The 118,236-nt window shown below is 46.4% G+C and overlaps 3 protein-coding genes, 2 long non-coding RNA genes and 1 other non-coding gene across 7 annotated transcripts; 2 read left to right on the top strand and 4 right to left on the bottom strand.

Moving 5' to 3' along the window:
* Positions 1-15,388: 15,388 nt before the first annotated feature.
* LOC120703641 (non-specific lipid-transfer protein 1-like) lies at positions 15,389-16,203 on the top strand. Its single transcript, XM_039987779.1, has 2 exons — positions 15,389-15,826; positions 15,930-16,203. The coding sequence occupies exons 1-2, from the start codon at positions 15,468-15,470 to the stop codon at positions 15,937-15,939; spliced, it is 369 nt and encodes a 122-aa protein (XP_039843713.1). The 5' UTR covers positions 15,389-15,467; the 3' UTR covers positions 15,940-16,203.
* A 2,662-nt stretch (positions 16,204-18,865) lies between these two features.
* LOC120705173 (non-specific lipid-transfer protein 1-like) lies at positions 18,866-20,806 on the top strand. The gene is made up of 2 exons (XM_039989660.1): positions 18,866-19,297; positions 20,661-20,806. Exons 1-2 carry the CDS (start codon positions 18,924-18,926, stop codon positions 20,668-20,670), a joined length of 384 nt encoding a protein of 127 aa, XP_039845594.1. The 5' UTR covers positions 18,866-18,923; the 3' UTR covers positions 20,671-20,806.
* Positions 20,807-51,550: 30,744 nt separating this feature from the next.
* On the bottom strand, positions 51,551-54,642 carry LOC120703640. Its single transcript, XR_005687102.1, has 5 exons — positions 54,254-54,642; positions 54,051-54,143; positions 53,812-53,950; positions 53,640-53,724; positions 51,551-51,927 (listed from the first exon to the last, which is right to left on the bottom strand). It is a non-coding gene; the product is annotated as an uncharacterized LOC120703640 (long non-coding RNA).
* A 13,556-nt stretch (positions 54,643-68,198) lies between these two features.
* On the bottom strand, positions 68,199-70,495 carry LOC120703639 (cationic amino acid transporter 8, vacuolar-like). The gene has a single exon (XM_039987778.1). It carries the CDS (start codon positions 70,321-70,323, stop codon positions 68,524-68,526), a length of 1,800 nt encoding a protein of 599 aa, XP_039843712.1. The 5' UTR covers positions 70,324-70,495; the 3' UTR covers positions 68,199-68,523.
* Positions 70,496-92,880: 22,385 nt separating this feature from the next.
* On the bottom strand, positions 92,881-99,465 carry LOC120703638. 2 transcript variants are annotated; one of them, XR_005687101.1, is made up of 2 exons: positions 98,438-99,465; positions 92,881-94,110 (listed from the first exon to the last, which is right to left on the bottom strand). It is a non-coding gene; the product is annotated as an uncharacterized LOC120703638 (long non-coding RNA). The 2 variants fall into 2 exon arrangements; XR_005687100.1 differs by having other exon boundaries at positions 98,974-99,465.
* Positions 99,466-110,141: 10,676 nt separating this feature from the next.
* On the bottom strand, positions 110,142-110,248 carry LOC120705299. The gene has a single exon (XR_005687886.1). It is a non-coding gene; the product is annotated as a small nucleolar RNA R71 (small nucleolar RNA).
* Positions 110,249-118,236: the final 7,988 nt, after the last annotated feature.

Here is a 118,236-nt window from a genome sequence, read left to right as displayed (position 1 = left end):
GTCCACAATCATATACATACATGCAAACAAGAGAAAACACTAAGAAACAGTACAACAGTACATAAGAACAGCAAACAAAACTAAGCTAGAACTATTCTACGCGTTACAACGATCGCGTGGACATAAAGAACGCTAAAAACGGAGCTAAAACGCGTTTTCTAGGCTAAAAACAAGGTTCAGGGGCTTATTTGTAAAAAAAACAGGGTTCCAGGGACTTTTCTGCTAAAACTGAGGGCCTAAACGTAATTAGAGCATAGGTCCAGGGGCTAACTCGCAAAAACACCAAGGGTGGACTGCGGGTTCTAATTCTAAAGAGCTCAGGGTCTAAAACGTAAAAGGAAGGGCAGATCTGAAATTATTTTTCAACTAAGATGGACTCCGGGTTGATTAGCAAAGAGATCAGGGACTCTTTAACAAAAGTACCACAGCGAAACGGTATCTCTGGATCCAAGCCGTTGGATTGCGATCTCGCGGCCCAGGGCGAGGCGGTGCCCCGATCTAATCGCGGTCGTGCGCCTCGGATCGGACCGTCCAGGGAGGTTGGGCGCGCGGGGCGCGGCGGCGCCGTCGCCGGAGCTCTGCTCCGCGGCGGGGACTTCGCCGGAGTTCGGCAAAAGAGCGCTGCGGGGCTTGATTCAACGCGGGTTCGGGTCAGGGAGGTAGTCCGCAACATGGCGAACCCAACTGGGCACACCGGATGGGGGATTAGGGTTTTGCAGGGGCTCACCACGGTGAGGGGCGGCGAGGGTTCGCCGATGACCAGTGCAAAGGAAACTACGGTGCGCTACCCGACCTAAAACTTAGCGCAAAAGGACAAGGCGGCGGCGCTATTTCTTACCGAGGGCTCAAGGCGTCCGGGGTTGCAGCGGAGGGACGTAGGCGGCGTGGCGGCTCGGTGGTGGCGGCTCGGTGGTGCTCCGGTGAGCAATCCCCGTGCGGGGCGTGGGGTAGAGGGCGTAGAGGGCGGTTGCAGGCGGCCTCCTCCTCCACGCGGTGCTCCAGTGAGGCGCAGTGGCCGGAGTTGGCCCTCGAGGTGGCGGATTTGTGGTGGCGTGGCGACGGCTACCGAGCACGGAGTTTTGGCAGGCGGCGGTGCTAGGTTTACGGCGGTGCTGGCGTGAGGATAGGGGAAAGGGGGAGTCGCGGATCCTATTTATCGGCGGAGGAACTTAGGCGTGCGTGCCCGGGACGCTGACGCGGCGCGGAGATCACGGCGAGACTCGGGCTGGCCGCTGCGTAGCTGAGGAAAGCGGGGAGGAAGGTGGGGGATGACGGGTGGGGCCCGGGGTTCAACGGGTGAGCGCGGGCGCAACGCGGGGCGACACTGGCTCGGGGTGTGTCGCTGGCGAGCGGGACCCAGTGGCAGCGGGAGAGAGCAAGAGGGTGCTGGGCCGTGCGGCCAACGGGCCGGGGTCGGGCGAGGTGCGGGGAAAAACCTGGCGCCGACATGTGGGGTTGCAGGGGGCGGAAGGGAGCAGGTCGCGGCGTGGGCCGGGCGAGCGGGGCGCACGGGGCTGACCAGTGGGCCTGGCGGGGCGTGGGTGGAGCGTGCCGTGCGGTCCGGGAGGGGTGCTGCGCTGAGCGGCCGAGTGTGGGGAGGGAGGGGAGCTGGTTGCGCTGACTTGCGGGGCCCGCGCGGCAGGGGAAAACGCGTGCGCGCGGCCGTTGCCTGAGCGGGGAGGCGCGCGGGAGCGGGCTGCACTGGAGGAGATGGGGCTAGGCCGCGAGCGGTCGGGCCGGGATGGAGCGAGGTTTGGGCCGAGGATGCGGGAGAGAAGGCCCGTTGGGCTGGGCTACGTGGAGAGAGGGAAACAGGCCGCAGGGAAGGAGGGGTTGGGTTGGGCCAAGCCGTTTCATGGGTTGGACTGGGTTTTGGAGTCTTCTTCTTTTCTTTTCCTTTTCTAATTCTAATTCAAACCAAACTAAACTTATTTGAATTCAAATTTGAATTTGAATTGAAACCACACTCAATCAAATAAAACTATGCTCCAGCATGTATGCACAAAGATTTTAACCTTATGATAAATTTTAATTACTTGAGGAACAAAAATTGAAATTAGATGCAAGTCTAACACAATAAACCTTAGAAAATTAAATAAAGCCAATTAAATTTATTATTAACTAGGAAAATTAAATTAGAGTGTTACACTTTGACCAAGCATCAATGGGTCTGACTGCCCCCGGAGTAGAAACACCATCTTTGCAGCAATCGGCTAATTTGGCCCATCAGCTTCATCTCATCAAGGACCTGCTATCTGCTCCACTCACTGCTCTAGTTGGCGATTCTAGTGAAATAAAGAATTTCTTTGAGCAAATAGAATCCCAACTCTCGGAGCCACTGCAAATCAAGCTTTGGCCAGCTAGCAATCTTCCATTCTTCTGGGTAGAAGTGAACAAAGCACAACAAAGAATAGAAGCACGTCGCTCTCAAGCTTCTCTGAAAGCTGACATTGCTCAAAAGTGCAAAGCCCTCAACCAGAAGAAGGCAACCCTAGATACTAAAGCTGACGTGTCTGCCAACAAGAAGCGGCTCGACCTCCTGAAGAAAGAACTGGCAGAACTCGAAGAAAAAGTCCGCACCACCAAGGAACTCATCCAGGCCGAAGAAACTTCCATTGCAAACTCCGAACAAGAGACCCAGGAAATAACTGAGCAGATACAAGCAGAGTTTGCAGAGATAAGCACCTTGAGTCGGCAGATAGTAACATGCGATGACAAGGATGACGAAGCAATCATAGCACGAGCAGACACCGTCCGCACAGAAGCCATCCACGCCATAGAAGAATTCCTGAACCAGTAGCTAGGCTCAAGAGACAATTAGCACTGCCTGTTAACCTGAAACTTGTACTTGTTTAAAAACATCTTAAGTCGATGGTTACACATCGGCTGTTTCGTTCCTCATATGTATTTTACTATTTTTTTTTCCTTTTTTTTACTGGCCAACTCCACGTGTTGGCCTATCTCTTTTCTTTTCTCTTTTTTCTTACTGGCCAACTCAACGTGTTGGCCTATCTCTTTTTTTACTGGCCAACTCAATGTGTTGGCCTGTCATGATTTTTTTTTGTTGCGGCCAACTCAATGTGTTGGCCTATTATACTGCAGCCAGATGGATCTCATCGGCTTTTCATTGCTCGCCTTCCTACATGCTCGGGAAATACTTCTTGAGATGTTGGCCATTGACAGCAACAGGAAACTTGACGCCGTCCAATTCCTCGAGCATGTATGCATTCCCAGGCAAGACCTAATCAACCTTGTACGGCCCATGCCAAGTTGGAGACCATTTACCAAACTTTTTATCTTTAGTCCCCAACGGCAATACTGCCTCCCAAACCAGGTCTCCAACTTGGAACTCCTTAGGCCTGACCTTCTTGTTGTACGCACGAGCAACTTTAGCCTTATTTTCTTTGATTTTCTCCAGCGACCAAAGCCTTAGTTCTGTCAGGTCCTCCATATTATTGTTCATCAAGGCTGCATACTGTTCAGCAGATAGATCATTCTGAAACTCAACACGCCTTGATCCGGCCATGATCTCCCACGGTAGCACAGCATCCTGGCAGTAGACTAGATGGTACGGCGACGTCTTGGTGGACCCATGACACGAAATACGATATGCCCACAAAGCTTCTGATAACACCTCATGCCAGCGCCTAGGATATTCATCGATCTTTCGTTTTATGAGCTTGATGAGGCTCTGGTTGGATGCTTCAGCCTGTCCATTAGCTTGGGCATAATATGGAGATGATCTGATCAGCTTAATCCCCATGTCATCGGCAAACTTTCTGAACTCCTCCGATATAAAGACCGATCCTCCATCGGTCGTAATGGTCTGAGGGATCCCAAATCTGTGAATGATGTGCTCTTTGACAAAGCTGATCACATCTCTTGACGCTACCGACCTCATGGGCACCGCCTCTACCCACTTTGTGAAATAATCTGTGGCAGCTAAAACCCATTGGTGACCTTTGCTGGACGACGGGTTAATTTGTCCGATCATGTCCATGCCCCAACCTCTGAATGGCCACTGTTTGATGACCGGATTCATCACTAACGCCGGAACTATCTGAATTTTGCCAAACTTCTGACATGCCTGACATCCTTTATAATATTTGAAACAATCTTCCAGCATACTGGGCCAGTAATAACCCGATCGCCTAATCAGCCACTTCATCTTATGAGCCGATTGGTGAGTACCGCAGGCTCCTTCATGAACCTCATGCAAGAGCCGATTTGACTCTGAGGGTCCCAGATATTTAAGTAGTAGTCCTTCCAAGGTTCTGTAGAACATGTCATCCCCTATCAGAACATACTTCATGGCCTTGAGTCTTATCCTTCTGGGTGCCCCCCCGAGCCGAATCCTTCAAGTAATTGAAGATATCGGCTCTCCAGTCTCTGGGTTCTAGAAACTGAACCTTCACCTCGACTCCATCAGCTGTCTCCTTGTAGCCAGAAGCCATCTGTGCCAAATCATTGGCCTCATTGTTCAGAGTCCTGCGTATCCAGTGGAAATTGATGTACCTGAATCGTGACATCAACTCACGGCACTGCATCCAAATCGGGAAAAGAGCCTCACTCGCACATCTGTATTCTTCCGTGAGCTGAGAAATCACCAGCTTCGAATCTCCAAAAATTTCCACCGCTTCTGCACCGGCTTCGAGAAACAATTCCATCCCTTTGCGAACGGCTTCATATTCCACCAGATTATTGGTGCACGGGGCAGTCATTCTGATGGAGAAGGAATAAGTCGCCCCACGAGGCGACACCAGCAGAATTCCCACACCGCACCCATCATCACAAGCCGATCCGTCAAAGAACATAGTCCAAGCACGAATAAATAATGCAGCAATATCAGTGCTGATCCTGTTCTCAACAAGATCTGCCAGTGCCTGTGCTTTGACTGCTTTTGCAGGCTGGTACCGGATATCGAACTCTGACAATGCAAACATCCATTTTCCAAGTCGGCCTTTAAGGACAGGGGCCGACAGCATATGCTTTATGACATCCGATTTGCATATGACAATTGTTTCCGTCGAGAGCAAAATATGGCGAAGCTTCGTACATGTAAAGTATAAGCAAAGACAAAGCTTCTCGATTTCAGGATACCTGGTCTCGGCGTCTAACATGCATCTGCTGAGATAGAAAACCACCCTCTCTTGGCCATCATGCTTCTGGACTAGCACCGAAGCAATGGAAGTGTCACCCACGGATAGGTATATATAGAACGACCTATCTTGCTGAGGAGGAACCAATACTGGGGGCTTTGACAAATACTCCTTGATTTCATCGAAAGCTTGTTGCTATTCTGTCCCCCCAGCGAAACTCATCATCGGATTTGATCTTTACTAACCCCATAAACGGCTCAATTCGTCCAGACAGATTAGAAATAAATCGCCTGACAAAATTAATTTTACCGATGAGTTTCTGCAACTCCTTCTTTGTAGTAGGTGGCTTCATCGTCTGTACAGCTTCTTGACTCTTTAGGCCGATCTCGATTCCCCATTCATGCACCAGGAATCCCAGAAATTGACCCGGCCGACACACCGAAAGCGCACTTCTTTGGGTTCATTTTGAGCCCAAACCTCCGAGTCCGCTCCAAAACTTGACGCAGATCTTCTAAATGCACTCCAGCTGATTTGGACTTGACCACGACATCATAAATATAAATCTCTACCAGCTTGCCGATGAGATCATGAAAAATCTAATTCATAGCACGTTGGTACGTTGCACCGGCATTTTTCAGCCCGAAGGTCATAACCAAGTACTCGAACAAGCCAACTGAACATGGTACTCTGAAAGCAGTCTTGTTCACGTCCTCTGGGGCCATGAAGGTCTGGTTGTAACCAGCATTGCCATCCATAAAACTCATCATTTTGTGGCCAGCAGCTGCGTTGATCAATGTTTCTACAACAGGCATCGGGTATTCGTCCTTTGGTGTTGCTCTGTTGAGATCTCTAAAATCGACTCAAACACGCCATCGGCCATCCTTCTTTTGTACCAGTACCACGCTAGAGATCCATTCTGCATATCGGCACGGCCTGATGAACCCAGCATCCAGCATCTTCTCCACCTCTTTCTTAACTTCTTCTAGGACTTCGGCCTTCATCTGACGTTCTCGTTGCTGAAACGGCCGAAACCCTTTCTTGAGCGGGAGCCGATGCTCGACTATGCTTCTATCCAGTCCGGGCATCTCGGTGTAGTCCCATGCAAATCAATCCCGGTATTCTTTTAGCAGTGCAATCATCTCCTCTCGCAAAGCCGGATCCAACTTCTTGCTGATAAATGTCGGCTGTGGCTTATCCCCAGGACCGATGTCAACCCCTTCCATATCATCAGCTGATGTGAACCCGTATCTGAGTTTGCCGTCATCTGAAAAATCAGCTGCGAACGCAAGCGAGTCTTCACTATCCACAAGATCAGCGGCAAACACAGGGAGATGACAAGGAAAATTATTTGACCAACCGCACGGGCTGGCCGCTTCTATACTTCTATTATCATTCAGAGCCAAATAATCAATGAGTGGCCAACTGCCAGAGCAGGCCATCATGTGTACATGATGTAACAATTCTGACGACAAACAGAATTTTTCCATTTTTTGGGGCCGATCGCTGGGACCGGCCTCTCTATTTCTATTACACCCCGTGGCTTGCTAGGATGCATCTATTCTGTGAGGCCAGTGGATAAGACCAGCCTCAGTCCGTTTTTGTCGCCTCGATCCGATCACAGTCTTCCAGGGCGATCCCTGAGATCGGCTCTTGTCCTTTCGCATCCCAGGCGTTCATATCTGCGACCGAGACCTCGCTGGAATCGTCTGCAGGGACCACTTCTACTTCATCGCCATCCCATTGGACGAGGTACTGATGCATTGTGGAAGGGATACAACAGTTGGCATGAATCCAGTCCCTTCCAAGCAGCACTGTGTACGTACTCTTGCTGTTAATGATGAAGAATGATGTTGGTACAGTCTTGCGGCCCACTGTCAGTTCCACATTAAGAACCCCCATCGCCTCTGATGGCTGTCCATTAAAGTCATTAAGCATCACATTGGTCTTGATCAGATCGGCAGAAGAACGACCCAATCGGCGCAGTACAGAGTATGACATCAGGTTGACTGCGGCACCAGTGTCGACCAACATCCTGTTCACAGGCTTGCCGTCGATGAAGCCCTTGAGATATAACCCCTTCAGGTGCTTGTAGCTCTTATCCTTGGGCTTCTCGAAAATGATTGGCCGTGGGCCGAGATCCAGCTGCGCGATGGCCAATTCCTCCGGTTGGGGTGCTCGAAACTCCGACGGGAGCACGTACACCATGTTCACATCAGCCGATGGCTTCTCATCGGCTTTTGTCTGCTTGGGGCGCCACTCTTTTCTCGGAGGGCGCCTTTCCTCCCTTTGCGGTCGTCTGACTTTCTCCGCGAGATCCGGACGTGCTTTACTCAGCACGTCAAGATACTTTGCTTCTGCCTCTTCCAGATTGCGCAAGCGTTGCACCCTACGCTTCTACGAGCGATTGAGCCCATCAGGACACCACCGTGGGCGATGGTACCTGTCTTCTTCCTCTAGCTCAGAATCACCCCTGGATGGGCGCCTCATGTGGTCATCCTGACGTGTTCCGGGCCCCAAGCGCAGGAACACCGATGTCTCGTCCTGCTGGCGTCCTCGAGGCCTGCACTCCAAACAATCATCTATAGTAGGCAATCGGCTCATGCCGGAATTCCAGCAATACCTGAAGAACGGGCAGTGCCAGTGGTCGTGTATGGCCTGGCGTCTCCCCAGCATCCTCCCTGTGCGCTGTTCATACTCGTCCTCCTCCGATTCGTATCGGCGGCGCAACTTGTACTGGTACTGGTACTTTTCTAGAAGCCGATTAGGAGCTGGAAGCTGGTTGCGGATGTGTCGCACTTGCTCTTCAGTTACATGTCGTTGTTCCGACTTGCGTTCATCCTGCGGCCGTTTTCCTGAAGCGGCCTCTCTCCTCTGCTTGTCATGGCGGCGCGTGGGTCCCACCATGTTGATCTGGAATGCCAAGTCCTGGCCCTCGGATCCAAAAGCTGACAGCTCCACCACATTAGCTTGCGGGAAGGGCTTGGTGTCAACCTTCATCGTGTGTTGAGCCAGGATTAATCGGCCTTGCTCGATAGCCGATTGTATCTGACGACGTAACTCCTTGCATTTACCCGTGGAATGAGTGAACGAGTGGTGCCATTTGCAGTAGAGTCTTCCCTGCAACTCTTGTGGTGTTGGCAGCTTGTGATTTTCTGGGAGCTTCAGCTGTTTTTCTTTGAGGAGCAGATCAAATATCAGCTCTACCTTGGTCACGTCGAAGTTGAAGCCCTTCACAAGCCCCTTCTGTTTGACCCACTAGCACGGGACAAGGTTTGCCCCCCGAGTCCACTCTGCCACGGCCACTTCCTGCTCTTCACCAGAGTCATCAGATTCATCCGCCTGGGCCATGTTTACATGGCGCTTGAACTTGTCCTGGTATAGCTCAGGATGGTAATGCTCGTATGCTGTAAGCTTCTGCACCAGGTGTGCCAGAGACGTGAACTCCAACTGAAAAGCCGCATCCTTGATCGGCTTAGCAAGTCCTAAAACAGCAAGATCGACTGCCTCCTTCTCTGTGATGCGCGACGAGTAGCATCGGTTCTTGACTTCTCTGAAGCACTGTATATACTCCGACACAGTCTCCCCTCTCTTTTGCCTGACCTGGGCGAGGTCGGCAATTCCAGCTTCAGCAGCCTTTGAATGGTACTGGGTATGGAATTGATCTTCAAGCTGCCTCCAAGTCCGAATCGAATCCGGAGCCAGCGATGCATACCATCCAAAAGCTGGGCCTGTAAGGGATTGGCTGAAGAACCGGACCCTCAATGGATCCGACACTGAGATCATCCCAAGCTGCGTTAAGTATCGGCTCACATGCTCGATAGAGCTGGCTCCCTCTGACCCGTTGAACTTGGTGAACTCCGGAAGCCGATACTTGGGTGGCAGTGGGATCAAGTCATAGTCGCTTGGATACGGCTTGGAATAGCCGATCGCTTTCCTCTTGGGCAGGATGCCGAACTGGTCCCTCAGTATTGCACTGACCTGCTCCACACTAAGAACTCCTGGGCCGATGGCTCAGCACTCGGCCCAGTAGCGTACTTTGCCAGCCACGCTTGTTTTTCCTGCGTCTGCTCTAGAAGCTCCTGGGTTCACCATCTGCACCGAGCGTGCTGGACTGACGCTGTCAGGAATGTGGCGCACGTGTAGCCATGCGGAATCTCCTTGGGTGGCTCGGTGAGGAACTGGCCTTCTCCAGGATCACCGCCGATCTTGTGGACTACGTAGATCGCCGAGCTCTGTGGTCTGGGAGCTGCAAATGAGAATGGCAGTTGCGGCCTAGAATGCAGTGCAGCTTCCTCTGTGTGACTCCCCAGGATTGGCCCCAATGGAGAGTACTGGTTCTTGATTATCTCCTGGATGACACGATGCGCCATGCGCTCAAGCTCGTTCATCAGGCTCTGAGAGTGCCGATGAAGTGCATGGGCCACCATGTAGTTCATCTCCGGACGCAGGGCCCTGGTGCGCTCCTTTGATGGTACAGACAAGTCCACGTTGTCAAGAGCGCCTTCAGGCGAGAACCCCTTCCACCTGATGCCATGGCTGCGGGTCCTCTCAAAAGAGCCGATGAGATCGTCTTCCAGCAGAGTTTTGATCTCATCATACTTCTTCTTGTGTTCAGGAGAGAGCTCTTCATACGTGACGGGCTTGGGAACGAGTTCTTGCTCTTGAGCCCCAGTCATCTCTACGGTGGGCGTTGCTGTTGACGAGTGTCCCACTGGGCGTGCCAGAATGTGTTATCGGTCGAAACCCACCGGCGAGTAGCGACGGGCAACACGAAGAGCCGGGAGGTTGCTGGGGCGCTGGCAGGCACTGCTTCCTCGTCGACGGCCCGCAATTCCGTCACGCGCCCGGAGGATGTGTGAAAACCGGGCGTGCCACCTGACCTATACCCGATCAGGAGGGTGCAGACGTGCTTCAAACAGTTTCCTGCATACAAAGACACGTGTAAATGTAAGTCCGAGCCATGGTCGGATCCCCGGGACGACTCTTGCATCGGCTTTAAAGAGCCGATCGAGTCCCGGTGTCAGATGGGATCTGATTGTATCCAAATATGATAAATAAAGCAAATAACTATAAAAACTGCTTCAATTAAATCTAATTGATCCAATCCACGATGGTAACAGCTTCACTGCTAGATCCGAACATCCTACACGTGACTAGGCCTAATGAACACAACAAACAACTAAACCACAACCCAAAACAGAGGCCTAAGAACTAGCAAGAGCCGATTCCCGGAACAATCCCTATCAAGGTTAAGATAAAGCATCTATTACACCACCGGATCATCCAATCAGTTTGCAAGGCCTAACCTAGCAGATATTACGCTAACTCTTGAGATAAGAGCAAACCATAACAGATCAGATCTACTAAACATAAGAAGCAGGGTGTTGCCTCTGTGCAACTAATTCTATGCGACAAGAACTAGCATGAGATTGAAACGTGACTGCACAGAGACAACATGATATTCGTAGATGATAAGCAACGAAGCACAATAGATCTACTAAAAGCCATGCTACGAACATCAGGATAACTAGTACTACTCGCCATCAAAAACGCTTCAGTACGAGTAATACCAAGGTAAAAGCAAGAACAATACTGCCCTGATCGCAAGAAGCGATCAGGGCAGCATGGCGCTTACTTGGATGAAACCCTAGGATTAGGGGTGGCGATGCGCCGAGTGTTGTTGTTTGCGAGACGTGATGACGCTCTCCTTTACGAATAACAAAGGATACATATTTATAGTCCGGAGACTTGGGAAACAATCTAAATTAATCTTGTCCCGATCGGACTCTATCTCTAACCTTGAACTAAATCTAAAGATACATGGCCCATGTGGCCCAGATGCTCACGCAGGAGCCGATTTACAAGTCTTCTTCAGTTTTCTGCTTTAAGCCCATCTTGCTTTCGGCCCATAAATTAATCCTATTAATTTAATGCGATAACACGTTGATGGCTTACCGAAAGGCCAAAGGTTTGTGTTACAAGTGTGGGCTCAAATGGCAACATGGCCATAAGTGTGCTAATTCTATATCACTACATATGGTGGAAGATCTCTGGCAATTGGTACAAAGTCCAAACCCCATGGAAGGATTCTCACAAGAAAATCCTAAAGACTCAGATTCTAGTGATGACTTGATGACACTGTCTGCTCATGCAGTACAAGGCACTGAAGCACCAAGGACTTTCAGGCTGGTTGGAAAATTTTATGCTACTGAAGTGGTGATGTTGGTTGATTCTGGTCAATGGTTGAACTGGTCACCACTATCATTGGCTTCAGTGAATCTTTGGCTGGGCAATGGTTGAACTGGTCACCACTATCGACACCCCTTCAGGTCAGAATAGCAAATGGTAACATTCCGGTTTGTACTCATGAATTGCTCAACTGTCCAATCTGCGTGGAGGGTTATTGCTTCCTAGTCAATCTTAGAATTCTGCCTCTCCACTGTTATGATATTATCTTGGGCATGGATTGGTTAGAACAACACAGCCCAATGACATTTAACTGGAAATAAGTGTCTTCAATTCAGTTATCTAGGGGCAGAGGTTATACTTTAGGGAATGCCATCTGGTACTGATACCTATTCTCCCATTTCAACTCATGAATTAGCACAACTTGATCAAACTGACAGCATTTGGTGTGTCATAGAATTGATGTTGCATGACAGTGCTCCAAAACAAAAGTCCATACCCTCTGAAATTCAAGAGTTGATAACTCAGTTTGGGGAATTGTTTCAGGAGCCAAAGGGTGTTCCACCCAAAAGAGCTTGCTCTCATACCATACCACTTATCCCTGGAGCATAGCCATTCAGGCTTCGTCCTTACAGATATAATCCTGCTCAGAAAGATGAGATTGAACAACAAGTGGCCACTTTACTTAAAAATGGTATGATTCAGGAAAGTCAAAGCCCTTTTGCCTCACCTGTGTTACTTGTCAAGAAGAAGATAGGTAACTGGAGAATGTGTGTAGATTATAGAAGGTTGAATGCATTAACTGTCAAGAACAGATTTCCATTACCTATCTTTGATGAACTTGTAGATGAGTTATTTGGTGCAAAATGGTTCACAACATTAGATATGGCTTCTGGGTTTCATCAAGTGCCGGTGGACCCTGCTGACAGATTTAAAACAGGTTTTCAAACACACCATGGACATTATGAGTATAAAGTCATGCCATATGGTGTCACTGGTGGACCAGCCACCTTCCAACATGAAATGAACACAGTTTTGACTCCAGTCCTCAGACTGGTTGTGGTAGTGTTCATTGATGATATACTCATTTACAGCCAGTCTTATGAGGATCATCTGAAACACATTTCACAAGTCTTTCAGGCATTGCAGCAACATAAGTTCAAGGTGAAGCTATCCAAATGTGTTTTTGCACAACAACATCTGCTTATTTGGGGGCATGTCATCAGTTCTTCAAGTATATCTACTGATCCTAAAAAAGTGACTGATGTGACAAATTGGCCTACACCAACTTGTGTCAAAGAAGTAAGAGGATTTCTTGGGTTGGCTGGATACTATAGGAAATTTGTCAAAAACTTTGGGGTAATCAGCAAACCTCTGACAAATCTCCTGAAGAAAGGAGAAATGTTTCTTTGGAAATCTGTTCATGAAGAAGCCTTTGTAGCTCTCAAACAAGCTCTTACTTCTGCTCCAGTGCTTGCACTGCCTAACTTCCAGAAACCCTTTGTGGTTGAAACAAATGCTTCTGACAAGGGCATTGGGGCTGTATTGCATCAAGAAAATCACCCTATTGCTTTTGTGAGTAGAGCTTTGGGCCCAAAGAACCAAGGTCTATCCACTTATGAGAAGGAATGCTTGGCAATATTGCTAGCGGTGGACCATTGGAGGCACTACTTAATTCAAGCTGAGTTTGAGATCAGAACTGATCAAAGTAGTTTGGCTCATCTGGATACTCAGAGACTGCACACACCTTGGCAACAAAAGGCATTGACCAAATTAATGGGTTTGCAATACGAACTCTCTTACAAGAAAGGGGCTGAAAACAAAGCTGCTGATGCTTTATCAAGGAGACCTGGCGCTGGTGATAATGAGTTGCTGGCAATCTCTTTAGTACAACCTGTTTGGTTTCAAGAAGTAATGGATGGGTACATGAAACATCCTTCTGTCAGCAAGCTATTAGCAGCATTAACTGTACAGTCTCCTATGGGCCATTTCACTATGAAAGATGGGTTAATTAGGTACAAGAATAGGATATGGGTTGAAGGAAATGAAGAGGTACAACTCAAGATTTGCCAAACTTTTCATTCTAGTGCTATGGGAGGTCTTGCGTGCCCAAAAATGAAACAATTCATCCAACAGTATGTAGCTCAGTGTGTAATCTGCCAACAAGCAAAAACTGAGAGAGTGAAATACCCAGGTTTGCTACAACCTCTACCTGTACCTGATTTTGCTTGGCAAGTAGTCAGCTTAGACTTCATTGAAGGACTGCCCAAATCAAAGCATTACAACTGTATTTTGGTGGTTGTGGACAAATTTTTCAAGTACAGTTCATGGATCACATCTTTAAACTTCATGGGATGCCCCAAGCCATGATTTCTGACAGAGACAAAATATTCACCAGCAATTTGTGGCAGGAATTGTTCAAGCTTTCAGGTACTGAATTGAAAATGAGTACTTCTTATCATCCTCAAACAGATGGGCAGACTGAACGGGTGAATCAATGTTTAGAATCCTATCTGAGATGTTTTGTACATGCCTGTCCCACCAAGTGGAAATAATGGTTGTCGTTGGTTGAATTTTGGTACAACACCAGTTATCACACATCCTTGGGGAAGACTCCTTTTGAAGTGGTTTATGGCCAAACACCAAGACATTTTGGTATTGATGTGGTTGCCTCTTGTGAGATTCCTGATCAGCAGCAATGGCTTACTGATAGGAAGATGATGACACAATTGTTGCAACAACAGTTGATCAGAGCTCAACAAAGACAGAAATTCCAAGCTGACAAGAATAGATCAGAAAGATCTTTTACTGTTGGAGAAATGGTTTATGTGAAACTGCAGCCTTATGTGCAAACCAGTGTAGCTGCCAGGAGCAATCATAAACTGTCCTTTCGATACTTTGGACCTTTCAAGATCATTGGACGTGTTGGAACAGTGGCTTACAAACTGGAACTTCCACCTACTTCCATGATCCACCCAGTGTTTCACGTATCTCAACTGAAGAAGGCCATTTCACCTTCTTTGCAGGTCAGTACTCATCTTCCCTCTTCCCTTCAGGATGAATTTCGCATTCCTGTTAAAGTGTTGGATCGTCGGCTAGTTACTCACAACAATAGCCTTGCTTTTGAAATTTTGGTGAAATGGTCATCCGGGCCATTATCCATGGCAACTTGGGAAGATGAGGAGACACTCAAGAGGGAGTTTCCATCTGCACCGGCTTGGGGACAACCGGTTCTCAAGGAGGGAGGAATGTCACGGCAGTGACCAACAAGACCAGCACACCTAATGAAGAAGGCAATATCAAGGAAGCTACAAGGCAATCCAACAGAATCAGGAGGCCCGGTAGCAAGTATGGAGGACCTGATTTGGTTAAGAAGTAAACAGCCATAGCCCAGCCCAGCTACTGTGTAACGCCTAGCTATATAAGTGCTCTCGTCCTAGAGGAAGACATGTGTGATCTGAACTCGAAGTAGAACCTGGTTGTTACCGGCGGCGGCGAGCTGCGGCTCGATTTACCCTATCCTTGTAATCCAGACTAAATTGTGTACTCGTGATCGCGTGAGTAGTAGACCTGTAGCGAAGTGGTTGTGTGACACAAATTTAACTCTAACTCTGACATCCAGGGCCAATGGCGTGAGCAGTGCAATCCGGGACACGCCGTTGGTGTTGGCGACGGAGCTGGCATGAGCCCGTTATGCAGGGGGGCAGTGAAGGCGAGGAGCTTCCAGCCACCTGCACAGAGACCAGAGCACCTGGGAATTGGGATGGTAGGGAGGTTTCCGAATGTCTCGTTGCAATGACGCCTAAAGTCTTCCCCAGAACTTAATCCAACAGACTGACAGAGCCTAGCCATCAACACCTACTACGGCACCGTCGTCTCTTCTAGAAATAAAGTTCTGCACTGCACTCTGAAACTGTAAACTAAAGATTGTTGCGTTTCACCGGAAATCAGAAACAGAACCTGTGATAGACCATCAAGTACTCTGCCCCAACAACATTCAACACTTCTCATGCTCGAAACATGAAGAAGACCATCGGAAATCTACTGGTCATCTCGTCCTATAAGTACCATGCATACACACAGCCAATTCCACAGCACCAGCATCGATCACACAGCAATCAACACACACAGCCATCCCACTACTTGCACGCCGAAGGAGGAGCAACTCACCAAGCGAGAGCCATGACGACGAAGGCGATCTCGGCGCTTGCCGTCGTCCTGCTCGCGGCGGCGGCGTTCCACCAGCAGCTGGCCGCGCCGGCGCGCGCCGCCTACATCACGTGCCCCGCCGTGCTCCAGGACATGACGCCGTGCCTGCCCTTCCTTCAGGGCGGCGACCGCAGCCCCTCCGCCGGCTGCTGCGCCGGCGTGAGGTCCCTCTACGAGGCCGCCGACACCATCGCCGAGAGGCGCGCCACCTGCGAGTGCCTCAAGACGGCGTACCTCCAGGTCCAGGCCCAGCTCTCCGCCGCGCAGGCGCTGCCCGGCGACTGCGGCCTCTCGCTGCCCTACATCATCACCCCCGACATCGACTGCAACACGTGAGAACATCCACCACGAACGAAGGCAAAACCAAGCAAACATTATTACAGGCGAATGAACTTACTAATTGACAGAATTATCTTCCCCTCTTTGCTTTGGCAGGATTGAATGAAGCAGGGATAGATGCAGCTGTGACCGCTCAATCCAAATCCATATACGACGACTGATGGTGATGATCGTATCAGTGCTCTGACATGCTGTATGTGGAAGCACTGCGTTATTAGAATTAGAATAAAGGATTTGGTGCCAATTAATGCTGTCGCTTGTAATCGTGTGTGAGCCATCAGTAGTGGCTTCTATGTGTGCTAGTTAATCAATCTCCCATGTACTCGCGTGTGCAACTTTAATATACTGTGCTCCAGTTAATTATAAACAATAAAAACAAGTGCATGTTTAGCTGCGTGGTTCAATTTTAGAACAACCACAGCCAAGTAGCTGTGTACTATTTCAACATGAACTGCCAACTTTTTTTTAAAAAAAGGGAAGCTTTATTGACTTTAGACAATTACATCAAGATAATACAATTATATAAGATCCATTCCAGTCTCTACATAATTAAGATACACACAGCTTATGAAAAAAAAAGAGAACGCCCTGACCTAAAGATCATGCCGCAGCAAACTACCACAAGCGACTTCACCTTCATCTGCTTCGCAAACCAAAGCAGCTCTTGGACTATGAAGTAGGCTCCCGAGACAACGCCTCTAACGAGGAAACGGCACGCGCACGTGCCGACATTGCAGTGACCCAACCAATTAAAGCCAGATCAAAAGTTTTTACCTGAGGGAGTAATTCATCTTAATCCAAACAATGCCTTCAACAAGGTCACTGCCACCCTCAACCAATTAAGGTCAGACCTAGAAATTTCTTCCCGAAACCGGTGAATTAGTAACAAGTACCACCACGACAAAGGCACACCGTGTTGCTTCCCCCTTCTTACCAGGCCAATGCTTCCATATAGACCAGACCTGACCCACTTTAAACGGCCACGAACTTCAAATCCGGCAGACCATCTGAATTCGTAACCTGAGATACCATGCTGCAAAGTAGCCACTGGGTACCCGTGCATAATCCACCGGAACAAAGTGCAGATGAAATCCGTCTTCGAGTAAGAGAATCCGCGAATGAAGCCAAGGTGACTCATGTCTCTTGGTCTATATGAAAAAAAGGCGAAATTGAAGATGTCATCACCAGAAGTAGTTGCAAAGTCCGAAGCAAGCCCTTCCAACACCAAAGCCGAAGGCGCATCTGCCCGAGAGGAGTCACCACTGGAGGCCAAGCCAACATCAGATCTGCATCCGGGAGCCCCGAAGCCACCCATCGCGAACCACACGGAATTGCCAAAGTGGCCGGGCGCTGGGAAGAACGAGACCTCCATGCTGCGTCGGAAACACTGGTGAGATCACCCAAGAGGTCACCTCCAACTCCGTGAAGCCAGCGTCACCACGCCTCAATGCCTTCCGTGCATGCCCCCCACCGAGGGCACCGTCCCCTGCCCTGGGGTTGCCGGATCCGGATGCGAACCCGGCCTTGCCCGGGCCACCGCACCGATGGCAACCGGCCGTGGCTGCAGCGAAGACCCGCTCCGACGAGATCCCACGAAGACGGGGCCGCAGAGCCGGCGGTGCCAGATCCGGATCCAGCCGCGCAGCAGACCCGCTGGAGTCGCATGCCCGCCGCCGGCCGCTGGACTCCCATGCGGGAAGATCCTGAGGGGCCCGACCGCTGTAGCCCGTGGCCGCCGCCGCCGCCGATAACCTCGGTCGCGCGCGGGCGGCCCAGCGACGCGGCGGCACCGCCTTGCCCGCCGCAGGTGCCGAACGAGGGACCTCCGACTCCGTGGCCGCCGGATCCGGCAGACCCATCTGAAGCGGGCAGCCATCGCGGGCCACTCGCGAGACCTCCCAGATCCTCGCGAGCCACGCCCATACGCGAGGAAAGGACCCCACCGCCACCGTCCTAGGAGGGACGTGGACTTCCGGACTCCTGCTCAGGCAGCGGCGAGGTGTGGACGAGGTTGGGGAGGGGTGGCGGCGGTGTTGGCCTGGGTGCCGCCCATGTCGCCCCTGGGAAAATATCCCGCCAACTATTCTAGTCGTACGTCAAATAAATTCACTTTGTTAACAAAGAACAAGAAGATGAAGTTTGGTTTAGTTTCTAGAACGTGGAGGACATGTAAATGCATTGAGAATTGAGAGAAATTAGAGGGCGACCTTCGCTATATCCTTTTCACAAGAGAGCTCTCTTGATCCGCTGTTTGTTTAGAGCCCTCCCGTTTTGGAAAGTCAGCTAAGCAAAGTGTAACTTAAGAAAGGAAAAAAATGGGGAGGAGAAAGGGAGTAATAATATAACAAAGGTGGAAAACTTTCATATAAAAAACATAAGGGAAGAAGAAAGTAACAATGATGGCGCCGGCGTTCTGGCAATGTGCTTTGGTGCCATTGGGGTTTGGAATTGGGTTTTGGGGGTGACGTCGGGGTTACTATGGCCTCAATTTTCTAAAGAAACCACCTCACGCACTATGAACATCATAGATATATGAACTTCATGAACATACTCTAGTTGCCTTGGATGATGCCAGAATTCCCCATATTTAACCTAAGCATAATCCTCTGGGCATGAAACTCTTTTGAACATAGACTTCTTTGTTTAAATGATAATCACTAGGAAAAGATAATCTTCTGAAAATAGTAGGCCCTGAAGCAACATGCTCAATAGAAGAACCACAGCGACTTCCCATGGTATCGCTAAATAAAAAGACAATTTGTATTGTGCCTCGACGTACTCCAACAGAATAACTAATTCAAGAGAGCTGATCACTTAGCAAACCTACTCCGTTTCTTCAAGAAACTCATGCTGAAAACCATAGCCAAAACCATAACACCAGCAGTGACGGCGAGAACTCTGCACCACCGTACCAGAAATCAACACGTTCCGCATGCTCAAAACTTGAACAAACCATTGAAAACCCCCTGGTGTTCTCTACCTACAAATACTCTACATACCCTGCCACACTAAGCACCAGCACCTACCTAAGAATCACACTATAAGCACTTCACTTCCTCGCTCGCAGCAGTCTCGACAGATCGATCAGCCATGAAGAAGACCACCACCTCGGCCGCCTTCGCCGCCGCCCTCCTGCTCGCGATGCTGGCGGCCGTCCAGCAGCTGGCGGCTGTGCCGGCGCAGGCCGACGACGTCGACGTCTCGTGCTCCGGCGTGATCAACAACCTGTCTATGTGCCTGGACTTCCTTCAGGGCGACGTGGGGCAGCCCAGGGCCCAGTGCTGCGTCGGCGTGAAGGCCATCTACGAGCCCGTGGACACCACGGCCGCGAGGCAGGCGACGTGCGAGTGCCTCAAGTCGGCCTACAACATGGTCAACGCCGAGCTCTACGCCGCACAGACGCTGCCCGGCTCCTGCGGGGTCCCGGTGTCCTACACCATCACCCCGAACATCGACTGCTCACAGTGAGTTTGAACTGAAGGGTGTTGTTGTCCCCATGTTTTCAAGGCACACCGCATGAATGCGCGTAACGGCAATACACCAACAAAAATACAAGTTTGAACTCATACTACTTGACAGGATGCAAAGAAACTTGTAATTAATATGTTGCACTGGTTTCAAAATTGCAATTTAATTCAAAGATAAATAGTTAATCAATGATATACACGCCTCACATTTGAGTTTTTATTTTAGGCAGAAACACCATATGAACTTTGACTACTAAAACAAATTCCAATTGTAAGACCTAGTATTTTAACTTGTGACCCTCCGTTTCAAATTGTAAATAAGTCATTACAATTTTTTTGGAGAGTCAAACTATTTTTATGTTTGACAAAAATTATAGAAAAGATTACAAAATTTTTTAGCACCAAATAGATATATTATGAAAAAAAATATTTAATGAAGAATCTAATGATACTTAGTATCATAAATGTTAGTACTTTATTGTATGAACTTGGTTAAACTTAAAAATATTTTGAGTCTCCAAGAAAATTGGAATGACTTACAATTTGGAACGGAGAGAGTATAATTCATCATTTGAAAGAAAAGTAAAGAAATGCGAACATGTATGTAGCCTTTTCTTTTTGCAAATTAGTTGGGTAGCTAACCAGTCCCAATTTTTCAGGAAATAGTTCCCCAGTTTAGTTCCGACACATTTCAAATTAATCAATTAAAAATAAGAAAAGTCTGGTTTACACTTTTGAACTATCACAAAAGTCCGTCAACCTTCAACTACAAAACCAAATAACAAAGGGCATCCAACTGTTGAAACCGGACAAATTTGGCTCCATAGGTGGTTTCGAAGGTGTTTTTTCATTTTGTGAGAATTAAAATATTCAAATTTAAAATAAAAATTTATAAGTAATTCATTATAAATTCAAAAAATAAAAAATGGATATAATTTTTTTCTAAAAATTTAACCTATCTATTGACACAATACTTTTCAGTTATTCATATTCATATTTTATTTTTTAAATATTTGGTTGCTTGTAGTTATATCTATTATTTTGAATAACTAATATTCAAATAGAGCAATAATAGATAGGTTACATTTTAAGAAAAATTTTGGTACCAATTTAAAATTTTTCTGACTTAAAATGAATTAGTTTTAATTTTTAGATCTAATTAGAATTTTTTAATTTTTTTAAAAACAAAACCACCTTGGAAACAATCGCAAGGGCAAAATTTGTCCAATTTCAACTGTTGAATGGTCCATGCTATTTGGTTTGTAGTTGAAGGTTAAAAATTATACTTCCGCGATAGTTCCAGAGTGTAATTCAGACTTTTCCCATTAAAAATTAACATTCCCCCACTTTTCATTGGCAGGATTGAGTAAAAGAAGAAGCTTTACCAGAGTCCACATGAGGAATGGTGATGATATTGTTTGTGTATGGCTATATGATGCAGTTACAATGCGTCGTTGCAGTAATAAAGGATTTCTGGAAGCAACTAATACTCGTTCATAGTTTAAACTTGTGAGGCATTATTGGTTTTTCCTATTTGATAATCATGCATTCACTCGTGTGTGTGACTATAACTATATGTATTACTTACGTTAATTATAATAACGTCAGTGCCATAGATTACATAATGTTGCAGTGCGCAATGTCATCTCAAAAGACTATCTGGGCACCAGGTCGCGGTTCATGGGGCTGCTACGTTGCGTTGTTGCCTCATTTTGCGACAGTGGTATCACAGCCGATCCCGCCGTCCATAGCTTGGCAGGCAGTTGCACGGAACTTTTCAAAAATAAAACTTTATACTTTCAACCCGTGGTTCATGGAGGCCCTAGAAGTAAGCGCACTCATATTTTAATCCTAGGTTTTTAAACTCTAAAATATTTCGACATAAAGAAGAGAAAATTCCAAAAGCTTATTATGCCAAATAGAAAATTATATGCACTAATTATCTATACTAGTCTATCAACCCGTGCTCAGATATCTAATAATTATTTATCTCACGCTCTCTTTAACCAATTAAATATTCTAATCTAGTATTATAAATATACATATTTATCATTATGTAATTGTAATGAATGTGATAGATTTAGTTACTAACAATTTTTTCTCACTTTGCATCATACATCCATATATGTTTAATATGTATTTAATTGAACACTTTGTTTGAGCTATGTGAACAACATGAAAATTAGTTTTCTTATCTCTTCTCTTATATATGAATATATGGTGACACACACATTATGGTTAGTATTTTTATATGAATAATAACATAAATAATATACTAATAATGATAGAAATAGTAATTTAGAATTTATATTGATGCACTTTAAGATTTTATTATAATAATATAATTTTGATTCAGATTTGGGGTTTATTTTAATTTTTTATTATGATATCATTGGTTAATATATATGAAAATTTAGGGGGATTATTTGATATTATTTTATTATAGTATAAGTGGGTAATTTACATGAAGATTAGGGGGTTATTTTAGATTATTTTTATAAGAAAAAAGTCTAAATTACTCCACTCAACTATAGCCAAAGTCTGGATAACCCCTTAAACTATTTTTTGGTTCATTTTACCCCTCAAACTATCCCATTTGGTTCAAATTAACCCCTACTGTAATTTGTCCTTTTTATTTCTCCATGCATAGGCGGAGTTTTAAGTTGAAATTTTACAACATGATAGTACACACCATAACACATGTTAGAAAAATAAATCATATTTTTTTATCATTATTTTGATAGGTTAGGATATTTAATAATAAATTAGTTGTTGGAGTTCAAAATTATATGAAAACTAATGTAGGAAAATTATAAATTTTTTTCTAAATATGCATTGTGATGTCCACCCTGCAAAATTTGAAATTAAAATTCAACTTGTGTAAGGAGAAACAAAAAAGATAAATTGTGTTATGGGGTAAAATAAACTAAATGACATAGTTTAGGGGGTAAATTGAACTTTTTTCTTTTTATAATGGTAGAGGTGGGTAATTTAGATACATGTGTAGGGGTTACTTTAGTTTATTTTTATAATGGCAAAGGTGGGTAATTTATTAGAAAAAGATAATAGATCCAATGGATATTATGATTAGAGTTGTCAAATTGATGGCTAGATGTTTTTGATTTTTGTGAAAATTTGTAGGATTTCTCTATTTTTTTAAAAAATGTCCATCTAAGATTTTAGGTGGCATTACCCGGAGGCTTCAAAAAAAGCCTCCAATTAGTAATAGTAAGATGGTCTTGGGACCAGCATTTCAATGGCCCCCCGTTGTCAATTCATGTTGGTAGCTACTTATTATTTTACCAAGGGAATAAATTTGTTCTTGAGATGTGAAACTCTTATATTGCTCATAAGATGTGCATACACTAATATTTAATTCAGCACTTGGAATATCTAAAATGTTTTCTATCAGGAAGATAATCAAACTCTAGAAAGGATATGGATACTGTAACGACACTTCCTTATATGTGGTATGATGAGTATGTATTAGTAGATGAAGCTGACAATCCTGAGGTGTCCCATGACAATAGAATCCCATTGCAAAAGCTTCAGGATCTATTTTAGATGGTGATTTAGTGCAAGAGTCTTACTCAATCTGATGATGTTGTGCTTCTACCCAGAGATAAAGATTTGATGAGAACATTTAGGGTTCCAACCGAGATATGACTATGCTCAAGGCTCCCTATGCTAATGAGGGCAAGCTAGTTTTTTCTCTCGAACTTTGCTGTTGCAAACTTGCTAGTGAGCTTGACTAGCAGGGTCACTTACACTAGTGTTAGGATCATCATAGATCAGTCTCCTTATGAATAGAATCAGGGCACTAGAAGGAATTTCCTATCCATACAACAGATTATTGGACAGAACCTTTGCTTAGGTGATCCTCTAGCAGAGATATAGTACCTTCTTCACCTCATCCATATACTATTTGATTATCTTTAATCATTAATCTATACTATAAAGGTTGAAAGAATTGAGAACATTTTTCACCTAGATCAACTCATTCATCTTCCTCACAAAACACCTCTTCAAGGCCCACATGTAAGGGCATTTGTTTGACAGCCCCTGGGCAGACCCAAAAAATGGAGTAAAGAAGAATGATTCTGCCTAAAGTGAAAATTTTTCTCACCACGCACGTTGCTACCCGCCTGTGCATACCCTTGCAGAAATCACGGCTCCTCCATTTACTCAATGCCATCCACTCTTTCCTTTTGCGCATCACCCTTTCCCTCGCCATCCATCCGACCACCGCGCCATTGCACCCAGCTGCCGCCACCGCACCTCCTCTCCCTCGCCCTTGCGCCTCTCCCTCATCCACGCACTCGGCCGCCGGCCACCTCCTCTCCTTCACCCTCGCACCCAGCCGCGGGCTCGCCCTCAACGCCGACGGACACGCTTACGGGGCAGCTGGGCACTCTCAACGATACCTTCAGTGGTTCCACCCTCAACGACACCTTCAGTGGCCGACGGTTCCTCCGCTCGCGTGCGCCTCATCCTGCTCCTCCGCCCCATGCACTGCAGTCTCGCAACCTCCTCCTTCTCCTCCCCGCTGCCCGCAGCCACGACAACACCGGCCCCTGACACGGCTGCAAACAGAAAAGGCAAGGCCGGCACCTTCTCCTCCTCGCCACCGTGTTCCCGCCGCGCGCTCACCGTCATGATAGCCGCATCACTGCTCATGCTCGTCGTAGCTCTCCTGGTCAGTGCTGGTTTCGGTGACGGCGACAGGGATAGAGCAACCCCTGTGGAGGTGCGTGGCCCGGATCTTAAGATCTGCATGAGAGGTTCGACTTTTTTGTTGTGTGGGTTTGGGTATGTTTGTGATCTGGATCTACGCGGGCACTTGCAGATGACCTACGGGAGCGTGAATGTGATCGGGTGCTCTTATGCTAAGAGGGAGAGGGTATGAATTAGGCCACTTAAAAAACTAAACTTAAGGCTCCAACTTGTTTGCACATAAAATTAAATTATTTCAAACTATCTAAATGTGCAACTACGGTTCAACTAGTATAAAACCTTCATCCTAAAAGAGTTTTGCAACTTATAGCCAACCTATCAGGATACTACTCCATGAAAGTAAAGCCACAAAGATGGCAATATAAAATATGGAAACATAAAGAGGGGATGAAGGGAAGCAAACTCTTGACATGATGATTTATCCTGTGATTCGGTTAGCCACGTAGGCACATCTACATCCATGTTGTTGATGCACTCACGAAAAGTATTGGTTCCGGTAATCAAATCTCTTCTGTGAACACAATTACGGTCACCTTAATCCCGCTTTCCACTAAGGAGCTTGCCCACAAATGATGGGGGTCTCCACGTCCCCCGCAAATGGTCGTCGACACCGCTCCACACCAAACCGGAGGGTCATTGACTTGCCGGCGAGCCACTAATGTTCCAAGAGGCCAGCGCACCGAGATACAATGTTTGGTTCACTATAAAACTATGCACAAGGCAGTAACACCTTGCTCTCTCACTCACTTAAGAGCTAACCTAGCACTAACATTTTTAAAGGTGTGCTAAGGACTAAATATTTGATCACTAGGCTCTTGGATGGCTTGGAGGTGTTCTTGGGTGTGTATGTAGTGTTTCTCACTAAGTTCTTGGTGATTTGGATGTGTTCTTGGGTGTGTATGGGGTCTTCCTTAACTCCAGCAACTCCAAGATGGCTGGGGGATGCCATATATATATAGCTCACAACTTCGAAGTAGACGTTTGTAGCCGTTGGGAGCATTTTTGCGTAAGCGATGCCTAGTCATCGGTTTAACTGGTCACTAACAGTTTGAACTAGCTGTTGGCCCTTTCTGACAAGTTTTCCAGCTAAAATATGCTACCATCGGTTTACCCGGTGATAGCATCAATTTAACCGGTGCTAAAGCAACTTTCTAGAGCAAAAAATATGCTCTCTGGACAATAGTACGATGCATTGCACCAATGTTTTTTTATTAGCATCAGTTTAACTGGTGCTAGTAGGAATCAGCTTAAAGGTGCTTTGTATTTTGGTCATAACTTTTTACTCCGAACTCCGATTTCGATGATCTTGTGCTTTGTGAAAAGCTTATGAAATTCTATACAAGACTTTGCTGAAGTCCATCTCATTTAACCAAAGTTTGAGCATAGAAATAACCGGTGATAGGACATTGGATTAACCGGTGCCACACAGAAATCAGCTTTCTCATGTTTTGATCATAACTTTTTACTCGTAACTCTGATTTTGATGATCTTGTACTCTATGAAAATCTTGTGAAATTCTCTACAAAATTATGCTGAAGTACATTTCATTTGACCAAAGTTTGAGCATCGGAATAACCGATGACCATCGGTTTGACCGATGGCTGGGCACCGTATTAAGCAGTGCTGCTGTTTTATGCCAACTCGTCCAATTCAGCATTTATTTGAGGCTTTTCTTCATGTTTTGCTTTACTAGACCTTTTTTACTTCATTTCTGGGATTTAGCAATGTTCACTTGACAAACTCGTTAGTCCCATTAATCACGTTGTCATTCGATCACCAAAATCAATCGAACTGTCTTAAATGAGGCCATGTTCGTTGCAGAGCGTGATCAAGCTGATGCACGAGAAGATGAAGCACCAGCTGCACTCCTGAAGCACGAGAAGATGAAGCACCAGCTGCACTCCTGAAGGAGACGACTCCAACTGGGTGCACCTCCCTCTCATCCGCACACAAAGTGGACATGACCTGTTTACTCTTAACGAAAATATATGAAAAGGCCAGCGATTCAAATGGTATTGAATTAACCATAGTTTAGATTTCTGAAGGAACGATTGAATTAAATTATTTATCAGTGCACTCTTGTTCAGGTTGAGCACACCGATCAGTTTGTTTGAATTCAGGTTGCAAATTGTCCTGTAGTTTTCAGAAGTGAGCTAATTCATGTCAATTAGCAAGAATATAGGATCTATATAGCCGCCACACGAAAAAAGCCCCCGCGTCGCCCACCCGCTCGGGCGACTCGGGCGGCGGCCCAAACCCTAGCCGCCCCCCTTCCCTCCACCTCTCCTCGCCGCCGCCGGAGGGCGCCGCCGGAAGCCCGTGCGGTCCCTGGGATGGTGGCGGCGGGGCGTTTTCCGGCGTCTGGGGCCGTTGGCGCGCGGATCTGGCAGGATTCCGCGTGGGGCGGCCGGCACCGCCTGTGCCCGTGCCGCGGGTCAGGGTGGGCCGGCAGGGTGGTGGTGTCGTCCCTCAGGGCGCGCACGAGGGGCATTCTCCGAGGCGGCCGGATCTCGGCGGGCGGGTGGCGGCTGCTTCGTCTTGGTGGGGCACCCCAACCTCGCCGCCGCGGCCTCCACTCCCGGCCTCCTCTCCACCTCCGGTTGCGGCGGTGACCCGGGGCTGTTGGCCCACCTTCCTGGAGTCTGGATCCGGTGTTCCCGGCCCGGATCCACGCGGTGCGGCGGCGGCGGCCCCGGTCAACGACGCGCCGGCGTTAGGTTTGGCGGCGGCGGCGGCCGGGGCCAGTCTTCGCGGTGCCGCGGCGGTGGCTCCCCCCACGCGCGGAGTCGGCCGACTGCAGGCTGTGGCTGGTTGGAGGCAAGGCCCCGACGGTCCCGCTCGGCGGGGCTATGGACCCGGCCGGCCGTGCTAGCGCCGGGGGTCCTCGGCGAGGCACGCGTTCGCGGTTGGGCTAGCCCAGCTGCCGGCCTCAGGCGGGCTGACGACGCTCATGGCCACGAGGTGGGCGGTGCTGCCGCCCTTGGTGGCCTCCCGACGGGTGGGCGCATGCAGTGGCTTGGGTTGGGATGCTTAGGGCGAATGTCCTTGCTGCCAATCTTGCTGACGGCGATGGCGACGGCGTCTTCAGGCGTCGCTACCCCCGCTAGGGGCGCTGTTATCGCCATAAATTAACAAGGGTTAATTTATGGGCCGAAAGCAAGATGGGCTTAAAGCAGAAGATTGAGGAAGGCTTGTAAATCGGCTCCTGCGTGAGCATATGGGCCACATTGGCCGTGTATCCTTAGATTTAGTTCAAGATTAGAGATAGAGTCAAATCGGGACAAGATTAGTTTAGATTGTTTCCCAAGTTTCCGAACTATAAATATGTATCCTTTGTTATTCGTAAGGAGAGCGTCATCACGACTCGCAAATAACAACTCTCAGCGCATCGCCACCCCTAATCCTAGGGTTTCAACCAAGTAAGTGCCATGCTGCCCTGATCACTTCTTGCGATCAGGGCAGTATTGTTCTTGCTTTTACCTTGATATTACTCGTACTGAAGCGTTTTTGATGGCGAATAGTACTAGTTATCATGATGTTCGTAGCATGGCTTTTAGTAGATCTTTTGTGCTTTGTTGCTTATCATCTGCGAATATCATGTTGTCTCTGTGTAGTCACGTTTCAATCTCTCGCTAGTTCTTATCGCATAGAACTAGTCGCACTGGGACAACACCCTGCTTCTTTCATATTTAGTAGATCCGATCTGTTATGGTTTGCTCTTATCTTAAGAGTTGGCATAATATCTGTTGGGTTAGGCCTTGCAAACGGATTGGATGATCCGGTGGCGTAGTAGATGCTTTATCTTAGCCTTGATAGGGATTGTTCCGGGAATCGGCTCTTGCTAGTTCTTAGGCCTCTGTTTTAGGTTGTGGTTTAGTTATCTGTTACGTTCGCTAGGCCTAGTCACGTGTAGGATGTTCCGATCTAGCAGTGAAGCTGTTACCATCGTGGGTTAAGATCAATTAGATTTGATTGAAGCAGTTTTATAGTGATTTGCTCTATTTATCATATCCGGATACAATCAGATCCCGTCTGACACCGGGACTCGATCGGCTCTTCAAAGCCGATGCAAGAGTCGTCCCGGGGAGCCGACCACGGCTCGGACTTACGTTTACACATGTCTTTGTATGCAGGAAACTGTTCGGAGCACGTCTACACCCTCCTGATCGGGTATAGGTCAGGTGGCACGCCCGGCTTTCACACATTCTCCGGGCGCGTGACGGAAATTGCGGGCCGTCGACGAGGGAGCAGTGCCTGCCAGCGCACCAGCAACCTCCCGGCTCTTCGTGTTGCCCGTCGTTGCTCGCCAGTGGGTTTCGGTCGACAACAGGCGCCATCTTTGAGCTCCACCCACCACTGCATGGGGTTCCCCCTATGGACTCCGGCGCTGAAACAGCATTGCTGTGTGATCTTGAAGGCATCATCAAAGGGCCTCCTCTTCTTGCGCCATTGCCACTGGTGACGACCGTCGCTCCACCGCCGTCTTCCACAATGTGTCCGCTGCTGGTGCCTCTACTTCGTCGGCGCTCTCCTTGTTGTTGGAGATACCATATCAAATGTCGGGCGTCGCCATTACTAGCCCTCCCTCCTTTGGGGCTTCCTCCCCCCGAAGGGCGTTGGATGGCGGTAGGCGGCGTTCGGATGTGCCCTCACTGGTATTACCATCAGCTCGAAGGGAGGTCGTCGTTTCCTGTGACGTCTTGGTCAGGCTGTTCCTCCCCACCCTTAGCCCCCATTCTGTTGGCAAGCCCTCCCAGTTCGTTGGAGGGTGGCCACAGAACGGCGTAGCCGCGACGGGTGTGGAGGTGGCACTTTGGCTATGATGAACCTGGCAAGTAAGTATCTCGGCAGTGGCTCCCTCGGAAGACCACCACTCCCCCCTTCATGTCTGCAACCATTTTACATGCCTGTTGGTATTCCTTTGGATTCTGCTGTTGCTCCACAAGTACCAGTTGCTGGCGCCTCTACTTCGTCGGTGCTCTTCTTGTTGACGGGATATCAAAATCAAATGCCGGTCGTCACCTCTGCCGGCCTTCCCTCCTTTGGGGCTTCCTCCCCTCGAAGGGCGTTGGATGGCGGTATGCGGCGTCTGGATGTGCCTCATTTGGTAGTACAGTCAGCTTGAAGGGATGTCGTCGTTTTCGGTGACATTTTGGTCAAGATGCCCCGCTTACCCTTAGCCCCCATTCGGTCGGTAAACCCTCCCAAATCGTTGGAGGGTGACCACGGAGCGGCGTAGCTGCAAGGGGTGTTGTGGTGGCACTTTGGCTGCGGTGAACCTGGCAAGCAAGTTGTTCGGTGCTGGTCCCATGGACGTTTGGCAGAATACATTTGGTGTACTCTTGAGCTGTATTAGAATTGTGATGTTTCCATGTAACCTCTCCTGTATTTTCTCTCCTTTCGGCCTAGCCGACCTCACGTTGTTCTCCCTCGGCTTGCCGAGATAATCTTTGTAAGTGTCATTGTATTGGCTCCATCTCGGAGCTCTTTTGATCAATGAAATTGTAGGTGGGGATCTCCCCCCCCCCCTTCCGAATTTGTGCGAAAAAAAGGATCTCTATGAAAACATAATGCAGAAAACAACATTACTATTGCAAATCGGATATGTATTTCTGTATTCTCTTCAGCTGCTAATTCAATCGTATTTGGTGTGACAAAACAATAGTTACAATTTGATACAATGTAATTGCCATTTAAGCATGTTAGCTCAAAAGTGTTGGACATATTAAATGCAGATCATAAGGCTTGCTCCTGATTCATCGTCTAAGCAAGGTGACGCCATCGAGATTGGTAGCATCATAAAGTTGCAACACATCACGTAGGTGGCTGTATAGTCACTTGCACGCATGTCGCATCACCATTATCCGGTAACCATGAGGTTAGTTTATATCAATCTCTCATGTCGCATTATTCATTAGCGACTCAAATTGTGTACGTCCTGCAAGCTTTAAGCAGTGTACTAGATGATATGCTTATATCCTTTACTACCCAGATTCTACGGAACATCTTGTCCAGCCCTCCACTTCTGAATAACCTAGGATAGAATAGTGCACGAAAAATATTAAAATAGTCCCATATAAATTATTGTAATTCCAATTGAAACAAAGCTGTTAAACATTTTTGTTGTGATACACTATGTAAGAAGGCAGCAAAGAAGACATTTTTATCAGAGACTTGGAAACAAAACGAGTCTGTAATTGTTGATTAGAGATGCGGATTAACTACACGAGTCTCTGATGTATTGGTCCCCCATGGCTGTTCAAATGATGCGTCTCAAATGTGAATAATTAGAGAAGCGGGTAGTGGAAAAGCGTCTATAATTTTTTGGGAAGTCATCATAGACGCGTTTTTAATAGAAGTGTCTATGATAATTACATAATCAGAGACTCGGTTAACTCATCCGCGTCTCTAATATGCGACACCGGCTTTTCCTCCCAACCGTCCGCAGCTGCGTGCAGCAGCAGTTTTTTTTTTCTTCTTCTTGTTCTTCTCCGAATCTCCATTCGCAGCTGCCGCCGGCAGCCACCCACTCCTCCGATTCGTCCCCGGCGGCGGTGCTGCTTGCCACTCCACTTCGTCCCCGCTGCAGCGGCGGCGTTGCCTGCCCCTCCACGTCATCCCCGCGGTCGGTGGTGCCACCGCGCACTCCTCCGATCCGTCAGTACCACCAGCGCCGGCGGCCATCCGCGTCGTCCCTGCGGTGGTTACCAGCATCTCCGCGGGCCCCTGCTGCTCGGGACCAACCGCCGGCCCCTGCTCGCGCTGCACATCACCGGCCCCTGCCCGTTCCTCCGCCTCGACCTCCTGCCGGGGCTGCCGGCCGCCTGCTGCTAGCGAGCTGCTGCCGGCCGCCTGCTGCTAGCGAGCTGCTGCCGGCCTCCTTCTAGCTAGCTAGCTGCTGCTCGCCCTGGGCCTCTGCTGCTATCTGCCGGTCCAAGTGAGAATCATTATTCCCAGGTGAGTAACATGCTACTTAATTGAGTGCTACTTGCTTGGAATAGATAAACAGCAATTGATATGTCGGCAGTGGCTATGTAACTTAATTGCTTTGACTACTGTTTCAAGAAATGTGTTGGTATATGTTGCATTAACATGCTCACTGGTTATATTTTTCTGCACACCAGCTAATTTAGAATTGTAATTTTCATGACAACCTTAACTCATTTAGGGTGTTAGTATATTTTTTGTTTTGCTGTCAAAAGAAATCATTAATACACTTCTTACCCAACTGTGTTTGTATTGTACTACAGCTCTCTGCATTGCTTGAACTTGCTCTATATAGACAAGATATCGGAATTATTTTTCCCCTTTCATGATTGAGGTTCTTTTATTAGCTAACATGTAGAAATTTTTTTTGTTGCTTAACTATGTAGATGGATGAACGGCCATGGATGCATATTAAGAATCGTACTTGTGAAGAGTACTTGAATGGTCTTAAGTCATTCATAAGAGCAGCGGAGATGGATATGTTGATTCAGGGCAAGTATGCTATGTGTTGTCCATGCGTTGATTGTCAGAATGATAGAAAGTTCACAAGTTCAATGCATGTCCATACTCACTTGATCATTCAGGGTTTCATGGATGACTACAAATATTGGAACAAGCATGGTGAGGAAGGAATTAATTATCGAGACCTGCAGACCGGTTGTATGGACGATCAAGGATTATCTGGTAGTCGGACCACCGGTCAGGTTGATGGGGAAGGACTCTTTGGTAGTCTGCCCGGTCAGGATGGTGAGGAAGCACTATTTGGCGGTGAAAATAACAGTCATGATCCTAGTGACGAAGATCTTGTTGATATCGGTGGCAAATATGTCCAATGGCTGACAATCTGGAGGAAATGGTCTGCGATGCCATGGGTTATGATGAGTATCAGAGTTTGAGAAATTGAAGAGGTGGGTGACCGATATGAAGACCCTCTTTATCCGAGCTGCAACAAAAAGTACACAAAGTTCTTTTTGACACTTAAGCTTCTTCAGCTAAAGGCAACTTATCATTGGACGGACCAAAGTTTCTAGTCATTGTTGGATTTACTAAGGGACATGCTACCGAAGGGTAATGAAATACCCAAGATCACCTACGAGGCCACGTAGAATATTTGCCCTTTAGGGTTGGAGGTGGAAAACAATACATGCTTGTAAGAATGACTGCATCTTATTTCGTAGTGATAATGCAGATTTAACCGAATGCCCCAAGTGTAGTTGTTGTCGGTCAAAACCCACCGGCGAGTAGCGACGGGCAACACGAAGAGACGGGAGGTCACTGGGGCGCTGGCAGGCACTGCTCCCTCGTCAATGGCCCGCAATTCCAGCACACGCCGCGGCTTTATAAGACGCAGGGCGTGCCACCTGACCTATACCCGATCAGGAAGGTGCGAACGTGCTTGCGACGATTTGCCTGCATACACAAACACGTGGAAACATGAGTCCGAGCCGTGGTCGGCTCCCCGGGACGACTCTTACATCGGCTTTAAAGAGCCCGAGCCCGAGCCCGGTAGCGTACTTCGCTAGCCATGCCTACTTCTCCACATCTGCTCCTAAAGCTCCAGTACCCACTAGATGCCCCGTGCGTGTTGGGTTGATATTGTCAGGTATGTACACGCACGTGTAGCCGTGCGGGATCTCTTTGGGCGGCTCACTCAGGAACTGTCCCTCCCCGGGGTCACCACTGATCTTGTAGACGACGTAGATCGGCGAACTCTGCGGTCCTGCTGCCGCGAGCGAGTACGATACTGGCGGCCTAGATTGCAACGCAGCTTCCCCCCTGTGGGTCCCCAGGAGTGGTCCCGATGGGGAGTACTGGTTCTTGATCACCTCCTTGACAACGCGATGTGCCACGCGCTCGAGCTCGTTCACCAGGCTTTCTGAGTGCCGATGAAGCATGTGATCCACCATGTAGTTCATCTCCTAGCATAGGGCTCTGGTGCGCTCTTCTGATGGCACGGACAGTCAACGTTGTCGAGAGCACCCTCTGGTGAGAACCCCTTCCACCTGATGCCGTGGTTGCGGCTCCTCTCGAAAGAGCCGATGAAATCGGCTTTAAACTGAGCTTTGATCTCATCATATTTTTGCTTGTGTTCTGGAGTCAACTCTTCATACGTGACAGGTTTGGTAACCGGCGGAACAGGAGCTTGGTCTTGAGGTCCAGTCATCTCTGCGGCGGGCGTTGTTGTTGATGAAGGTCCCACTGGGCGTGCTAGAATGTGTTGTCGGTCAAAACCCACCGGCGAGTAGCGATGGGAAACACGAAGAGCCGGGAGGCCGCCGAGGCGCTGGCAGGCACTGTTCCCTCGTCAACGGCCCGCAATTCCAGCACACGCCGCGGCTTTATAAGACGCAGGGCGTGCCACCTGACCTATACCCGATCAGGAAGGTGCGAACGTGCTTGCGACGATTTGCCTGCATACACAAACACGTGGAAACATGAGTCCGAGCCGTGGTCGGCTCCCCGGGACGACTCTTGCATCGGCTTTAAAGAGCCAATCGAGTCCCGGTGTCAGATTGGATCTGCTTGTATCCGGATATTGATAAATAAGGCAAATAACTGTAAACTTACTTCAATTAAATCTAGCTAATCTAATTCACGACGGTAAAAGCCTCACTGCTAGATCGGAACATCCTACACGTAATTGGGCCTAATGAGCGTAATACATAACTAAACCTTAACCAGAATAGAGGCCTAAGAACAAGCTAAAGCCGATTCCCGGATCAATTCCCTGTTAAGACTAAGGCAAAGCATATAATACGTCACCGGATCATCCAACCCGTTTGCAAGGCCTAACCTAGCAGATATTACGCCAATTCTTAAGTATAAGAATAAACCGTAACAGATTAGATCTACTAGATGGAAAAGAAGCAGGGTGTTGTCTCCGTGCAACTAATTCTATGCAACAAGAATTAGTATAAGATTAAAATGTGGCTGCACAGAAACAACATGATATTCATAGATGGTAAGCAACAAAAGCATAATAAATCTACTAAAAGCCATGCTACGAACATCAAGATAACTAATATTACTCGCCATAAAAAATGCTTCAGTACGAGTAATATCAAGGTAAAAGCAAGAACAACACTGCCCTGATCGCAAGAAGCGATCAGGGCAGCATGGCGCTTACTTGGATGAAACCCTAGAATTAGGGGTGGCGATGCGCCGAGAGTTGTTGATTGCAAACGTGATGACGCCCTCTTTTACAAATACCATAGGATACATATTTATAGTCTAGAGACTTGGGAAACAATCTAAACTAATGTGTCCATATTGGACTCTATCTCTAACTCAATCTGAACTAAATCTAAAGATACATGGCCCACATGGCACAAATGCTCACGCAGGAGCCGATTCGTAAGCCTTCTTCAATTTCTTCATTAAGCCCAACTCACTTACGGCCCATTAATTAACCTGTTAAATTATGACGATAACACATGCCCCCCTGATTTTGGCAATGATAATTCCAAAACCACTCCGTCGCTTCATCTTCCCGTTAATGTTCATTAAAACCCACTGCAACCACCAAGGAAGACGCAACATCTTTGCAACTGGCTCCTTGTAGAACGTGAAACTGCCGATCCATCTTCCATTTTTTACTGTTTAATCTCATCCCGAATCGGCTCTCTTCACGGCAAACTCATCTTCCTCCCAAAGCCAAGTAGCACAGAAAACCCCAACCTTCAGTAGCCAGTAGCCATGGCGATTTCCTCTTCTTCCGGCTCCAACTCCATCGGCCATTCTTCTTCCCCTCCTTCTTCCCCTTCTTCTTTAAACCTTTCTGCCTCCTCCATCGACTCCATTCCAGAAAGTCGGGAACCGACGCCGGAGTATGACCCAGCGGCGGTGTACAAGGCACTCGCTCCTCTGCACTGGGATGCAGAGGAGTTCGACTTCGGGATCGCCTCCGAAGACGACGAGCCCCAGACTGAAGGCGAAGACCTCCAACTCCTACTCCAGGAGGAGTTGGAGAGCAGCAGCGAGGAAGGCTTCTCCTGGGATGGAGCCGATTCCTCCTCGGAAGAGGAGATCGGCTCCTCCTCCAGCGGCGACGACTCGATGGGAGGAAACCCCTTCCGATTCCTCGGGTCCTCCGAGGAGGACAGCGAGGAAGAAAACAACGGCGGCGGTGGCTGGAGCGACGACGCCGAGACCGACGGCGGCAGCAGTGCCTTCGACGGCGCCAGCGATGACGACGACAGCGACGGCGGAGATGCGCCGGCTCGAAGCCCCAAGTGCCATAGGTACTAGGTACCTACGAGCGGTAGATGTAGGTAGTAGAGTAGAAGTAGTATTGTAAAGTGAAAGTGATCTAGGCCCTTAAGTGGGTTTTGGTGAATAATGACAAAACACATGTATATTTAATTGTGTGATTAAGCATGTGTGCAGGTGATGAATATGTATAGGTGAATCAAGTGATGGCGTATGGCGCCTCAAAAAGGAAATGAAAAAGGCGGTGTTCAAGCATAATCATGGAATTAGTTTTATTTTTGAAATTTGAGTATAGGGACGCCGTACTATCAAGAGGGACTTAATTCAAAGGTGTTGACTTGAAACTAGTGCTCAAGAGAAACTAGACAAATACTTGTGAGCCACAAAACAATTCAAGAGAGCAAAAATCGCAGTTTCCCTGCCTAACCCGGATACTCCGGGTATAGGGCCGGATACTCCGGACCCCTTTGCCTGGAGTGTCCGGGTGCTGTTTCCGGGCTGAAAAACTTGTGTTGCCCGGAGTCTCCGGGCATATACCCGGAGTCTCCGGGTACCCTTTCGCCCAATAGCTATTTTTGGGCTGAAGACTATAAATACCCCCCACCATACCCCTTCAGCCCTCTCTCTTGCCACTTTGACGAGCTGAACTCAAAGCTAAGCCAAGAAAGAGCTCTCTCACTCCCTTTTCTCTATTCTTGAGTGATTCCCTTGAGGGATTTGAGTGAGAAGCAAGTAAGAGCAAGGATTAGTGCAAGTGAGCCTCATTCCCATCTCTTGAGCACTTGGTTTTGGTCAAGCCGTGGATTCAAGTTTGTTACTCTTGGAGCCTTGTGCTCCTAGACGGCTAGGTGTGCTTGTGATTGCTCAATCAAGATTGTGAGCTGCACAAGAAGTTTGTAAGCTCCATTCCTCACAGAGGAATCCATAGTAAGTAACCTTGGGCTTGAGAGGTGATCTCGCCCTTAGAAGAGGTGCATAGGGATTCTTGAGCACCGTCTCTTGAATCCTTCCTCAACGGAGACGTAGCACCTTTGGGTGTGAACTTCGGGAAACAAATCTTTGTCTCCTTTGTGCTAGTTTACTTGATTTCATTGCTAGTTGCTTGTGAGACTTCTTTTCTAGGGTTTGAGCTTGATCTACTCAGTCATGAGTTTCTAGTGAGTTCTTTTTGTTGGATATCAATCTTAAGGAACCCCTGGTACTCTTACTTTAGCTCGATCTACTTTTCGTACATAGATTCTTGCAGTTTTCTTTCAGGTCGTTCATACCCGGAGACTCCGGATATATCTCCGGATACTCCGGATCACAAAACCAGGAGTATCCGGGCTGGTCTGTGTCTGACATTTTTGTTAAGTGTTTTAAATTGCAGATTGCCTATTCACCCCCCTCTAGGCATCTTAAGATCCTTTCAATTGGTATTAGAGCTAGGCTCTCCATTCAAGGGGCTTAACTGTCCGGAGAGGTCAAGATGTCGGATGATGAGAAGAATCCAGAGAATCCGGTTAATGAAGGTGAAAAAGGTGATCCCAGTGATCAAAGAGACAAAGACAAAAATGTAGAGCCATCCAACAACAACAAGAAGGGAAAGTATAAGAATGGTGGAGAAGAAAGTGAAGAAGAGACATCCGATGATGAGATGTCTTATGAGGAGTGGAAGGCATGGAGGAAAAAGAAGAAGGAGCAAAGGAAGAAAAAGTCTAGCTCCCGAGTTATCATAGATTCTAGTGATGACTCCGATACCGATCCCAAGAGAAGAGCCTCACGCTCTTCAAACAAGGGCAGCTCATCAAGGTCAAAAGGCAATGGTGACTATCGAAGAGTTGCTCATGACTACACATTTTCACTACCTAGTGAGCACAATGCATCAATTCATATGGGCAAGCCACCTTTCTTTGATGGCACCGAATATAACCAATGGAAGACTAAGATGTTCGGTTACATGAATGCAATTCACAAGGATCTTTGGAAAGTTGTGGAGGTTGGATGTGAAATTCCGGATGAAGATGAAACTCCAACACTGATTCAAGCATATGTGCTACAAAGGAACTTTCAAGCATTGAACATCCTGCACACATCCGTGAGTCCCGAAGAGTTTGATAAGATAGAGGATGCACCAACCACCAAAGATGCTTGGGACACTCTCCTAGTTAATCATCAAGGGTCAAGAAAAGTATGTGAATCAAGAATCAAAACTTTGGAAGATGAATTGAGCTTATTCTCCATGAAGAAGGATGAAGGTGTGAAAGAGATGTATAACCGCATGAAGAAGATCACAAATCAAATCAAATCTCTTGGTGGTGACAAGTGGGGTGACCGTGAGATCGTGGACAAGCTCTTGACCGTGTATATGGCTAGGGATGTTACTCTACCTAGCTTGATTAGAGCCGAAAGAGGATTCAAGCACTTCACCGCCGAGAATGTTCTTGGAAGAATTGAGGCTCACCATGATCAATTGAAGAGAGTCAAGATTAACCAAGATCTAGCCGAGCTTCAAGAACAAGCAGCCAAGAATAGTGGGTTGGCACTTCAAGCTAAGTCAAAAGGCAAAGAAAAGGCAAACCAATCCTAAAAAATTGAAGGCACTAGTAGTGATGATGATAATGAGCTTGATGATGAGCAAATGACCTTCTTTATCAAGAATTTCACAAGAGTAATGAAGAAGAGCAACTTTAGAAACTTTGGGAAGAACAAGAAGTATGAGCCAAGAAGAAGATCTAATAGGCCATGTTTCGGGTGTAATAAAGTTGGGCATTTCATTGCCGATTGCCCAGAAGAAAAGAAAAAGAACAAAGACAGCAAAGAAAGCTCATCCAAGAGAGATAGATCAAGATACAAGAAGCAAGCCGGAGAAGCTCATCTTGGCCAAGAATGGGATTCAAAACAAGAAAGTGAGTCCGAGAAAGAAGATGTTGCAACCATGGCTTTCAAGGCATCATCTCCACATCCTACAAGTTTGTTTAAAGATCTCACCGACGATGAGGATGAAGATCCTATCATGTGCCTCATGGCTAAAAACTCCAAGGTAACATCTCCAAACTCATCGGATGATGAAATGGATAATGAGGTAGAAGTTGCTAAACTAGTCAAGAAATATGGTAAAGGGGCCGCAACTAAAATGATGAAATTAGTTATGAAACTAGACGAAGCGGATGAGACTCTTGAAACACAAGAAGAATTGCTTAGACTTGAGAGAGAAAAATTCAAAGCTCTTGAAAAGGACCTCGCCCATGAAAGGGAGGAAAACAAGATGCTTGTGAACTCAATCAAAGTCAAGGATGGCACTCTTCTTGAGTTAAAAGAGTCACTCTCTAGAGAAAAAGAAATAGTGGATGATTTGACTAGAAAATTTTCTTTTGTCAATGACACTAACACTTTCTTAAGGAAGGATAATGAGAAACTTCAAGAAAGCATGACAAGCTTACAAGCTAATCACACGGCACTTGAAGTTCAATTTAATACTCTTTGGGAAAGTACTTATAAGACTAGAGAGACATCTAATTCATCTAGTCCTTCTACGAGTAATGGATGTGCACGGTGCTTTAATATTGATATTCAAACTTGTGCTACTAACCTTGTTGAGATGAATGCAATGAAGAAAGAAATTTCTAGACTCACTCATTTGTTGCAAGAAGAAGCTTCACCACACACTCAAGTCCCAAAGAAAAATCCCTCAACAAGGGTAGGTGAGTTTGAGAAACACACCAAGGGATTTGGGTCAAGATACATGAGCAAGTTTGGGTTCGAAAAAGGTAAGGGACTTGGTAGGAATGGGAAAGGTACTCCACATGCCATTCCATTTACCAAGAACAAGGACAAGACCACTTTGGGTGCTCAAGGAGGTCTAGTAAACATGACCACTCCCGTTCACAAGACAAATGATGTGATTCAAGAAAGTGGTCATGTCAAATTCATCGAGAGAGGCACAACATGTGATGAGGGTGCTAAGAATGTTGCATCTTCATTGAAAGAAGACAAGTTCAAGGCCTCTAACTCAACCAAGATCAAGGCACAAGAATCATCTCATGTATCATTTTACGCCGATTATGTTTTGACAAGGAACCACCGTGGTAAAGTGGTTGCTAAATTTGTAGGACATCGTACATGGAACACAAAAGTAAAAAGTGATGTTTGGGTGCCCAAAATTCTTGTGACTAACATTAAAGGACCCAAGTATTGTTGGGTACCTAAAAGAAAAGAGTAACTTTGTTTTGTAGGGATACTCCTCCGGTGGAACAACTTGGGTGATTGATAGTGGGTGCACAAATCATATGACCGGAGAAAGGAGCATGTTCAAAACTATAACCGCATCAAGTGGAGATCATTTCATTACCTTTGCGGGAAATCAAAAGGGAAGAGTGCTTGGTACCGGTAACATTAATTTAAACTCAAAGTTCACTCTTTCAAAAGTTCTTTTAGTTGAGTCACTTGGTTACAATTTGTTGTCCATCTCACAACTTTGTGATTCGGGCTTCAATTGTTTGTTCACTAACGAGGGTGTAACCGTCATTAGAAGAAGCGATGACTCCGTTTCTTTCAAGGGGGTGCTCAAGGGAAAGATCTATCTTGTGGATTTCTCTCAAGAGAGGGCTCAACTTGACGCTTGCTTGATAGTAAAGTCTAGCTTGGGTTGGTTATGGCATCGCCTACTAGCTCATGTTGGGATGAAAAATCTCAACAAGCTTCTAAAGGGGGATCACATCCTAGGACTAACAAATGTTTCTTTTGAGAAAGATCATGTTTGTAGTGCATGCCAAGCTGGGAAGCAAGTTGGTATTCCACTTCCATCGAAGAGTATTGTCACCACCGTCAAGCCATTTGAACTTCTACATATGGATCTCTTTGGTCCGGTGGCGTACATTAGCATTGGTGGTAACAAATATGGTCTTGTCATTGTTGATGATTATTCTCGTTTCACTTGGGTATTCTTTTTGCATGACAAAAGTGTAGTGCAAGAGACCTTCAAGAAGTTTGCAAAAAGAGCTCAAAATGAATTTGAGACTAAGATCAAGAAAGTGAGAAGTGACAACGGCACCGAATTCAAGAACACTAACATAGAAGAGTTTTTAGATGAAGAGGGCATTGGTCATGAGTTCTCGGTTCCATACACTCCTCAACAAAATGGAATTGTTGAGAGAAAAATAGAAATCTCATTGAGGCCGCAAGAACAATGCTTGATGAGTACAAGATCTCGGATCAATTTTGGGCAGAAGCAATCAACACGGCATGTCATGCAATCAACCGTCTATATCTTCACAAGATCTTGAACAAGACGGCATATGAGCTTCTACTTGGTAAAAAGCCTAATGTGTCTTACTTTAGAGTTTTTGGAAGTAAGTGCTTTATTCTTAACAAGAAGCCCAAGAACTCTAAATTTGCACCTAAAGTTGATGAAGGATTTCTTCTTGGTTATGCCTCAAATGCTCATGGCTATCGTGTTTTCAACAAAACCTCCGGTTGTGTTGAAATAGCGTGTGACGTGACATTTGATGAATCTAGTGGCTCTCAAGGGGAGCAAGTTGATAATGTTGTAGGAATGGAAGAATCATCAAATCAAGCCATCAAGAAGTTGGCGATTGGTGAAATAAAGCCAAAAGAACAAATGGATAATGATGATGATGAGATGATGTTTCAAGGACCATCTACCTCTACATCCGCTGCAAAACCCGGAAACTCTGGATATGAAGCCGGAGACTTCGGACATACTGACCGGAGTATCCGGACTTCAAACCGGAGTATCCGGGCTACTCAAGCCGAGGCATCAACTCAACATCAAGATCAGTCTCAAGATGATAGAGAAGCTGAACCAATCCAATATCAATCCTCCATTCCACATCCAAGAGTTCATCACATAATTCAAAAGGATCATCCCGTGGATAATATCCTTGGAAGCATAAGTAAAGGGGTAACTACTCGATCTCGTTTGGCTACTTTTTGTGAACATTACTCGTTTGTTTCTTCCTTGGAATCTCTTAAGGTGGAGGAAGCATTAGATGATCCGGATTGGGTGATGGCTATGCAAGAGGAATTGAACAACTTCACTCGGAATGAAGTCTGGTCCTTAGTAGAAAGACCCAAGCAAAATATAATTGGAACCAAGTGGGTTTTTCGAAACAAACAAGATGAACATGGCATGGTGACAAGAAACAAAGCAAGGTTGGTTGCTCAAGGCTACACACAAATAGAAGGTTTGGATTTTGGTGAGACTTATGCACCCGTAGCTAGGCTTGAATCAATTCGTATTTTGCTTGCCTATGCTACTCACCATGATTTCAAGCTATATCAAATGGACGTGAAGAGTGCTTTCCTTAATGGTCCAATCTCTGAATTAGTATATGTTGAGCAACCATGGTTTTGAAGATCCCAAATTCCCAAACCACGTCTACTTGCTCCATAAGGCACTCTATGGGCTCAAGCAAGCCCCTAGAGCATGGTATGAATGCCTTAAGGACTTTCTCTTAAGGAAAGGCTTTGGAATAGGCAAAGTCGATCCAACTCTTTTCACTCGCAAAGTTGATATAGATATCTTTGTGTGCCAAATATATGTCGATGACATTATATTTAGTTCTACTAACAAAACTTGGTGCGATGATTTAAGTAGGATTATGACAAAGAGATTTGAGATGTCTATGATGGGTGAGTTGACATTCTTCCTCGGATTTCAAATCAAGCAACTGAAGGATGGCACTTTCATTAGTCAAACCAAGTACATCAAGGATATGCTCAAGAAGTTTGACATGGAAAATGCCAAGCCCATCAAAACTCCCATGCCAACCAATGGGCATCTCGACCTCAATGAAGATGGAAAGGCCGTGGATCAAAAGGTATATCGCTCCATGATTGGATCCCTTCTTTACCTTTGTGCATCTAGTCCCGATATTATGCTTAGTGTGTGCATGTGTGCAAGATTTCAAGCTAATCCGAAAGAATGTCATTTTATGGCGGTTAAGAGAATCCTAAGATATTTGTTCTTCACTCCTAACCTTGGTTTATGGTATCCCAAGGGCTCATCTTTCGACTTACTTGGCTATTCCGATTCGGATTATACCGGTTGCAAAGTGGATCGAAAGAGCACTACAGGGACTTGTCAATTTCTTGGCCGGTCCTTAGTAGCTTGGATCTCTAAGAAGCAAAATTTGGTTGCCTTGTGCACGGCGGAGGCCGAATATGTCACCGCCGGTGCGTGTTGTGCACAACTCTTGTGGATGAGACAAACGTTGAGTGACTTTGGTTGTCATTTTGATGCAATTCCTCTATTTTGTGACAATGAGAGTGCAATCAAGTTAGCAAACAACCCAGTACAACACTCCCAAACAAAGCACATAGATATTCGTCATCACTTCTTAAGGGATCATGAGGCCAAGGGAGATATTGCTTTACAACATGTAAGCACCGACGGGCAACTTGCCGATATCTTCACTAAGCCTCTAGATGAGTTAAGGTTTTGTGCTTCGAGAAGTGAACTAAACATCGTGGATTCTCGTAACCTAGCTTGAATTACTGCATACACTTGAATGATCTTAGATTGAGTGGTTCTCCAAAATGAAAAGATCTTGAAAAACTTTAAAAAATTGGGTGACTTTTGTTTTGGTTCTTCACTTTACTCACTTAAGATCATTGTTCTCCTTGATTGACTGTTGGCTAATCTCGAGTTGAGTAATTTCTCTCACACCATTAGATCTTCAAAATCTATCCATACCAAATCCATCTAGATCAAGGTCTTTTGAACATCTTTTTGCTCAGTCTCAGGGGGAGCCGGAGTCTCCGGCTCAGGGCTCAGATACTCCGGACTGTCCGGATACTCCGGCCCAGAGGCCGGATACTCCGGGTAGTAAAATGTTCCTATATATACCACGGGGGGGTCGGGGTAAATGGTTCCTTACTTCTTTTTCACTGCTGACGCCACCCTCTCCCTCTCTCTCTCTCTCCCTAGGGGCGATTTCTACCTTCCAAGCATCACAAACTCGTCAATCTTTGAAGGAAGGCTCTCCTCCCCTCCGGAAACTCCGGGGAGGCTTTGGATTTGAAGTTCCCGCGCTCTCAACGGTCTCAAAGGTATTTTGAACTTCGGATCGCCCGATCTCCCAATGCTGTAGGTTTCTTTGAAAGATCTTTAGGGCATCTCTTCCTAGCATGTGTAGGAACCTTTGGATCAAGTTTCATTCAAATCCCATGGTCAAATCCTTAGATTTTTGAAACTTAGGGTTTCAGGTGCTCAAGTCCGGATACTCCGGATATACGCCCGGATACTCCGGACCCTCTAGCCCGGAGTTTCCGGGGATATACCCGGAGTCTCCGGACTGGGTCACCACTGGTACCTCTTCTTCTTCCTGATCCTATCCAGCTTGATCTTGATCTCAGTTATCTGTTCTTTAGGCATGGTGAGGCCACGTGCTGGTGAGTCCTTGGAGGACGCGGAACAAAGAAGGCAAAAGCGGTGTCATGATCCTCGCACTCAAAGGGAGGATCCCCCTCGAAATCCTCCAAGGGAGCTGCGTCCACGTCATTGTGCGGGCAAGGAACCCGCTGGCAGCAGTTCAGGAAAGGAGCCAAGGAAAGCTCCTTACATTATGCAAAGTCGACCCGCAGCCCTTCCATCCCGTCCAACTCCAACAAGCAAGGGTATTGCTCACGACATTTGTCCTAAAATGCCTCCTCGCTTGCGAGTTGAATACTCATCTGAGCAGCGCAACTATCCAAGAGTTCCAAGGCTTCATCGTCCTGGAATTGTTCCTGGCTTTGCGGTTGAGATGGAAAGAAATTACTACAAGCAAGATGTGGCACTTAGGGAGGCACACAAGGAGGAAGTCTACAAATATGACAAATGTTAAGGTCTTGAGAGGCGCTTTTGGTGCAAGCTTCATGAAGACTTCTATTCCTCAGTGGTGATGCATAAGTCTCGTGCTCCCATTGTTCCATGCAAGTACGTGGATTGGAAATATTATGAAAATATGAAGGATCCATTCTTTAATGAGGCTATGGAAAAGTGCAAGGAAATGGATCTTTATGATATCATGGGTTTTCGCTATGATTGGAATGAGGAGATTCTAGCTCAATTTCACTCCTCTTTGTACTATGATGAAAGGGAGATTGCATTCTATTGGACCACCGAGGGAGCCAAATATGGAGTGGATTACATGACCTTCTCTAGGTTCTCTAGGATGAGAAAAGAGATCCCATTCATGTTGAGGAACAACTAAAGGCATATCAAGTACCTACCTTGTTCTACAATCCTATTTGTGCTCAAGAAGGAAAGGCCAACCATCTTCTACCGGTATACTATGCAATGAATCAATTCTTCAGAGCCACCATTGATGCAAAGGATGGTGATTCCGTGGCACTGAGATACTATGCAGTAAACCTTCTAGCCCGTACTTTACCTAGTGGAAGGCCTTTTTGCATCATGGACTTCATTTGGAATAAGCTAAGGACTATAATTGAAGCCAAGAAGTCACTTCCTGCAGCACCATACATTCTGTACATGATAGAGAGGGTGACAAAGGTTACATTTCCAAAGACAGTCAAGCATGAACCTCTTCACCTGCATGCCCGCTCTGGTGATGCACCACCTCTTCCTCCATTTCATGCCGGTGCAACAAGAAACCTAAGGCATGATCCTGCTTCATCCTCTGTGGGTGCCTCTTCATCGTCTCGTCACCGTCACCATGACTCTTTTGTGAAGAGGGCCCTCCGCAGCTTGTTTGGAATGTGCAGGAACATTGCACAAGATGTTCATGAGAACACAAGGTCGATCAATGAAATTCGGGGTCACTTGGGGCTTCCTTTGGATTCTCACCGCGAGCTCCCGGACTTTGATGATCCTTTTGCTGAGTGGGATGCCGCCGAGCTCCCGGATTCTACTTCCTCTCGCCGTGCTCCTCCAAGTGGCCAAGAAATATTTGATGAGGAAGAGGAGACCGAGGAAGATGCGCCCATAGGCTACCGTGAGCAGCCCGACTCCGATGAAGATGAGGATACCTCCGAGGATGCCTCCCAAGATGAAGATGATGAGTAGATGGACTTCATGCTTCTTTTCATTCCCTTTTTGGCACTTGATGACAAAGGGGGAGTGAAACTGCCATTTATGTACTCATTTGGGCATGTGTCCCCTTTGTATCGAACTTATGTTGTTTCCATTTCGTTTCGAACTTCCTCGATCATGCGTAAGGACTATGTGGTGTGAGAACATTTGTAATGTGTACTACTTTGTGCCTAGATGTGTTGTTTATCTCTGTTTTAAGGAAGTTGTGCTAGGGTGATAATTCATTCCCTGATTGGTGACTGTTTTTCTGTGTTCTGGTTCAAAAGGGCCGGATACTCCGGGCTACATGCCGGATTCTCCGGATTCCCTGACCGGAATCTCCGGGCTCCTACCCGGAGTCTCCGGGTCTTGCTGGCAAACACACTTTTTATTGAAATGGATTGAGTGGATAACATGTTATATGCATCACACTTGTTTTGCACTCACCTGTTCAGTCCACTGTAAAACATATAAGAGCTTTTGTGGTTCTCTTGATATATATGCCAAAATTATTGACATGTCAAGTCAAAATTGAAATTCAAAGTTCATGGCATACATTAAGGGGGAGCTCTTATATGCTAGATGTTAATCATTTTATGTTAATCAAATGAGCTACATGTGGGTTGTCATCAATCACCAAAAACGGGGAGATTGAAAGTGATCTAGCCCCCCTAAGTGGGTTTTGGTGAATAATGACAAAACACATGTATATTTAATTGTGTGATTAAGCATGTGTGCAGGTGATGAATATGTATAGGTGAATCAAGTGATGGCGTATGGCCCCTAAAAAAGGAAATAAAAAAGGCGGTGTTCAAACATAATCATGGAATTAGATTTTATTTTTGAAATTTGAGTATAGGGACGTCGTACTATCAAGAGGGACTTAATTCAAAGGTGTTGACTTGAAACTAGTGCTCAAGAGAACCTAGACAAATACTTATGAGCCACAAAACAATTCAAGAGAGAAAAAATCGCAGTTTCCCTGCCTAACCCGGATACTCAGGGTATAGGGCCGGATACTCCTGACCCCTTTGCCCGGAGTGTCCGGGTGCTGTTTCCGGGATGAAAAACTTGTGTTGCCCGGAGTCTCCGAGCATATACCCGGAGTCTCCGGGTACCCTTTCGCCCAACAGCTATTTCTGGGCTGAAGACTATAAATACCCCCACCATACCCCTTCAGCCCTCTCTCTTGCCACTTTGACAAGCTGAACTCAAACCTAAGCCAAGAAAGAGCTCTCTCACTCCCTTATCTCCATTCTTGAGTGATTCCCTTGAGGGATTTGAGTGAGAAGCAAGCAAGAGCAAGGATTAGTGCAAGTGAGCCTCATTCCCATCTCTTGAGCACTTGGTTTTGGTCAAGCCCGCGGATTCAAGTTTGTTACTCTTGGAGCCTTGTGCTCCTAGATGGCTAGGCGTGCTTGTGATTGCTCAATCAAGATAGTGAGCTGCAAAAGAAGTTTGTAAGCTCCATTCCTCGCCGAGGAATCCATAGTAAGCAACCTTGGGTTGAGAGGTGATCTCGCCCTTGGAAGAGGAGCATAGGGGTTCTTGAGCACTATCTCTTGAATCCTTCCGCAACGGAGACGTAGCACCTTTGGGTGTGAACTTCGAGAAACAAATCTTTGTCTCCTTTGTGCTAGTTTACTTGATTTCATTGCTAGTTGCTTGTGAGACTTCTTTTCTCGGGTTTGAGCTCGATCTACTCACTCATGAGTTTCTAGTGAGTTCTGTTTGTTGGATATCAATCTTAAGGAACCCCTGGTACTCTTACTTTAGCTCGATCTACTTTTCATACATAGATTCTTGCAGTTTTCTTTCAGGTCGTTCATACCCGGAGACTCCGGATATATCTCCGGATACTCCGGATCACAAAACCCGGAGTATCCGGGCTCTTACCCGGAGTATCCGGGCTGGTCTGTGTCTGACATTTTTGTTAAGTGTTTTAAATTGCAGATTGCCTATTCACCCCCCTTTAGGCATCTTAAGATCCTTTCATAAAGCCGAAGGAATTTCCCTTTGTCAAATCGGCTTTTCCTGTAAAAAACCAACTTTTAATGAAATCTGTCATCTTTTAACTTGTTTGCTCGGATCTCACCCCAAAAAGCCGATGGCATCGCATCAGGCTTTACTAATGTCCAAGAGCCGACGGAATTCAAAATTGGAAGCAACCCGCATAAAAATAGAACACCATTCCCACTCTGAATCCAACTCGAAATAGACACTCCAAATCCGAGCGTAATTCGAGAACCCCGCTCCATAAATTCGAGCAAAGACTCGCAAATCATCCAGAATTCGAATCAGATCCCGTAGAACAACCAAACCCTAAGTCAGCAGATCTAAACCATGGCGGACTTTGCAGCTCAGACAACGAATTCTGCAATCGATGATGCAACAATCTGCAGCCTGAAGGTAATATTCAGCCTGCCCCTTTTAACTTTCTTCAGCCCGTTAAGCCTCCAACAAATTAAACTCTGAAATATGACACCACATGTAAATTTCTGAATCTCTGAACTTTAGGTGTCAGACATCCTCCTGCCGCATCCTTCCAATCCAAAATCCTTTTGTCTTGGCCCACGAACTTATGAAAATCCCATAGATTTAATTTCCTATGAAGCAAACAGGATCCCTTTCGTAAGTCAAAACATTGATTTGAATTCCTGGGCCGACTGCTTAAGAGCCTGGCCCAATCCACCCGAAAGCTGGACTACATGGTACAACATAGTAGTAAAAGCCTACATGCCCTTGTGGCAAGATCTGAACATAGGTGATGCACTCAGTCTATCATTATCTCCCTTGGACAAAGATGAAAACCTTCCGAAAACCATCGGCTATTTCTGGTCCGATGCTCTAAACTGTTTCCTCTTTGGTCATAGACCCATGACCCCTACTCTGCTGGATGTTACCATGATTACTGGCCTAGACATTAAGTCTCCTAATCCTGCAGCTCACAGAATGGTAGAGGTCCCCTTCAAACTCTCATCTAAAATAGACTACACAAACTGGAGCACTTACATGAACCAGCACATGAGAACGAAAGGTCCAGTAAGCAAAATGGAACACACAACATTTCTAAATCTTTGGTTAGAACATTTCATCTTCTGTGGTCCTTCCTTAGCCCCAACTAAGAATTACCTTCCTTTGGCTTACCATCTAGCCCATGGCAATCATACCAGCCTAGGCAAGCTTTTCCTCGGAGAAACATACAGATATCTCCACTTAATGACAACTAGCTTGCTCAGCCAAAGGAAACTCAGAACTGGAGGCCCTTGGTGGTTCATTCAGTTATGGGCACAACTCTATTTCCAGCATCAGATCCCAAACTTCCAAAGCTTAGCCAAGAATTCCTTCCCTGACGAGAATGGCAGACCAATTAGATGCACCAGCTACGGCCAAGCCCTATTCAGCCTCCCTGGCAGTAAACTGAACTCAACAGATGCAACAAAATGGTTCAGAATCTTCTACAAATTAAAGGCCTAAAGAATCCCCTTTATTTTCCATTCACCGAATCTGAAGCTTTCGAAAACCCAACTGCCTTTAGACTGAATAGTTTTGCCGATGATGACAGCACTCGGCATCTGTATTCTTTAATGATCCGACCTGGCTTCCTTCCTGTTGGCATCAGCACTTCCAACAGAATCATTAAACCAGGTTATGAGACTTATCAACTAGTCGTAGCAGCTCGGCAATTTGACTTAGGACAAGTCCCTCCCCACTTCCATATTCACCACTTGGTGGAGAGCAGAGCCGATCTGCCCGATGGTCTCACCAGCTCAAGATGCTACAACATGTTTGACCACCTCCACATTCTAATACCAGTCGATCTATCTTTTACTTCCTCGTCAATCGGCTTTAACACTTGGTGGGAGATGTGGAAAACTCATGTATTCAGAAGAGCTTTAGGCCCTCTACTGTAGCAAATTGATCCTGAATATGCAATCCCCGAGGAAGAGGTACCGAATCTGTGTACTTATTCTTTCCGAGTCCTCTACCAACTTCTCTTGGCTAAACTTGCTCACCCTTTTTACAGCAACAAGATGGTCCAGAACCTATAGCCAATAACGGGGAACCATTCTACTTTCTTCCATCCGCCCCTGATGTTCTCTTTTGCAAGGGATCACCGCCGATGAAGAAAGTAATAATGACTGTTTAGCCAGACGTACTACAGTCGGCCTCTAAGCGGAGACAATTCTCTAGAAGTGCCGCCCCCGAGTTCCAACTAAGAAAAGGAAGATCTTTACGAGACGGGTCATAAAAAAGATAGCACAACCTTCTCCAAGTCCATCAGACTCTAACACTAACCAGGTAATCCATCTCTCTGAATTTTCCTGAATGCACATATATTCCGGTTGATTGTAATCCTTTCTCCAGGACACAACTGAAGAAATCCTTAGCACCGGAAGCCCATCACAACAGAGAACCGCTATTCATGAAGTCAATACCAGAACAACTGAAGTCCCTGAACAGCAAGAAGCAACCATCATCCAAACAGAAACTCGCAGCGAAGAAACTGCAACAAATGATGTGACGATGGAAGCCCAACCCAGAACTCCTGAAGCTCCGATAGAGACGCGTGACGAACAAGCCGACACAGCCGATGCCACTGCCGCTGCCCCAATTGAGCCAATCACACTTAGATCGATCATTGCTTCTTCCTCACAACAGGTAACACTACAAGAGCCACTTCTAAATCAGCCGATAACTCCATTAATGCACTTTGCCCCCGTACTAACTCCAATATTTTCACAGGGCTTCGATATTTCAGACTTGCTTTCCTTTGACCCGGCAATAATGGGTCTGACTGCCCTTGGAGCAAAGGTACCATCTTTACAGCAATCGGCTAACCTGGCAAATCAGCTTCAACTCATCAAGGATCTGCTATCTGTCCCAATCAATACTCTGGTTGATGATTCCAGCAAGATAAAAGAAATCCTTGAGCAGATAGAATCCCAACTTCCATAGTCACTTCGAGTCAATCTTTGGCCAGCCGGCCATCTTCTTTTCTTTCGGGCAGAGGTGAAAGCAGCACAACAGAGAATAGAGTTACGACATTCTCAGATCCCTCTGAAAGCTGACATTGCTCAAAAGTGCAAACTGCTCAACCAGAAGAAGGCAACTCTGGATGCCAAAGTCGATATCTCAGCGAGTACAAGGCGACTCAACCTCCTGGAGAAAGAACTGGCAGAACTCGAAGAACAAGTCCGTACCACACAAAGACTGATCCAAGAGGAGAAAGCATCGATTGCAAACTCCAAGCAAGAAGCTCAAGAAATAACCGAGCAAATACAGGCAGAGTTCACAGAGATCAAGACCTTGAGTCAACAGATAGTAGCAGGCGATGACAAGGACGACGAAGCAGTCATAGCAAGAGCCGACGCCGTACGCGCAGAAGCCATCCATGCCATAGAAGAGTTCCTGAACTAATAGAACAATTCAGAAAATATTTAATGTTACCTGTTAAACCCGAAACTTGTACTCGCTAAAAACATCTTAAGTCGATGGTTGCACATCGGCTGCCTTGCATCTCATAATAAATTTTTTTTTGCTGGCCAACTCAACGTGTTGGCATATATATATATATATATATATATATATATATATATATATATATATATATATATATATATATATATATGACAGAGCTAATCTCTACCATAGGTATTGAATAACTATTCCATACCCAAGCCCACCGTGCTTCCCCCATCCCGCCCAGGCCGAACCCACCTGAGGCCACCGGTACCTCCCCCTCCCGCGCCACGCCGAACCAGCGCACCCGGTTTTCTTTGCTTTGCACGCGCCTCGGTTTTTTCCCTTCTCCTCCGAGCATCCTCTGCCAACCTGCCTGTTCGATGTGCACGGAACGGACATTGCCAAGTGGTGGGCCCAGCATGCATTGCTAGCGCACGTTGTCCGCCTTACACACTACACACCTTAATCCTCACGCATTCAGCCTTTGTTACGCAAGCAGCTATTTTTACTTAATAATCCAACTACGTGGACATTCATTTAATATGCAATTGCAAACTAATATATTTTTCCTTGTAAAACATTCAGATCAGGTTTGTTATTCTTTTTTTCTAACGAACTGAACAGTTAGCATTTATGACCAAAATTCTTTGATTTTGAGATTTAAAAATGCCATGTAATTAAAAGACAAAGTATTTGTGATTGAACTCAAAACTTTGTCGGTAGGAACTAGGAAGTGGATGTTCTTTATCATTCTGCACATGGCTGAATGATTTACATTCCAAAACAGAAGTGTTTATGCTTTGCTAAACTGACATGGCAGTAAATAGTGAAATAAATGTTGCAGGAAAAGTTGGCTAATATGATCAGACAGTGAATATCTGTTGCACCAAATACTGGATTCGTCACAAGGAAAAAATTGCACTATGCTATTGGCACTTTGGCAGGATATGGGTATAAGCCTGTATACTTTACATCCCCACCTAGATGCTCTTGACTGGACTTCGCAAATCATTTCCCAGAACTCAGCAACCAGAATTCTTATCGACCAAAGTGAAAGACTCTTTACCATACAAAAATCTTATAATTCATGACTCAATGCCCTTGTGTTGCCTCAATGCCACAAAAGCAGAAGCACCTATGTTAGCCAGAGTTTGAGTTTCTATTGGTTGTCTGTGCCCATTTCGTTAGCAAGCTTTCACCACTAGATCGTCACCTGCGAGATATCCAATATCAATCAGCAAAAGAACAGGTCTTTGTAAAGAAATCGACCAAAGAATATAGCTAGGCAAAAAGTAGTATCACGAACCACACTGTTTTCAAGTCTAGCTTCAGAACATTTGTAATGATTAGCAAAGTATATTGATCCAAATATATTAATACCCATCAGGCAATCAAACCAAACCATGTCTGCACCTACTACCAAATTCGGATAGGAAAATCTAATCAGCATCCCTCGGGTGAATATTTATACCAGGTGGTAAGGAGCAATGGAACTGGCTCTGATTAGGATACCATGCTAATATCAAGAAGAGAAACTTTGTTGAATTGCATGAAAACAAAAGAGTGACCTGTGACCCCCTAGTTCTGGCAAATAATTATTGTTTTTCTAATATACAAGCATACTCTATTGATTTATCTATATTATTATTCAAAAAATTATCACCATCATTATGCATCTAAAGAGTCTGAATAAAGGCAGTTTCTCTAGAAAGAAACCTTTCAGAAAGAAACTTTTTAGATATAAGTTTGCTGCAACAATAGGCATCTGGACATCTCCCTCTCTGAAAAAAAACATGTTGTATATTTGAATTCTCAATAGGCACTCATATTCACAACAGGTACTCAACAGCCAAACTCTACAAGAAAGCAATGATTGGTAATAAGTTGCTTGGTTCAGGAGACAATAAACAGCAAAATGGTATGTAATTACGTCATGAAGCAATATAGACCAATCAGATCTCAAATGGTTTGCTTAGATTTATTTAAGGTGGAATCAAATCAAGTAGTGGTGCAGGCAAATTGGATGGGAGATGCAGAGTTGCAGACTGAGTGGGCATGCTGCCAACTGAAGAGCAACCGTTCAGGAAAGAGGAGGGGCAGCGACACATATGGTTGATTTATCTAAAATTTAATAACAAAACTGAGTACATTTTGCTAAAGATTGGTACATGATTGCATTCATTAACACACAGCACAAGTTCATTTTTCATTGACTCTATTTCTACAATCTGCCATAGTATGCTCACAGCCTCCTAATCTCATGGCATGGTTCATTTGGATACAGTTTCACAAGTGGATGCTGTTAACAATGGTAAATCTATGATCTAACATTGGTCTACACATGATGGGATATAATACCAAAATTGGCAAATCCTAATCAGTTCCAGTTGAACAGTTTCCCTAAAGAAAAATTCAATATCAGCTAAAACAACAGTTGGTCAATAGCAAAGACATGTGCTAAAAGAGTATATGGCAGCTCGTCGCCACAAGAATCAGCACCAGGACACCCTATGGTGCCCGTACACCCAATCAAAACTTTATAATCTGCAATACATGACATCAAGCTCGCGGTTAAGCTCAGAACCACAGGTCACCTCATCAATGAACTGCAGAATTGCAGAGAAGTCTATCTGAATCTCAGACTCAGGATGAACTGATTATCGATAATGCTGGTGGACAGGTTCAATTAAGACTACTGCAGTCAGCAAGTCAATATGCATTAACCTTTGTGTCATTGTGTGAGGAAAAGGAAATTTATCAGGATGTCATCACCAGCAAGGGACTTTATCTAAACAAATCGATAAAATCAGGTCAGCTGAAATTACAGAGACAACATGTTCTTTTATCCATACTTTACTAGCTTATTTACGGTCAATTAGTTAGTAAGATAATGCAGGGACTTGCAACTAGTGGAATGTACCTTACCTTCTCTGATGGACTTCATTTCCATGTGCAAAATTCATCTGGTGCACTGTCAGCTGCAGTGTAATAAGTGCTTGCCCAGCTTAAACTGCAATTCACAATCCAATATGAGTTCATCAGATACAAAGGAAAAAAAATCAAATTTGAAGAACGACACACTGATAGGAAGCTGTACTTATCGGTTCTATCCCTGCATCTAATTGGATCCGCATTTGTTAGCCACTCAACCAGGGATTTCTGCTAGAATCTCGTGCGGGGTGTGGAAATCCAATCATCCAGGAGAGTGTGTGATGTAGGTTGTCCAAATATAATACCTGTTGAGAATGGAGTTGAAAACTATATACCATAACTCATTTCATCAAAACTGTGTACAAACAAAAATATTTGGCTATTAATGCAATAACGAAAACTTACGATCAGGAGACAAGCACAGTCAGAAATTGTTGCAGGAGGGCTTCACGTCTCATTTATCCAGTCAAATCCATGGCGAAGGAAAAAGATGGGAACCTGCAGTCGCGTAAGAACAACCTGAAGTTCGATTACAGTACTGGCGACCCACCTAGGAAGTCGATCTGCCAACGAAATTGGAAGCAGGTGCATGCGAAAGAGCTACGAACCTGGCATCGCCGATCTTCAACGCTGCGAATCTGTCTCCAAACCCAGGCGAGATCGGGATGGGAAGATGGCAAATTGCCGACAGAGAGTGGGGGAAGAAGGGTTGGATGGGGGCTGGGGCGCTTGTTGTAGGGTCGGCGCGAGATCGACGATGAGAGCAACGGCGGTGGCAGGGGTATTACTGTCCTGGTCGACGGCGAGGGCAACGGCGGTGTCGGGAATGAAGAGGCTGGCCAGCAGCCGGCGGCTGGCAGCGCCATCCCCCGCAGCGGCGTCGGGAAACGGATCGCGATCTGGGGAGCGACGGGAAGGAATGGCGCAGTATCGTCGCAAAACGGATCGCGAGCTGGGGAAGAAAACTGCTTTCGGCTGGCCAGGTGTGCTAGGGGGGGGGGGGGGGGGGGGGGGGGGGCGGGCAAGGAAATCGGGAGGAAAAAAACCGATGTGCCGTGGGCGCCGGGGGAGGGTGCTGGCCGCGCGACCCCGGGCTCGGGTACGGAATACATTATTCTATACCCTGGGTATTCAATAGATCTATTATATATATATTACTGGCCAACTCAACGTGTTGGCCTTTTATAATACTGCCAGATGGTTCTCATCGGCTCTTATCACTCGCCCTCCCACAAGCTAGGGAAATACTTCTTGAGGTGTTGGCCATTGAACGCCACAGGAAACTTGACACCATCCAATTCCTCAAGCATGTATGCATTTCTAGGCAAAATCTGATCAACCTTGTACGGTCCGTGCCAAGTTGGAGACCACTTGTCATATTTTCTATCTTTAGTTCCCAATGGTAGTACTGCCTCCCAAACCAGGTCTCCAACCTGGAACTTTTTCGGCTTGACTTTTTTGTTGTATGCACGAGCAACTTTAGCCTTGTTTTCCTTGATCTTCTCAAGTGACCAAAGTCTTAGCTCTATAAGATCCTCCACATTATCGCTCATCAAGGCTGCATACTCTTCAGCCGATAGATCATTCTGAAACTCAACACGCCTCGATCCGGCCGTGATCTCCCATGGTAACACAGCATCTTGACCGTAGACCAAATGATATGGTGACGTCTTGATGGATCCGTGACCCGTAATACGATATGCTCACAAAGCCTCTGACAACACCTCATGCCAGCGCCTAGGATATTCATCGATCTTCCTTTTGATTAGCTTGATAAGGCTCTGGTTGGATGCTTCATCCTGTCCATTAGCATGGGCATAATATAGGGATGATCTGATCAGCTTGAACCCCGTGTCATCGGCAAACTTTCTAAATTTCTCTGATATAAAGACCGATCCTCCATCGGTCGTGATGGTCTGAGGGATCCCAAACCTATGAATGATGTGCTCTTTAACGAAATTGATCACATCTTTTGATGCCACCGACCTCATGGGTACCGCCTCCACCCATTTTGTGAAATAATCCGTGACAGCTAACACCCATTGGTGACCTTTGTTAGATGGCGGGTTAATCTGGCCAATCATATCCATGGCCCAACCCTTGAACGGCCATGGCTTAATAATAGGATTCATTACTGATGCCGGTACCATCTGAATTTTGCCGAATCTCTGACATGCCTGACATCCCTTGTAATATTTAAAGCAATCCTCAAGCATGGTAGGCCAGTAATATCCTGATCGCCTAATCAGCTATTTCATCTTATGAGCCGATTGATGAGTACCGCAGGCTCCTTCATGAACCTCATGCAAATGCCGATTCGACTCTGTAGGTCCCAGACATTCAAGCAGCAGTCCTTCCAAAGTCCGGTAAAATATGTCGTCCCCAATCAGAACATACTTCATAGCTTTAAGTCTTATCCTTCTGGGTGCCTCCCGAGCCGAATCCTTCAAATAATTGAAGATATAGGCTCTCCAGTCTCCAGGTTCTAGAAACTAAACCTCCACATTGACTCCATCGGCTGTTTCCTTATATCCAGAAGCCATTTGTGCCAAGTCATTGGCTTCACTGTTCAAAGTCCTTCATATCCAGTGGAAATTAATGTACCTGAATTGTGACATCAACTCACGGCACTGCATTCATATCGGAAAAAGAGCATCGCTCTCACATTTATATTCTTCCGTGAGCTGAGAAATCACCAGTTTTGAATCCCCAAATATTTCCACTGCTTCTGCACCAGCTTCCAGGAGTAACTACATCCCCTTGCGAACGGCCTCATACTCTACTAAATTATTGGTGCATGGAGTAGCCATCCGGATGGAAAAGGAATATGTCGCCCCACGAGGCGATACCAACAGAATTCCTACACCGCACCCATCATCACAAGCCGATCCATCGAAAAACATGGCCCATGCACGTACAAAAAGTGCGGACACGTCAGTGTTGACCCTGTCTGCAATGAGATCCGCCAGTGCATGTCCCTTAACTGCCTTTGCAGGTTAATATCGGATATCGAATTCCGACAATGCAAACATCCATTTTCCTAGCCGGCCTTTCAGAATAGGAGCTGACAACATATGCTTCATGACATCCGATTTGCATATAACGATCGACTCCGCCGAGAGCAAAATATGTCGAAGCTTAGTACATGTAAAGAATAAATAAAGACAAAGCTTTTCGATCTCAGGATACCTGGTCTCGGCGTCCAACATGCGCCTGCTGAGGTAGAAGACAACCCTCTCCTGGTCGCCATGTTTCTGAATCAGAACCGAGGCGATGGAAGTGTCACCCACGGACAAGTACACGTAGAAAGGCCTGTCCTGCCGTGGAGGAACCAAAATTGGAGGCTTCGACAAGTATTCCTTTATTTCGTTGAAAGCTTGCTGCTGCTCTGCCCCTAGTGAAATTCATCATCGGACTTGATCTTCACCAGACCCATGAACAGCTCGACACGCCCAGACAGATTGGAGATAAATCGTCAGACAAAGTTGATTTTGCCGATGAGCTTTTGTAACTCCTTCTTCGTAGTAGGCGGCTTCATTGTCTTTACCGCCTCCTGACTCTTCAAGCCAATCTTGATTCCCCGCTCATGCACCAGGAATCCTAAGAACTGACCGGCTGACACGCCAAAGGCACATTTCTTTGGGTTCATTTTGAGCCCAAACTTACGAGTTCGTTCCAAAACTTTACGCAAATCTCCCAGATGCCCCCCCCAGCTGACATGGACTTGACCACGACATCATTAATGTAGATTTCTACTAGCTTGCCGATGAGATCATGAAAAATGTAATTCATGGCGCGTTGATACGTTGCACCAGCATTTTTCAATCCAAAAGTCATAACCAAGTACTCGAACAAGCCAACCGCGCCTGGTACTCTGAACGCGGTCTTGCTTATGTCTTCTAGGGCCATGAAAATCTGGTTGTAGCCAGCGTTACCATCCATAAAACTCAGCATTTTGTAACCGGCAGTGGCGTTGATTAATGTTTCTGCCACGGGTATCGGATATTCGTGCTTTGGCGTTGCTCTGTTGAGGTCTCTAAAATCCACGCAGACTCTCCATCGGCCATCCTTCTTCTGTACAGGGACCACACTAGAGATCCATTTTGCGTACCTGCATGGCCTGATGAACCCTGCGTCCAACATCTTTTGCACCTCTTTCTTGACCTCCTCTAGAACTTCAGCCTTCATCTGCCTTGCTCGTTGTTGAAACGGCTGAAATCCTTTCTTAAGCGGGAGCGGATGTTCGACGATGCTTCTATCCAAACCAGGTATTTCAGTATAATCCCACGCGAAACAATCCTGGTATTCCCTCAACAATGCTATCATCGGCTCACGCAGACTCGGGTCTAGCTTCTTGCTGATAAATGTTGGTCGCGGCTTATCCCCGGGACCATTATCCACTTCCTCCAAATCATCAGCTGATGTAAACCCATATCCCAACATGCCGTCGCCTGTTAAATCGACTGCAGACGCAGGCGACTCGTTATCATCTGCCACGTCGACAGCAAACACGGGGATATGACAAAAGAAAGTTTTCGGACGATCGCACGGGCCGGCCGTTTCTATATTACTCCTTGAAACTGAATGCTCATTAACTGACCAGCTACCAGAGCAGGCCATTGTTTGTACATAATGTAACAACTTTAACTCCAAACATATATTACTCATTCTTTGGGGCCGGTCGCTGGGACCGGCCTCTCTAATCTTGCTGGATTCCGTAACTTGCTAGAATGTTTTTACTCTGTGAGGCCAGTGGATAAGACCAGTCTCAGCCCGTTTTTTGACGCTTCGATCCGATCACAGTTTTCCAGCGCGATCCCTGAGATCGGCTCTTGCCCTTCCGCGTCCCAGGCGTTCATATCTACGAGGGAAACCTCGCTGGAGTCATCTGCACGGACCACCTCCACTTCATCGCCATCCCACTGGACCAAACACTGGTGCATCATGGAAGGAACACAACAATTGGCGTGAATCCAATCCCTCCCAAGCAGCACTATGTATGTACTCTTACTGTTGACGATGAAGAACGAGGTTGGGACGGTCTTGCGGCCAATTGTCAACTCCACATTGAGGATGCCCTGCGCCTCTGACGGTTGGCTGTTGAAATCATTGAGCATCACGTTGGTCTTGATAAGATCAGCAGCGGAACGACCCAACCGGCGCAGCAATGAGTACGACATCAGATTGACTGCGGCGCCAGTGTCGACCAACATCTTGTTCACAGGCTTGCCATCGATGAGGCCCTTGAGATACAATCCCTTCAGGTGCTTGTAGCTTTTCTCCTTGGGCTTCTCGAAGATGATCGGCTGTGGACCGAGATCCAGCTGCGCGATGGCCAATTCCTCCGGTTGGGGCGCCCGAAACTCCGACGGAAGCACGAACACCATGTTCACATCAGCCGATGGCTTGTCATCGGCTCTTGGCTACTTGGGGCGCCACTCCCTCCTTGGAGGGCGCCTTTCCACCCTTCGCGGGTGCCTGACTTGCTCCACGAGATCTGGACGCCTTTCCACAGCACTTCGAGGTACCTTGCTTCCGCCTCCTCGAGATTGCGTAAGCACTGCACCCTGCGCTTCTGTGAGCGGCTGAGCCTGTCAGGACACCATCGTGGACGATGATACTTATCTTCCTCTTCTAGCTCAAGATCATCCCTGGATGGCCGCCTAACATGGTTGTCGTAATGTGTTCTGGGCCCCAAGTGCTGGAACACTGATGTCTCGACTTGCTGGCGTCCCCAAGGCCTGCACTCCAAGCAATCATCTATAGTAGGCAATCGGATCATGCCAGAATTCCAACAGTACCTGAAGAACGGGCAATGCCAGTGGTTGCGTATAGCCTGGCGCCTCCCCAGCGTCCTCCCTGTGTGGTGCTCATACTCGTCCTCTTCCGATTCATATCGGCGGCGCAACTTGTATTGATACTGGTATTTTTCCAGAAGCCGATTAGAAGCTGGGAGTTGATTGCGGATGTGACGCACTTGTTCTTCAGTAACATGTCGCTGCTCCGGCTCGTCTTCATCCTGGGCCGTTTGCCAGAAGCGGCCTCCTTCCTCTGCTCGTCACGGCGGCGTATGAGTCCCGCCATGTTGATCTGGAACGCCAAGTTCTGGCCTTCAGGTCCAAGATCTGACAGCTCCACCATGTTAGATTGTGGGAATGGTTGACTGTCCACCTTAATCGTGTGTTGAGCCAGAATTAATCGGCCTTGCTCGATAGCTGATTGGATATGCCGACGTAGCTCCTTGCAGTCATTTGTGGTACGGGTGAACGAGTGGTGCCACTTGCAGTACAGCCTCCCCTGCAGCTCTTGCGTCGTTGGCAACTTGTGATTCTCTGGGAGCTTCAACTGCTTCTCCTTGAGCAGTAAGTCGAATATCTGCTCTGCCTTGGTCACGTCAAAGTCAAAGCCCTTCACAGGCCCCTTCTGTTTGACCCACTTGCATGGGACGGGGTTTGCCCCCCCCCCCCCCCGGGTCCACTCCGCCATAGCCACTTCTTGTTCCTCGCCAGAATCATCGGAATCACCTGCTTGGGCCATATTGACATGGCGCTTGAATTTTTTCGGGTACAGATCAGGGTGGTAGTGTTCATACGCCGTGAGCTTCTGCACCATGTGTGCCAGAGAAGTGAATTCCAATTGAAAAGCCAGATCGTTGATCGGCTTAGCGAGTCCCAGAACTGCCAAATCAACTGCCTCCGTCTCTGTGATGCGCGATGAGTAGCATCGATTCTTGACATCTCTGAAGCGTTGTACGTACTTTGAGACACTTTCCTCCTGCTTCTGCCAGACTTGGGCGAGGTCGGCAATCCCGGCTTCGGCAGCCTCTGAATGATACTGGGTGTAGAACTGATCTTCCAGCTGCCTCCAAGTCCGGATCGAATCTGGGGGCAGCGATGTATACCATCCAAAAGCTGAACTTGTGAGAGACTGGGAGAAGAAACAGACCCTCAGAGGATCCGATACTGAAATCATCCCAAGCTGCGTCAGGTATCGGCTCACATGTTCAATGGAGCTGGCTCCTTCTGATCTGCTAAATTTGGTGAACTCCGGGAGCCGATACTTGGGTGGCAATGGGATCAGGTCATAATCACTTGGATACGGCTTGGAATAGCCAATCGCCTTTCTCTTGGGCAGGATGCCGAACTGGTCCCTTAGTATTGCACTGATCTGCTCCACACTAAGAACTCCTGGGGCTGAGGGCTCAGCACTCGGCCCGGTAGCGTACTTCGCTAGCCATGCCTGCTTCTCCACATCTGCTCCTGAAGCTCCAGTACCCTTCAGATGCCCCGTGCGTGTTCGGTTGATATTGTCAGGTATGTACACGCACGTGTAGCCGTGCGGGATCTCTTTGGGCGGCTCTCTCAGGAACTGTCCCTCCCCCGGGGTCACCGCCGATCTTGTAGACGACATAGATCGGCGAACTCTGCGGTCCTGCTGCCGCGAGCGAGTACGATACTGGCGGCCTAGATTGCAACGTAGCTTCCCCCCTGTGGGTCCCTAGGAGTGGTCCCGATGGGGAGTACTGGTTCTTGATCACCTCCTGAACAACGCGATGTGCCACGCGCTCGAGCTCATTCACCAGGCTTTCTGAGTGCCGATGAAGCGTGTGATCCACCATGTAGTTCATCTCCTAGCGTAGGGCTCTAGTGCGCTCTTCTGATGGCACAGACAGTCAACGTTGTCGAGAGCGCCCTCTGGTGAGAACCCCTTCCACCTGATGCCGTGGTTGCGGCTCCTCTCGAAAGAGCCGATGAGATAGGCTTCAAACTGAGCTTTGATATCATCATATTTTTGCTTGTGTTCTGGAGTCAGCTCTTCATACGTGACAGGTTTGGTAACCGGCGGAACAGGAGCTTGGTCTTGAGGTCCAGTCATCTCTGCGGCGGGCGTTGTTGTTGATGAAGGTCCCACTGGGCGTGCTAGAATGTGTTGTCGGTCAAAACCCACCGGCGAGTAGCAATGGGAAACACGAAGAGCCGGGAGGTCGCCGGGGCACTGGCAGGCACTGCTCCCTCGTCAACGGCTCGCAATTCCAGCACACGCCACGGCTTTATAAGACGCAGGGCGTGCCACCTGACCTATACCCGATCAGGAAGGTGCGAACGTGCTTGCGACGATTTGCCTGCATACACAAACACGTGGAAACATGAGTCCAAGCCGTGGTCGGCTCCCCGGGACGACTCTTGCATCGGCTTTAAAGAGCCGATCGAGTCCCGGTGTCAGATTGGATCTGCTTGTATCCGGATATTGATAAATAAGGCAAATAACTATAAAATTACTTCAATTAAACCTAGCTAATCTAATCCACGACGGTAAAAGCCTCACTGCTAGATCGGAACATCCTACATGTAATTGGGCCTAATGAGCGTAATACATAACTAAACCTTAACCAGAATAGAGGCCTAAGAATAAGCTAAAGCCGATTCCCGGATCAATTCCCTGTTAAGACTAAGGCAAAGCATCTAATACGTCACCGGATCATCCAACCCATTTGCAAGGCCTAACCTAGCAGATATTACGCCAATTCTTAAGTATAAGAACAAACCGTAACAGATTAGATCTACTAGATGGAAAAGAAGCAGGGTGTTGTCTTCGTGCAACTAATTCTATGCAACAAGAATTAGCATAAGATTAAAACGTGGCTGCACAGAAACAACATGATATTCTTAGATGGTAAGCAACAAAAGCATAATGAATCTACTAAAAGCCATGCTACGAACATCAAAATAACTAGTATTACTCGCCATCAAAAATGCTTCAGTACGAGTAATACCAAGGTAAAAGCAAGAACAACGCTGCCCTGATCGCAAGAAGCGATCAGGGCAGCATGGCGCTTACTTGGATGAAACTCTAGAATTAGGGGTGGCGATGCGCCGAGAGTTGTTGATTGCAAACGTGATGACATCCTCTTTTACAAATACCATAGGATACATATTTATAGTCCGGAGACTTGGGAAACAATCTAAACTAATGTGTCCATATCGGACTCTATCTCTAACTCAATCTGAACTAAATCTAAGGATACATGGCCCACATGGCCCAAATGCTCACGCAGGAGCCGATTCGTAAACCTTCTTCAATTTCTTCATTAAGCCCAACTTACTCGCGGCGCATTAATTAACCTATTAAATTATGGCGATAACAGTAGTACCCCTCGATACAAACAAAGAAAAGATGGGGGTGATGAGACAAGGATGAATGGAGCTCCTCAGAAAGTTGCATGGTATTTCCCTTTAATTCCTCGACTGAGGCGTTTGTTTGCAACAAGCAAGGATGCACAGCTGTTGCATTGGCACAAGGAGGGGCGCAGGAATCATGATTATCTACAGCACCCGGTAGATTCAGCTCAGTGGCACCTCATTAATTTCAAGTATTGAAATTTTTTTGATGATATGAGGAATCTTCGATTTGCACTAAACACAGATGGCATGAACCCATTCGGTCACATGAGTAGCTCCCATAGCATTTGGCCAGTGTTACTGTCAATTTAAAATCTTCCACCATGGTTGTGTAAAAGTACATGATGATGTCAATTCTCATATCAGGCCCGCATCAACCAGGCAATGACATCGATGTGTATCTCAGACCCCTTGTGGATGATCTGAAAACACTCTGGTCATTGGGTGTTGAGCTCTACGATGAGTACAAGAAAGTACCCTTCACACTACATGGCATGCTATTTTGCACTGTAACCAATATCCCTGGTGGTCGTTCAGTCTCTGGGTAGTGTAAGATGGCACGAGGAAGACAACATCTGCTCCAAGGCATTTCAATGGGAAATATGTCTATGGTCAGGTCAAGGATCTCGACGATGTGCAAGGGAAGAAAAGCACTACCCTTGGAAAGAGAAAGCGCGATACAGTAGATTCTAAGAAGATAAGGTGGAAAAAGAGGTCAATACTTTGGGAGCTACCTTGTTGGATAGACTTAGCTGTCCGTCATAGTATTTATGTCATGCATGTGAAGAAGAATGTTTGTGGGAGTTTACTCGGCATACTCATGAATGACAAGGGGAAATCAAAGGACCACGTGAGAGCACAAGATGACATGGAACACATGGACATAAGACCCGAGCTTTGTCATGATGGCACCAGTGCACGGCTACAGGCGTCTGCTATAAACCTAACCAAGAAAGAGAAGTAGGAATTTTGTGAGTTCTTCCATAGTGTGAAAGGTCCTTCTGGTTATTCATCTAATATGAACAAACTTGTTTCGGTGAAGGAGCAGAAATTTCTCCCAATGAAGGCTGCGATGTTATCCTCACCACTATGCTTGCTGTTGCAATTAGGAACATATTGCCAGAAAAGGTACAAATGGCCATCATGAGCCTGTGCTTCTTCTTTAATGCGATCTCTCAGAAGGTAATTGATGAGGCGTCACTCGATGATCTAGAGCAGAACATGTTTGAGACAATATGTCTTCTTGAGGCATATTAATTTCACACCATCCTTCTTTGATATATCTGTCCATCTTATTGCTCACTTGGTTAAGGAGATAAGATACCTTAATCCGGTATACCTACATCACATGTATCCATATGAGAAATTCATGAGTACCCTAAACAAGTATACAGAAGCCAAGTTCATCCTGAGGGAAGTATGGGTCAGGGTTACTCTACTGAGGAGGTAGTTGACTGGTGCCTTGATTACATTGACCCTAAAAATCCAATTGGCATCTCAAAGTCGCGCCATGAGGGAAGGTTAACGGAGATAGGATTCTTGGGGAGAAAACATTTAATGCTGATCCGAATGCGTTGCAATTATGTCCATCATTGATGAGATGCAATGATAGTTTAGTTTGTTCTGCCACTATCATTCTTCCTATGAATATGAGTTAACAATTGAGGATATTTAATTATGTCCTAATTCGACCATAGCTTACCAAATTATAGAGATATCCAAAAATATATCATTATCTTATGTATATTGTTAGTATAAATATAAATTGTAGTTTATATTATATTCTACTAATATAAATTTTTATTTATTAGACTTTTTAAAACACGTGCATGCGGCACGTGCACCTCTACTAGTTTAACTATAAATACTCGTTTGACTATTTTATAACAAGCATATTATGAAGGAAATATAGAATATCCTTAATTTTTTTATAGATAATAATATATAGGTTCTCAAGTGTAATTGTTTCTTATGATTAATCCCTTTTAGAAATTGAAATGAGAGTATACCATACCAACAAATATGCAAATACTACAGCTAGCATTGGCTTCATAGTAAAATTGCTTCCCTAGGCATCTAATTCACTTTCTAAACAGCTTGATGTACAATAAGACTATTTTACATTTCATCTACTGATTTATTCATTAGGTTAGTTTGTGGTTGCCCTCATATGTTAAAGTTCATTGAGTTTTTTTTTAATATCAAATGTTCCTGCTAAGCATTAATATACTCAACCAGCATGGTTCCATCTAGAATCCTCTGCTTTACTCTAGAATGCTAATATCACTCTTATGCAAATATCATGGAAGGGCGTGGCATTCTCTGAACAATCACATGATATGGCAGAATATGTCATGCTGCTACTCCTTCCAAAAGCGCAGCGCTTTGTTGTTCTAGAGTAAATTCCTTATTATTAGCAATACAAAAATAAGGTGGTGGTTGATTTAGTATTTATCAATCATTGAAGAACTAGTCTTTCATTCTTTTTTTTATTCTTGCCTTTAGTTTCCATCCTTTTTTTAGGTAAAACTTAGTTTCCATCCCTTAGAAGCCAATTCTGTCTATACGACCCATAGATGTTGTTAATTGCATTGGCATGTGAAAAGACACATTTGCCCTTGAAATAAATGCGTGGCAAGAAGACTTTATGAGTTTGTTGGCCCCTCCATAGCCAACCCATGTAGAGAAGTTTCATATCTCCATCTCCCTTTTTATGTGTTGTTGCCACAAGGTTGGGAAGGTGATGGTTCTAGCATCTAGGGATTGGAGTAGAGGAAGGGGGAAGAAATAGGTAGTTCATGGAAGAGTTTTAGGAGACGAGCTATCGGTTGTCCACCTACTAGTACACATATAGATAACGCTAATATTGCCGTTAATGCAAAAAAAGACATTTCTCAGGCCAAAACTGATATTGGCACCAGATTAAAAGCGGTGGCATAAAAGAATAGAAAATAGAGATAATGAGTGATGCTAGGACAGGTAATCTGTTTCATCTGGTCGTCTCTGGTCAAACGTTTGTGTGCATGATTGGATTTGGATGGTCCATGCTGCCGGCCCCACCAAGATTACTTTTTTTTTAATAAACACAGCTTTCACATATGCGCTTTTTCAACAAAGTGCACTGAATCAAAGCAGAAATGCATCGAATGATTGATGACATCCAGATTGCACTGAATCAAAGCAGAAATGCATCGAATGATTGATGACATCCAGATGTTCATGAATCACGAGGTTCGAGGTGAAATACAAAACCGCGCTGCTAGTGTACGGACCAGCTCCCGGGCCGGACGTCCTAACTAGTGCAACATCAGAGATTACTATTTGTAACATGAAAAAAATGATATGTAAAAATGACTGTGTTGTTGGACTCTAAAAAAAATTCCTGCAACATGAACACTATATAACCAGACATGAGAGCTGCCGATTATATTAAAAAGAAGAAGCAACGTCCAGACCGGACACTACAACAACCAACAAAGACACCATCACTAGCTAACACGACCATACAACTCAACTCAAACTCAACTCAAACAACAACTGGTTGGTTTGAGACATCAACACGATTGCACAACTCAAACTCGACTTCATAAAAAACCACCACGTCGCGCCACCACTACCCAAGAAGAAGCCGACAACAACCCACCTCGCAAACGCCATCGTCCCCGACGATGTCCCGCACGAACCACCCTCTGCATGCAGAACTGGCCGACGTAGTCCGCTGCAAGCTAAGTAACCACCGCGACTCCTCCACCGTGACGCCGTCGTCTTCAAATTCCGTAGACACGATTGCCGATTTCCCAACTCCGGCCGTACGTCGGCAAAAGTCAGCAGAAGAGCCCACTGCACCACACCGAAAAAGCTGCCGCCATGCAGGACCCCTCGCCGAAGTACTGTTGCGGCACAATGCACCCAAACACCAAAAAGAGCGCCAGATCACAGAACACCGAGACGACCCAGGCCTCAACTCAACGCGTGGGGGCCTCGCCACATCCACCGCCGCGTACCACTCCTCGGACACCACCTTAAAGCGCACAGTGTCTCGCCACTATTGTCGCTGGACTCCCCAAGGATCCGGCCTTGCTTCGCTGTCGAGGGTGATATAGTACCACCGAGCCACTCCAAAACCTCACCTTCATCGCGCCGCCGCTAGAATCTCTATTGCACCACCTGCGCGGGCATAAAGCCTCCAGAGAAACAGCTCAGCGCCGCTGCCCTGGTCGGATTGGGGCATCGACCCAGGCCTCAACTTACTATGTCTGGTCAGATTGGACTGTGGACTAGAGTCACTACCACACCCTGCCCCATCGAATTGGGTCCTCGACGCAAGCCGCACTAACGCAAACAACAAAAATAATTACAAGAAGAAAAAAAGGAAGAGAAGGGTTAGCACAACCTATCAATGGCGGTCGCCGCCATCCGGATTAGCCTAGTGTCGGCTTCAAGAAGGTCACGTCGCCGACGCTAGTTTAAGATGGGGAAGATTTTCACCCGCAACATTCAGCATGGGAAAGTCAAGAGGTACAAAAATACACCTGCAAGGAGAGAGCAACGTCCGCAGACGTCACCGTCCAAATTTTCACCAACACCTCGGCCAAACCCCGAAGGAACGGCAGCAGTCCTGACCGCAACCAGGCAAGCACCTAGCGCCGTCGTGGGCGACACAGGCGTCGCACGCGGCAAGTGCCGTTGCTGCCGGGCCACATGTGCCACCACCACGGCGGCCGTCGCGATGCGCCGTCCACACAGCACGCCGGCCGCGAACACCGCCGAGCCGAGCCGCGCTGGACGCGAACGCCACGGAAACTATTGCAACATATGTCAAAGCGTCTGTTTTTTTTTTTCAAAATTCGGGGCCTATCATTGCTGAATACAAAAAACTTGCATCTGGAAAAAGAACCCTGACATACTTTAGCCCCTCATTTCCTCTTATGCACAGTTGGAATGTTGCCACGTATGGTCAGATGAACATTGTTAGGTCTTAGGATGGGATCGCAGGCACATGCATTTCAGGCATATTACCAGATGAAGAGTTGATGACGATGGGTACTCTGCTTCAGATGAAGAGTTCAGAGTACTCTGCTTCAGCTGGTCATCTCCTGTCAACGTTTGTATGCATGACTGTATTTGGATTCTCCATTCTGCCAGTCCCCCACCAAGACTTTGATGATTGATGACAACAAGGACAAGTTCACTGAATCAGAGCACAAGTGCATCGAATGTTGATGACAAGGACTTTGATGAATCACGAGGACCGAGCCCAAGGAACGAGGTAATCTGCTTCAGCTCACAGAAGAACTAGTAATCTGAAAGAGGAACTACAACTACTCTACAATTTGATAACAATACCAATTTAATAAAGCAGTCTTAGTGGAAATTTTATAGAGAGTTTCATGACATTAAATATCATCAATTTTGCTGACGTGGCAAAAAGAGAGAATGATAGAGTTTCATGAGATGTGAGGAGAGTTTCATCATCATGAAACTCATCTAGTACAGTTATATAGTTTCCAGTCTAGGTATCTGTGCCCATAAAACTTCCACTAAGACTGGCCTAAAAACTCACTCCCACTGAGACCGGCCTAAAAACCCTGCCTCGTCTGAACTCTAATACTATCCTACTAATCCGCGCACTATCACGGCATACAGTAAAAATGAAACATTTAGCTAAACTAATCAAGAAGAAACTAACATCCTCTGTCTCACACGAGCACGATCTTCCCGTGCTCCCCGCCGTCTATGGCAGCGTTCGCCGCCGATGCCGTCTGATCTTCAGAGTGCGCCATGTCGTACGTGGCATGCACGCCGAAGAGCACGTAGTAGACGAGCATGGCCGCCGTGCAGATGCCGAAGCGCATGTAGGCCAGGGACCCGAGCGAGCCCATCAGGAACAGGTTGGTGGCCACCGACATGGCCGGCAGCCACGGCATGAGCGGCACGCCGTAGACCTTGGGCGCCCTCTGTTGCTTCGCGCGCAGCGCCAGCCCGGCCGTCCCGGCCACCCACAAGGCGCCGAACGCCACGTACCCCGGCCACCGCCGCGCGTAGCCCGAGTTGTAGTAGACGGACATGCCGATGGAGGAGAAGACGATGAGCGCCAGGAAGGCTTGGAAGGTGCGCAGCTGCGCCGGCGAGGTGGCGCCGGCGACGTAGTAGCGGCGGACGAGGAGCGCGACGGCGACGAGCGCGAAGATGAAGAGCGTGCTGATGGAGGAGACGGAGGCGAGCACGTCGAGGCTGGAGAAGAGCGCGACGCAGGCGGCGCCGAGCGTGACGGCGGCGGTGGCGTAGATGGGCGTGCCGGTCCCGGGGTGGACGAGCGCGAAGTAGGGCGGGATCATGTGGGTGCGCGCGATCTGGGTGGTGTAGCGCGCCTGGCCCAGCGCGCCGACGAGGAGGCCGCTGGTCATGCCCTTGAGCGCGCCGAGCGCCACGACGTAGCGCGCCCACCTCATCCCGGCGGCCGCGAACGCCACCGAGTAGGCGGCGTTGGCGTCGATCTCGCTGTAGCGCTGCATGCCGACGAGCGCGAGCGACATGGCGCAGTAGACGGCGGTGATGGCGGACATGGAGGAGATGAGGCCCAGCGGCACGTCGCGGCCGGGGTTCTTGGTCTCCTCCGCCATGGTGGCCACCATGTCGAAGCCCGTGTAGGACCAGTACACGACGGCGGCGGCGCGGAAGACGCCCGCGGCGCCGAAGGGGAAGAAGGAGGGGCCGAGGTTGGCGGGGTCGAAGTGCGCGAAGCCGCCGCCGAGCACGAAGGCGATGATGGCGATGCCGACGACGGAGGCCGCCGAGTTGATGGTGGACGTGAGGCGCGCGCCGGTGACGGCGAGCGCGGAGGTGGCGCAGAGCACGACGACGGCGATGGGGTCGAGCAGGTTGAAGCCGTCGGCGAGCTCGGGCACGTGGATGCGGAGCGCGTCGCTGTCGCGGCCGATGAGCGCGGCGAGGTAGGAGGTCCAGGAGCGGCCGAGCCCCGCGGCGCCGACGACGGCCTCGAGCAGGATGTTCCCCGCGGCGATGAACGCCGCCAGGTCCCCGAGCTCGACGCGGAGGTAGGAGAAGGAGCCCCCCGCGGAGGGGATCTCGGTGGCGAGCTCGGCGTAGCAGAAGGAGGAGAGCAGCGCGGAGAAGCCCGCGGCGGCGTAGGCGAGCGGGACGGCCGGGCCGGCGTCGAAGCGCGCCTCCTGGCCAGTGAGCACGAAGACGCCGGAGCCGACGACGGAGCCGAAGCCGAGGAAGGCGAGGTCCACCCAGGTGAGGCAGCGGCGGAGCGGGTTCTCGCTCTGGGCGAGGAGCGTGCCGGCCTCGACGGCCTCCGAGGAGCGGCTCGTGATGCGGTCCCGCAGGCGCGGCCCGGTGGAGAGCAGCGCGCCGCCGTACGCGCGCCAGCTCCGGAACGAGGGCTCCGGGAAAAAGTCGGCCTTGCTCCACCGCCAGTACCGCCGCCCCGCCGCCGCGGCCGCCTCCCGCCCGCCCTCCGCCGCCGATGCCATCGCGATAACGATAGAGATCGGTTGGACGATTGATTGCGTGCTAGCTAAACCTCCGATGAGGCATCGGTGGTTTGGCTGGGCTGTCACCAAGATTGTCGCGGGGTTCGGTTGCTGGGTTTTGCGGGGTTGGGTTGGTTGAGGAGAGGAAGGGAGATGGAGGTGGATGATGGATGGCGACGCGCGAAGTTGTTGCCAAGCTAGCCGTATTTATCTGCAACCACATGGGATTTTTTGCGAGATCAAAACGAGCGGATTCACTCCCGGAGATTCGGAGGAAGATTTTAGGTACTCCTCGGTTCCAAAATATAAACATTTATCAACTTTTGTGATTCACATTTGATCATTCGTCTTATTCGAAAATTTTATGAAAATATTATTTATTTTGTTATGACATGTTTTATCATGGTATATATTTTAAATATATCATAATTATTTTTATATTTTCATAATTTTTTTAAATAAGATGAATGGTCAAACGTATATTCTGGGACGGAGGGAGTATGCGAGTGGACCTGGTGTGCGGCATAGTACAGAGACGAGGGGTCACGGGATGGCCCGCGCCTGCGTGCAGGGATCGGGGACCTCTCCGTTGCCCCCGAGGCCTCGTGGGCCGGGGTTTCGCTTCTCTGCTTTCTCCAATCACCACGATCTTGTTGCGCGTGATCATCTTGTTGCGCGTGATCAACCATCGGAGCTTTCATTCACGGGTAATTTTGCTCTCGGACACTCTATAATGTCGATTTTTGCTAGTGGACACTACTCAATTTTATCTTTGCTACTGGACATTCTTTAAGTATGCATCTTTGCTACAAAAATATTATAGTAATTAAAATAATAATTTTCTGATTTAGAGGATAGAGAGAACAAATAACATGACCAAAATACCCCTGCAATACCAGGTTGCTCACAAAAATCAAGAAAATCAACAACCAAACGCTATTTGGGCTGTGTTTAGATCCGTAAAATGGTGGTAAAAAAGATCACATCAGATACTACAGCACATTATAGTACTTTTCGTTTGTTTGTGGTAATTGTTGTCTTACCATGACCTAACTAGGCTCAAAAGATTCGTCTCGTCGTGTACATCAAAATTATACAATTAGTTTTTTTATTTACCTATATTTAATGCTCCATGTATAAGACAAAGATTTGATGTGATAGATAAATAGTGAAGTTTGGAGAGAGAAATTTTGTAACTAAACACAGGGTCTGTTTAGATGAAACGCAAAAACTTTTTGCGTTGGAATCTTGCTAATTTGAAGTACTAAATGAAGTCTATTTACAAAACTTTTTGCACAGATGGGTTGTAAATCGCGAGACGAATCTAATGATGCTAATTAATCCATGATTGATCAATAATTAGCGGATATTTACTGTAGCACCACTGTTGCAAAACATGGATTAAGTAGGTTCATTAGATTCGTCTCGCGATTTACAGCCCATCTATGCAAAAAGTTTTGTAAATAGACTTCATTTAGTACTCCATGCATGTGTCGAAACATTCGATGTGACGGCTTTTTTTGCGTTTACGGGATTTATGGGGTGGGAACTAAACAGGGCCACAGCCTTGACTTCCCTTTCTCTTTCTCTGTCCTTTGTCTCTCCCCTGTTTCTTTCTCCCCGTGAGCAGAGCTCGCCCGCAACCTAGGCATCGCACCGCGCCGCGAGCCTGATTAGTCAGGGCGCTCGACCGGCCACCGACCAACTGCGCCGCGCTCCTCCGCCCTGCACGCCAGCGCTCGCCCACACCCGCACGCCACGCGTGCGAGTATACTCGGGCCCCGCCGCTGCGGCCAGCGCGCGAGAGCTCGAGCCCGCCACCGCGCCTGGCGCTTGCGAGCCGCGGTCTCCGCCGCCACGGTAGCAGGAGAGAAGAGGGACGATGGAGGTGCGGGGCGCATCGAAGCCGAGCCGAACTCGCCGCTCTCCGGGGCCGTCTTGGCTGCCGAGGCCGCTCGCCGGGGAAAGAGAGAGGGGTCCAGCCGCCGCCGTCGCAAATCGAGGGAGGAGGAGGGGGATCCGACGCCACGGCCGCGCCTCCACCCCGCGCTGCGGCCGCCATAGCCAACGATGGAAGGAACAGGGAGGATGGAGGGGAATCCGGCCGCCGCCGCTCACGAATCCGGCGCAGGAGGGGCGTGCCGGCCAGGGCTGAGGCCGACAAGGGAGGAGGATGGGCGCCGCAGACTCTGCTCCACAATGGCCCCGCGTGGCCTTCACCGGAGCTCAAGGCCGCCTCCATGGCCAGAGCTCATGGCCGCTGTGCCGCGTGGGAGGAGGAGGGGCGCCACCTGCTGAAGCCGCCGTACGCGAGCCATCTCTGCTGCGGCCGGCGAGAAAGGCTAGGGAGGAGGGCCGCGGCCGGCGAGGGAGTCCGAGCAGGAGGGCCGGCGGCGGCAGCATGGGGATGGGTTTGGCGAGGCGGACGGGTGGGAGGAGCTGGGAGGAATTTTTTTTACGGCATGGGAATCGGTACTGTGTTGAGCAGATACGGTTAGGAGGAAGGGGTGTTTTGGGCATTTTGAATTTTTTCTCCCTCCTCTTTTCTAAAAATGAATATTATATTATCTAAAGTGTCCATGAGAAAATATGCAAACTTAAATAGTGTCCAGCTGCAAATAGAAGATTGAGTAATGTCCTGTGGCAAAAATCAATATTGTAGAATGTCCAGGACCAAAATTACCCTTCATTCACGGGGACTGGACTGGAGGGCAACCACCTACCACCACAGCAAATTTTTTTCTGTTCACGATCTGTTTTTTGTGTCATGAATGAATCACAAACAAATTGGACTAGCCCGGTTTCTTTGCCGCCGCGGTTAGTTTTTCAAGACGAACAGCAACGGGGCACGTGTTCTTGTTTGTTTGACAATGCACAAGAAAAGGACAACTCTCTCTACACAAAACTCTCATGAAGTGTTGGTGAATATGTTTGTCTCAAACTGACTGCTTATTTTGAAAGCATTTGAATATTTATTTTTGGGGTTTTAGCTAGTTTTAAGTCTTTCGGAAAATGGTAAATGTTGTTCCATTTTTCGTTGTATCTTATTTTTTTAGCACATTTGAGGACATTTGTACACATGCTTGCTTGTCAGCTTATGCATCCTATCACGACCTTATAATAAAAATATACGGATAGGTTATTTTTGAAAAAAGAAGCAAGCAAATGATAGGCAAACAAGATGGTTCTCTCACGTAGGCCGAAAATGAAAGCAAAAGCGCACCAACAAAGACAATTTGTCTTAGACAAAGGTCAGGTTGCAGCAGCCAACGATCCGCAAGGACGCAGGAAGAAGCATGCGCGAAACATTAAGAAAACCGAACATGGAAAGAAAAATGATTGAGACCGTAGAAAAGAAATAACTGGTTGTTTTCAAGAACTTGGTTTTTTATGTTTGTAGCAAAGGCGTTGCTTGCCCAGATTTCTATATTTTTTTTGAATCGAGGCATCCCCATTTCCATTGCACACAACGGAAATACAGAAGTTCGAAAACAGAAACAGGAAACGGAGAGAATGGGGGAGGGGTACTAGGACCTATCAGGCACCTAGCAAGTATAGCTTCCTGGACTTGATTCAAGTCAGCAAGCTATACAGACCTCGGATTGAAACGTAACTAATTATTACAGCTTGACAGCTTTAGGAACACAAGTCTAAGCAGAGCAAACGCCCCGCAACATAAAGTGAGCAAACAGCTTTTTCCTCCAGCTCCCTTGCATCTGCAATCAGATGTCTTCACCATCAGGCGCTTCATCTTCGTTTGGGCTTGGATCGACAGGCGGTGGAAGGATCAGTCTTGGTGTAGCGCGGCCCGAAGTGGCGAGCATTTGTCCAGCAAGTGACATCAGGATCCCAACACCTTTCTTGATCTGGGACTGCATCTCTTCCTTGTGTAATCCTGCCCAAAAGGTTAAGAAAGTGCAAGCATGGAAAATAATTTCAGCCGGGTGATGAATGAGCTTATTATTAAAACAAGCATTATTCCTCGCTTTCCAAATGGACCAGCAGATGGCAGCTAGCACATAAGCATGTATTTGAGTGCTAGCAGGGATCCAATGACGACACCAATTCTAGAACTGGGCAACTGAATTGGGGACATTAGTAGCACCTATGGATTTAGCAATGATGCTCCAGATCACTTTGGCTGTAGGATAGGAGAAAAAGAGGTGATTTATGGATTCCAGATTGTCACAAAAGCAGCAAGAGGGGTTACGAGGCCATCTTCTTCTCACCATGTTATCTTTAGTTAAAATTGCCCCTTGTTCTATTAGCCAGAGGAAAATCTTAATCTTGTATGGAAGTTTTGCTTTCCAGATTCTAGAGAAGGAGTCCCCATTATCATTACTAGTCAACCTATCATAAGTGGACTTAACAGAAAAGATCCCTTTTTGAGACCATTTCCAAGACACTTTGTCCTGGTTTTGGGAGAGAGTAGCTAGAGCATGCTGTTTCAGCACCTCCCATTGTTCTTGTAATATTGTCAGCAACCATCTTCTGAATGTAATGAGGCCATTTTTTCTTATAAACTCACCAACAGAAATATTCTTAACTTCACTCAGCTCATAGAGTATAGGAAATTAGGCAAAAATGGGTTGATCACCCAGCCAGCTGTCCTGCCAAAAGAGCATGTTTTCTCCATTTTGCAACTCAATTTTCCTACCTGCCATGTATATGTGTTTCACTTTCATCAAGTCTTTCCATACTGGGGAGTCATCCCATTTAGGCTTAACAGTACTTACCATCCCATTCTTAAGATATTTATTCCTGACTATGGTTTGCCATATTCCTTCCTCCTTTTCCAATTTCCACCACCACTTGCACAAGAGGCTTAAGTTCATTTTCCGAATATCTGTAATGCCCAGGCGACCTTTTTTCTTGCTTTTGCACAGGATGCCCCATTTAACTAAATGGTATTTCCTTTTCACCCCTCCTTGCCAGATAAAAGTTCTTCTCTGTTTATCAAGATTCTCCACCACTGAGATTGGGAGTAGGTACAAGAACATGTGATAGATGAAGGAGCTGGACAAGGATGAATTTATCAGGGTAGTCCTTCCAGCGATAGATAAGGTGCTGCCTTTCCAAACGTCCAGTTTCTTCCCATTTTTTTCTATCAGATGTGCCCAATCAGCTATATGTAGTTTACTAGGGCTTATTGGACTCCAAGATACTTAATGGGGAAGTGGCCAACTTGGCAGTTAATATATGGGGCAGGCTGCACCGAGCGTTGCCCTCGCCTAGGCCATGCAGGTAGCTGGGTAGCTGCCCATACTGCTGTATGGGGAGCTATGCCCCTAGTCAAAGTTTGGTTCAAACTTACCATGGTGTACTTATCAAAAAATATACAAAAATTTTGTACTAATACATGATAATTTAAGTCAAGCTAGTAGTCAAAATTTTGTGCATGGGCACCATGCAAATTGAACATAGGATCGTCCCTGCCTGGTTTTTAGTCATGTAGAGAGCGGAGCCTTTGTTCACAAATCCACATAATGTATGTATACTATATACTAGAACATACGGGCATGTCGTTGCGCGCTTTATCACGAGTGCACAATACAATTTTTTTGATGTGCACAGTAGTAACATTTTCATATGGTGCTAGCTACATTATGTAAAAAAGTTTATACCAAGTTAAAAAATAAGAGCTATAAGGTTTGAACAAATCATAAGCTACATGCAGAGTTTTCTCGTGTTACGGTGACAGGCTGGTATTACCATATTTTTCAACTGCTATACACCAAATTCCTCACAAGAGAACCATCCAAACATTTTTACACTAAAAAATGTATATGAACTGGTGTGGTAAATATTCAAGCTACAACCATCCGAATGCTAATATCAACTGAAACAATTTGTCCATCGTGGCACATCTTGTCCGTCGCAGCGCATCTTGTACTAAAAAATAGGGACTTTGGTGTTCTTGCCCCTATTTCAAAGTGCAATGGTAATTTTACCCTTAATTTTTAAACATTACAAATTTACCCCTACTTTTTAAAAACGAAGGTAGAGATTGCCCCTATTCCGTAAAAGACAGTTAACGGTATTAAAATTGCTTTGAAAAGACCAATTTGCCCTTACAGATTTGTCACTAATATTATCTGAATTTGATGATTTTACCCTTATTTTGAATAGAACAACATTTGTACAGGTCTGAAACGAACTTTCTCTGGCAAATTCAAAAACCAGATTTTTATAACTAGCAAAAATGACCAAAATTTGATAAATTCTTCAAAATGTTGGCAGCAACATAGCACAACATGATAAGTTCAAGTTCACATAACTTGCACAACACACATATATGTCCAAAAGCAACAGATCACATTCCATCATGTAGGTACTATCATGTCCAGATTGCATATCTTTATGATTTAAACTACAAATCACAGCACCGAAATATAAAGTTAGCTAAATCTATCTAGAGGCCAGATCTAATTTGCTGTACAAAATGACTTCAATCCACATGATTTGAATCACAACATCAATTTTACCTGAATCACAGTAACGGCCCGCTGTTGCGCCCTACTACTGCCACCTTGCTGCTGTCGCACGCTGCCTACTGCGTCACACTGCTGCTGCCCCTACTACTGTCGCCCTCGTGCCCCTATGCGTGCGTGCTGGCCTGGCGCGGCACTCGCACCCGTGAGGCAGGGGCGCTCGCGCCGGCCGACCTTGCCCTGCCCTTGGTCACGCTCGCCCAGATCCGCCACCTTCGCCTGCTAGGGTTAAGGAGATGCAAGGGATTGCAAAGTGAATATGTGGAATGAGAAGGGAGAGAGATGAGGATAGGGTCAAGGGTATGAACATCTTTTCCCAGTGCCCTCAATTTTTCTCTGATTTATTTTAATTGTTTTACTGGACATACACCTAATGGTGTGAAAAAGAAGGGGCAAACAGAGCCTTCATTTCAATAAAGCGGGCGTGAAATCGCACACCTCAAAAAATGAGGGTAAAATCACTATTAGAGTTTAAAACAGGGGCAAAAACGTCAAATTCCCTAAAAAAGGAATTTGAGTTTATTGGGTAATAATGAGCTGAAGATAAAATGGCCAATGAGTATGACAACAACTATGCATAATTACAGACATACAAACTATGAGTATTGTATTACAATTTTAGACTCTCTTTTGAGCTGATTGGGGCACAATCACCACTAGTTTTATCAGTAAATACTCTAAGAGTAGTACCCAAACCTAAGCCCACAAGGAAGTTGACTGGCTTAAAACTGTTACTGCTTCGTTCCTCCTCCAAATCCCCTGTGGCCCGGTGTGTCTCTGAACTCCAAATGAAAGAAAGCATCTCTACGAGGGATATGGTGGTTCTAATCTTGATGGAAAATATTTATAATTGTTTCAATTTTTATAGCATAGATAAAAAAATATTTAACTTTGTAGGGAAAACAGTCCAATTCCTGCAGCAACTAGAAAAGAAAAAAAAACAGCATTCCAGTACAAAATATTTACTTGTCTATTGATTGGGTGAAGCCTCCATGACATCAGTCATAGTGCCTAATTGCCAGCTGGTAGAGTAGTACTATATCAGATCATCATGCTGTATATAAGTACTCAGAGTCAGACGATAGAAAGAAAATAAGCAAGTCGTAAGCTGCACACCAAAGGGCACACAGTATGGGGATCCACAAGGCCATGCTTGGCTTTGCACTGGGCGTTCTCATGGCCAGGCCCCAGGCAGCTCGCTGTTGGAGCCACCGTTCTAGGCCAGCATCAAAGCACACCGATTTTAGACGGCGGACGTTCGGAGGCGCATGGACCACCAGAGACTGCTCTTCCTTTTCATGGTACAAGATCCGTTCCTCATTCTCCTTCCAAAATATTCTGTGTCTCCTATAAAATTTTATTCTGCTTTTTTTAAATGTAATCTTTAGCAGGGAACTGGCAACGAGCTGCAGAGGGTGTCACTGAAGACAAGACTTTCGATAGTGCGCGCGGTTATTTTATCCCGCCAACCCTCCCACCTGACCTTGCCGCCGTAAAGCAGGCTCAGTTCCAGATTTACCATCGTCTTTTCTCGTTCCAATATGTAGCACGGGTGTGAATAATTGCAGCACGTAGCCCCGGGTATGTAGTCTAATGCACACCGTGTTTATGCCTCCAAATTGTATCCGTCGTCCAGTAAGTATATGTTCATGTCTCAGCCATCGGAAGCCAACATGCGGGTTCTAATAACAATAATAATCTGTATGGATGTCGCAGGCGGTTTCCCCTTGGCTTTCAACTTTTAAGTTCATGCCTTCGGACTAAATCCTCTCCATTTGGATAATCGAGCTAAACAGTTGGGATTGAATACTTTCAGTACGGGACTTTTTTTTTTTGTTCGTGGTAGAGTGGCGTCATGGCTATATTTCAAAAACTCAAATGTTAAAAAATAATAGATATATTTGTTATTGGCATGAGATGTGGAAATAAATGCACTAGTAACGTGGAGTTTCCAGTTAAAACATTGGAGGACCAACAAAAAATTTGTGTTGCATTTATTAGATTGAATAAGCACACTTGATGCTCTTGATCATTGTGCCATATGAAAATATATCTATCAAAACTGGATATACATGTTTCATGGGCAAACAGAGATTATACATGTTTCATGTGTCCTATTTTTTACTTTCTTTCTGCTACCTCTATCCCCACTATCAACAAGAATGATGGCAAGACTCCTCAGGAATGGCTCAGGATCTACTCCCAGACCATAGAGGTGGCAGGCGGCAACGGCATCACTAAGGTCGTCTACTACCTGATGGCCTTTGGAGTCCCCTCAGCTCACGAATTTTTTTATATTTTAACCCTTTTAAAACTAATATTTTATAAATAACTCTTCTCAAACTAAAATTTCAAGAAGTAGCCATTTTAGTCACGCCACAAAACTTGGCGGGGCTTGTAACTGAGTCGCGCCATTGCATGTGGCGTGACTCAACTGCCACGGTGGCGCGACCCGAGATCAATTTCCACGTGGTGCTGATGGGGCGAAATGAGCTGAGCTAGTCACGCCAAGTTGCATGGCGTGACCCAAGGAGGCTAGCTTCTCACAGTGCGCAAAAATACAATCGTTTAGTCATATTTCATTATTAGTTTTAATTAGTAAACGGTCTCGTAAATTCTTGAAACTTGACAGGCACAATATATAAAGTGTCTGCGTTCCATTTTAACTAGTTGCACTCCAATACATTATGTGGAAAATGAGAAATACAATTTCTAATTATGCTAAATGGTTAGACTTAGCATATGTGCAGGATTCACTTAGCATAATTAGAAATTGGATTTTTTTATTTCCTACATAATATATTGGAGTACAAATGCTTAAAGTGGAACACACATACTCTATATATTGTACCTGTTAAGTTTCAAGAATTTAGAAGACTGTTTGCTAATTAAAACAAATGACGAAATTGACTAAATGGATTGTATTTTTGCGCACTTGCACAGCCTCCTTGGCCAGTCACGTCGGCATGCATGGCGTGACCAAGCCTCCGATTGCAAAAAATGTAATCTGTTTAGCCATATTTCTTTATTTGTTTTAATTAGCAAACAATATCCTAAATTCTTAAAACTTAATAGGAATAATATATAAAGTGTTTGCGTTCCATTTTAACCGTTAGCACTCTAATACATTATCACTATTAGAGAAAGAGCTATTCGTTAGTGTTACTAGTGGCCGCAAATTGAGCCAGTACTAACGCGTGCAGTGTCCTGGGAACCATTTAGTACCGGTTGGTGATTCCAACTAGTACTAAATGTTGGGGACGCCACCTTTGGCCATCGACCGAAGGCCCGGGCACCGAAGGAGCCATGCGGGGTCCACTGTTCGAGCAATCAAGCGAAGCCTTGCGAAGAGCCGGAGAGGGAGCCTTGCGAAGACGCCAAGCGAAGCCATGCGGAGAGACGAAGCCCCTCGGGCTAAGACACCTGGCGAAGCCATGCGAAGAGACGAAGCCCCTTGGGCGAAGACACCTGGCAAAGCCAAGCGAAGAAACTAAAAAATTCAAGCGAAGACCCAAGAACTACAGCAGAAGCGGCGCCCCTCGAGGGTAGCAAAGGCCGAGCTGACGTATGATGACGTACGAAGCCGGGCCCGAGGAACAGTAGAAGTCCAGCTGTAATCCACTATGTGATGTAAAAATACGGCCTTGTCCTTGGAATATTCCTAGAATATAGTTGTTAGGGGGCATCACAGTGTAATTACAGGGATTGGTAGGTGAACCGCCACCTATAAATACCCGATCCGCTGTACGTTGATGAGGGATATTGAATAGAGAGAGAATTCTGCTCGATTGAGCGAAGCCTTTGCGTTTGGTCCAGAGTTGTTTGCTTCGCGCACTTCCTTGCTGTGGTAGTGTTCGTCCGATCCGGAGGTACTCTCCACCAACACTAAATAGGCTACTCCGACAACGGCTAGATTCTTTTGAGGCCGTGCTGAGGATCGGATGTCTGAACCCTGGCCCGCTATACCTAGAGTATCCGGGTTTGCAACTGTCCAGTAGCAGCTTCTAAAACCAAGTGCCACATGCTGATGGCATGGATGATGCCGACAGTTGATGTTGTTTTGAATGGGAGCACGAGCCAGAGTAGTAGATGAGATAGGAGACAACAACACATTGTTTCCTCATGATTATTTATATACTATTGTACATGCTCTTAATTAGAGGTAACATGATTATTTTTCACTAGTAGTAAAATGTATGAAATTTTCTAAACAAACAGTTTTTTCCGGAACAAATGGAGTATGTGTGATATGTGGCTAGTTATTTTTATATTAACAGGGGATATTCTCATCAACGTTATTATGGTGGGCAAAGACTCTGTTAATCTCATAATATGTCAGTCCAGTCGGTGGAGTTCCTGCATATGAGTACTCGCATCTAACGATGTCTCGAGGGAAAAAAATTTATATGACTGTTGTAATTGTATTGCTTACTAGTTAATTAAACTTCGGGTTCATCCGTTATTAGAATAATATAGGGTGTGTTTAGTTTCCGGGGTGTTAAGCATGCTGCCGTGACTGGCCAAGGAGGCTGCTTTTAAGTGCGCAAAAATACAATCCGTTTAGTCACATTTCGTCATTTGTTTTAATTACCAAACAGTCTCCTAAATTCTTGAAACTTAACAGGTACAATATATAAAGTATTTGTGTTCCATTTTAAGCATTTTCACTCCAGTATATTATGTAGAAAATGAAAAATCCAAATTCTAGTTATGCTAAGTGTAATCCTGCACATATGCTAAGGCTACCCATTTAGCATAATTAGAAATTAGATTTCTCATTTCCCACATAATGTATTGGAGTGCAAATAGTTAAAATGGAACACAAAGTCAAGTTTCAAGAATTTAGAAGACCATTTACAAATTAAAACTAACGAAATATGGCTAAACGGATTGTATTTTTGCGCACTGCTAGCAGCCTCCTTGGGTCACGCCATGCATTCTGGCGTGACTCAATGTTGGGTCGCGCCATGCAACTTGGCGTGACTAGCTCAGCTCATTTCGCTTCGTCAGCACCACGTGGAAATCGATCTCGGTCGTGGCAGTTGAGTCACGCCACATGCAATGGCGCGACTCAGTTATAAGTCACGCCAAGTTTCGTGGCGTGACCAAAAGGGCTACTTCTTGGAATTTTAGTTTGAGAGAGGCTATTTATATAATATTAATTTTAAAAGGGTTAAAATATAAAAAAATTATCAGCTCACATGGTTGGAAACCCTTGAGCCTAACACCAATGACTCCTAGGGCGCCCTCGGATAAGTCTTCATCAACAACTTTCAAGGGGCCGTCACACGTGCAGGTACTCGACATGATTCTCAATGCAAACAGGGGAAAATGAGACCTTGTGCGCCTACACCCGTCGCTTCTTTGAGAAGTGCGCCACTGTCAGCCAACATCTGCGATCAAGATGTCAGACTGCTTCCCGTACGGCCAGGCTGATCACTACATCTTCAGAGACATTGGCTGGCAGCACCCCAAGACCATATGTGAATTCCGTGACTTGGTACATAAGAATGACATTGTACATTAAGCTATAGGTATAGCCCAAATAAAGGTAAGTCATGATAAAAGATGATATTGTGACCCACACACAGAGCCAACTTTCAAGATAAAGGATAAATAAAGAATAAATGAATAACACTAAGGTTAGCGGGAGTATAAGCAAAGAGCAGGGTCCCAAGGCATCTATTCACGTCAGCAAGGATTACGCTACTGGTGGGTATTTTAACAATAGCGAATGAATCCACAAACACACGGATACCATTGTAGTCTTCACCTCAGAGTATTCTAAGGGTTATCAAATCCAAAGAAATGCGTGTGCACTAACTTCTATTCTAGTCGGTCCAAGAACAAACCAAAATAAGTGGCAAGGGTAGAGAGAATTCTTAAAATAGCACTATAGATGAGTTAAAGGTCGATCTTTCGGGCAAAATACTCGCTTCGGGTACCGGCTTACACCTGGTCTACGAGGCGACTCGGGCCAACAACTCTACGCTATATCTAAACATGGTGGATTAAGGACTAATAGGGTTATCACCGCCTACTGCCTACCTCTAATAAACTGTGAAATATAAGGCAAATGAAGGATAACACCTAGTCTAGACTCTAGACACTACATATACATTATTGATTACTACTGCACTCTAACTACGTATATCAACCCGTAGCAAACTACAGCACTCTGTATAAATACGGAATGACGAACCCGCGAGTAGGAGAACTAATCTCACTCAACTATAAGCACTACTAGCTTATACTATACCAAATATAATACTATGAATAGAAATCACGAATGCTTACTTAAACCCGAATAATGTAGAGTAAATTGGTTTCTTGGCCCTACAAAAAGTTGGGTTTAGATCCTTGGCCCTCCTTCGTATGAACTTTGATACATGGCCCTTCCGTTAGATGGTCATGGTAACGGTGTTAAAACCAACGTGAAATGACTCTTTTACCCCTGGGGTAAATGGAGCACCACACCGCACAGTGCATTGAAACAAGCATTTTAGGGTATGTTAGGGTTGCCTATAAGGAATATATACCAAAAAAATTATAATTTTATTTTGAAGCATGAAACATCACATTGATTTCAGATTTTCCTATAATTTGCCCATAATATCACAGTGACCATTCAAATTGTATATAAATCCAATATTAAAATTTAAGTGGGCACATGCGAAAGACAAAGTCTTCTTTTGCTTCTTGTACTCATGCAATGCAGGGCTAAGTTGTCGATGTCCGTCACCTGCGAAACCTGGGCAGCAGCTTCCTCGGTCTCCTGGCCAGGATCCGCGCCGTCGCTCGCAGCGTCCTCCCTGGCACAGCTGGAGCCCTCGCTGCCACGCACGCCGCCCAGTCCCGCGGCACCCTTGCTGGGCCCCGCGCCGCATTGCTGGCGCCCTGACGCTCAGTCCAGCGGTGCCCTTGTTGGGGCGGCCGCCGGTCCTCTTCTCGGCGCTGATGGCGGCCCCGGCTGCCGCCCGCCCCGCGCCCCCAGAACCGGCAAGGACATGGCTGTGTCTGCGTTGTGTGCGTCGTGTGTGTGTGTCAAACGTGTGTCGCCGAGTCAGCCGTGAGCTGCAGAGGAGCTGCAGCCATGGTGGAGTCCGACCGCGGCGTGACGCGTTCCAGGTTGTAGGGCGTCGAGCTCGTGAGCAGGTGTACTGCGGTGGGCTCGGCCGGTGTCAGAGGGCGGTGTGTGGCGCCGACTTGCACGGAGGTAGCCGCGTCGTCCGGGCGAGCGAGTGGCCCACGACGACGTGAGCGGGTCCTGCGGGTCATGGCGTGAATGGCGGGCGTGGAGGTTAGCTCCGTGGCGACCCAGCCTATTAGTAGCCCGTTCTCCTCCGTGACTTGCTGCCGGAGTCATTTTCAATTTCAATCAAAGGCCAGCCAACATACAGGCGAGTTGTCGCCGGGGTGTTCGTCGCTAGTTTTTTTTTCTAGTGTCTATTGTTCATCTTCTTCTTTGGTCTGCTAGCATGTGTGAGAACTTAAACGAGCAAAGGAGAGTGCGAGAGCGTGGAACGCGTGTTCCAGGGCAGCGCCAACAGCAAGGACGGTGGCCTCCGCTGCAGCCCGCCCGCGCCCCTAGGACCCGCGCGGACGGCGGCCACAGCTGCGGCCCACACCGCGCCCCCAGGTCTTGCGTCGACGGCGGCCTCCGCTGCGTCCCGTCCCGCGCCCCCACGACCGGCGCCAACGGTAGCCTCAGCTGCGGCTCGCCCCGCGCCCCCACGACCTGCGTCGGCGGCGGCCTCGGCTGCGAATCATCTCGGGCCGGCCCCATGGTCCGCAGGCCTGCGGGGAACGCCTAGATCCGGCGGCTCAATGGCCGGGAAGAACATGCGCGGCAGCTGCCCTCCAGCGATCCCACGAGCGGACGAGCGTCTGCTAGAGTTAGGGATAAGGTAGGGACATTTTAGTCCTTTTGCATGAGCTGCAGTGCTGGGCTAACAGTTGGAGTGGTCGGAAGGGAAAAATTGTAACGGAAGGGCCATATACTAAAATAAGTTTCAATTTGAGGCCGTATACCAAAGTTCAAATGAGAGGGCCAAGAATCTAAACCCAACTTTTTGTAGGGCCAAGAAATCAATTTACTTAATAATGTAGCAGCATCCATAGAAGTACAAGCTGGGAGAAAAGCGCCGACACCCCAATATCCTCTAGAGAAGTGATCTTCACTTGGTGGTGCCTCTTCATTTGGAGCTCCCCTCTCATATTTATAGATGGGTGCCATGGGTTGCTCGCCGGGGATTGGAGTGGAATCACTTGGAAACGCCTTTGGAAGCCAATAGGAGGATGCCGCGTGCAAAGTAAGTACGTGGAGCTAACTCTGGTTGGGCCGACCAGGGTGATTAGCCGACCTGAGGTTGGCTCTAGCCGACCACAGCTTTTGCTGAGACATTGACCAGTGGACCCTCTTGACAGTTGTAGGTGCACCGCCCTTGTCATTAGTCGGTTGCCTACTCTGGTGGGCCCATGAATCCATGTGAAACCGAATGCCACGCTCTGATTGGTCGACACCTTTTACCTTGGATTGAGGGGTGTGTTTCATTGGTCTTGAGGTGTGATTTATCCCTTAACCGACCCGCATACAAATATTTACCAACACTTGTAGAAATGGTTATTAATAAACCACTATCACTAGTTTGATGTTCATCTTTTATGTATTCATTCAGGAGTTGACGGTCTAAATTTGGTACTTAAGCGCCGTCACCAACACCCGCACACTTAACCTTTACTCGTCCTCGAGTGAAGGAGAAAGGACTAAGGTAGAACATGACTTCCAAGAGTATGAAGTGAGCATAAGAGATATTCCAAATCATACCTTTTACTTGTGAACTTTGAAGTGTCTATCATACTATCTTGGATTGTTAAGGCATGGAAGTCAAGTAGCTTGGGATTTTTCAATAGGTTTCAAAATAAACCTTGCTTAACTCCGCATTTGATTCTCTCAGATTGCTCAATGTGTATATGTTCTTACCAATGCATTTGACTTGCTTTTTCTTCATCCTACTTTTACAGATGGCTTTATGTGGAGCTCAAGGTAGGTATGAAGGATAAGGCATACTTGTATTACATATATTGCATAGTCAAAAACCGGATCCAAGAAGAAAAATAAATCATACAATCAGATCAAGATGTGCACGTGTGTGAATTATGGTGGATGAAACGGAAACTCCTTCTTTATGATCTCTCTCTAGATTCTTTTGGGATCATGGATATCTTTTTTTTTCTTTTTTTTCAATACTTAGACCTTCATGTGTCTATTTTTTTCGATAGCCCATGTCTCTCTTTTTTTTCTCTCTTGACAATGACCGGTGCGAGAGAGAGAGTGTGTGTGTTGAGCATTTATTTTGTGGAATGGATGGTACAATGCTAACTTCTCATAGAAGCATAGCAAGGGGTATACGATGTGCCCGTGAATCTTGATCATGGAAGCACGAAAAGAATTCTCTCAAGGATCACAACAATTTGACAAAGCTCAATGCAAAGACAAGCATGGCCTCCTCCGTTCTGTATGATTTGATCATAGAGTCCTCTGTGTAAGCATGGTTATGGACATATTTGTTCAGGGTCGACATGAACCTCTCGTACGTCCAGATCTGGTGCAGTATACAGGCCCAAGGTCCTGTATCTGATCAACCATGTGCATCATCAGGTGTGCCATAATATCAAAGAAAGATAGCGGGAAGCACATCTCGAGCTAGCAAATCGTCTCTGCGATGAATTGTTTCTTGCCTGGCAGCTCAGCTTCATCGATGACCTTTTGTGTGATCTAGTTGAAGAAGTAACCGAGGCATGTGATGACCATCTTCATATACTCTAGACCGACTGCCCCAATCACAGTTGGGAGGAACACTGTGAGCTTGATGTGGCAGTCATGTGCATTGAAGCTAGTTAGTGTGAGGTCCTTCATGGAGACTAGACTCTTGATGTTGGAAGAGAAACCGGTTAGCACCTTCAAAGCCCTAACCCACTGGCACACGACCCTCTTTTCATCTGTCGTGAGGTTGTAGCTCAATACCTGGAAGGTCCACTTTCCCGCTCTGGGCCGCTGGGGTCAGATGAAGTTTGGGCATAATGTTTTGGTTCACAAGATCCTGACGTGACTTCACACCATCTTTCATCTTAGTCTTGATGTCTAGCAAGATCTCATTCGTGCTTTCAAAGACATTTTTCGAAAGTGCATGCAGTCGACGGCATGGGGCCTATCTAGCTCCTTCCAGTATGACAGGTACCTAAATAAACACGACTATTTCTTGAAAGGAACTGGGGTGGCAGGTGGTTGTTTCTCCTCCATATGATCCCACTTTCTCATCTTCTTTGATGTTATCACATCTTTCTTAGCTTTTTTTCTTTTTCTCGAACTCTACGTTTATGCCATTCACCATGTCAAACACCTTTTTTCTCATAACAAGTCTTCTCTGGCTCGTCAATTTGAGGCTCAGGCTCATTTTCAAAGAACTGATTCATCGAAGGATGCCGGCACCTGTGTTTTTTGTTAAGGAATCGCCTATGCCTTATGTACACCAACTTTTTCAATCCATTAAGATAAGTGTAGCAAGTACCATCAATGCAAACTACACAACCTGACTTACCTTTGATTTTCCCCGACAGTGCAAAAAGGCTAGGGTAATCAGTGATAGTGACAAAGATAATGGCTTTTAGAGTGAACTTCTTTACGGATGCATCCATCATCTTGACCTCATCTTCCCATTGCATCTTCATGTCCTCCATTAGAGGCTCCAGGAACACATATATATCATTGCCTGGCTGCTTCGGGCCAGAAATATGCATGGTTAGTAAAAGATACCTATGCTTCTAGCATAGATAGGGAGGTAGGTTGTAGATGGTCAAGATGATGGGACAAGTGCTATGGGACCTGCTGAGCTCACCGAACGGATTCATCCCATCCGTACTTAGTGCGAACCTGACGTTCCTTGCCTTGTCACCAAACTCCTTCGCGAACTTGACATTGAAACTCTTCCACTGCTTGCCATCGGAGGGGTGTCGTAGCTTGCCATCGCCCTTGATGCGTTCTGTCGATGTATGCCACGACATCAGCTTGGCATCCTCTGGGTTCCCAAATATCGCACGCAGGCAATCGATCATGATCATGTACCACACTAACAGGGCAGGACTTTTCCTCTGCATGTAGCCCTCTTCTTCCTCATCCTCAAGAACCGGGATCTGCTTGGCCGTCTTCTTCTTCTTCTGCCTACTCTTGGCCCCTTGTCATCCACATCGGCGTGACAACCAGCAATCCTCTTGTACCGACTGGTGCCATAGTGCGGACAGCTCTGCAAGTTCTCATACTTACCCCGATACATGATACAATGGTTAGTGCATGCATGGAACTTTTTAAGCTTCATCGACACTGGCCGAATCATCTTCTTCGCTCAATAGGTATTGGCGGGGACCTTGTTACCCTTTGGGTATGTGTAAGCAAGCATACGTATCAGGTCGTTGAAGCTAGTGTCGGACCACCCATGGCGAGACTTCAGCATCAGCAATTCGATGTTAAAATGCAAAGCCGTCCATTACTTCAGACAGTCCTTATACAGCGGATCTATTGCCGCTAGCTTCATCTCTTTAAAATTCTCGAGCCACTTCGGATTCCCTAACAGAACATCGTCTTTGTCCTTGCGGTTCGCAAGGTTCTTGAAAATCTCCACGTCTTCGGGCCCCAATAATCACTCTGCTCATCACAATCTCCATCACCATCATTGGCTGCCATGTCTTGGAGAAGTTCGTCAATGTTGACATAATTACGATTCGCGGTATCGCCGCCTGTTATTGTTGCTGTTGATGATGAGGGCTATTGTCCTCGTTCATCATTCACCGATGAGTTTCGTTCTGATGCACCGGTGGCGCTCGGATCTGCTTCGCCGTGAAATTTCCAGACGGTCTAATTGTCGACAAAACCATAGCGGATCAGGTGAGATTTCACCACGCTATCTTCATGGACAAGATTATTCTTGCATCTATTGCACAGACAAATGGTGCGCTCCCGACCCAGACTTGTGCGATGCTTTTTTACAACGGCAATAAATTTTGTCACATGATGCTGGAAAGTCAGATCGTTGTCAGCCCTCAGTATCTTGTACATCCACTCTGCCCTGTCCATGAAGAAGACCTTGCACACAACGAGAAACTAGAGTCAACGACAGATCTAAATTGATCTGGATCCGGTTTTCTCTCTCCTCTATTTAGTTCTAGATCCAGATCAAGATCCAAAACAAGTAGAAGAGAGGAGGATGGGAGGGTGGAGAGCTCAAAACCAATCTTTTGCGGTGTCCTCCCTCACCAAATCCAAGGCAAAACCTCCCCCTCTAAAATGGCCAACTTTGGGTGTTTTGAGCTCAAAACACCAAAAATGGAGGAGGAGCCGCGGAAAGGAAGAAGAGGGTGGCTGCTGTATATAGCAGACTTAACTGAGGCAGACATTGTGCAGACTTAACTGAGACGGACATTGTGCCAGAAATGCCTCGGTTAATTAAAATTAACCAAGGCGGTTGATTTAGGAACGAACACCTCGGTTAATTCTTTAATCGAGTCGGTTGTCTTGACACAACCGCCTCGGTTAAGTTTTATTAATCGAGGTGGTTGTGTTAAAGTGACCGCCTCGGTTAAACAATTAACCAAGGCGGTTGTATGGTGGGCGACGCGGCGCCAGTTAACCGAGGCGCTCTGGGAGGCTGCCCGCCTTTGACGCAATTTTTAAGTGCCTCGTAAAATAGAATTCTATTAGTAGTGGTATTTGTTAAGAAATCTATCCCTCTAATTTGACAGCGACTTCCGAGAAGTGGTACTAAAAACATGTGATACCACTTCTTCTGCTGACTCTATATCCATGCTATACAAGAAGACCTTCACGAAAACACCAGTATGGGAGACCAACTCTATTTGGAGATTCAAATCCTTATTTACCATAACTTAGTACAACACAAGACTCTTACATTGTTTATATAGCTACCCTATCATAACACTACTACTCTACTTGACAAACTTGTCATCTTCTACTTGAGACCTCTTATGCCATAGTAAGGCAAGAAGGGAGGGGAGCACCCCTATTTATAGGACTCCATGGCTCATATGATTTTGCCATGTGTCCATCTTCTACACACTTCCTATAAAATATGTAACTCTAGAAATTTTCTCATGCTTATTATCTAACTATGCAAATATCTAGTTTTTGGAGTATTCCACATTTTACCATGAAGCATGGCAATCATGATTCATGTATACTCTCTAATCTTCTAGAACATTCACACAAATATGCATTGCTATTTAAACATTTTTAAATTCCATCATTTATAAAACTTAGTATTTCATCAGTGGTGTAACGAGAGAATGAAGCTCTAGACGTACTTCAGTGTATGATGTAATGAAATTTGTGATCTGTATCTATTTGATTTGATGTATTGAACATATAGATTCTGAACATAATTACTCAATTTGCAAAACCGCTAATGATGTTAGTATCCCACTATAGCATTCTCTTAGCCTATAAAAAACTGACCGCTAAACGTCTTAGCCTGCTATTTTTAACATTGGTCACAGTAGACCTTGTAGATTATGAAAAGTACCAACGCAAGCATAGATATGGTTACTGATCCTTGTAACAATGCCCTTCCTAGCATGTTTACCAGCTCTTTCCTAATATGAACCAATAAAACTGAATTAGCACAGAGACGTTACAGTAAATCCTTGCTGCGCAAGCGCCTGTGCAGGGTGCGGTGAGGCTCAGCTCGCGTGGGTGTGTGGCTGTGCACCAACGAAGCCATGGTGTGATGGTTGTGTCGGCCACCAGATGGGCCGTGCAAACGCCGTGCATTTGCATGTGCTTGCTATGGCGGCTTGCAGCGATGGACAAGCCATCGACGGCGCGCTCGGGACTCGCCTCCGTGCATCCATGGTCGGAACGGTAGTGGTGGTAAGCGGCTGGCACAACGCTCTTGAGCTAATCGTGCAGTGCTTGGCGTCGCTGGCTTGTCGTGTCGTGCCCATGGTGAGGCTCGGTGGCGCTACGCGTGGGCGCCCGTGCTCGTGTCGAGCCAGACTATGCGCTTTGGCGTGCGAGTGTCCGTGCTTCTGGCGCTAAGGCACAATGACTGCATGCCCACAGAAAGGACGACGGCAGTGGGTAAGCAGCGTGTTCAGCGGCGCTTGGGCCGCGCGTGCGCATGCTCGTTCAAGAGGCGGCACGCTCATGCACATGGCCGTGTGTGCAGTGGACGGCTGTGGTAGCGAGGCATGCCCTGCAAAAAGTTTAATGGCGGCGGCGGCGGCGAAGGTCGGAACAGATCGCCAGGTGTGATCAACATTCATACTAGCTGCACACCTGCTCAGCACGGTCCCTCCTCCTCCGCTGCTGTTACCACCTGAGTATCTGCCCTGACGGCGTCATTGGCTTCAGAGGCGCGCGTTCCAAGAAGACATCTTCGCATAGTCAGTTCAAGAATTGATGGGCCTGATTGTGTCCGTGTAACACCCAAGTTGATTATGTTCCTAAGATGGTCATTAAGTTGTTAAGCAAGACATTTGGAGACGAAAGAGTCATTATGAGCTAAATGTCATTTTTGGATCAAAGTTGACCAAGTCAACATTTAAGATTCCAAAAGTTGGAAAATTTAATAAAAATATGATGGAAAGTTTGAAGTATTTAAAACTTAGTGAAAGCATCGTTGGAATTGAATCCAAGTTGTAAGTGCCTCAAAAGAAAAGACAAAAGAGGAGAAATTGGAGTGTAATGTTTGTGGTCTGAAAACCGCAAGTATGAAAACAACAGTGATTAACCAAGTTTGGACCCACTTTCTGAATAAATTTGTATGCAAACTTTGAGATATGGTGGAACAGAAACAAAATTGGAGTACCAAGAATTATCTTGGTCAAGTAGTTCCATGGAAAATGTGAAGAATCATATTTTTAATCAAGCCTCCTAGATAGGGGTGGCAAAGGGCCTAACATTTTGAACTAGAAAATCTAAAGATCGGGCCCTAAAAAGGCCGGGCTCTAAACATATATATTTTTGAACTAAAAATTTTAAGGGCTTTATTGGGCTGTGAAGAAGCCATTAGGGCCATGGCCCATTACCACCCCTACTCCTAGATGCAATGTTGAGTTTGTCATTGACATATTAGGTCTGTCAAAGTTGGATTAAGTCTGTCATAATTGCCTGAACAGCTACTTCAAATTTGAACACAATGTCGTATTTACCTTACAACTACAAAATAAGAATTTATATTTATTTTTTAATAAATAATCGTGTTGTTTCTTTTTAATACTTACGCGTAACAAAGATATGTACAAGATCTAAATAACTTTGGGAAACACATCTAAATGGAAAGAGAGCGATTTAATATAAATTACGAAAAAGTGTCATCAAACACCGAGTTCGTATGAGAGAGAAATACCAGTTACAAATTTTTATTCAAGATTGAAAAAGAGAAATATGGACTATATATGGACACTTATGGATTTGAGAGCCAATCGCGCGCACCATTCATACGGAATTCAATTCCAGACTTCAGCATCATTTTTATTGATTGCCTTCCTGAAAATCATTTGAATGAATATTTTTAAGAAAATCACTAGTTGTTGCATAAACACCAAGGTAATTAGGAGCAGGAATTAAATCACTAGCTGAATTAGAGAAAGACCATTCCATAGACTCGGCATATTAAGATAATTTCAAAATGTTCTAGCTGGTTATTACTGATCCAGAGGAGGTAGGCTGCACCATGAGATGCCAAGGAGAACTTGCCTGGGAACAGCCCTGAAGTTTGCATCAAGTCGCTGGATCTGAGGCTAGTGTGCTTGCAGCCATTTCTAAGCTCAATGGCTTGCTTTTCCTTGATCGTCCACCCATCATAGATCCTCCACCAAAATTGCAGCAGCATATGTGTATTTTTATGAAAAATCATGGAAGAGAAGGCATAAAAAAATCAAAACTCTATAGCTCCGTACAGTCTCCGTGAACCCAATCTTGTACCACATACAAGATTAGTTCCAAAAACACAATCATTTTATCCTTCATGATACCAAAACAAAAACCCCACCATTTTGCTTAAACTAAGCATATTTTGTTCAGTTGCAGATTTTGGTTGAAACAATGAACCATACTTTTTCACCAAACATATGCATGGAACTCGATGAAATTAGCGCCAGCACGTATACCTATTGCATATAATCACACACCATTCTGAGAGAAATTTGGGATGTTAGTAAAAAAAAAATCATCAATGCTCCGAACTACAGGTAATCAATAAAAAATAACTAGCTGAACTAGCTATCAGATCAGACCAACAAAGATAACCCAGAACTAGCTATACATGTGGCAATCCAAGAACCATGCTGATCATTTGGGGTGTATCGGCAGGACCTTACCAGGGCCAATGCAGATTTTCATGTCATTTGGATTGATCATATCTTGTGCATGAGCCAAAGGAGGTCCCTTGTTTCTAATGCATCAGTCACCATTGTTGCACAGGAGAAGGGAGCGGAACTAGTAGAGGTAAACAATTGTAGAAAATCCAACAATGATCTTTAGGGGGGGGGGGGGTACAATTATAGTGCACAAGGTAAACATAAAAATTTAGCAAAATGCAACCAAGACTTATATGGACAAGATAAATACGAACAGAATAATTGCAGATTCTTGGAATACAATGACATAATTGATTCCAAGGGAACTATACTTCTAGAGTACAGTGTTAAATTATGATTTGAATAAACAAAACTAATATGGCTAGACTTAGAGTCATTTTAGGGAATGCACTGACAACTTTTACCCAGCTGTTCAGAGACGAACACAGCATCATGGCAAACAAATACTGAGTCAAGATTAACAATAATGATCAAATTAGAAGAGCACATTGAACTCTAGTTAAAATAATAGAACAAATTGTCAGGATATTCTATTTGAATCAGGCAGAACCCTGATTAAATACACCATATCCTTTGTCATCATGTTCTATTCAGTTAACTGTGTACAACACTCCCATATCGAAAATGATCTCCATTCTAGAATAAATAAGATGGGCCTGAAGCCACTAAATGGTATGTTTGATTGGATTTGACTATCATATTACAACAAGGAACCATGACTAAATTGATCTTGGTAATAGAACAATTTGGAAACTTACTAACAAACATATGACTGTTTGTGGTCTAAAAGTATTAAAAAGTTTGCAGCATATACTCAACTTTCCATTGTTATGAGAATGTGGGACGCCAACATGGTTGTCAGCCACCACATGCGTTTCAGAGATGATCCATAGCCAGGAAAACCCTGATTGACAAAGAAGTATTTTATTAGTGCCACTAGTAAAATTCAAAGGGGGTATGAAATCTGAAAATGTTACTATGAAGATCCTCAGCGCTAATGCGAGCAGAGAACAAAAGTATCTTCAGTTTATTTATCATATACACCACTAGTTAACCAGTGACTACAAAATGGCTGAGTTTACTAGCTAATATGCGTTTCCCTAGACATGCATGCTAATTAAAGGCATGCTTGCAGTCCTTTCGGAGACCCACACTCTTACATAGCCCCATAACAAGTAAATTCATTCAGGAACAGATAAAGGGGAGATCGCCGATTGACGCCTTCATGTGACGTTTTGCGCTCTCTTTCTTTCTTTTTGGCTTCAGCTCTAGGGGAGTGAAGCTTCAGTTTGGTGGTTAGTCATAGCTTAGTCGCGTTCTCAGGCTTTTCCTAGCTTTTGTGCGGAGGCTGTGCCCTCTCGGTGCCGACTTTGGCTAAACTGGTATCCCCAGTGTGCTCGTGGGCTTGTATCCAGTACCTTTTATATGATTTCTATAAAAGCTGGAATGTTTCTGCTTCAAAAAAAAAACAAGTAAATTCATTCCCAGTTCAAGAACCAGAGTAAATGCATTAAAATAACATAGAATATCATTCTCAGAATTTTTTTTTGAAAGCACCCAGGAGCACTGGGGAGTCATGTAAGATTTTGAGGTCCACGCTGACCGGACTCTGTTGACGCCTTTTCTGGTCAACACACGAACGCGCTAGATCGCGCGGTGCGAGGAGGGGCTCATTGCAGCGCCTCCTACGTGGAGCGGTCAGACCGGTCAGAGGGACCGGTCAGACCGGTCGCCGTGTAGAACGGCGACGATCCGACGAACACTCACCCGGGAGGGACCCCGTCGGGGCAAGCGCGCGTAGGGTTGCCCTAGGCTCGGCAGGCCAGCTAGGACGTCCTCAAACGCCATGGAGACGAGAGAAGAACATGTCGAGGTTGGAAAAGTAGGATAACGAGGAAGAAAAGTAAAGGTAATGAAATAGTAGATTTGTTTTGTATTTTGATCGATTGGATATCTCAATCGGCCGTTGCCCTTTATATTTATAGGGTGGGTGGACTTGTCTCGCAAGAAATTCTATTACAAGATCTAAATCTATGAAAATCTCTAGTTGTACTCGGACTCTGCTTGGACCGGTCAGACCGGTCTGACCGATCGGCTACATCGTCACAGACCAGTCAGACCGCCCGGGGCGATCGGTCAGACCGGTTGGTCTAGTCTGCTGCCAATTTTGGTCATCAACATATGCCCCCCTGTTCTTTGGCAAAGCTTGCGTGCCAAAGAACACTCTTCTGGACCAAAATTGTCTAAAGGCGATGATCAACGATACATCGGCCATTTTTTGTGCTAAAGGCGATAAAAATTATCGGTCATGTCTTGCTTTTCTTCAAGTTGATGATGAATCAATTTGCTTCGGTCTCCAAACTTTCTTCATGGCTATTGGCTTTGTTGGCTTGACCTCCACTTCTTGCCCCATCGTTTCTTGTTTGCGTAAACATTGCAATCTTCGCTTTTGGGTACGAGACAAGCCTGAGGGACACCACCTCAGCTGTAAGTACTTTGAATTTTCCTTCACGTCCTTCTAAAACTCGGCCGGGTGGGGAAAGACCGCCCCACCGGTATTAACTTAAGAAGAAGCCTCGGCTTCTCCGACCGAGAAAATCCCCGAACCCTGGCCCCGCCCTGACACTGGGAGACGTAACCCTTGGGAACTGTGCCTGGGCCATGTAAGGGTCCTCAGGCCGACCTGCCCTCCTTGCTGCAATTAAGATCCTTTTCGACCAGATTATTGCTAATCGGTCTTTGAGAGATACAACTTGGATACATAAAAGGATATTGACTATAATATGGTTGTATATACATCCTACTATAATCCAAAGATGTATAACAAGAAGGATACGACCAAAACCATGGAACAACTGGTCCTGAGTATGACATAGCAGCACAGTTACCTTGAGACAAACGAGGATCCAATTGCTCGCAAGATCTTGATAATGTCTCATCCTTAGCTTTGCTTGGCCGTCCCATCTGTTTCTTCTTCTTCTGAGTAGCTCCTTACTTCTCATATTTGGCCAAGAGTTCCTTAAAACTCGGCCTCATCTTGCTTTTGGAGGAACTCTCAGATTCACCGGACGCACCGGTCAGACCGGTATGAGTACCGGTTAAACCGGTTGGCTTGTCGTCGGTCTTTTCTTTCTTATCTTGCCCCCCAGCCGAACTTGATTGTTGTTCAGCCATATCGTTTGAAACATGTTCAATATCAGGGACAATTTTATCAACAGAACTAACCGATATTTCTTCAACGGTCGGCTTTTCTTTATCTTGTATCAAATCTGAATTTTTATTCAATCGTCCATCTTTTTTGACACGATAGACTTGCTTGATCACTTTGTATTTTCTTTTCTGCACAGGCCAATTTTTAGAATCAAAACGGCCACTTTTTGTAGGTGATGGCTCACTAATTGCCAGCTCCCTACAAGTAATATAATTTGGGTGCAAACATGTAGGAAGAGACGGCATATATGAATTATGAAACCACGGTGTACAAGAATGGCATATTGAAATAAGCACCCCATGGCATATACATAGAGGATCCATATGATGGAAACGGCATTGACATAGGAGCATAATTCCATTGCCGATTCTGATTATAGAATTTCTGTTTTGGAACAGATTTTGGTTGCTTGAAATTTTTAGCCCGACTAGCATGTTTGATATCCTTTTGTTTTGAGAATTTAACTAGAAGCTTCTTATTGGTCTTCGGAATTTCTTTTTCATGCTTATGACGGCTTTTGGATTCAACAGTTTTCCAAACACCAATCTCGGGTTTCTTGGGCTTCACTATCATTGGCTTTGATTTATTTTGCGAAACCGTCGGCGAGGCAGTTAGACCGGTTGGAGAACCGGTCAGACCAGTTGCGGTACAACCGGCGCCTTTACCTTTGTTTTGTTGCCCCCGAGCGTAGAAGTACTAGAATTAGTTTCCGTGCACTTGCTAGGGGATTTTTGATCAACAAATTCGGCTTGAGACGGCCGAATTACAGCTTGACCAGCAACATCAGGCAAACTTTTGCAAGGATTATTAGTCGGCTTTTCAATAACCGAATTTTGAGCAACAGGGAGCTTGGATTGAACTATCTATTTGATCAATCAAATCTTTGACAACACTAGATATAACATTAGATAAAGTACCTGAGGATCGCATCTCCATTAATATTTCAATGGTGGATGGAATCTGACACTCATTTATCTTCTTGACTCCTTGCTCTGTTGTATGGCAGCGGGACAAGAATAATCTTCTAACTGCTCCGTCGTATTCTCGCTTATACTCCTCAAGTAGCTTATCACGTGCCGCCATATTGCTAGGGTTTGAAAAATCAGTAATGATAACCTGATTATCTTCCCCAGCGGAGTCGCCAATTTGTGTTGACGCCTTTTCTGGTCAACACACGAACGCGCTAGATCGCGCGGTGCGAGGAGGGGCTCCTTGCAGCGCCTCCTGCGTGGAGCGGTCAGACCGGTCAGAGGGACCGGTCAGACCGGTCGCCGTGCAGAACGGCGACGATCCGACGAACGCCCACCCGGGAGGGACCTCATCGGGGCAAGCGCGCGTAGGGTTGCCCTAGGCTCGGCAGGCCAGCTAGGGCATCCTCAAACGCCATGGAGACGAGAGAAGAACAACATATCGAGGTTGGAAAAGTAGGATAACGAAGAAGAAAAGTAAAGGTAATGAAATAGTAGATTTGTTTTGTATTTTGATCGATTGGATGTCTCAATAGGCCGTGGCCCTTTATATTTATAGGGTGGGTAGACTTGTCCCGCAAGAAATCCTATTACAAGATCTAAATCTATGAAAATCTCTAGTTGTACTCGGACTCTGTTTGGACCGGTCAGACCGGTCAGACCGGTCGGCTCCTGCCGGATCGGCTACATCGTCACAGACCAGTCAGACCGCCTGAGGCGACCGGTTAGACCGGTTGGTCTAGTCTGCTGCCAATTTTGGTCGTCAACAGACTCAACGCAAATGAAGCTGCCCGAGTAGTCTCGGAACGCGCCATACTGAGGTACTCACACCACCACACACACGCACACACACCCCGACGCACACCTCAGCACCCGCGGGAACACTGTTCCCAGTGCGAACCCTGCGTTGAGCTGCGCTCCAACGCGGGCGGCAGGCGCCCCAGCGGGCTGCCTTACCAACGCGCGTAGCGCGCGTTCGCACTCATCAGAAATTCATAGTCCAAATTTGGGACATGGAATTATTAAATTGCAGTGTTCGAAAAGAATTATACCTAACTGTGACGAATTCAGCCCAACGCTGAATTGACATGATTAAGTGTCAGCGCGCTGCTGCTGCAATGCATGTCGATTATGCCAAGTAACACGGAGGTAGAGCATTAGAGCAAATTTTGAGTAGCATGTGCCATGCTAATTAATCCACCAGTGAGAACAACTTCATGTCCTGTCTAGGAAAACTGAGAAGTGCTAAATTCGTAGTAACCCAGTAGATAAATGCAACAAAAGTATTCTAGCGGAATTCTAAATTTGCCCATTAGAATTCAGATTAAGTGAATATCTGCAAAACCTCACATAGTCAATCTGACAAACACCTTCTGTGCATAATAAATTGAAGCAAATTTAATTAAACCATACGCATCATGGTACAGTCGCCACGAACCCAATCATACAAAAGGAGAATAAAGGGACAATCCAGATCAGATGCGGGGAATGAATTTGAACGGGATGCAAGTTGTATTAGTACAGTGATGAGCTAATCGATGAGCGAAAGCTTGGTAGGTAGGATTTGGAGCAACGCAGAGGGAGTTACCTCGCCGGGATGGTGCTTGCTGCCGTGGCCGGCCGCTGCTTGCCGCTCAACTTCAGGTAGTAGTGGTGTCGTAAGGATGACGTTGCCCTCGTGGAGGAGGAGCAGGATGGGCGTGGCGCCGCGCGGAGCAGGATGGGCCGATTGGTATGGTGGAAGACGAGCAGCAGCCGATTAGCTCCTCGACTTTAGTGAGTTCTAGCCTTCGAGGACAATGCCCGCCGGGGGAGGCAGTTGCGGCCCCATGGCCGTTGAAGACGGGAAGGCGTGTTGTGCTTGAAGCTCCTGAGCGGATGGCAGGCCGAAGGAGGATCTGGTCGCAGGATTCGGCGCCGTCGGCAAGTACTCACCTGGCAGCGACGGCGACGGCGACGGCGACGGGAGGAGGGATCGTGTTACACCCGTTGCTACTCCAAATCGAGCAGCGTGAGATCCATAAGATAGAATCGAATTCGATAGGGTTGGGGTCGGGCGATGAACCTGACACCCGTGGAGAGATTTAGAGCAACTCTAGCGGAGCAACTAAATGGACTTTTATATGATAATTTAATCGGTAGACATCAAAAATAGATCTCCAGCAGAGGAAGTAAATGGGCTTCTATTTTGGTAGACCTTCCAAATTTCTCCTTCCACCCCCAATTTGGTGGCCCTCTATTTGAGCTGCCAACTGTGGGCCCCACCGATTTTTTTTCCCTTGATCCCAATCCCTTTCGGCAGCTGCGGTGGCCGCGGAACGGCGGCGGCGCGTGTCGCGCGGTGGCCGCGGAGCCGAGAAAGAACGCGGAGGCCGTAGAGCAGCGGCGAGCGCGCGGAGCACATGGACACATACATGTCTCTCTCCCTCGAGCGCAGCAGCCGCGGCGAGGTCACCACGCCCGGCCTCCGGCCGGCGGCGGTGCCAGTGCCGGTGCCGCGTACCCGCGCGCGGTCGCGGGCGTGGACACGTCCCTCTCCCTGGTGGCCGGCGCCGCGGCGTCGCACGGGCACGGCCATTACCTCCCCCTCAACAACAACGACTCCCTGGACATGGTGCTCCGCCCTCTCCCTCCCAAATCCAGCGCCCCAGCAACCTTCTTCTTCTCCTCCTCCTCTCGATGGTACCCAACCTGGGCGGCCCCTCCAAACATCGCTGGAGTGCCGCCATCAGCGAGCACCACCGCCGCTGCCCTTTGCTCGCCGTGGATGCGCCTCCTCCGGCCGTCCCGATCCAATCCAAGCCACCAAAGGTGCGCCTAGACCTCCTCTCCGTTTTCCCCCACGGGCCCCGCCACCGGCGACGAGGTTCACCGGAAACGGGCCAGGCGCCGTGTCCCCTATTCCTCAAGTTCGGCCAAGGATCTGGATGCAAGGAAAAATAGAAATTCCAGGGTCTAGAAACGCAAAAGTTACATGAACATCTAGCTGTGAACAGGTGGGGCCTAGTTGTTAGTTGAAAAAATGGAAGCCCAATTTCCTCAGCCTGCTGTAGTGGAGGACTATATTTGAATGAGTAAAATTTAGAAGTGGGCTTCTAAATGAGCATTTGCTCTTAGGGTACGTTTAGTTGGGTGGGTTAGCCCCAACCACACTTGGGACATCCTGATGATGTTTGGTTGCTTGTCCAGCTCTCCTAGTCAGTCTTATCCAATGCAAAAGGTACCTCCTAGCCAGCCTTAGTGAGAACGAGGGAAATGTCCGTTCCCAGCAAGCCTGGCTTGCGCCAGCACAAGGTGGCTCAACGATTGATTCCTATCACCTCCGCCTGTCCTTCCTCTCACCTCCGTAAGTCGTATCCCCTTCGTCTCCGCCTCTGGCATTCGCCATGCTGCCTCCAAACATGTTCCTCAGCCTCCGCCACGCCACGAAATGCGCTCCCCGCAGCTGGCGGCATCCCCCGCGCGGCTGCACGCCCGCGTCGCCGGCGGAGCGGGCCCGCGGCCGCTCGTGCGTCTGACTCCGAGAGCCCTCCGCGGGGCTCCTACAAGCGCTGCCAGGGGCTCTCCGCGGGGTTTGCCTGCTGCCGCCTCGCGTGGCTCCTACCCACGCCGCTGGAGGAGCTCTCCGCGGGGCTCCTACCAGCACTACTCGACGGAGCGTGGCCGCGGCTGCTCGAGCACGCGGTTCTCACCCGTGCCGCCGCGTGGAGCTTGCCCACCGACGCCGCGCTCGCGGCTCCTGCACGCGCCGCCGGCCGGAGCTCACCCACCACCACCGCGCGCTTGCCCCCCGGTCGAGCTTGCCTGCGTTGGCCACGTTTGGTTTGCGCTATGCAAGAAATTGCAGCAACTTCGACCGCTAATTAAGGATATTAAATGAAGTCAGTTTACAAAATCAACTCTAGAACCCTTGCGCTAGGAACTCTGAAAAATCTAATGAGATATTTGACCGCATGATTAGAGTATGATTACTGTAGCATCACTATAGCCAATCATGTATTAATTACCGTCATTAGATTCGTCGCGAAAAATTATACCCATCTCTAAAAAAGTTTTATAAATAAATTTTATTTAATATTTTATGTGTGAAAAAAAATCCGTGCTGGGAACTAGCATAGAGAAACCAAACAAGACCTATGGCTAAGCTTTGCTTTTCAGCAAGAGGGGTAGCTCCACCTCTACGCGGTACAGGGTCTCATGGTCAACCAACCAAACGGAAGCTAAACTAGCACAAGCCTATCTTTAGCAGACAACCAAACGCCAGCGACTGCACTGCTCAAACTAGGCTTAACCGAGCCTGGCTTAGATTTTAAGCTTGGCTAGCCTAGCACAAGCAACCAAATGGACCCTTACTCAATTCAGATAATGCAACATGTTTCCCGCGGGGTCCGCCTCCGAGTTTCTGCGTTTTAACCTCTATACGGATTACAATAGCGCTGGATCCACTGGTCAGCGGTACAATGTTCAAAATATGTATTCTATCGTGGATAACGTAATATAGATGACGCTTAACCTTTGTCTTGACTCCTGGTAGTCATGACATCTCCCCCAGCTCAAGAAGCTGCTGCACCTGCAGGCAGCACGCCCGAGAACCTCTCGTGTAGAACGTACCAATCCTCCCAAGTCGCCATCTGAGGAGGCAATTTGGACTATTTGATGAGTGCTTGCGGAATCGCCTTGCCACCTTTCTTCACGAGTCGGCGTTCCAGGATCTCTTCTGGACGTAGATCCTGAACATCCAGTTCTGCAACTTTAGTAAGTTTAGAAAAGACAGGTGTATAATTAGGCAAAAATGATTTCAGTTGGGAAACATGGAACATCGGGTGAATTTGACTGGCCTCCGGCAAGTCCAGACAATATGCAGCGCGGCCAATACGCTCGGTGACCGTGTAGGGACCAAAATACTTGAAGGACAATTTAGGGAAAGGCCGGTTGACCAAAGAAGAGTGAGTATACGGCTGCAACTTCAACAGATCCATTTCTCCGACTTGATATTCTCTATCAGAACGGTTTTTGTCAGCAGCGACCTTCATTCTGTTTTGTGCCCGAGCCAACTGTTCTTTCAGTGATGTGGCCTGATTATGTAAGTCAAGCACTGTGTCATCTACTGAACTGCCAGGTTGCATGGATACTTGCAAATAGCCAGTGTTTGGGTCATACCCATATAGTGCATGAAAAGGTGAACGACCAATAGCTGTGTGAAAGGAGGTATTGTCCCAAAATTCAGCCTGAGGTAATATCTGCTTCCATTTTTGTGGTGCACTATAAGTCACACATCACACAGGGGCGGAGCGCCCTGTAGGGCAAGGTGTGGCAGCTGCCACAGCTTAAATTTTTCTAGATACACATAATTAACTTATATCATTAAGTGTTTAAGCTTTCAAAGTATTAGGAAATATGCTGCAGTTTATAATTTTGTCAGTATAGCTAAGTTGCGCCACACCTTGATTCTTGTCTGTCCTCCGCCACTGACATCACAAGCACATTTCCAGACATTGGTTTACTCATTCCGTCTGTCCATCAGTCTGCGGGTGGTAACCAGAACTGAGTCGCAACTGTGTTCCCATCTATCTGAACAACTCCCTCCAAAATGTACTTGTGAATACCTTGTCTTTGTCAGACACAATTGTCTTAGGCACACCGTGTAACTTCACCACATTATCAAAGACTGCTTGAGCTATGGTAGGAGCTGTATAAGGATGTTTGAGTGGTATGAAATGGGCATACTTGGTGAATCGATCCACAATGACTAGAATCACCGTGTAGCCTTCTGACCTGGGTAGTCCCTCAGTGAAGTCCATGGACAAATCTTTCCAAGCCCCTTCTGGAATGGGCAGTGGTTGTAAAAGCCCTGTAGGGTGGATGTTCAGGTGTTTTGCTTGCTGGCAAACCTAACATTGTTTTATGAAGTCCTCCACTACCACTTTGAGACCCTTCCAATGGAATAGTTTGTTAATTCTGTGATAGGTAGCTTGCACTCCAGAGTGACCACCAATAGGACTAGCATGAAAAGCATGTATGAGTTTTGTTTGGAGAGCTGGATTTTGAGCCACCCAGAGTTTGTTCCTAAACTTGATCAGCCCTTTATCTAGACTGTACCCATGTTCATCTGGACTTGTGATTGCCAACTGAGCTAACAATTGTTGTGCTCTAGGGTTAGTGACATAGGAGTTTAGTAATTCTTGGACCCAAACTGGTTGCATTGAAGACACCGCTTGAATTGCTAGCAAGTGACCCACCCTAGATAATGCATCTGTTGCAGCATTCTCTTTGCCTTTTCTGTAAACCACCCTGAATTTGAGGCCCATTAACATGTTCATGACCTTTCTTTGCATTTCTGAATGCAGGTTTTGTTCATGGAGATAAGTAAGACTTTTGTGGTCAGTTCTGATGATAAATTCCTGGTGTTGCAGATATTGTCTCCACTTTTCTACTGCCATAATCAAGGCCAAAAACTCCTTCTCATATATAGATAACTGTTTGTGTGCTTAGGCTAAGGATTTACTCAAGTATGCTACTGGTTGGCCATGCTGCGTCAGGACTGCACCAATACCCACATCTGAGGCATCTGTCTCTATCGTAAACTGCTTCTTGAAGTCAGGTAGGGCAAGAATAGGTAGGGATGCAAGTGGGTACCCATTGGTGTTTTTGGGTTTCTCATTTTAGTTCATTTTCTCTCCCAAATTAATTACGTAGCATGCCACTCTAGTTCATTTTATCAAGTTTTGGGTCGACCCAATGACCCAAAAAATGTGGGACTTGCATCCCTAAGAATAGGGGTGGTTACCATGGCCTGTTCAACTTGTCAAAAGCTTGCTGGGCTTGGGTAGACCACTGAAATTGCTTTTTTCTTAAGAGCTGTATAAGAGGGTAAGCTAACAACCCATAGTGATGTACAAATTTTCTATAATAACCAGTCAACCCAAGAATCCCCTTAATTCTCACAGTTGTAGGTACAGGTCATTTGAGCACTGCTTCAATTTTACTAGGATCTGTGGCAAACACCTTCATCAGAAATAATGTGCCACAAATATTCCAATTTGGTTTGGGCAAAGGAAAATTTACTAGCCTTCATATACTTTTGATTTGCTCTCAGTTTATCCAAAACCAAAGCAATGTGTTGCATGTGAGAATCAAAATTAGGGCTATAGATCAATATATCATCCAAGAAGACCATGACAAACTTTCTTAAGAATGGAGCTAAAATCTCATTCACGATGCATTGAAAAGTTGCTGCAGCATTGGTCAGGCCAAAGGGCATTACCTTGAATTGATAGTGGCCTTGATGTGTCTTGAAGGCTGTCTTAAACTCATCTTCTGGTTTCATCCTAACTTGATGATAGCCAGACCTCATGTCCAACTTAGTGAAGTATTTAGTTCCAGCCAATTCATCTAGGATTTCCTCAATTAGTGGCATGGGAAACTTGTTCTTCACTGTGATATCATTCAATCTCCTGTAGTCCACACAAAACCTCTAGGAACCATCTTTTTTTAGTACTAACAAAATAGGACTGGCAAAAGGACTACAACTTTGTGTGATCAATCCTGCAGCTAACAGCTATTTCACTTGCTTCTCAATCTCATCTTTGTAGTGTGGTGTATATTTGTAGGGCCTGGCATTAACAGGTGCAGAACCTTGGAGTAAAAGGATTTGATGGTCATAAAATCTATGGGGTAGGAGGCAATGAGGTTCCTGAAAAACATCCTAGTATAGTTGTAACAATTCGTGGACAACTGCATTATGATCTTCAATCTCTTCCACTGGTACTTCTTCCACCACCGCTAATGCCCAGACATCATTGCCATGCATCCACTTCCTGACCTGGTTGATAGACACTTCTGGTATGGTAGGTGTGGTTGGATTGACCCCTTGAAGGGTGATCTGCTGACCCTTATGTTGAAATTCCAAAGTCTTCTCAGCCCAATTGCACTGCATAGGACTGTTGGATTTTAACCACTCATATCCCAATATTGCATCATAAGCTGGCATATGTAAGACCTTCATAGTTGTCTGCATAGTGTAACCATTGCTCCACCATTCCAAATTGGGAACCCATTGATTGGTGATTAATATGTCACCATTGCCCAGGTTAACATGTTGAGGGGACATAGGTAGTGTTGGTATATTCAACATTTGGACAAAGTTTTGACTGATGAAACTGTGGGAGCTGCCAGTATCTACCAAAATCAACATAACCTTGTTCTGGACTAAAGCTCTTACAACTAGTGCTTCCCCTTATGCAGTGCCTGCCAGTGCATTCAAGGATAATTGACAGAATTCAGAAGCTAGAGTATCTTCCAATTCCAATTACTAGATCACTTCCTCTGTCAGTACTGCATCCAAACCATTCAGTGTCAATGCATTGAGCTGTTATTGTGGTCTTTTGGTGCATGACTTGGCATGGCTGACATCATATGGTTCTCTGCAGTAAAAGCATAGCCCATTGGCCTTCAGGTAATCGCTTGTCTGTCTTTTTTTCCATAATGGACTAGGGGGTGCAGTGGTTTTGGACTCTTGTTTGAAAGGAGGATTATTCTGTCTGTTGTTGTTTCCAGGTTTAGTCCATCTATTCTTCCCTTTATCAACTACTTGTTGCTGAATTTTAGCTAACATCATAGCTCTCTCCAATGTTTCTGGTATTTGTGACCGGACCACATTGCCAATCTCGGGTTTCAATCCTCCTAAAAACTGTGTGGTGAAAAACATTTCCCCCACCTCACTGTTGTGCATGGTGAGTTGGTACCAAAGGTCCTCAAAGCTAGATTTGTATTGATCCACTGAAGTCAACTGCTGGAGCTCCAATAGCTGATTCAAAGACTCCCTATAGTCATTGCTGCCAAATTTCTACTCCACTGCAATGATGAAGGTTGACCAATCCCCAAGACCATGCTTAAGTTTGTAGACCTTGAGCCACTTAGCAGCTTTGTCATCCATGTGGAGAGAAGCATAGGTAGGCCACATACTTTCAGGTAAGTTGAAGATTCGAAAATAGTCCTCACATTTGTCCTTCCAAAGACCGGGGTTAGAACCTGCGAACATTGGAAACTGCATTTTGGGCATGAAACTCATGGAATGTGTTTGTTCCACTGATCCTTCTCTATCCCTGTGAAATGCTTTGTGTGGTGGAACACCATGACAACCTTGAGTTGGTCCTGTGCCTGCAGTGTTGTTCTGTTGGCATTGCTGAAATGACATTTCATCAGCACTGTCACTAGATGCTGGACTGGGTGGTATGTCTTGGCGGGCTCTCATCTGATTGAGGGTTAGCTGATCTACTATATTCCCTGTAGACTCCATCTTCTTAGCTAATGTCTGTTGTTTGGCCAATATTTGCTCCATCACCCTAGCTGAAACATCAAACTAAGTCTCCACCCTTTGTTGGTGAGCCTCTACAACCCTTACTTTGGCAAATAATGGATCTAAACTTTCCATGACACTGTCCCAATGCGTATCCTCTGCCTGAGCATGCTCCTCCATATGATCGAGGAGAATTTGGGTCTGCACGGAGGGCTTAAGGGGCGCCGTGATGACTACACTAGAAGTAAAGCAACAACTGTTCGATTTGATACACCTCCACGAGGCCCGAACAGAGTTACTAGACCGACAGAGTGTAGTAGTCACTCACTGGGACCCACGCACAATGTCGAATTGCTCGATGTCGTGCCCATGATGCAGGACCCGTCGACACGCCGTCGCTGGATCCCTAGATTGGAGATTGCCTCTGCGAACGCCCAAATCCCACTAAAACCCTAAGCGGCGCGAGATGGTGTGTTCGACGACATCAGAATGGCTAACCATCGATCTGCGGTGGCCGTCGTCAAGGGAAACTCGAGGACGGGCGAGGACGCCAGAAATGAGTGATCACGGCGGAGCGGGGCGAAATTTCCGTGGATGGAACTGGCTGGAAGGGATTTGGGGGCAAATCAAAAGACGAGGAACACCAGAATCTGATACCACTTGTTACACCCGTTGCTACTCCAAATCAAACAGTGTGAGATCCACAAGATAGAATCGAATTCAATAGGATTGGGGTCGCGCGATGAACCCCGACACCAGTGGAGAGATTTACTCAATTCAGATAATGCAACAGGGTTCCTGCGGGGACAGCCGCCGTGTTTTAACCTCTAGACGGATTACAATAGCATTGGACCCACCTGTCAGCTATACAATGTTCAAAATACATATTCTATCCTGGATAACGTAATGTAGATGATGCTTAACCTTTGTCTTGACTCCTGGTAGTCATGACAGATCGATGGCGACGGCGACGGAGAAGCGGAGCATCGTCGGGAACGGAATCAATCTAATCCCGAGTTGGGGGGCGATGGTTCTAGAAGCAGAAACCGCCACGGGGGTGAGGGCTTTGGCAAGAAAAACCGAAAGACAGGCGCGAGTTCTAGTTCGGTCGCTGGGCTGGCATGACAGGGAGGGACGGGGAAGCTGGGGCTCGAGTACCAAATAAGTTATTTCATACCCAGGGTATTTTGGAAAAAGTCTAAATTATTTCTCTCAACTATAGATAAAGTCTGGATAACTTATTAAACTAGTGTTTGGTTCATTTTACCCCAGTTGACGCTCACTAACGATCATTTCTAGGCGTCAACTTGATCACAAAATCATGAGAGTTTGCATTTCTTACACGCATCCTTATCCAATAAAGTCCTTAAACCACACTTTACCTTTTAGAATATGCAAGTTGTGTTTTTAAGCTAATATGCAGATTACAAGCACACTTTGGCCCGACATAAAATCACAGAAATTATCAGAGCACTGATTCAGGCTCAGATGGACCAGAAGTGATGCAAGAACCCAATCCAAACAAGTCAAGACAGGCCAACCCCAACGTGGATCAGACAAGGAGACCCAAGACAGCCTGGCAGAAGAAGTTGGGGGCGGTTAGTGGCCCGGGCAGGCCGACCGACCTACCTGGTCGGCCGACCTGGCCCGTCGGCCCCACCGCCTCAACCAGGGCAAGTGGCGTCTCCCCATTGGTCCTCTACGTCAGTTGTGATGGCTTCACCCCGTGGCTCCCTGCTATAAATACAAGTAGGGGGTAGATATTACAACACACACACCACACACCTCACATCTCTCCTCTCTTTCATTCCTTGCATAGTCTTTAGGCTTAGTGGAGTTTAGGAGAAGTCTAGGAGTCATCGAGTCGCCGGAGTTGCTCGAGAGTTCTGGTATGAGTTCATCTCTAGCTCTCTCTTGTAATATTCGGTCGTTTGTAATAGAATTAGACTATGGTTACCGATATCTACTTGAAGTATGTTCTGAGTTATCGGATACATGCTTCTTGATATGGTTGCGTTATCATTCCATGCTTGCATTGTATGATCGCCCTGTGCTGGAGATGGTTAGTCTTTTGTTCTTAGAACTCTATCAACTGCTCCAGTATTCGTATGATTGCTCTAGTGTGATGTCTGTCCATCCGGAGGGTGGGGGCTCCACGCGGGACACTAGAGTATCCCTTACTAGTGTAGACATCGTGTCCAGATTAGCTAAGTGTTGCTGGATGTCAACTATACCCATGGTTTGCAGATGTAGCCGGCAGGTGGTGACAGCTCTATCCGAGCCCGAGTAATCCACCACATTCGGTATGGGGGGTAGGAGGTATATAAAGTCGCCGGCGTATACAGGCTCCTCCCGTTATTTCGATAGCGATCTCCCTGTTGTGTAGTTTAATCTCTGATGAGCTAACCAATGAGAAAGTGTAGATATAGCTAGCCTAGCACAGCTGACTCGAGCTCTGACTTCTACCTTGCTCCCGGCCTAAAGCATCTTTTATCTTTCTTTTATCTTTTATTTATCCGAGAGGGTAGTTTGTGTGTGTGTCACACTACCTCCTACCATATTATTATCTTACCCCTGTTTATGCATGAGAATATCCAATCTATATAGAGTTCACTAACTAATCTATATATCTTCTCACTCACCGCCTTCCCTGCGAAAATATAAATGACACCCCGGTATACTCCCGGGTAAAATGCTACAACGGTATTCCGTGCGCTTGCGGATTTATTCGTGGTTCATGAAATATTGCCACCCCAAATTGGTGTCTACGGGCGTCATCGCTGGTGACGTTGGTAGGCGCCAACAAGCATTTTTGGCGCCGTTGCCGTGGAAAGCATAGAGTGAAATATATAGACAAAGTTGTGAACAAAATTGAAATTGGTATTCGCTTGCTAAACAGGCTAACTTGGCTTTGTTTTTTTTGTCTTTGTTGATATGAAAACAGGGTAGTGTATGACCGGTTTCGACTTGCCGCAAAACTTTCATTCCATCCAGAGTCACTTTTGAGAAGAGTTCGACCTCGTATCGTACCTCCTCAGATCTCACTCTCGGCAGTCGATCTAGTCATCGCATCGCCGTCAGCTCCTAGAGCTATGGCCCAGAAGACACTCCGTTATTACTCTGCTCCGTCTGCTAACCAGGTCCCCACCGGGCCCGAGGCTAACACCGGAGGAGAAAATTTTGAGATCAAGACGGGTCTCATTACGATGATGCAGGCCAGCCCTTTCTGTGGCAAGGCCAATGAGGATGCCAACGCTCATCTCCAGCAATTCATGGAGTTCTGTAGTACTTTTGTTATCAAGGGTGTATCGCAAGATGCAATCTGGCTCCGTCTGTTTCCATTCTCTCTTTTGGGGAGAGCAAAATAGTGGTTTTATGTTAACAAGGCTGCTGTGGATACTTGGGACAAATGTGCCAAGGCGTTCCTCTTGAAGTTCTTCCCGACGGGCAAAACCAATGCTCTTCGTTGTCGGATTTCGAACTTCCAGCAGACATCAAATGAGTCAATTCCGGAAGCTTGGGAGAGGCTTCAGGAGTACATTCTGGCGTGTCCGCACCTTGGAATGGATAATTGGCTCATTCTACATAACTTCTACAACGGGTTGACACAGTCATCCTGTTATCATGTGGATGCCACTGCGGGTGGAGCTTTCTTCTCGCTAACCATTGAAAGAGCTACATTATTGATCGAGAAGATGGTTTCCAACCAAGGTTAGAGCGATGATCGCCTCCAACCACGCCAGCGAGGGATGCACTCCGTCAAGGAGGCCGATATGCTCGCTATGAAAATTGATCTCTTCCTCAAGATATTTGAGGATTATTCCCAAGATAAGGCTCAAATGCAAACACTTTAAGCCTTGGAAACTCGCATGACGTGCGAGGTCTGCGGGAATGTTAGACATTCGGGCGACAATTGTCCAGAAACCGAAGAAGAAGCTCTATTCCTCAATGGCAGTAATGGGTTTCGTCCACAAAGAGGTCCCTTCAAAAGAAGTTGGCCGCTACAGTCAAATCTATGGAGACCATCCATGCCAAGATGGACGGATTCTCCACCGCTATGAAGAACCAGCTGAGTTTCAATAAGGCGCTAGAGACTCAATTGGCTCAATTAGCTGCTGCTACACCTGCTGCTGAACTAGGGAAGATTCCGGGGCAACCCGAGTCAACTCTAGAAAGCGTGAATGTCATCAATGCTCTGTGGAAAGAGCCACTTAGCAGGACACCCCTCAGCTATGCAGAGAAGCTCACACACCCAAGAAGAGGTGCGTGGGGCGAGTTAGCAGCCATAATAAGAGAAGATCCCGGAACCCCAGTGATCAGTTGCTCAATCTTTGATTATGAATTTGATCACGCCCTTTGTGACCTTGGGTCCAGCGCCAACATCATGCCCAAGGTAACTTTGGAGAAACTAGGCTATCCATCAATTTTCCCTACCACTATGTGTGTACAGCTGGCGGATTCCACGATAAGATATCCAGAAGGAGTTGTGGAAAGGTTAATGGTAAAGGTCAAGAATACCTACATATTAGTGGACTTTGTAGTCCTTGATATGGAAGGAGATCTTTGAATTCCGCTCATACTTGGGCGACCATTCCTCAGGGATACAAACGCCAGAATTGATGTGGGGACAGGAAGAATTAGCCTCCGTATCATGAGAAAGACCATGAAATTAAAGTTCAAGAACAAAAAGGTGGTATTCCTAATTCATGAGGATAGTGAGAAACAAGGGCTATGGGCAGAGCACGGTTGGGATGATCAAGACTATCACCCCCCCTTCCAAGCCAGCTTGGGAGGATTGAGAGATTCATACTCCACCAACCGAGCCAATAGAAGACAACCAGAAGATCCCTGACTTCATCGCTAATACAGTATGGGAAGATCTGGATGTAACACCCGGTTTATAAAAGGATATAAACCGAGCAATCATATACGTGCCAGGATCAAGTCACACGTATATACAACAGAATGAACAGTATATCACAGCACATATCACGTAAAAAGATATAATAAAGCGAATACAAATTTTATTTATTATATTAATGTCAAAATGTCTGATACAGCGAAAGCGAAGTACAAATATGAAGCCTCTCGGAAGCTGGGTGCCACAGGGACGTCGACTGGGAGACGAACGCCTAGAAGTCCTCGTAGTCCTGGTAACGCTGAGCGAACTCCCTCGTGTCGGCAGGAACTGAGCAGTAGTAGAGTATCCAAGAGGAAAAAGTAGGGAAGAGGCAAGAGTGAGTACACAACTTGTACTCAACAAGTATAACACAAACTATGAGGCTCTAAGGTTGGCTGACTCAACTGCATTAGCTTTTAAGTGTTGGCAAAATTTTATTAAAGCTATTTACTATGAGTTGATGAATTACCATTAACCCAGTTACGAAGTAATTAATCAGAATTAATCATGTTACTACTGAGAACCAAACCACAACCATACCAAAACCCCGAGAGGCACCCCCTCGTCGGAAGGAGCTAACCCCACTAATCAAAAGGAGGATCTGGGCCGCTCATGACCGTGAGCACGGCTAGAATACCAGTTTTACACTCTGCAGAGGTTGCACATCTTTACCCACAAGTCGTGAGCTACGCTAGTTGTTCATCACACTTCCTTAGGTGAGATGACTAGCGACTCACTACGAGGCCGTTACAAAGGACACATTGGTAAGGTGTAACCGCTAAGGAATCAGGCTCCGCAACGATGGTAACCACCTCGAGGGGTACGCACACCAAGCCTCGTAGCCTGGCCAACATTGAAGCTCACCACCCCCATGCCCCGTCGGTAAGTTACTCCCGAACCAAAATGACCTAATTAGTAAGCCAAGACCATCCCATTCCAGTCTTGTGGTAGCGCTGTTGTCCCAGGTTGTCGCTCTATGAACCGGTCCTTATGGAGAGTGGCCAACCATGCAGTAAGCACCGTGCTGGCCCCCTAAACCATGTTTCTAACAAAACCATGTTTCTAACAAAACCAATTTTAACGAGACGTGAACCACTCAAGCCACACAGAGGGTCACTCTCAGAATTAAGTTGCATATACCATTAATCAAATTAATTAAAAAGGACCATTATGTGTTATAGCGCGGCACCAAGCACAACTAACCAAAATGCAACCCAAGGGATATATAAAGGATATAAAGTGGCTAGGAAATCCTTATAGGCATACAGTATTAAAATGCAGTATGAAAATGTATTTAAAAGTGATAGGTTGTTCATGTTATACTTGCCTTTCTCGTACTGCTCCTGCTGCTGCTCAAACTGGTCAGAAGATGGCTGCTCCGGGTACTGGTACTGGGGCTCCTCAGATGGACCAGCGTCTACTCACGAACACATGGCCAAAAACAAGGCAACAACATAAACATACATGCAAACAAATGCTAACACTAAGAAACAGTACATCAATACATAAAAACAGCGAGAAAAGCTAAGCTAAAACTATTCTACGCGTTACAACGATCGCGTGGACATAAAGATAACCTAAAACGGAGCTAAAACGCAAAATCTAGGCCCAAAAACAAGTTTTAGGGGCTTATCTGCGAGAAAAACTAAGTTCCAGGGGGTTTTCTGCAAAAACCAAGGGCCTAAACGTAATTAACAATTAAATCTAAGGGCTAACAAGCAAAACCGAAGTCCTTGGACTGCGGGCGCTAAAACCAGGAAGGTCAGGGGGGTTTTGGTAAAAACCGGGGCCTAACTGCAATTTCTTTTGAACTAACTCGGACTGCGGCTCAATTCTGTGATAACTGGGGGGCTCTTAAGCAAATGTGACGCGCGCTGACCGGTATGCAGGCGGTCAAACCGCAACTGGACCGTCTGATCTCGATCTAACGGATCTGGACCAAGAGGTACGCTAGATCTAATCGAGGCCGCTGGTCTTTGATCGAGCGGTGCGGGTTGATTCGAACGCGGGGAGCGGCGGCTCAGTTGCCGGCGGCGAGTAGGGCGGCGGTAGCGTGCCGGACTTCACCGCAAAAGGTGCTCCGGAGCTTGTTTCGAGGGGGTTTTAGGTCGGGGTTGGCCAACGCGACCTGGGTAATCCACCTGTGGCCGTAACGCGGGCTTGCAGCACGGCGGAGCAGCAACACGACGGCGGGGCGGATTAGGGCCGCGCCGGCGACAAATCTCGCACGGGACAGGCCGAGGGAAAAAGAGGCGCGGGGAGGTTCGTTACCGTGGCGCGAAGGTCCGGGGAGGCGTAGAGGAGGGAGTGCGGCGGTGCAGAGATGGATCCGCGGCAGCACGGCGGCGTGGCGTCAATCGGCGGAGCTCCTCCACGGGGCAGCGGGGCCGAGGTCAGAGGGTGCGTGCTCGGGGAAGCTCGTGGACTCCGGGTTGAGCTCCTCCTACGGCTCGCGGTGGTGGAGGCGCCAAGGAGCACCGGGAATGCGGAAACACGGCGGCGATGGTCCCCTGCTCCAACTCCGGGGATGCGGCGGTGCTAGGTTAGGGTTGTAGGGCGGCTGATGTGAGGGTTAGGGTTAGGAGGGTGCGGCGCAGTGCGATTTAAAGGGCCGGGGTGACCCTAGGCGTGCGTGCCCGGTAGGGAAGGCCGGCGAACATCCCGGGCGGAGATCGCGGCGTTTCCGTTGTGTGCGCGCGGCGCGGGGGAGGGGATGACCTGTGGGGTCAGGCCGTCAGCGGAAGGAGGCGGGGACGCGGGCGAGCCGGGCGAGATGGGCCGGCGCGTGCGGAGGGATGCGGGGTGGAGTTGGGCGGAGCTGGCGCTACGGGCTGAGTGGAGATGAGCGCGCGTGTTGGGCCTGCGGGATCGGGCCGGGTTTCAAGCTGGGCTGGGTTTCCTTTGGGTTGAGTTTCTTGTTTTGGGTTTGAGCTGGGTCTTCTTCTTTTCTATTTCTATTTACTCTCTCTTTTCAATTCTAAAATCAAACAAAGTTTGAATTCAAATAAAATTTTGAATTCAAACCACACTCAAATAATTAAAACCATGCACCAGCATGAATGCAACACAAAAATTTAAACCTATGATAAAATTTTAATTGCTTAAGGAACTAAATTTTAGATTAAATGTGAGACTAACACAATAATCCTTAGAAAATTAAATAAAGCCAATTAAATTTATTATTAAAAGCTGAAAATTAAATTAGGGTGTTACACTGGAAATCGTCTATCCAGCATCCGAGGATCCTGTTCATGCACCGCCTATGCCACTAAAGAAGACCAAGAAGGTGTGGCGCAAGAAGAACAAGACATCATCGACCGCTACTACTTCTACAGGTACGGACGAAACGACCTCAACCTGATCAGGTATGGAGAAAGGTTCTGCTTTTCGGACCCTAAACCAAGAGCTAGCTTGGGGGAGGTTCCCTCCCCTAAGTCAATTGTATCCCTTTATTTGTTTTCAATAAAAATTTGATAAAAACTTTCAAAAACAAAATAAAGATTTACTGCTTTATTTCTCTTTTTCATGATGCGCGGTAAGAATGTTTTAACTCCCTATGATAAGTTGAAAGAATGAGTTTTGCTTTGCTCTATCATGTCTATTGTGCCTAGTTTGAAAATAAGAGTTCTCTTGAGTTTAAATCAGTTGGTTATGCAAATATCTTGTCAATGAACCTGAAAGTTCCGTGGGTTGCATATGCTTGATCCAAGTCTAAGTTGTTGTGAGTTCCGATATGGTAAATAAGGTTGTGCAAGTTTGTTCTAGCGATGCTTGAAGTCTGGAGTTGTTTTCAAAAAAAAATTAAAAAAAGGGCAAGTTCTCCAGTGATATGCAATGTCCTACCAGAGCCATATGTCATATTCCATGAAAAGCCTTTACACATATGCTGCTTGATGTTCTGTTGAGTTTTGTCAAATTGTATGACCCTAGTGAGATACTCTTCATGCTTTCTCGATCATAAGCATGTACACGTTCCATCCATTTGCTATATTCCTACACTGGGAATTGGCACCACCATCCATTCACTCCACACCAATAAATGCTCCATGTCTTGGTGATCTCTCTCGTAGAACATCCCTGAAATAAAATAAAGTCAGATTATGGTTGCCCCCAAAAAGAGAAAAAGATGGCATGCCAAAGAAGCATGGCCAAAAAAAAGAGAGAAAAGGGGGTAACTATGTCTCAAAAAAAAGAGACAGGGATGATTCAAGAGACAAAAGCCATTATCTCAAGGAGTAAAGCCATATCCATCCATCCATCCACTCATACACTTGCACCTTTTGATCGAGATTGCATGACTTGTTTCTCCATGGATCCTCTCTTTGGCTTTACAATATACAGAATACAAGTGTGCCCTGCCTTATCCTACCTTGAGCTCCACAAAGTCTTGTAGTAGTAGGAAGGATCAAAGGCAGATACTGCCCTGGTAAGGAAATACAAGATGAGTGCCTCGAGAGAGTTATCCTGAGAGCTTTGCCATGTTTTCAAAAATCTCACAAAAAGCACCTCCAGATGGATTGCGGATCTATGAACATGTAAGTACTACTCTATGCACCGTTCTAACTCTCAACAGCCCAAGACAAGGAGATAGCTAAAAAGCCTTATGAAGGAGTAAGGTAATTGAGCAAAGGTATGCTAATCGACTTATTTAGACTTATAGATGAATCGCTTTGCTTCAGACTATGACATGACAGGTAAGGTACGAGTCAAAGTGATTTTCTGATCAACAACCTGATTTGTCCTACTTTGCGCGGGACGAGCAAAGGACAGCTTGGGGGATCTTGTTGACGCTCACTAACAATTATTTCCAGGCGTCAACTTGATCAGAAAATCATGAGAGTTTACATTTCTTACACACATCCTTATCCAATAAAGTCTCTAAACCACACTTTACCTTTTAGAATATGCAAGTTGTGTTTTCAAGCTAATATGCAGGTTACAAGCACACTTTGACCTGACATAAAATCACAAAAATTATCAGAGCACCGATTCAAGCTCAGATGGGCCAAAAGTGATGCAACAACCCAATCCAAACAAGTCAAGACAGGCCAACCCCAACGTGGATGAGATAAGGAGGCCCAAGACAGTCTGCCAGAAGAAGTTGGGTGCGGTCGGTGGCCCGGGCAGGCCGACCGACCTACCTGGTCGGCCGACATGGCCCTGTGGGCCCCAACGCCTCAACCAGGACACGTGGCGTCTTCCCATTGGTCCCCTACGTCGGTTGTGATGGCTTCACCCCGTGGCTCCCTGCTATAAATACAAGGGGGTAGAGATTAGAACACACACACCACACACCTCACATCTCTCCTCAATTGCATTCCTTGTATAGTCTTTGGGCTTAGTGGAGTTTAGGAGAAGTCTAGGAGTCATCGAGTCGCCGGAGTTGCTCGAGAGTTCTGGTATGGGTTCATCTCTAGCTCTCTCTTGTAATATTCGGTCGTTTGTAATAGAATTAGACTATGGTTACCGATATCTGCTTGAAGTATGTTCTGAGTTATCGGATATATGCTTCTTGATATGGTTGCGTTTATCATTCCATGCTTGCATTGTATGATCACCCTGTGCTGGAGATGGTTAGTCTTTTGTTCTTAGAAATCTATCAACTACTCCAGTATTCGTATGATTGCTCTAGTGTGATGTCTGTCCATCCGGAGGGTGGGGGCTCCGCGCGGGACACTAGAGTATCCCTTACTAGTGTAGACATCGTGTCTAGATTAGCTAAGTGTTGCTGGATGTCAACTATACCCATGGTTTGCAGAGGTAGCCGGCAGGTGGTGATAGCTCTGTCTGAGCCCGAGTAATCATCCACGTTCGGTATGGGGGGGTAGGAGGTACATAAAGTCGCTGGGGTATACGGGCTCCTTTTGTTACTTCGATAGTGATCTCCCTGTTGTGTAGTTTAATCTCTGACGAGCTAACCAATGAGAAAGTGTAGATATAGCTAGCCTAGCACAGCTGACTCGAGCTCTGACCTCCACCTTGCTCCTGGCCTAAAGCATCTTTTATCTTTCTTTTATTTTTTATTTATCCGAGAGGGTAGTTTGTGTGTGTGTCACACTACCTCCTACCATGTTATTATATTACCCCTATTTATACATGAGAATATCTAATCTAGATAGAGTTCACCAACTAATCTATATATCTTCTCACTCACCGCCTTCTCTGCGGAAATATAAATGACACCCCGGTATACTCCCGGTTAAAATGCTACAGCGGTATTCCGTGCGCTTGCGGATTTATTCGTGGTTCATGAAATACTGCCACCCCAAATTGGCGTCTGCGGGCGTCATCGCTGGTGACGTTGGCAGGCGCCAACAACCCTCTAAATTATATCATTTGGTTCAAATTACTCCCTAATATAATTTATTTTTTTCATTTCTTCATGCATAGGTGGAGTTTTGAGTTGAAATTTTACAGCATAATAGTACACACCATAAGGAATGTTAAAAAAATAGATCATAATTTTTTATTATTATTTTGACATGTTAGAATATTTAATAATAAATTAATTGTTGGAGTACAAAATTATATGAAACTAATGGGGAAAGTTATAAAACATTTTTCAAAATATGCATTGTGATGTCCACTACTACTCTGCAAAATTTAAAATTAAAATTCAACTTGCGTAAGGAGAAACAAAAAAGATAAATTTT

This window comes from Panicum virgatum, chromosome 4K (genome assembly GCF_016808335.1).
Source record: "Panicum virgatum strain AP13 chromosome 4K, P.virgatum_v5, whole genome shotgun sequence".
Classification (NCBI taxonomy): Eukaryota; Viridiplantae; Streptophyta; class Magnoliopsida; order Poales; family Poaceae; genus Panicum; species Panicum virgatum.
This window is presented reverse-complemented; position numbering and strand designations above follow the sequence as displayed.

Excerpts from the sequence above, each read along its gene's own strand:
- LOC120703641 (XM_039987779.1), top strand. The coding sequence starts at position 15,468 with ATGACGACGAAGGCGATCTCGGCGCTTGCCGTCGTCCTGCTCGCGGCG.
- LOC120705173 (XM_039989660.1), top strand. The coding sequence starts at position 18,924 with ATGAAGAAGACCACCACCTCGGCCGCCTTCGCCGCCGCCCTCCTGCTC.
- LOC120703639 (XM_039987778.1), bottom strand. The coding sequence starts at position 70,323 with ATGGCATCGGCGGCGGAGGGCGGGCGGGAGGCGGCCGCGGCGGCGGGG.